General features: G+C 49.2%; 3 protein-coding genes across 3 annotated transcripts; 2 read left to right on the top strand and 1 right to left on the bottom strand.

Moving 5' to 3' along the window:
- The first annotated feature begins 5981 nt into the window (after positions 1 to 5981).
- RAG1 (recombination activating 1) lies at positions 5982 to 9095 on the top strand. The gene has a single exon (XM_009905561.1). It carries the CDS (start codon positions 5982 to 5984, stop codon positions 9093 to 9095), a length of 3114 nt encoding a protein of 1037 aa, XP_009903863.1.
- Positions 9096 to 23156: 14061 nt separating this feature from the next.
- Positions 23157 to 24782, bottom strand: RAG2 (recombination activating 2). The gene has a single exon (XM_009905562.2). It carries the CDS (start codon positions 24759 to 24761, stop codon positions 23157 to 23159), a length of 1605 nt encoding a protein of 534 aa, XP_009903864.2. The 5' UTR covers positions 24762 to 24782.
- Positions 24783 to 25072: 290 nt separating this feature from the next.
- On the top strand, positions 25073 to 89878 carry IFTAP (intraflagellar transport associated protein). The gene is made up of 7 exons (XM_054177025.1): positions 25073 to 25166; positions 58150 to 58291; positions 67908 to 68065; positions 69075 to 69146; positions 70675 to 70729; positions 78824 to 78954; positions 89430 to 89878. The coding sequence occupies exons 2-7, from the start codon at positions 58189 to 58191 to the stop codon at positions 89580 to 89582; spliced, it is 672 nt and encodes a 223-aa protein (XP_054033000.1). The 5' UTR covers positions 25073 to 25166; positions 58150 to 58188; the 3' UTR covers positions 89583 to 89878.
- Positions 89879 to 142230: the final 52352 nt, after the last annotated feature.

The raw sequence follows: 142230 nt of genomic DNA, 5'->3' as shown, positions 1-142230 counted from the left end.
GACTGGACATATTAGGGGAAATGTATTCACTGAAACAGGCTGCCCATGGCAGTGAGGGAGTCCACATCCCTGGAGAGATTTAAACGCTGTGTAGATATGGTGCTGAGGAACATGTTTTGGGCGTGATCTGGTACCTCTCTTAGTTGCTGCAGATGCTAAATATTACAGTGCTGTGTAAGGTGCTGCCAGGTAGCAGGCACATTGGCTGGGAGATCCTGAGGTGCCATGGAATCACAGTGGACTCCCTCATTGCTGCCTTGTTAGGAGAGAGTGTGCAAGTCTGAAATTGATTTGAGTCCTGTAGGATCACAAAGTCTCCTGAGAAAGGAAAGTGCTTGGGTAGGTGTTTATGTAGTGATGCTGTTATTGCAAATTCCTACTTCTGGAATGTGAACTTCTGCTCCCATTTGGAAGCACTTGGTGAATTTCTGGAATTTTTGCACAATGTTACGTGTGGAGACTCTCAGGGTGTGGTTGTGCAACAGAATTTAGTTTCTTTCCAGTTTGAGACAGCTTAGAAGACAGCTGCTCTGTGTAAACTAAGCATGCGTGATTGACTGGGCTTCTCCATGAGACTCTGGCCCATGGTTGTGGCCACTTGTGGCCTCTGCTCAGTGTAGTATCTTCCAGTTACTCAATGTGTATATAGCTAACTTTTACATTGTTAGTTTGTCCTCCCTGCCCAGATATACATCATCAAAGAGGTAAGATCCTAGACAATTAAATACTGGTATCAGAAGAAAGGAGATTTCGTGATCCCTGTTGTCAATTTATCCAGACCCCTGAGGCTTGGCTGGTCTTGACATGAGGAAACAGGCCATTGGCCTTTAACGAATAGCTTTGCTGTGGGACCATGGTGTGACCAGACACCAGGGTTCTCCTCTATGAGGGCTAACACTGCCAAAACCAGCTCTGAAACTCTAAAGAAGAAAGCCACACACAAAACTTGTGACAAACACCATCACAGGTGCTTCTCAGAGAGTGTCTACTTATCTCAGAGCCCAGAAGCCTCGCACAAGAAGGCCTTGTTTATATGAATTTTGTGGTTAAGCCTCATAAATTGTCAGGTGCCACCTGGATTTGAGAGTTCTGTATTGTGCTGAGTTGAGTAACCTGTGGTTAGCACCAGAGTGGTAGTGGGTGCAGAGAGGGCCAGGGATAAGTGACATAAACAGCACTGCAGTGTCTTTAAAAAGCAGAGGGAACACAGAAAGGGCAAGAGCACACAGGAGAGCAAGCAAGCAAACTTGTCATTTGGAGCCAAGTGGGCAGACGTAGCAGCAGCTCTACAAACTGACACTGAGCTCAAGGTAGGCTGGCAGTGCTATTGACAGCATCCCAGAAGCTCGAAGGACATCTCAGTGCTGGTTCCTTGTCTGGTTTAATGTGCTGGTCAGTGATTTTATTTCACATGTGCTTCCTCTCCTTAGAGGTTGTTCTGTTCCTTTGGGGGAGGCTGTCTTTAAAGCAAGGTCTTCCTTGATGTGAGTAGAAATAACTGCAGTCATGCTCATCTTCAGAAATTCTTGTGATCTGGGAAGAAAAGGCATTGCTTGTCCTTTTCCAAGATAAAAAGAGGTTGTATTGAACACAGCTGTCAGAGGCAATGAAATAACTACTTTTGGGGGGTCATGGCTGGGGTTAATGGCCAGGACTCACTCCATAGCATAGATTGGGGTAGGTAGGGAGAAGAAAGATTTTTTTGGGTTGACCCCCAGTAATAATAGAATAACATCAGACAGGCAAATTTGGCATGAGAAGCAGGACACATTCCTAGCACTAGGAATATTTCTAGCTCTCCCAAGAGCACTGCTGAAACCTCCTGCCTGGGAACCAGGCAATTCAAAGTGCTTGATGAGGAGCCTGTTGGCAACCATTATCTACTGCAGAAGGCAAAGGTCAGGCGACCTGAGAGGGCTTGTCATTCTTTTGTTCTAGGGCATGCTCAACAAAAGAGAACAAAGTAACAATGAAAAGAAAAACTGGGATTTTCTTTAGCAGAGGGTAAACTGTGTCTGATTCACTGGAGATGGTGATTAATAGCAAGGTCATGGGTTTGGAGATGAGTATGGCACTAGGGTGGCACTTAGTCAAAGGGTTAGAAGAGAAAGCATTAAATATTTTGCTGTAAATGTACTCAGTGCTGTCTGCTTCTTTACAATGGCCTGAGGAGGCACTGCAGGTTTAAGAGGTTCTGAAGGTGCTGCTGTGGAGGATGGAATTACAGAATGCTGCATAGGTCATTACTTAGAAGAAAAGGATCTGTGGGCAGCACAGGGCAACTAGTTATTGACTTACTCTGTGGGTAACATGAACACAGGACTGCTTAGAGCCAAAAGGGTTACTGCTCAGTGGGTAGATTTGATAAAGTCTGCCACAGAATGCAGCCAAAGAAAGCAAGACAGTAGTAATGCTCTGAGTACATCTGGGCACAGCTGCATATCACAGACCTGTGAACAGCAGAATCCAATCCAGCAGGCTGCTAGGCTGGCTCAGTGATGGACAGCAGGGAACTGCAGTGCAGGCAGAGACTTTTAGCAGTGTAGGCAGCTGGCTGGAGCAACACAGGCAGATGGGGACAGCAGTATGGGCAGCTTGTTCTCCGTGGGATGAAATGAAGAGAAACTGGGAAGCAAACAAACCTCACTTTTAGTTGCCAAGGACTAATGAATGGTTTTGACGTTAAACACAGCCCTTAAGGAAAGAGGAAAGAGCTGAGCAGACCAATATTTGCCATTCTGGATCTGGAAATTAATCAAAGCATGCAGTCCTTTCCCAATGGACTCTGAAGGCTGCATGGAAATGATGCTTTATTAAAAGGTTATAAAAGAAGTGCTCTCAGGAGCACCTGGGGTATCATCACTTTACTCCATGACTCTGCTCTGGTGAGGATGCATCTCAAATTTTGTGTCCAGTTCTGGGCCCCTCAGTGTAAGGAGGACCTCAGGGAACTGCTTCAGAAAGTCCAGCACAGAGCCACAAAGATGCTGAAGGCATTGGAACATCTTCCTTAGGAGGAGAGCCTGAGGCAGCTGAGGGCTCTGGAGCTTGCAGAGGAGGAGCCTGAGGGTGACCTCATTGCTGTTGCTAAAGCTGTGCAGGGGCAGTGCCCAGAGGCTGGAGCCAGGCTCTGCTGGGGGATGCCCAATGCCAGCACAAAGGGCAGTGGTAGAAGCTGAGGCAGAGGAAGTTCCATGGAAACTGGAGGAAGAATTGTTTCCCTGTGAGGGTGACAGAAAAGTGGAACAGGCTGCCCAGGGGGGTTGTGGAGTCTTCCTCTCTGGAGATTGTCAAGACCTGCCTGGATGTGTTCCTGTGTGACCTGCCCTGGGTGATCCTGCTGTGGCAGGGGGTTGGACTGGATGAGCTTTGGAGGTCCCTTCCAGCCCCTACCATTCTGTGATCCTGTGATTCTGTGACTTGGTATCTTTCTTATGAAGGACACCTTCCCAACAGACACCAAACTGAGATTTCAGAACTAAGCTAGGGGAGGGCAGATTTAGTCTGGAGATTAGGAAGGAACTCTTGACAGTGAGGGTGGGGAGACAATGGAACAGGTTGCCCAGCAAGGTTGTGGATGCCCTTGCCATGCAGGTGTTCAAGGCCAGGCCGGATGAGGCCTTGAGCAACCTGGGCTGGTGGAAGGTCTCCCTGCCCATGGCAGGGGCTTGAATCTTTAAGGTCCCTTCCAACTCAATTAATTGTAGGATGCTCTGTTCCTATGATTTTTAACAAGTTGTTTGAATTGCTAGGTGACAATATAATCAGCTCTAGAAACCACAGCCATACCCATATCATTTTTAGCTCCAGTATATAATCTTGATGTCTAGTTTTCCCCTCTTCTATTCCAAATACCAACCAGACCCTTAAACCCACAACAAATCAGAAAACATATCTGGATAATCTCTCTCCTGTTTGTTTACTTGGTGCACTTCTTGTAACCAGGTAATGAAAAATAGGTTGGTCACTTTTATTGTGCTTTCTACACAATTTTGTTTCCTCAGTCTGATGCAGCAGCAAAAAGTTTCAGTGTTTGAGGTGATAATCTCATCTTTATTTTTATTTCATCTTTTTGACAGGTAAAATTGGGGTCAAATTTGAACAAACATTTTCAACCTTCCACTACCAGTAATCTGTACAAAGCGAGTTCTCAGCAGGGTACTTAATCAGATGACTGACTTATAGTTTATAAATATTCTCTCCAGAGCAAGTCTGCAGCCACCATAAATTGCCAGGTCTTCTTTAGAGTCCAGGGAATGGTAGTGCTCTGCATCAACAGAAGACACAAACTCTTCCTGCTTTAATGGAGCTACTCATATTCATTAAGCACATGCTAAAGCACCTGACAGAATCACATAGCTATTGGAATGTACTGCCCAGGGAGGTGGTGGAGTCACCATCCCTGGAAGTGTTCAAGAGGGGATTGGATGTGGCACTTGGTGCCATGGTTCAGTAGTCATGAGGTCTTGGGTGACAGATTGGACTTGGTGATCTTTGAGGTCTCTTCCAACTTTATTGATTGTATGATGCTATGATAGTCACAGCATAGCAGGGGTTGGAAGCGACCTCCAGAGATCGTGGAATCACAGAATTGTCAGGGTCGGAAGGAACCTCAAGAATCTTCCAGTTCCAAGCCCCCTGCCATGGGCAGGGATACCTCACACCACAGCAGGTTGCCTAGAGGTACGTCCAGCCTGGCCTTAAAACCCAGATCTCCTCTCAGTCTGCTCTTCTCCAGGCTAAAGAGCCCCAGGTCTCTCCACCTTTCTTCATAAGAGAAATGCTTCATTCCCCTCAGCACCTTTGGAGCCCTAAACTGGAGCCTGAATCAAGTCTGCACTGGAATTTAGCACATGCTGCTCTGCCCATGCAGACTGTCACATGCTAGGCACTTCAGAGCAGATCAAGTGGTCTGAGAGCAGTGGTCTGGCTGATTCAGATAATGTATTATCAGGCAGACAAAATTCTGTCTGCCAGACACCAGTTGAGTTAATTTCCTTATCAAAACCTCACCAAGCTTTTGGAATGCGATTCCGTTATCTGCATCAGCTTTACTGATGGTAAGCTCAGCCAAGCAAAAGAAGGGGCAGATTTGGAGATCCATAATGGATGGCTAAAAGCTTTGTGAAAAGTGCAGCCGTGCCCTGTTAGGCAAATGGATCAAAACACATTTGGGACTTACCATAGATAACAGGTGGGCAATCATCCCTGGGCCTCGCATTTCAGTTGGTGTCTCTGATCAGTGACTTGTTTTCAAAGCAATTCTCACTTAAAGTGATTATAATTGTTTCATCAAACCCCAGTGTTCTCATGCAGCCCAGCAGGCAGCTGTGTGCTGGGCTGCACCCAGAAGTGTGGGTAGCAGGACAAGAGGGGGGATTCTGCCCTTTGACTCTGCTCTGCTGAGAACCCACCTCCAATCCTGCCTCCAGCTCTGCTGTCCCCAGCAGGAGGATACAGAGATGCTGGAGTGAGGCCAGAAGAGACCACAAAGATGATCCAAGGGCTGGAGCAGCTCTGCTGTGAGGATAGGTTGAGGGAGCTGGGGGGTGGTCAGCCTGGAGAAGAGAAGACTCCAGGGGGACCCCAGAGCTGCCTGCCAGTACCTGAAGGGATCCTGCAAGAAGGGTGCAGATGGACTTTTCATGAGAGTGTCTAGAGAGAGGACAAGGGGGAATGATTTGAAGCTGAGGGAGAGCAGGGTTAGACTGGAGCTTATGAGGATCTTCAGTATGAAGCTGGAACAGGCTGCCCAGAGAGGCTGTGGCTGTCTCCTCCTTGGGGGTGTTCAGGGCCAGGTTGGATGAGGCCTTGAGCAGCTGAGTCTAGTTGAGAGGTGTCCTTGGGCATGGAATAGATGATCTCTGAGGTCCCTTCCAACCTGAGCCATTCTACGGTTCTACAATTCTTAATTTTGGAAGACAAGCTAACTCGCTGCTTCTTTCTCTTTCTCAGGTGACCTGGTTCCTGCCAGGCTGCAGATGTCAGTAGCCTCACAAATGGACCTGCCTGAAGAAATTCTGCACCCGTATTCAAAATTTTCTGACTGGAAATTCAAGTTGTTTAAAGTGAGATCATTTGAAAAGACTCCTTCTGATGACAGCCAGCAACTAAACAAAGATCAGGCAGAAGGGATCACTTCTTCAAACAAAGAAACCATTCTTTATGAGCATGAAGCAGTGCCGAGAGGAGAAGAGGTGGATTTAGGGGACAATAGGCATGCACTTGAGAAGGATGCCAAGGACATGAAAACACAAGACAAGGAAGCTCATCAAAAAAATCTGAGGCGACTTTGCCGTATCTGTGGAGTCTCCTTAAAAACAGATTGTTACAAGAGGACTCACCCAGTGCACGGGCCAGTGGATGATGAAACCCTCTTGCTTCTGAGAAAGAAAGAGAAAAAAGCAACATCTTGGCCAGACCTTATCGCTAAGGTTTTTAAGATCGATGTGCGAGGGGACGTCGATACTGTCCACCCCACTCGGTTCTGTCACAACTGCTGGAGTATTATCCACAGGAAATTCAGTAATACCCCACCTGAAGTGTACTTTCCTAGGAACAGCACAATGGAGTGGCAGCCCCACTCTCCAGACTGCAACGTGTGCCACACTACCAGCCACGGAGGCAAGAGAAAAGGTCAGCTGCCCAGCGTGCAACATGGAAAACGTCTGAAGACCACTGCAGAATGTGCTCTAACCAACAGAGGTGGAAAGAACCCAGCACAGATCAAGAACAAAAACGTAATGAAAGAGACTGTCAATTGCAAGAATACACATCTCAGCACCAAGCTGCTTGCAGTCGATTATCCACTGGATTTCATTAAATCCATCTCTTGCCAGATCTGTGACCATATTTTGGCAGATCCGGTGGAAACAACATGTAGACACTTGTTCTGCAGAACTTGCATCCTTAAGTGCATCAAGGTCATGGGCAGCTATTGCCCTTCCTGCTGGTATCCTTGCTTCCCTACTGATCTGGTAACCCCAGTGAAATCTTTCCTGAATGTTCTCCATAGCCTGAGTATAAGATGTCCTGTGAAGGAATGTGATGAAGAGATCTCACATGGAAAATATGGCCAACACCTCTCCAGCCACAAGGAGATGAAAGATAGAGGGCTCTACAGCTACATAAATAAAGGTGGACGACCAAGGCAGCACCTCCTGTCTTTGACCAGGAGAGCTCAGAAACATCGTCTGAGAGAGCTGAAACGCCAAGTCAAGGCTTTTGCTGAGAAAGAAGAGGGTGGTGATATGAGGGCTGTGTGCATGACTCTGTTCCTGCTAGCTTTAAGAGCAAGAAATGAACACAAACAAGCAGATGAACTAGAGGCTATGATGCAGGGGAGGGGATCTGGGCTTCACCCTGCTGTCTGCCTGGCCATCCGAGTCAACACATTTCTCAGCTGTAGCCAGTATCATAAAATGTATAGAACAGTGAAAGCTGTCAGTGGGAGGCAGATCTTCCAGCCCCTGCATGCTCTGCGTGCTGCTGAGAAGGCTCTCCTGCCAGGGTATCATCCCTTTGAGTGGAAGCCTCCCTTGAAAAATGTATCTACTAACACAGAAGTGGGAATTCTAGATGGACTCTCAGGATTGCCACACTCAGTTGATGACTACCCAGTAGATACAATTGCAAAGAGATTTCGATACGATGCAGCCTTAGTTTGTGCCTTAAAGGACATGGAGGAGGAGATCCTGGAAGGCATGAAAGCCATAAATCTGGATGACTATTTGAGTGGTCCCTTCACTGTGGTAGTAAAGGAGTCCTGTGACGGGATGGGAGATGTCAGTGAGAAGCATGGAAGCGGGCCTGCTGTGCCAGAGAAGGCGGTTCGCTTTTCTTTCACGGTCATGAACATCGCCATAGCGCAGGGGAACGAAAGCAAGAGGATCTTCGAAGAAGTAAAGCCCAACTCAGAGCTATGCTGCAAGCCCTTGTGCCTTATGCTGGCTGATGAATCGGATCACGAAACTCTGACGGCAATCCTGAGCCCCCTCATAGCAGAAAGAGAAGCTATGAAAAACAGCCAACTGCTGCTTGAAATGGGAGGCATCTTGAGAACATTCAAATTCGTCTTTAGGGGTACAGGGTATGATGAGAAACTTGTGCGTGAAGTGGAGGGGCTGGAAGCCTCAGGTTCCACTTACATTTGTACCCTGTGTGATGCAACCCGCCTGGAGGCATCCCAGAACTTGGTCTTCCACTCCATCACCAGGAGCCATGCTGAAAATCTGGAGCGATATGAAATGTGGAGGTCCAACCCGTATCACGAATCTGTCGATGAGCTCCGCAATAGGGTGAAGGGCGTTTCAGCCAAGCCTTTCATGGAGACAGTGCCCTCCATAGATGCCTTGCACTGCGACATCGGCAACGCGGCCGAATTCTACAGGATCTTCCAGATGGAGATTGGTGAAGTTTACAAGAATCCTGATGTGTCTAAAGAGGAGAGGAAGAGGTGGCAGTTGACTCTTGACAAACACCTCAGGAAGAAGATGAACTTGAAGCCCATGATGAGGATGAGTGGAAATTTTGCTAGAAAACTCATGTGCAAAGAGACAGTCGAGGCAGTATGTGAATTAATCAAATGTGAGGAAAGGCATGAAGCCCTAAAAGAGCTGATGGACCTTTACCTGAAGATGAAGCCGGTGTGGCGATCCTCGAGCCCTGCCAAGGAGTGTCCAGAATTGCTGTGCCAGTACAGCTACAATTCGCAGCGCTTTGCCGAGCTCCTAGCTACAAAGTTCAAATACAGATATGAGGGCAAGATTACCAACTATTTCCACAAAACCCTTGCTCACGTTCCTGAAATCATCGAAAGGGACGGGTCCATCGGGGCCTGGGCAAGTGAAGGGAATGAGTCTGGAAACAAACTCTTCAGGAGGTTCCGAAAAATGAATGCCAGACAGTCCAAATGCTACGAGATGGAGGATGTCTTGAAGCATCACTGGCTCTATACCTCCAAGTACCTACAGAAGTTCATGAATGCTCACAAAACATTAAAAAGCCAGGGCTTCACCATTGATCCAAATGAGAGTTTAGGTGGCACCTTGTCACTGGAGGAGGTCTTGGAAAGCAACAATTCAGAGGAAGCCTAAATGTGAAACTTGGAGGTTTTTAAGGCCAGCTGGATGTGGCTCTGAGCAACTTGCTCTAATGTGAGGTGTCCCTGCCCATGGCAGGGGGGTTGGAACTAGATGATCCTTGAGGTCCATTCCAACCCTCACAATTCTGGGATTTAGTGTTAGGTTTGTGATGGTGGCTTCCTGCAAGGAGACAGCTGCTTCTTCATGCCTGTAGAGCTACAGGGAAGTTTGAAATGCTCATTTTTAAACTCCCTGTTCAAGGTGCCGAGGGGAGTTTAATGAACACCACATCCTGTGGGACTTTCCAAAGAGATAATGCAGTGGTGCACTTAGGAGTTGTTATGTGAGATGACAGCAGAAACAAATGGCAGTTTCTTTTGGTCTTTGGTCCTTTTAAAGTCAGAAAGCCAAAGAAAATATTTCATATAATGGAGTGTTTTGGAATGATCCCAGGGACTTATGACAGGTGCTGAAAGAGGGAGCAAGGCTGTTTGTTCTGCTTGCACTTATAAAACGAATTTGCTGTGTACCTTTGAAAAGGGTTTGATTATTTTATGGAAGGCCCTTTAGCTTTTACAAGTGAAGATTAGTCAGGGAGACATTTGGGTAATTGTTTTGGGACAGAGTTCAGTTATTTTCCTATAAAACAGTGACTAAAGATGCAAACTTTGATGTCCTGCGTGAAAAAACCTCACTATTTACCATGTATGGGGCAGTCCTGCTGAGCAGGTGGTGAGGTCACCAAGATCATTTGCTGTATAAAGAGACAGGAAACATAGCTGGAATTAATGTGAAGTACTTTTATTGTAGTCTGTTTACTCTGAAATGCAAACTTATTACTTATGCTCCTAAATCAGGATTTAGAATGCCTTGTGATTAGCTCACTATGCAAAGTACACTCAAGCTCTGCTGTGCAGCCTGTTGCATCATGACCATTTGAGATTTGTCCAGGAACTTCAGTATCTAGTGTAATTTACATGAGTAGACTTTTGTTAGGTGACTGCCTGGCCTCACTGGATCTCAGTATAGGACATTGACCTGATGGAGTGGGTCCAGAGGAGGGCCACGGAAATGCTCAGGGGGCTGGAGCAGCTCTGCTCTGAGGCCAGGCTGAGGGAGCTGGGGGTGTTCAGCCTGGAGAAGAGAAGGCTCCAGGCAGACCTAAGAGCAGCCTGCCAGAACCTGAAGGGGGCTACAAGAAGGCTGCAGAGAGACTGTTTGCAAAGGCCTGCAGGGACAGGAGCAGGGGCAATGGCTTCAAACTAGAGCAGAGCAGATTGAGATTGGATGTGAGGAACAAGTTCTGCACCATAAGGGTGGTGGAACACTGCAAGAGGTTGCCTGGGGGAGGTAGCTGAGGCCCTATCCCTGGAGATACTCAAGGTTAGGCTGGACAAGGCTGTGAGCAACCTGCTCTAGTGGAGGATATCTCTGCTGCCTGCTGGGGGGTTGGACTGGATGTCCTTTGGAGCTTCCTAATAATCCAGACCATTCTATGCCTACAGCATCCTTTGTATGCTGCACCATGAACTGTTACCCTTACTAAGTGTTCACTTCTAGATGAATTTATTGTTTTCAATTATTATTTTTTTATTAAAACACCCATTTCCCCTGGGACATAACCACCAGGCTTACATAAGGAGCATTCTTTACCAATAAGTTTAGACAGAAAGTGCAGCTGTTCCCCAGGGAGCAGAAATACCAGGTGTAGAGAGCATCCTTTATCAGAAAGTGCAGATACAGTCTGCATTTTTCAGTTGATAGATTTCATTATGTAAATAGTTGGATCCTTTTCTTACCCCTCTATATGTCTATTTGGGACAATATGGAGTGTCTGAGGGAGCTGGTGGTGTTCAGGCTGGAGAAGAAGAGGCTGAGGGAGACCTCATTGCTCTCTACAGCTCCCTGAAGGGAGGATGGAGCAAGGAGGGGGCAGCCTCTGCTCCTTGGTGGCAAGAGACAGGAGCAGAGGCAATGGTTCCAAGATGCAGCAGGGGAGGTTCAGGCTGGATGCTAGGAAATGTTTCTTGCCAGAGAGGGCTCTCAGCCATTGGAATGGTCTGCCCAGGGCAGTGCTGGAGTCACCATCCCTGGAGGTGTTTCAGCAGCTGTGGAACTGGAGCTTAGGGACATGGTTTGCTGCTGGGTGGAGGGTTGGACTGGATGAGCTTGGAGGTCTCTTCCAACTGGACAGTATTCAGTGATTTGTGATTCACAGTACTCTTTCAAAAAGCTTCATTTATTTCTTCATTTAGGTTGGAAAAGATCTTTAAGATCATCAATTCCAACCCTTCACATATTTTTATCTTCATGCTGGGTACAAATCCTTCAGCAGTCCAGGGCAAAGAAGTCTCTTTCTCTGACATTGTGTGGGCTGGTTTGTACACAATCAATTTCTGGTGTTTGGTGTGGTTGTATTTATTATTCTGAACTTCCATGTTGTGGCACAATGTGCATTATGTCAGATTATGCCAGGATTCTGGTCTCACAATTTTGTTTTCCCTCATGGGAATAATTCAACTGACATTAAGCAAATCAACTTTGGCTTTTAGTTAGGCAGTCAGAAACAAATTGTAGATATTCACAGCACCCTAATTCCTGACTGCACTTGATTGTTGTGCTTGTGTCACCTCCCACCTGCAGAATTTTACTTTTTTCCTCCTGCATTACAGTTTCTTCATTCATTAAAGAGATTTAAAATAAAGCATTTATAATGATTGAACTCTCTGGCTTTGTATTTGTTCCCTTTTTTCCATCTCTGCACAGAGTTTCATGGCAACAGGCTTTTAGCTCCAACCATGGATGCTCTTCATAGATGGGCTGTTCTAATACCCCGAGACTCGGAGGGTGGCTGACACCCCCTCAATCTGTGCTTCCATCCATTGTGACCTGGACAGGCTGCAGAGCTGGATGAAGGGGGCCCTCATGAAGTTCAATAAGGACAGGTGAAGAGTCCTACACCTGGGGAGGAACAGCACCAGGCACCAGTACAGACCAGGGGTCATCCTGCTGGAAAGCAGCTCTGTGGAGAAAGACCTTGGAGGCCTGGTGGAAAGCAAGTTCTGCATGGGACAGCAAGGTGTCCTTGTGGCCAGGAGAGACAATGGCATCCTGGGCTGCAGCAAAGAAAAGTGTGGCCAGCAGGGCTAGGGAGGTTCTCCTGCCCCTCTGCTCTGCCCTGCTGAGACCACACCTGCAATCCTGTGTCCAGTTCTGGGCTCCCCAGGTCAAGACGGACAGGGAGCTGCTGGAGAGAGGCCAACACAGGCTACAAGGATGATTAGGGGACTTGAACACCTCTACTGCAAAGAAAGACTGAGAGCCCTGGGGCTGTCTAGTCTGGAGAGGAGAAGGCTGAGAGGGGGTCTGATCAACGTCTATCAATAGCTGAGGGCTGGGTCTCAGGATGAAGGTGCCAGGCTCTTTTCAGTGGTGCCCAGTGCCAGGACCAGGAACAACAGGTAGCAGCTGGAACACAGGAGTCTCCACCTCAGCATGAGGAGACACTTCTGTATGGTGAGGGTGCTGGAGCCCTGGAGCAGGCTGCCCAGAGGGGCTGTGGAGTCTCCTTCTCTGGAGACTTTTGAAACCCACCTGGATGTGTTCCTGTGTGACCTGCCCTGGGTGACCCTGCTCTAGCAGGGGGGTTGGACTGGATGATCTCTGGAGGTCCCTTCCACCCCCTGACATTCTGTGATTCCCTGATTCCAGCCCTTTGTCTGACAGTCATCAAATTAACAGAAATGGAGATTACTCTGCGTTTCAGAAGTCCTTTCAGCACTGCTCCTCATGGGCAGCTGTTTGACGGGATACTGAACTAATTTCAAACCAGTTTGATTTAGCCTGTTAATGGCCTTGGCTTCATGTCCCAGTGCCATCCCCATATTTGTTTAACATCAGTCGTGCACTCTTGTGTCCATGCTAATGTGCTAAGCCTCTTTACTGGCTTCTGCGCACCAAATTTTGGCTCCTTGTCATAGACTGAGCTACAAAGATTAGTTCTAACCTACCTTTCAGTTCATGATTTGTAGCTTCTTTTTATTCCACTTCAGAAATTCTTTCATTTTTCCCTTCAATGATATCTCAGGGTCAAAAGACTTACATAAACCTACTGGTTTGGATAGAATTAATGATGAGCCCATTGTGCAATCAGGTAATGACACATCTAATTTCTGGACATTCCATCACCAACTTAGATTTTTCATCTGACCTTGAAGCAAAGACATTGGATGGAAAAATTCAGAACCCAGGAAAAACAAAACAAATCCCAACACAAAACATCAAACCAAATCAAACCAAAACACAACCAAAGCACACCACAACAAAACCAAAGCAAACCAAGCCACAACAAAACCCAAAGCAAAGGAAAGCAAAGCAAAGCAAAGTACAACAAAACCAAACCAACCAACCAACAAACAAAAAACCCAACCCAACCAACCAAACACAAAAAGCCTCAGAGACTTTCCTGGTAAACTAGGATGGTTTAACTCCTTTGTTCCTGACTGAAGCTTACTCTTATATGATCATTGAATGGATTGATTTGAAGCCACCATAAAGACCATCCAGCTCCAACCCCTTGCAATGGGCCGGGACACCTTCCACCAGCCCAGGTTGCTCAAGGTCTCATCCAACCTGGCCTTCAACACCTCCAGGGAAGGAGCATCCCTAGCCTCCCTGGGCAACCTGTTCCAGGGTCTCCCCACCCTCACTGTAACCAATTTCTTCCTAATCTCCTGTTTAAATCTGCCTTCCTCAAGGTTCAATCCATTGCCCCTCATCCTCTCATTCCCAGCCCTTGTCAAATGTCTCTCCCCAGCTCTCCTGGAGCCCCATTCAGGTACTGGAAAGCTGCTCTGAGGTCTCCTTGGAGCCTTTGCCAGGCTGAACAGCCCCAACTCTCCCAGCCTGTCCCCACAAGGGAGGTTGTCCAACCTTCTGATCATCTTCATGGCCTCCTCTGTACCTGCTCCAGCAGCTCCATGTCCCTCTTATGCTGGGGTCACCTGGAGGCAGTGCTGCAGGCAGGGTCTGAGCAGAGCAGAGGGGCAGAATCCCCTCCCTGATCCTGCTGTTCTCCCTGCTCTGGTTGCAGCTCAGCACACAGCTGCCTGCTGGGCTGCCAGTGACCATCGCTGGCTCCTGGGGAGTTTGTCACCAACTGACACCCCCAAGTGTTTCTGCTTGAGACTGCTCTCAAGCCACTCCTTGCCCACCCTATACATATTGTCCCCTTTGTTGTGTTGTGGTGATGTGGTATCCATTTTGGTATGGATATTTTTGGGGTTATTGTAAGTGAGATCCGTGAGGAATGGTGATGAATGTTTATTTTCACGACAAATCAGCTGAGTAAGACCTAATGGCTAACCTGAAAAAAACAAAAGGATGTTTAGCACTGCATTGCACCAGCTTGAAGGGACTTTACATGGACATGTATTTATTTATTCCTTGGAAGAACACCTAGCACTATATACTCTGAGCTTACATCAAGTAGTGTGACACCGGAAATGGGAATCTGGCACTGGAATCTAGGACATTTCTACCAGTATCAGAATGGTGAGGTGGGAGTCGGAGAGACTGATGCTCCAGTTACAAGCTCTACCCAAACCATGGCCTCCCTCAGCACATGTAAAGGTTGGAAATTCAAACTATGTATGGTTGCCCTTTAGTTTCTTCTGCTGTTGAGCTGTGAAGGTTTTAAGGGGAGATACTGTCCACACCCACCTGTGTTGATAGGAACACTGTGCTACACACGCTGCTCAGGAAAGGAGGGTCTGTTCGGGGTCTGCATGCCAGCTGCCCCTGGATTTTGCGTATATTCAGGGGTGACCCGCCTGGTGGCTGTGGGGCAGGCTGTGGATGGAGTCTACCTGGACCTCAGCAAGGCCTTTGACACCGTTCCCCATAGCAAACTCCTGGCCAAGCTGTCAGCCCATGGCTTGGACAGGAGCACACTGCGATGGGTTAGGAACTGGCTGGAGGCTGAGCCCAGAGAGTGGTGGTGAATGGTGCCACAGCCAGCTGGCAGCCAGGCACCAGTGGTGTGCCCCAGGGAGCTGTGCTGGGCCCCATGCTCTTTAACATGTTTATTGATGATCTGGATGAAGGCATTGAGTCCATCATCAGTAAATTTGCTGACAACACCAAGCTGGGGGCAGGAGTTGATCTGCTGGAGGGTAGAGAGGCTCTGCAGAGGGACCTGGACAGGCTGGACAGATGGGCAGAGGCCAAGGGCAGGAGACTGAACACATCCAAGTGCCAGGGGCTGCACATTGACCACAACAACCCCAGGCAGAGCTACAGGCTGGGGTCAGAGTGGCTGGAGAGCAGCCAGGCAGAGAGGGACCTGGGGGTGCTGGTGGATGGTAGGCTGAACATGAGCCTGCAGTGTGCCCAGGCAGCCAGGAGGGCCAATGGCATCATGGCCTGCATCAGGAACAGTGTGGCCAGCAGGAGTAGGGAGGTCATTGTGCCCCTGTACACTGCACTGGTTAGGCCACACCTTGAGTCCTGTGTCCAGTTCTGGGTTCCTCAGTTTAGGAAGGAGGTTGACTTGCTGGAAGGTGTCCAGAGAAGAGCAACAAAGTTGGTGAGGGGCTTGGAACACAGCCCTGTGAGGAGAGGCTGAGGGAGCTGGGGTTGCTTAGCCTGGAGGAGACTCAGGGGTGACCTTATTGCTCTCTACAACTACCTGAAGGGAGGTTGTAGACAGATGAATGTTGGTCTCTTCTCCCAGGCAGCCAGCACCAGAACAAGAGGACACAGTCTCAAGCTGCACCAGGGGAGGTTCAGGCTGGATGTTAGGAAAAAGTTCTACACACAGAGAGTGATTGCCCACTGGAATGGGCTGCCTGGGGAGATGGTGGAGTAGCCGTCACTGGAGGTGTTCAGGAGAAGACTTGATGGGGTGCTTGGTGCCATGGGTTAGTTGTTTAGGTGGTGTTGGATTGGTTGATGGGTTGGATGCGATGATCTTGAAGGTCACTTCCAACCTGGTTTATTCTATGTATTCTATGTTCCAACATGAGAGCTGGACTGTGAGCTGATATTGCTGGCTTGCTAATGTTGAGCTGATGGTATTGATTTTTTGGTAAAGATGTTTGAGGCACTAATGAAAATATGATATAGAGTCCACAAATGAGGAGGTGTAATGGGTTGGGGCAGGTCCCCTCCCCACCACAGGCAGAAATAACGACTCAGACAAACGGATTGCAAAAGTGATGAAAGTTTAAATAGAAAGCGGTGAATGTTACAGAAAACCCAAAGCGCAGTGACAAAGAAAGATCCCATCCCCACCTGAGGGTGCATGCAAAACCCCCAGGGCTCCTTCTTCCCCCTCCCTCTGCTGGGCTAGTCTCAGCTGGCCAGGCCTGAGACTGCCCATCCCCCTGTGGCCTTGGGCCTAATCAGGCCCATGGCCGGGAGATCTCTCCCCCAGTTACCAAGTCTCGGAGAGGGAAGGAAAGAGGAAGTGCCAGACTCCGCACTGGATCTTATAGTGGTGCAAAGAATTATGGTAGGAAATACACAATTTCCTGTGTCCATCCCTCTGGGCTGGACTTCTGGACACAGGAAGTGAATGCACCAGGGGGGCACCCAGCTCAAACTACAACATGCCACCCCTGTATTTCATACCATAATCCTTGCACCCAAACACATCATCAGATCAGAAAACTTCTGATGACATGTCCGGCAGAGTCCACATCTTCATCTGGGCGTCCACTCAAACAGTCTCTCATTCAGGCTCAAGCATCAGTCCATTCCAATCGGAAACAATATTTACAGTTCGTGAGTAAAGTTCATTGTCCGTTCCGGCTATACTCAGATGCAGATGATTCAGAAGTCCAAAAAGGTCAAGAAATAAGAAAATGGAAACCAGCTTGTCTCTCTGTAGACGAAGTGAAGAAAAGGGAAACAGGAACACAGGGACTCTCAGTTGACTCAGGGCTCTCAGGGTTCGTGCACTGTAGATTCCTCAGGGATTCTTCCTTTGGGCGCGTTGTAGCTGTACAACAGTCTGAAATTAAGCTCTTTCAGCTAAAGTTAAATTTCTTTGTGGAATACACTGAATTTGACCATTCTCCTGCATTACCCAATAAGTGTGACCCGGACCTTCTGCTGAAACCACCCCTCGGACAGGTTTAGCCTCTCCTGAGGGTGAAAATACCCAAACAGTTTTACCTAACAGATTCTTTTCTCTAACAACAGGAACTCTATCACCTTCTACTCTCCGTAGCAGATCTGAATGTGCCGGTCCAGCTCGGTTCACTGAACCTCTACTATTCACCAGCCAGGTTGCTTGTGCTAAATGCTTTTCCCAGTTTTTCAAAGATCCACCTCCCATGGCTTTGAGAGTGGTCTTCAACAAACCGTTGTAGCGTTTGATCTTCCCTGCAGCTGGTGCATAGTAAGGAATGTGGAAAATCCACTCAATGCCGTGCTCTTTGGCCCAGCTCTTTACAAGGTTGTTCTTGAAGTGAGTTCCGTTGTCTGACTCAATCCTCTCTGGAGTTCCGTGTCTCCACAGGATCTGTCTCTCCAGACCCAGAATGGTGTTGCGTGCAGTTGCATGTGGAACTGCATAAGTTTCCAGCCATCCGGTGTTTGCCTCTACCATAGTAAGCACGTACTGCTTACCAGAACGAGAACGTGGTAGAGTGATGTAGTCAATCTGCCAAGCTTCACCATACCTGTATTTGGACCATCTGTCACCATACCACAAGGGCTTAATTCGCTTTGCCTGCTTAATAGCAGCACAAATGTCACAGTCATGGATGACTTGTGTGATAGCATCCATGGAAATGTCTATGGATCTGTCACGAGCCCACTGGTATGTTGCATCTCTGCCTTGATGTCCTGACGAATCGTGAGCCCACCCAGCTAAGAATATCTCACCTCGGTGTTCTTCCTCATGTGATGGAACCTCCCAGCGACGCAGTCCTTCTCCTGCAGTGTGAATTCCTTGTGGACTCCTTGGGACATCCTGGTCACCTGGAAATACCTCACAACTTCTCAGCCAAGCCTTTACTCTCATATTCAGCGGCAAATTCTCCACCCCTGGGGCAGGCCAGTCGGAACAATCCGGCTCCACGACTGCCTTTTTCAATCCATCCAGGGTGCCGCAGCCAACCGCTTTCACGCGGACCAAAGCTACATGGATGCATGTCAGAGGCACTCCGCACCCCCCGGCTGGGCGCTCGCGTACCGAGGCAGGACAGCATCCGGCTGCACAACCTCCACCCCCGGAAGAGGGAGGAGCTGCGCCACAGCCCGCTGAAGAAGCAGGGAGGCGGAGCCAGGTGCTCGGCGCCATTTTCGGAGCACGTCCGAAAACACCAGGGAAAGATTTACAGCTGCCGCCGCCGCCTGAACGCAGCCCGGCTTGGGCGGTGCCGCCACCGCCGCTTGAAAGCGGCCCGGCCCGGCCCCCGCCGTCTCTGTCGCCGCGATGCAGAGTCCGAGTCACCTCCAGCAGTCGCTTGCCCGCTCGCCGCGGGTGTCCGCTCCCCGCAGCGGCCGCGGGCCGACCACGATCTGCTTGCCGCTGCCCCTCCTCCGCTCCCTGCCGCTCCGCAGAGAACGAGGAGAAGGCAGGTCTCGCCTTCTTAGGCTACTCGAGCATTCTTAAGCTACCCTGGGCAGAAAGTCACAGAAAGAACCACCCCTCGCTGTTCCCAAACAACAGTAGGGAATTCCATGCCATCAGCCACGCACCAGCTATCCTTCTGCAGTCCACAGGAGTTCACACAGTCGCCCCGGTAACACATAACCTGAGCCCCAACTTTCCAAACCCAAACCGACGCCCAGAACTAAATTTAAACTCTCCATCTTTTGCAATCCGAGCTGCAGTTGGCCCCACGTTGGGCGCCAAAAATGTAATGGGTTGGGGCAGATCCCCTCCCCACCACAGGCAGAAATAACGACTCAGACAAACGGATTGCAAAAGTGATGAAAGTTTAAATAGAAAGCAGTGAATGTTACAGAAAACCCAAAGCGCAGTGACAAAGAAAGATCCCATCCCCACCTGAGGGTGCATGCAAAACCCCCAGGGCTCCTTCTTCCCCCTCCCTCTGCTGGGCTAGTCTCAGCTGGCCAGGCCTGAGACTGCCCATCCCCCTGTGGCCTTGGGCCTAATCAGGCCCATGGCCGGGAGATCTCTCCCCCAGTTACCAAGTCTCGGAGAGGGAAGGAAAGAGGAAGTGCCAGACTCCGCACTGGATCTTATAGTGGTGCAAAGAATTATGGTAGGAAATACACAATTTCCTGTGTCCATCCCTCTGGGCTGGACTTCTGGACACAGGAAGTGAATGCACCAGGGGGGCACCCAGCTCAAACTACAACAGGAGGCTTCACAAATAGCTAATAAAAGAATCCATAAACAAACTTACTAAATTCCTGGGCTATTCAGCCTTGACAATCACAGCATCCTAGAATGGTTTGGGTTGGAAGGGACCTCCAAAGCCCATCCAGCCCAAGCCCCTCTGCAGCCAGCAGGGACATCCCCAACTAGATCAGGTTGCCCAGAGCCTTATGCAGCCTCACCTTGAATACCTCCAGGGATGGGCCCCCCAATCACCTCCCTGGGCAACCTGTTCCAGTGTTCCAGCACCCTCATGGCGCAGCATTTGTTCCTCACATCCAGTCTAAATCTGCTCTGCTCTCATTTCAAACCACTGTCTCTCATCCTATCACTGCAGGCTTTTGCAAACACTCTGTCTGCAGCCTTTTTGTAGCCCCTTCAGGTACTGGCAGGCTGCTCTTAGGTCTCCCTGGAACCTTCTCTTCTCCATGATGTGCAACCCCAGGCCCCTCAGCATGTTTTCACAGCAGAAGTGTTCCAGCTTTTCAATGTGAATTCAAACTTCTCCTGCTTGAAGCAGCCAGCTGCATTTGTTTCCACCCTCCCACTGTTCCACTGGCCAGTGAGTCACTCCAAGCTACAAGGTGTGCTTTCAGGCTTTCACACTCTACAGTCACCCTCTACAGTCACCCTGGGAGAGCAGAGAAGGAAATGCATAGTGGGGGACCTGGATTAAATGATAAAAGTCCTGTTCTTCAGAATGAACTTCTGAAGTCAATGGGAGCTTTCAGCAAGGGTTGGCTGTGAAGCTAGACTCCTGATCAGACTTCAGATGGACCTCCAAAGCACGTCACGCTGTCCTTTCCTAGATGTGACTGTTTTAGGCTGTGCCTTTGAGAAAGAGACAGTTGCTGGAACACTCTGGCTGAATGTTTTGGTGAAGACAATGAAAAACATGATATTCTAAACAAATTTCATTGGTAGATTGCTAGAATGCAACTTTAAGTTTTAGTTCTGTTTGAGTCTCAGTCAGTTCTGTTCTGTCTGTCTTTTCAGCCTGTCTGCTTCTGTCTCTCTCTGAGCAACAGCTGCTGGACGGAGTTAACCTTGAACTAACAGGTAAGAGTAATTCTTGTACACGCTTTGAGCTAACAGAATTTCCTCCTTAATAATTACCTTTTCTCTCTCTCTAACCCTTTTTGGGAAAAAAGGGAGGTAGGGGGAGAGAGGAGGTACAGGGCCCCCCCTGTACCCTCCTGGCTGGAGGAGGGAGTTTTGTTCTGTATTCTGTTCTTTGCTGTATATTTCTGTACATGTTGTAAATAGTGTATATTGTGTATATATCCATCTGCATTTCATCCTGCTGGCAAATACAGCTGTGGCCGTTTGAGGCTGTGCCTTTAAGGAAGGGGCACACTGGCTAAATGTTTATAAAATATTTTGGTAGTCTAAACGAATTTCATTGGCCAAGGAGGTGGGAGGTGAGATTGGACCCAGGGGAGCTGGGAACTTTCTCTCAGTCTTCCTTCGCTGTCCCTTTCGTCTGGATCTGCTTCTGGGCTTCTTGCCAAGAGATAAGAACTAACTTACTCTCTGTAACAGGCCTGTCCGCTTCTTTCCCTGTCCTGCTAACCATCCTCGTCTCTTCTTCTACCTCTTTGGGGGAGAAGGGAGGTAGGGGGGTGAAGGGGGCACATGAGGAAGCCCCCTCTGTGGGGGGTCTGGTTTCTGGTTAATTTGCTGTATACTCCTGTATATATTGTAAAATACCTGTGTTTGTTGTGTTACATAGAATCTGTTTCCTTGTAAAATATACTCTCATTTCTCCGACTGGGTTTAGCCGTGGTCTCTTTCTCAGTGGGGGAGGGAAAGCAGAGCCTTTCCTTTCAAACCACCACAACAGCTTTAATTCATCTCTGCTTCTCTGACTGAGTTAGCCGTGGTTTCTTTGTGTGTGGGGGAGAACTGAACTTTCTCTCACCACCACACTAGATTTTGTGATTTACCAAAAACAACCAAACAAAAAAGGCATTTTTATTCTAAATTTTATTGTCTTAATGGATTTTTAACAATATAAACACAATGCACAGGGGGTTAAAAATGTAATTTGCTTTTTGCTCTCAGGTGATAGAACACAGCAGCAGCCCAAACTGACACAGAATCATCCAATCGCTCTCAAAATCAACAAATAGCTACCCAGAATTAAATGTTCCATATGTAAGCCTTCCATAAGGGAAGGCCCTAAAGAAAACTGAACCTCAGTGTAGGAATATTTCATTATTTCTGACACAAGTGATTTAAGCCACCACTTCAGTTTGAAAGCAGAGTAATCAGTTTGATTTTACTCCATTACACCAACATAAAATTGGAGTGAAGTATAAATTAGGCCAAATATTTCTAGACCTACTCACTAAGAAACCATTAAAATGGGTAATAGAATGTTCTTTATAGACAGATGCTAAGAGAGTATATGTGATAACATCTTATCTTACCAGCAGTTCCTTTAAACACACTGGACATAACCAGGGAAAAAGTTATAGCTCAAAAATTTACATCAAGAGGAGTGTGGCCAGCAGGGCAAGGGAGGGGATTCTGTCCCTTTGCTCTGCTCCAATACTGCATCCAGTCCTCATGTCCCCAGAAGAAGGACACAGGGCCATTGAAGCGAGTCTATGAGAGGCCACAATGGTCCAAGGGCTGGAGCATCTCTGCTGTGAGTACAGGCTGAGGGAGCTGGGGGTGTTCAGCCTGGAGAAGACTCCAAGGGGACCTCAGAGCTGCTTTCCAATAGCTGAAGGGATCCCACAGGAAGGCTGAAGAGGGACTTTTCATGAGGGTGTCTAGAGACAGAACAAGGGGGAATGGTTTGAAGCTGAGGGAGCGCAGAGACTGGAGCTGAGGAAGATCTTCAGTACGAGGCTGGTGAGTCTCTGGAACAGGCTGCCCAGGGAAGTTATGGATACAAGGCCAGGCACTGAGCAGCTGAGTCTAGTTGAGGAGTGTCCCTGCCCATGGCAGGGAGGTTGGAGTAGATGGTCTTTGAGGTCCCTTCCATCCAGTCCTCCTACTCCTATACAGTATCTGGCTGTGTGTTTGCATCTATCTGGGTGCTACAAAATTACACAGGAGACTGTGGTGGGATACACCCATCCTGGAAAATAAAATCGGGGGGGAGGGCTCGTGAGAGTTGGGTTTTTTGCCCTCCCTGGGGGGTGTTTTCTCCCCTGGGAAACTGACTTGGTCTGTTCCACTTCCCCCTCTCCTTGTCCAGCAGGGGCATAAGAGGGAGGAGAATTGCAGCCACTGCTCTTTCCTGCTGCTTCCACACTTGCAAAGGACTGGTTCTGTATCTCTTTTTTTTTTTCCTTCTTTTCTTTTCCTTCTCCCACCCATCCTTGTTCCTTACCTTGTGAACCCTGCCTGGCATTGTTACATAAATATATATATATATATATATATATATATATATTGTTTAAAGAAAAATTCTTTGCCTCTCTACTTCCAAGCCGAACCCAAATTATTTCCTGGTGGATTTGCTCTCCTCCCTTCCTTCTCTCTCTCGGTTGGAGAAGAGGATTCTCAGCCTTGCTCCCATCTGAGCTTTTAAGCCCCGGTTAAGGCTCAAACCACCACAGAGACAAACTTATAAGCTTTCAAAGATAATTGAAATCAATTAAGCAAATAGAGCTCTTTGAGATCCAATAACTCTCTCTACTTCTACTAGTAGCAGAGGTCTTCCTTCCAGGCGAGGAAGTGACCCTCCCAGCAGGGTAAAGCTAATCAAACAGCCTCCGGAGGAAGGACTTTTTCACTGGTGTTGTTAGCTTCATGGCTGCCTTTTTGCGCAGTGGTTTCATGGGTTGCTTTTTCAGCTGTGCCAGCTTTTGGGGAGTTTGTAGGCCTTTATTAAGGTCCACATGCTCATTGCAGAAGTACTTGACATTAGCTTCTGAGAGATGTAGGAGCATGCTTTCTGAGAGATCCATACACTGCGCATGGACCCAGTGGCCAGCCCCATTGGAACACAGGATCATTGCAGGCTTGTTGAGTTCTGTTGAATAGAAAGGAACCCAGGTGTTAATGTCAACTTTGCAACTGGCAGAGCAAGTGATCCAGTAGCCTGTTTCTGATTCATCTTCTTCATCATCTTCATTGTAAGTGTCATTTTCATCAATGTCAAAGCTACTGGCCTCAGCACTAAAGCAAAACTCTTCTGAATCTTCAAATGGAGTGGAGTCTCCAAGGTCTTCAGTCAACGTCTGGCTGCAAATTTGTGCTGTCACTTCTTCCTCCTTGTCTTCTGCTCCTTTGCATCTCAAAATATAGAAGTAGTTTGCATCTGAGACTAACTGTTTGCTGGCCCCCGGAATGCCCAGCAATACAGACCCTTTGCCCATATCACAGCCAAACCAGATCCTGCAGTGTTTAATATCTGGTGTCCAGTCTGGGCTTGCCCTTTCAATAATCTCTATCCTACCATCTTCCAGAACTATGGTGTTACACGCCAGCCGTTTCTGATTGTCAGACTGGTAGCCCCCTACAAGGACAAACTCAGTATCACTGGTCTGAGTCACTATAGCACTTGACACAGATATTCCCCCTGGCAGGATGGAGCAGGTCACAGATGGGCTACCTAGGGGGAGATCAATTTTCAGCCTGTACAGTCTGGGGGCCCTGGTGTTATTTTGAAGTGAATGGCCTCCCAAAATGTAGACCATGTCATTTCTGGCAAGGGAAACGTGGAAGGCAAGCCCATCCTGAAGCTCTGGAAGCATGTATGATGTACAGCATCCAAACTCAAAATCAATGAGAAACACAGAAGGCACACAGTCAACTACGCTGTTCCAGTTTTCAGTGGTTCTTTGTGCCAGAGGAGTGTACGTTCTCCCTCCAAACAGGACGCTCACACTTTTCCCTCGGCTATAAACAATGTTAATTGTATGCCCATACCTAGCTTGAGGGACATCTCCACCCAGGTCTTTCTCAATGCACTGGAAAGTGGTTTTCTTGCTGGTTTTGCTTACCAGACTCATAAGATAAATCTTATCAGAAAGGTCATTGTTAGGTGTTTTCCCACCATGGATGATATATTGGTCCTCGTCAGACTCCGCACTGCCTTGGAAGGTACAAAGAGCAGGGTAGCGCAGAGGTGGGAGGTAACACGAGTCTTTAGAGAATGTGGCAGGTTTCATTTTGAGCTCGTTCTGCTTAAAATCAAGGAGAAAAACACCAGTGGGACAGGATCTCTTTGGCCATCCCTTCTGCCCAAAAAGGAAAACATGCCCATCGAAATTCAGGAGAGAGAAGCCCGGCTGAAGCAAGGATGAATTGCTGATGGTTGATACCACCTGCAGCAACATTTTGTCTGCTGACTGGGCCATACTGGGGTCAGTAGCTGAGGGAAAAAGAACAAACACAAAAGGAACAGATGAAATGCGCTTTAGACCCCGTGAGAGTTAACAGCACTGGAACAAATCGCATTGAAGCGCTATTTCAGTTCACGTTTTGAGACATAAAGAGAGAACCTCTGCTGCAAGGCAGAAGGCGCCTGAGGCAGGAGCTGTGCTGCAGCTCCACAGCATTTTCCGCACGCCAACATTCGACTGCGGGACCCGCGGTCACCACCGCGCAGCTCCGCGCTGGGACAGCCTCCCCGCGGCGGCCCCGGGGCCTGCTGGGGCCGGTAGTCCCGGCCGCCTCCCCGGCCTGGCGCGGAGCAGCGCGGCGGTGCTGGCTGCGGTCGGCTCGTCGCCGCGCCTGAGGCGGAGGGCGCGGAGCATCTCGGGGTGAGTGTGGCCGCGGGCCGGGGCTGGCTCTCCTGGCTGCGGAGATTCCGTTCCGTGGCGCCGGGGCACGGAGGGAGCAGCACGGGAGACAGCCGCGGCGGGCAGGGGGCGGCCGGGCTGTCTCTGCCCGCCTCACGGCCCGGCGCCGCCGCAGCAGGCAGCGCCGGGCTGCACAGAAGGGACGCGGCTTCCACGGCCTCGGTTCCTGGCGGGCTGCCGGCAACCGGCCGTACTTAGGGCCGTCTGCATGAGGGGCTCACCCGCTTCCCTCTGCGCCGCCCCGCTTGTGGGGCGGGCCGGGAGCTTCCCCTGTCCAGGCCGCGTAGCTCGGTCGTGCAAGCGCGGGGATAGACACCCGCGGAGGTGCTGAATCCCCGTCCCTGGAGGTGTTTCGAAGAGGCAGAGATGTGCTGAGGGACGTGGGTTAGCAGCAGCCTTGGCAGAGTCAGAGACTGGCTGGGCTGAGTGATCTTTAAGGGCTTTTCCAGCTTCCACAATTCTGTGATTCGGTGGTCAACACGGATTAAAAAACATGCAGCAGCTCAAGGGAGAGGATTCTGCTCCTCTGCTTTGGGTTTGTGAGACCCCACCTGGAGTACTGCGTGCAGCTCTGGAGCCCACACAGGAAGGACGTGGAACTGTTGGAGCGGGTCCAGAGGAGTCCACACTGATGATCAGGGGGCTGAAGCCTGTCCTACAAGCACAGGCTGAGGGAGTTGGGGCGATTCAGCCTGGTGAAGGCTCCAGGGAGAGCCTAGAGCAGCCTTCCAGTACCTGAAGGCTACAGGAGAGCTGGGGAGGGACTTCTCCGAGGACATGTGGTGACAGGACAAGGGGCAGTGGTTTTAAACTAAAGCAGGATAGATTTAGATTGGACGTTAGGAAGAAAGACTTCTAGTGAGGATGGTGAGAAGCTGGAACATGTCGCCCAAAGAGGTTGTGGATGCCTCATTCTTGGAAGTGTTTAAGACAAGACCTGGGCTGGTGGAAGGTGTCCCTGGCCATGGCAGGGGGTTGGAACTGTATGATCTTTAGGGTTTTTTCCAACTCAACCGATGCTATGTTTCCATAATTCTATGATTCAGTGAGCTGAGGTAAGCCTGCACACAGCCAAATGCTAACCCCAGTCCAGCGTTCTGCAGGTTTCCCAGGCAAACAGCCAGGTTTGTTGCATGCATTTAGGAGCAGTTGACAGCTCTGTCCCTAACCATGTTAGAAGGGGCACAGGTCAAAGCTGATGGTGCCAGGAAGAATCTCACACACTGGTGCTGAACAGCCTGCACGGGGGCTTGTGTGTGTGTGGCTTGGGGGCCCGCTGACAGGTATCTTCAAAGTCTGACCACATTCTTTGATACTTGCTGTTTGCTCATGCTTTCAGGAGCAGTTTTCAAGGGGTGTCTTTTACTTTTTTTCCCCAACTTGTTCATTCAAAAAAAAAAAATTGAAAAGAGTTTGTGGTGAACCAGGATAAGAACACTCCAAGAGCTTTGGAGAGCACGGACGCCAGTGATGGAAACATCTGCCTGGTTCATTGGCACCGTTCTCTGGTGACACGAAAATTGTGCATTTTGGAATCACAGTCATTTTAATAACTGTCAAAGCTCTCTGACCCAGCCTTTGCCAAATCCCCAGAATTTAAAGGTGTGAACTAGCTTTTAAATGCACTACTTGGAGAAAACCAAGGAAATCAAGCAACCTTTACATTTAAAATATTATTACTTCTTTCAAAATCTTTTAGGTTTCATATTTTCCTTGCTCCCGCTTTTAATTTTGCTGTAACACAAAACCCCAAGATGCAGAGTTTCTTTTTTAAGGAAGCTGAGCGAGAGTAGGTTTAGACTGGATCTTAGGAAGAAGATCTTCAGTACAAAGATGGTGAGACTCTGGTTTGCAGTTATTTTTAACTTGGCACGGACACAGTTCTTTGCATTAGAATTAAACTTAGTTTATGTCACTGTTGATTTTTTGTTTTCCTGTGACTGATCTGCAAAGTGAAAAGGCATACCCCTGAAAAGCAAGTGCTGTTCCCAAATTCTTCACATCCAGACTCTCACAGAGCTGTGAAGTCACAGATTCACAAATTCTCAGGGCTTGGAAGGGACCTCCAGAGATCATCCAGTCCAACCCCCCTGCTAGAGCAGGGTCACCCAGGGCAGGTCACACAGGAACACATCCAGGTGGGTTTCAAAAGTCTCCAGAGAAGGAGACTCCACAGCCCCTCTGGGCAGCCTGCTCCAGGGCTCCAGCACCCTCACCATACAGAAGTGTCTCCTCATGCTGAGGTGGAGACTCCTGTGTTCCAGCTGCTACCTGTTGTTCCTGGTCCTGGCACTGGGCACCACTGAAAAGAGCCTGGCACCTTCATCCTGAGACCCAGCCCTCAGGTATTGATAGATGTTGACCAGACCCCCTCTCAGCCTTCTCCTCTCCAGACTAGACAGCCCCAGGGCTCTCAGTCTTTCTTTGCAGTAGAGGTGTTCAAGTCCCCTAATCATCCTTGTAGCCTCTGTTGGCCTCTCTCCAGCAGCTCCCTGTCCGTCTTGACCTGGGGAGCCCAGAACTGGACACAGGATTGCAGGTGTGGTCTCAGCAGGGCAGAGCAGAGGGGCAGGAGAACCTCCCTAGCCCTGCTGGCCACACTTTCCTTGCTGCAGCCCAGGATGCCATTGTCTCTCCTGGCCACAAGGACACCTTGCTGTCCCATGCAGAACTTGCTTTCCACCAGGCCTCCAAGGTCTTTCTCCACAGAGCTGCTTTCCAGCAGGATGACCCCTGGTCTGTTTCTTGAAGTCGTCCATAAACAGGCTTAAGGAAGGAAATCTTCATGGAGTGTATCTCAAAACATTCCCCAAGTGCATTGACCAAGTCTGCTCTGGGCAAAACAAGAAGTTAGACCTACCTGGCTGACAGAGGCTTTTTGTGTCCTTCAGTATCTTTCTGTGTATTTGGGCCTCAAATGTGAGCGCTTGGAGGAATCTTCTCTGACAGAGCACAGGGCCCCTGTGGCACGGAGAGACAGCCTGCTGGAGAGGAATCTATCTGCTGAGTTTGCAGATGTGCTCCTGAGAACTCGGTCGCTGTGGCTAACTGCCTGTGACTGTGGTTGTTTGATCGTGGTTTTTTTGCTTTCCTCTCTTGTCTTCAGTTGGCACAACAAGAAACCCACCAGCCTCCAGCAGCTTTAACTCCTAGCAGTAGAACCAGAGCAGTGTGACAGGAGGTACCTGCTAGTTCAATTGCCGATGTCTGCAGCTCCTTCATAGTTTAATTTTTTCACACTCCTAAACCTTTCAACCTCCTCATGCTTTTTGAACTTCTCAGTGCCGTTGTAATACACACATGGAGTTTAAAGTCAATTTTCAGTCCAAGGAAAGAATCATTTCAACAGCTGCTAAAAGGAAGCAACTTCTGCTGAGGAGTGCAACTCTGCTTTCCCCAGGAATGCTCTGCGGCGAGTGGGGAGTGACCTTGAGAGGGCAAAGGCAATGACAGATGTGGCAGCTCAGTGAGTGAGGGCTGTTTGGAAGTACAATTCCAAGGCCTTTGATGTCCATTAGCAATGTCTTTTTTTTTTTTTTAATACTTCAGTGTCCTTCTGATCAGATCTTAAAAGACTAATCCAACTTTGCACCCTTTTGTGGTGCTTCTCATCAGTTTCACAGCACTTTTCTTCAACAAAAAAAATAATTAGCCTCTGAGAAGTCCTCTGGGAATGTGTCCTTTCAACAGCTACAGTGCCAGGGCACAGAGGAGAAGCCACTTGCATAACACAGCACAGCAAATCAACCGGAAAACCTGGAAAACACTTCTTTCCTCAGACCTCCCTGCTTTTGTTTTCCTGGCCCTACTTCACCCACTCCTGAGTTAGAACATCTGCTGCACGGTGTTTTAGAAACATCACTAGAGCAGAAATGGAAAGAGATCAAATGATAAGTGTAGCAAATCAAACATTCCCCCAGTGAAAACTCTCTGGAGACCATAGAATGATAGAATGGCTCAGGGTGGAAGGGAATCAGAGCTCATCTGCTCCAACCTCCCCACCATGGGCAGGGACACCTCTCAACTAGAATCAGTGGCTCAAGGCCTCATGCCATCTCACCTTGAACACCCCCAGGCAGGAGGCAGCCACAGCCTCCCTGGGCAGCCTGTTCCAGAGTCTCACCACTCTCACACTGAAGAATTTCTTCCTCAGCTCCAGTCTAACCTTGCACTCCCTCAGCTTCCAACCATTCCTCCTTAGCCTGTCTCTAGACACCCTCACAAAAAGTCCCTCTGCAGCCTTCCTGGAGGATCTCTTCAGGTATTGGCAGGAGCTCTGAGGTCCCCCTGGAGTCTTCTCTTCATGCTGAATAACCCCAGCTCCTTCAGCCTGTCCTCATAGCAGAGGTGCTCCAGGTCTTGGATCATCTTTGTGACCTCCTCTGGACTCACTCCAGCAGCTCTGTGTCCTTCTTCTGCTGGGGACACCAGAATAGAGGTGAGGTCTCAGCGGAGCTGAGTCAAGGGGCAGAATCCCCTCTCCTGCCCCGCTGCCCACACTCCTTTGGCTGCAGCCCAGCACACAGCTGCCTGCTGGACTGCAGGAGGGCACTGCTGGCGCTCAGGGAGCTGCTCAGCAATCAGTACCCCCAAGGCTCTTTCTCCTGGGCTGCTCCCAACTCACTCTGCACCCAATCTGGATTTGTACCTGGGGTTGGCTTAACCAAATCCAAGCCTGTGTCATTTAATATTTTACCTTCATTTTCTTCTCCTCCTGCCACTTGGCATGACTTATCTTTAGAATTTCCTTTCCCAGTTACTGTGGCTGGGAAGATGGAAAAACTAAAGTTACTTGGCAACAGCCTGTCAGTTTTGGATGAAGACATGGTGTGTCCAGGCCGGTGTTCTGGAGCTGACAGTGACAACAGGACAACAGTGACAGTGTTGGAGGAGCTGCAGTGAGTAGCTTCACATTAGTGTAACTACAAGGCAGGAAAACCATGCTCAGACTTATCCACATCATAGCAAGAATGTTTAAGATTTGCATCCTGAATTTATCTGGCAGAGAGCCCACATGAAGAAGAATAAATAGCCTTTTCCTTCACAATTTCTGCTTTCAGGCCATTGACAGAGCTAGCAGTATTTTCAGTACATTCCTCATGGTTATGGAAATACTTTGTTTTGTTTGCTTATCTTCTACACTTAATTAGTTAAGAAGTATTTCACATCTTCTCCATCCCAAATTGCATTGAGCTGTGTGGTGGTTTGAAAGGAAAGGCTCTGCTTTCCCTCCCCCACTGAGAAAGAGACCACGGCTAAAACCCAGTCAGAGAAATGAGAGTATATTTTACAAGGAAACAGATTCTATGTAACACAACAAATACAGGGATTTTACAATATATACAGGAATATACAGCAAATGAACTCAACCAGAAACCAGACCCCCCACAGAGGGGGCTTCCCCCTGTGCTGCCTTCACCCCCTACCTCCCTTCTCCCCCAAAAGAGGTAGAAAAGAGATAAGGACGGTTAACAGGGCAGGAAGGAAAGAGAGGCCTGGTACAGGCCTGGTTGGCCAGAAGCCCAGAAGCAGTCCAGCCGAAAGGAACAGCGAAGGAAGAGAAACTGAGAGAAAGTCCCAGCTCCCCTGGGTCTAACAATCTCACCTCCCACCTTACTTGGCCAATGAAATTCGTTTAGAATACCAAAATATTTTATAAACGTTTAGCCAGTGTGCCCCTTCCTTAAAGGCACAGCCTCAAACGGCCATAAGCTGTTTCCAGCAGGCTTTCTGCTGGTAAAACACAGTCATCTCTGAGCTGGAGCAGGGCTGGCTCTCTGTGAGTTGCAGCTGTGCATTCCAGCTCAGCAGAGCAAGGGAAAGCCTCCTTCCTCCTGTGGGATGGGTTAGGCAGCTGAAATGTAAATATCCTTGGGATTTAGCCAGTACCCACAGGCTGGAACCTGGGAAAAGTGGCACAGGGAGTCCAGCATTCCAGTCTTCCACTTCCTGTCTCACCTGAAAATGTCAGTGACCAGCTCTGAGCATGCTAGGGGAGGGCCTCACCTGAAACAGCTGGCTGAATGCAGCAGTGCTTTGGAGGTCATATCCAGGGTGGTGGCATTTCAGGGGACAGTGACTGCTGTGTTTTGGAGGAGTGCTTAGTGCACGGGAAATGTTTACAGAATCACAGATTGCATCAGGATGGATGAAACTCTCAAAGGTTATCTTGTCCAAGCCCCCTGCAGTTAGCAGGGACACCTACAAGTAGATCAGGATGCCCAGGGCCCTTCCAAGTCCGATCTTGAATGTCTTCAGGGACAATGCCTCAACAGCATCGCTAGGGAACCTGTTCCAGTATTTCACCACTCTCAAGGTGCAGAACTTCCTCCTAATGTCCAGCCTAAATCTGCCCTGCTCTGGTTTAAAACCATTGCCCAAGTCATATCCCTACAGGCCCTTCTAAACAGTCCCTCCCTAGCCTTCCTGCAGGTCCCCTTCAGATACTGGAATGCAGCTCTAAGGTCTTTCTTAGCCTCTGAGGCCTTCTCTTTTCCAGGCTGAAGACCCCCAGCTCCCTCAGCCTGTCCTTGTAGCAGAGGTGCTCCAGCCCCCCTGATCATTTTTGTGGCCTCCTCTGGACCCTCTCCATCAGGTCCATGTCCTTCCTGTGTTGGAATTCCAGAGCTCCAGAGCTGGACACAGCACTACAGGTGAGGTCTCCCCAGAGCAGAGCAGAGGGGCAGAATTCCCTCTCTCCATCCCTGGCCATGCTGCTTTGGATGCAGCTCAGGCTGCCATTGCCTTCTGTGCTGCAAGTGCCCATTGCTGGCTCCTCTCCAGCATCTCACCCACCAGCACCCCTAAGTCTTTTTCTGCAGGGCTGCTCTCAATCTCATCATCCCCCAGCCTGGATTGCCCCAGCCTAGGTGCAGGACCTTACACTTTGGCTTGTTGAACCTCATGAGGTTCTCCTTGGCCCACCTCTCCAGCCTGTCCAGGTGCCTCTGGATGGCTCCTTTCCTGTTCTTCAGACTTCTCAACCACACCACTCAGCTTGGTATCATCTGCAGACTTGCTGTGGGTGCCTCAATCCTGCTGTTGATAGCATTGATGGAGACACTAAACAGCACTGGTCCCAGTACAGATCCTTGGGGGATACCACTTATCACTCCTGCCACAGGCCTACAGGTAGTCTTCAAAAGGAGAAGTGCCCTGAAAGGCCCCTGGAAATTCAGGAAGAAAACCTTCTGATGGTGTCTGGAACTGCCACAGGGACACTGAAGTCACACAGGATCAATGTGTGTGCTGGCAGTTAAAGCCCTTGGAGGCACATGTTTCTGGCCATCACAGAGGTCATCTCTGAGGCTCAGTGATGCACATAGGCAAGCAGATGCAGCTCCAGCCGTGCAGATTGCTGATGCGTGAAGCGTGTACCCTTAAGGGCTCCTAGTAAAAAGGCAGTGGCAAGCATCCAGTTGATTTAAACAGGATGAGCAGTTCCAAATCACCTTGAGTTGAGAGATGCTGTGAGGAACCTCAACTGAAAGGTTTTTTTCCTTTGTAATTGACACTTTCTCTTTTCATTCCCCCCCTGCTGTGGTTTGTTTACCCACACCTGCTTGTGCCAGAGCTTGCTGCTCCAGGAGCTCTGCCTACCTGCAGGTGGTGAGTAAGAAAGTAGGGCAGGACAGTAGAGCAGAGAGGGCTTTCTTTTGCAACTGCAGCTTTGCAGATGTCTTGACAAAGAAGGAAACAGTTGACTGCCTTGTGGAAAATGGGCAACCTGTTTATGCTGCTTCAATGTTTCATGTCCCAGTGTTCCCAGGATCACTTCTTTCGCTTGATCAACTTTGAAAATGCCGTCATAGAATGGCTCAGGTTGGAAGGGACTTCAAAGATCATCTACTCCAACCTCACTGTTGTAGACAGGGACATGTCCCACCAGCCCAGGTTGCTCAAAGCCTCATCCAGCCTGACCTTGAGCACCCCCAGGGAGGACGCATCCACAACCTCCCTGGGCGACCTGTCCAGAGTCTCACCACCCTTGTACTGAAGAGCTACTTCCTCCGTTGCAGCTCTCTGCTGAACTGTTAAATAGAAGCAGTTTATTACAAAAGAAAGGCAAGCAGCGCTGTGCTGTGCATGGCAGAGCCACTGGAGGCACGCCGTGGCAATATGAGCTGACCTTACACGGTAGCAGAATTACCTCAGACTTACTGGAATAGCTCCACAAATCGCTTTGCACTTTGCAAGCATACCCCACCCCTCAGTCTGGCCCTCTGTTCTGCTGTTGTTTGTGGTGGTCATGTCTGGGGTGGCGATCCTGCTGCTGGCGATCCTGCTGCGTGGCTGGGCACCCCCGGTCGGACGCCGGTGCTTCCGTTCCCTCGCAGTCCAGCTGTGTCCCGCCATGTGCACGGGTCACACCTAGCCAGTCAGCTTAAAGGTGAACCCTGCAGGCCCCGGCACCTGCCTTCCCCATGCCAAAGCCACAGTCCCTTCCCACTACGTCGGGCTGGAGCTGTAGCTGCCCTTTCGTGTGGAAGTGGCCTCTTCTGGGCGCCCTCAACTTGCCTTACTTTGCACAGTTTGATTTTAGCTTCTTTGTCCCCATTTCTTACTATTTCAAATTCCCATTCTTCTATAGTTTTCATGTGGTGCCTATCAGTAGAGGAAGAAGGCAAGGGATTATTAATGACAAAGGAAATGTGATTACTCCTCCCAGGAAGATCCCTTTTGGTCCTCAAAGTTCCACCAGTTCTCTATATCACCTCTTAATTGTTAATTGCTGTCAATCATTTACATACATGTTACAATAAAGTTTACCTTTTGTTATTCAATTAATCCAAAAGGCCTTTATATACATCCATTCCTAATAGAGCTATTAGCCAAAGATGGGGGAGGGGGAAACATTTACACAACTTGGCTAACAATTCTGTAACAAGCAGAAAGCAACAGAACTACATGACTGTAGCAGCTACACATTTAGCTGACTTCACAAGTCGGACATGTCGACTCCATGGGCTGAAGTCACAGTGATGACCTGCATACGACTCACCACCTTTTGCATTAATTGGATTAGGCAAAAACATTATCATATAATCAATAAGGTTGGAAAAGACCTCAGAGATCATCATGTCCAACCTGCCACCCAACACCTCATGACTAACTAAACCATGGCTCCAAGTGCCACATCCAATCCTTTCTTGAACACCTCCAGGGACAGGGACTCCACCACCTCCCTGGGCAGCACATTCCAATGGTCAATTACTCTTTCTGGGAAGAACTATCTCCTCACCTCCAGCCTAAACTTGCCCTGGTGCAGCTTGAGACTGTGTCCTCCTGTTCTGGTGCTGGTTGCCTGGGAGAAGATTTGGTGATGACGGAGATTGGAATCAATACAGCTGATCAGTATTATCTAGTATCGTTCCTTTATTGCTTCAGTGTTGTTGGAATATAATGCAAACATAGTACGGAGCAGACAGGAGAGCTGACAGGCTAGTAAGAAGTGCATAGTAAGAAAACCTTTACAACTTAAACTCGGAGGGCATTGCTGGCATGGCTTCATTGGCCCCTCACGAGTGACCACACACTATTACTATTGATTATTGGTTAAACTAGTAATAACAGGCGAGGTTGTTGATGCAGATGTACGTCCTGTTATTCCCAGATAACTCTCTGTGTTTATAGATACCAGCGTCCTGCTTTGGTTACACGGTGCAGGCACAGCGCTGTTCTGCTCTACTGCTAGCCGCTTCTGCACCCATGCTGGACACGGCCTGCCACCATGTCAGGCTCTAGGCCTACACTGCCAGATTGCTCACACTGCTTATTGCAACCATTACCACAAGAAGAGACCAACCCCCTCCTGGCTACAACCTCCCTTCAGGGAGTTGTGGAGGGCAATGAGGTCACCCCTGAGCCTCCTCTTCTCCAGGCTAAGCAACCCCAGCTCCCTCAGCCTCTCCTCACAGGGCTGTGCTCCAGACCCCTTCCCAGCTTTGTTGCCCTTCTCTGGACACATTCAAGTGTCTCAATGTCCTTCTTAAACTGAGGGGCCCAGAAATGGACACAGGACTCAACATGTGGCCTGCCCAGTGCTGAGCACAGGGCAGAATGACCTCCCTGCTCCTGCTGGCCATATAGCACATAAATAACACCTTCTTTGCCACAAATTTTAATAGCAGGACAGAATGTCTTCCAGACAGCTGGCCTGCAGAGCTGGCAGAAGAAGTCAGGGAGCAGCATAGTCTTCCTCTGTGATCCAGGAGGAAGTAGTTAGAGATCTCCTCAGCTGCTTGGATCCCACAAGTCCATGGGACCAGATGGGCTCCATCCTAGGGTGCTGAGAGAGCTGGCAGATGAGCTGCCAAGCCACTCTCCATCATTTTTCATCAGTCCTGGCTCATTGGAGAGGTCCCAGAAGACTGGAAGCTGCCAACGTGGTACCCATCCAAAAGAAGGGCTGGTTGGATGAGCCAGGGAATTCCAGACCTATCAGCCTGACCTCAGTGCCAGGCAAGATTATGGAACAGTCATCTTGAGTGCAATCACACAGCACTTACAGGATGGCCAAGGGATCAGGCCCAGTCATCATGGACTTAGGAAGGGCAGGTCCTGCCTAACCAACCTGATCTCCTTCTATGCCCAGGTGACTGCCTGGTGGATGTGGGGCAGGCTGTGGATGGAGTCTGCCTGGACTTCAGCCTTCAGCAAGGCCTTTGACACTGTCCCCCACAGCAAACTGCTGGCCAAGCTGTCAGCCCCTGGCTTGGACAGCAGCTCTCTGAGCTGGGTTAGGAACTGGCTGGAGGCTGAGCCCAGAGAGTGGTGGTGAATGGTGCCACAGCCAGCTGGCAGCCAGGCACCAGTGGTGTGCCCCAGGGATCAGTGCTGGGCCCCATCCTCTTTAACATCTTCATTGATGATCTGGATGAAGGCATTGAGTCCATCCTCAGTAAATTTGCTGACGACACCAAGCTGGGGGCAGGAGTTGATCTGCTGGAGAGTAGAGAGGCTCTGCAGAGGGACCTGGACAGGCTGGACAGGTCCAGGGCATGAGATTGAACACATCCAAGTGCTGGGTGCTGCACTTTAGCCACAACAACCCCAGGCAGTGCTACAGTCTAGGGTCAGAGTGGCTGAGAGCAGCCAGGCAGAGAGAGATCTGGGGGTACTGGTCGATGGTAGGCTGAACATGAGCCTGCAGTGTGCCCAGGCAGCCAGGAGGGCCAATGGCATCCTGGCCTGCATCAGGAACAGTGTGGCCAGCAGGAGCAGGGAGGTCATTCTGCCCCTGTACACTGCACTGGTTAGGCCACACCTCGAGTCCTGTGTCCAGTTCTGGGCCCCTCAGTTTAGGAAGGAGGTTGACTTGCTGGGACGAGTCCAGATAAGGGTGACAAGGTTGGTACAGGGTTTAGAACACAAGCCCTTTGAAGAGAGGCTGAAGGAGCTGGGGTTAATTAGCCTGGAGAAGAGAGGGCTCCGCAGAAACCTTATTACTCTCTACGACTACCTGAAGGGAGGTTGTAGACAGGCGGCTGTTGGTCTCTTCTCCCAGGCAGCCAGCACCAGAGCAAGAGGACACAGTCTCAAGCTGCACCAGGGGAGGTTTAGACTGGATGTTAGGAAGAAGTTCTACACAGAGAGAGTGATTGCGCACTGGAATGTGCTGCCCAGGGAGGTGTTGGAGTCACCATCACTAGAGGTTCTCAGGAGGAGACTTGATAGGGTGCTTGGTGCCATGGGTTAGTTGATTAGGTGGTGTTGGTTGATAGGTTGGACACGATCTTGAAGGTCTCTTCCAACCTGGTTTATTCTATTCTATTCTATTCTATTCTATTCTATTCTATGCTATGCTATGCTATGCTATGCTATGCTGTGCTATGCTGTGCTGTGCTCTGCTCTGCTATGCTATGCTATGCTGTGCTGTGCTATGCTGTGCTATGCTGTGCTGTGCTATGCTGTGCTGTGCTATGCTATGCTGTGCTATGCTATGCTGTGCTATGCTGTGCTATGCTGTGCTATGCTATGCTGTGCTGTGCTATGCTATGCTATGCTGTGCTATGCTATGCTGTGCTATGCTATGCTATGCTATGCTATGCTGTGCTATGCTGTGCTGTGCTCTGCTCTGCTATGCTATGCTATGCTATGCTGTGCTGTGCTGTGCTATGCTGTGCTATGCTGTGCTATGCTATGCTATGCTATGCTATGCTGTGCTATGCTGTGCTGTGCTCTGCTCTGCTATGCTATGCTATGCTATGCTGTGCTATGCTGTGCTATGCTATGCTGTGCTATGCTATGCTATGCTATGCTGTGCTATGCTATGCTATGCTGTGCTATGCTATGCTGTGCTATGCTATGCTATGCTGTGCTATGCTGTGCTATGCTGTGCTGTGCTGTGCTGTGCTATGCTGTGCTGTGCTATGCTGTGCTATGCTGTGCTGTGCTATGCTGTGCTGTGCTGTGCTATGCTGTGCTGTGCTATGCTGTGCTATGCTGTGCTGTGCTATGCTGTGCTGTGCTATGCTATGCTGTGCTATGCTATGCTGTGCTATGCTGTGCTATGCTGTGCTATGCTATGCTGTGCTGTGCTGTGCTATGCTGTGCTGTGCTATGCTGTGCTGTGCTATGCTGTGCTGTGCTGTGCTGTGCTGTGCTATGCTGTGCTATGCTGTGCTGTGCTATGCTATGCTATGCTATGCTGTGCTGTGCTATGCTGTGCTATGCTGTGCTGTGCTATGCTGTGCTGTGCTGTGCTGTGCTATGCTGTGCTATGCTGTGCTGTGCTGTGCTGTGCTGTGCTATGCTGTGCTATGCTGTGCTGTGCTATGCTATGCTGTGCTATGCTGTGCTATGCTGTGCTATGCTGTGCTGTGCTATGCTATGCTGTGCTGTGCTGTGCTATGCTGTGCTATGCTATGCTGTGCTATGCTATGCTGTGCTATGCTGTGCTGTGCTGTGCTGTGCTATGCTATGCTGTGCTATGCTATGCTGTGCTATGCTGTGCTGTGCTGTGCTGTGCTATGCTATGCTGTGCTATGCTATGCTGTGCTATGCTGTGCTGTGCTGTGCTGTGCTATGCTGTGCTGTGCTATGCTAGGCTGTGCTATGCTGTGCTATGCTATGCTGTGCTATGCTAGGCTGTGCTATGCTGTGCTATGCTATGCTGTGCTATGCTATGCTGTGCTATGCTATGCTGTGCTATGCTGTGCTATGCTATGCTGTGCTATGCTGTGCTATGCTATGCTGTGCTATGCTATGCTGTGCTGTGCTATGCTATGCTGTGCTGTGCTATGCTATGCTGTGCTATGCTATGCTATGCTGTGCTATGCTATGCTATGCTGTGCTGTGCTATGCTATGCTGTGCTATGCTATGCTGTGCTATGCTGTGCTATGCTATGCTGTGCTATGCTGTGCTATGCTATGCTGTGCTATGCTATGCTGTGCTATGCTATGCTATGCTGTGCTGTGCTATGCTATGCTGTGCTGTGCTATGCTATGCTATGCTATGCTATGCTATGCTGTGCTGTGCTATGCTATGCTGTGCTATGCTATGCTGTGCTGTGCTATGCTGTGCTGTGCTATGCTATGCTGTGCTGTGCTATGCTGTGCTATGCTGTGCTGTGCTATGCTATGCTATGCTATGCTGTGCTATGCTATGCTGTGCTATGCTATGCTATGCTATGCTATGCTATGCTATGCTGTGCTATGCTATGCTGTGCTATGCTATGCTATGCTGTGCTATGCTATGCTGTGCTGTGCTATGCTGTGCTATGCTATGCTATGCTGTGCTATGCTGTGCTGTGCTATGCTGTGCTATGCTATGCTGTGCTATGCTATGCTGTGCTGTGCTATGCTGTGCTATGCTATGCTATGCTATGCTATGCTGTGCTGTGCTATGCTGTGCTATGCTATGCTATGCTATGCTATGCTGTGCTATGCTGTGCTGTGCTATGCTATGCTATGCTATGCTATGCTATGCTATGCTGTGCTATGCTATGCTGTGCTATGCTATGCTATGCTATGCTATGCTGTGCTATGCTATGCTGTGCTATGCTGTGCTATGCTGTGCTGTGCTATGCTGTGCTATGCTATGCTGTGCTGTGCTATGCTATGCTGTGCTATGCTATGCTGTGCTATGCTGTGCTGTGCTATGCTATGCTATGCTATGCTATGCTATGCTATGCTATGCTATGCTGTGCTATGCTGTGCTGTGCTATGCTATGCTATGCTATGCTATGCTATGCTATGCTGTGCTATGCTATGCTGTGCTATGCTATGCTATGCTATGCTATGCTATGCTGTGCTGTGCTATGCTGTGCTATGCTATGCTGTGCTGTGCTATGCTATGCTGTGCTATGCTATGCTGTGCTATGCTATGCTATGCTGTGCTGTGCTATGCTGTGCTATGCTATGCTGTGCTGTGCTATGCTATGCTATGCTATGCTATGCTATGCTATGCTATGCTGTGCTGTGCTATGCTATGCTGTGCTATGCTATGCTATGCTGTGCTGTGCTATGCTATGCTATGCTATGCTGTGCTGTCCTATGCTGTGCTATGCTATGCTGTGCTATGCTATGCTGTGCTGTGCTATGCTGTGCTATGCTATGCTGTGCTGTGCTATGCTATGCTGTGCTGTGCTATGCTATGCTATGCTATGCTGTGCTATGCTATGCTGTGCTGTGCTATGCTGTGCTGTGCTATGCTATGCTATGCTATGCTGTGCTATGCTATGCTGTGCTATGCTGTGCTGTGCTATGCTATGCTATGCTATGCTGTGCTATGCTATGCTGTGCTATGCTGTGCTATGCTATGCTGTGCTGTGCTATGCTATGCTGTGCTATGCTGTGCTATGCTATGCTGTGCTGTGCTATGCTATGCTGTGCTATGCTATGCTGTGCTATGCTGTGCTATGCTATGCTGTGCTGTGCTATGCTGTGCTGTGCTGTGCTATGCTGTGCTGTGCTATGCTGTGCTGTGCTATGCTGTGCTATGCTATGCTATGCTATGCTGTGCTATGCTATGCTGTGCTATGCTATGCTGTGCTATGCTGTGCTGTGCTGTGCTGTGCTATGCTATGCTGTGCTATGCTATGCTGTGCTATGCTGTGCTATGCTATGCTGTGCTGTGCTATGCTGTGCTGTGCTGTGCTATGCTATGCTGTGCTATGCTGTGCTGTGCTATGCTATGCTGTGCTATGCTATGCTGTGCTATGCTATGCTATGCTATGCTATGCTATGCTATGCTGTGCTATGCTATGCTGTGCTATGCTGTGCTGTGCTGTGCTGTGCTATGCTATGCTGTGCTATGCTATGCTATGCTATGCTGTGCTATGCTATGCTGTGCTATGCTATGCTGTGCTATGCTGTGCTGTGCTGTGCTGTGCTATGCTATGCTGTGCTATGCTATGCTGTGCTATGCTGTGCTATGCTATGCTGTGCTGTGCTGTGCTATGCTGTGCTGTGCTGTGCTATGCTATGCTATGCTATGCTGTTCTATGCTATGCTGTGCTATGCTATGCTGTGCTATGCTGTGCTGTGCTGTGCTGTGCTATGCTGTGCTATGCTATGCTGTGCTATGCTGTGCTATGCTATGCTATGCTGTGCTATGCTGTGCTATGCTATGCTGTGCTGTGCTGTGCTATGCTGTGCTGTGCTGTGCTATGCTGTGCTATGCTATGCTGTGCTGTGCTATGCTATGCTGTGCTGTGCTATGCTGTGCTATGCTATGCTATGCTATGCTGTGCTGTGCTATGCTGTGCTATGCTATGCTGTGCTATGCTGTGCTATGCTATGCTATGCTATGCTGTGCTATGCTATGCTGTGCTATGCTATGCTGTGCTATGCTGTGCTATGCTATGCTGTGCTATGCTGTGCTATGCTATGCTATGCTATGCTGTGCTATGCTATGCTGTGCTATGCTATGCTATGCTATGCTATGCTATGCTGTGCTATGCTGTGCTATGCTATGCTGTGCTATGCTGTGCTGTGCTGTGCTATGCTATGCTGTGCTATGCTATGCTGTGCTATGCTGTGCTATGCTATGCTATGCTGTGCTATGCTATGCTATGCTATGCTGTGCTATGCTATGCTGTGCTGTGCTGTGCTGTGCTATGCTGTGCTATGCTATGCTATGCTATGCTATGCTATGCTGTGCTATGCTATGCTGTGCTATGCTGTGCTATGCTGTGCTATGCTGTGCTGTGCTATGCTATGCTGTGCTATGCTGTGCTATGCTATGCTGTGCTGTGCTATGCTATGCTGTGCTATGCTATGCTGTGCTGTGCTATGCTATGCTGTGCTATGCTATGCTATGCTGTGCTGTGCTATGCTGTGCTGTGCTATGCTATGCTGTGCTATGCTATGCTATGCTGTGCTGTGCTATGCTGTGCTGTGCTATGCTATGCTGTGCTGTGCTATGCTATGCTGTGCTGTGCTATGCTATGCTATGCTATGCTGTGCTATGCTGTGCTATGCTGTGCTGTGCTATGCTATGCTGTGCTATGCTGTGCTATGCTATGCTGTGCTGTGCTATTCTATGCTATGCTATGCTGTGCTATGCTATGCTATGCTATGCTGTGCTATGCTATGCTGTGCTGTGCTATGCTATGCTATGCTGTGCTATGCTGTGCTATGCTGTGCTGTGCTATTCTATGCTATGCTATGCTGTGCTATGCTATGCTATGCTATGCTGTGCTATGCTATGCTGTGCTGTGCTATGCTATGCTGTGCTATGCTGTGCTATGCTATGCTGTGCTGTGCTGTGCTATGCTATGCTATGCTATGCTGTGCTATGCTATGCTGTGCTGTGCTATGCTATGCTGTGCTATGCTGTGCTATTCTATGCTATGCTATGCTGTGCTATGCTATGCTATGCTATGCTGTGCTATGCTATGCTGTGCTATGCTATGCTGTGCTGTGCTGTGCTATGCTGTGCTATGCTATGCTGTGCTATGCTGTGCTATGCTATGCTGTGCTATGCTATGCTATGCTGTGCTATGCTATGCTGTGCTGTGCTATGCTGTGCTATGCTATGCTATGCTATGCTGTGCTATGCTATGCTATGCTATGCTATGCTATGCTGTGCTATGCTATGCTGTGCTATGCTATGCTATGCTATGCTGTGCTATGCTATGCTGTGCTGTGCTGTGCTATGCTGTGCTATGCTATGCTGTGCTATGCTGTGCTATGCTATGCTGTGCTGTGCTATGCTATGCTATGCTATGCTGTGCTATGCTGTGCTATGCTGTGCTATGCTGTGCTATGCTATGCTGTGCTGTGCTATGCTGTGCTATGCTGTGCTATGCTATGCTATGCTGTGCTGTGCTATGCTATGCTGTGCTATGCTGTGCTATGCTATGCTGTGCTATGCTATGCTATGCTATGCTATGCTGTGCTGTGCTATGCTATGCTGTGCTATGCTGTGCTATGCTATGCTGTGCTATGCTGTGCTATGCTATGCTGTGCTATGCTATGCTATGCTATGCTATGCTGTGCTGTGCTATGCTATGCTGTGCTATGCTGTGCTATGCTATGCTGTGCTATGCTGTGCTATGCTATGCTGTGCTATGCTATGCTATGCTGTGCTATGCTGTGCTATGCTATGCTGTGCTGTGCTATGCTATGCTATGCTATGCTATGCTATGCTATGCTGTGCTATGCTATGCTGTGCTATGCTATGCTATGCTGTGCTGTGCTATGCTATGCTGTGCTGTGCTATGCTATGCTATGCTGTGCTATGCTGTGCTATGCTATGCTGTGCTGTGCTATGCTATGCTATGCTGTGCTATGCTATGCTATGCTATGCTGTGCTATGCTATGCTATGCTGTGCTGTGCTATGCTGTGCTGTGCTATGCTATGCTGTGCTATGCTGTGCTGTGCTATGCTATGCTATGCTGTGCTGTGCTGTGCTGTGCTATGCTGTGCTGTGCTATGCTATGCTGTGCTATGCTGTGCTGTGCTATGCTGTGCTGTGCTATGCTATGCTGTGCTATGCTGTGCTGTGCTATGCTGTGCTGTGCTATGCTATGCTGTGCTATGCTGTGCTATGCTGTGCTGTGCTGTGCTATGCTATGCTATGCTATGCTATGCTGTGCTATGCTGTGCTATGCTGTGCTATGCTATTCGCTTTATCCGTGGTGCGCAACATCCCAGCCAGTCCATGTCTGGACAGGAGTATGGGCTAGTTTTTTGATACCTGTGGTCAATTGTGTATCCAATTCACCCTCATCTCAGATTTCCAGACAGCAATTAGAAATATTTAGTTTCCCACATACTCCTTCCTCTTCAGCCAATACATAATCCAGAACCATGCAGTGTTGCAGGACTGCAGTGTGTATCTCTTGAGGTTGTTGATTCAAGAGCTCCATAGCAGTGGCTGTTTTGTTGGAAATGACCTCCAGAAGTGCTTGCAAGTGAATTATGTGGTTCAGGTTGTAAATTGGTTCCTGTGCCCCTGTTACCAACTCATTAGGATTCCATGTGGCCAGCCAATAATGCTTTATTACTCTTTCAAGGGCCATTCATTGTTTCCCCATTTTTGCATTCCACCTATTTCAACCTCAACAGACCACTTGTGTTATGTAACACCTTCATTACCCAAATTATCATAGATTCTAACTCCTAACTGGGGACCCCTGGCTTCTGGGAGAAGGAAGAATAGAGGCCGAATGATTCCAACATAACAAATTCCTGACCAGTGTGCTGGTAGCATTGTATAGGCAGTGTATCCACAAATCCAGTAATGCCCCTTCTTAGCCTTGGCTCCTTCAGCAAAGGGTCCAACTGCACTCTTTGGGTACTGCAAGTAAGTTGTGTGATGGTCTCCTAAAGGGCTAGAAAAGGTGTTATTGTTGCTCCCCAGCTGACTCTGCATTTACGTGGTACAGTACCAAGCACCCATGTCGGTGCTCATAACCTCTGCCATTGGGCCACCAAGCATCAAAGGATTCATTTTTGTTTGACCAAAATCCCCCCAAATTCCTACTGCATGCAGCTTTATTAAGGCACTCCCACACACCAAGAGCAAGCCTTTCATTAGTCACCTTGCCAGTGACACTGGCTTCTCCTCCTCGGGCGCGGTTTGAACAGAATTCCCCTGCAGCAGGGAACTGAACAGCCCTTGTTCCGCTGCTCTCCTGAGTGTGTTGTTGGTCTCACTGTAACTGCTCATGATTTGCCCTGGCGCGAGGGTTGTAGAGGTCCAAGGCCAGCTGGATAGCCCTAGAGGCTCTCCACAAACCCAGCAATTGCTCAAATTAAAAGCTTCACTTAACAGATTTTGCTAACAAAACAAACTCATTATCCTCAAAGGAATTATGTGGATAAAGGGGAACTGGCTTCTCTTTCCCAATGTAAGTTGTTCCCCACAAAAGCCTGACAGAAAGGCAGGCATCTTCTAGAGGCTTGCCTTATGGCTTGTCTCTTCCTCCTAAAAACGAAAGAAAACAAAATTTGCCTCCCAGTGAGTGCCTTTGATCTCTAAGACCACTATTCCCCCATGTTAGTTCCCCATACATAGAACAATTAGTTGTATCCAAGGCCTTTGCTATATTCTGAGCTAGATTAGTAAACAAATTCTTGGCAATTGCAGGTATTTCAGATTTTAGTCCATTTTCAACTCCCTGGTGAAAGGAGTAGAATAACAACTAATGTTCCTTGCCTGAGGACGTTTCCTCCCTTACTTTAAGGTGTTCCATTGTTCCTGGGTCTGTTCCTGCCCCGTAAAGTGTAGCCCAAATATCCAGTTGTCCCCAAATGTTGTCATTCCCACACCTGACTCCACTCATCAGGCCAGTGTGGTTTTTATAACCACATAGTGAGTATGATATACCAAAGTCTAGGTGACAGCATTTGTTCCCTGAGTGGCTTGTATGCATGGTGTACATTGGTCTCCTACTCCATGGGAGTCTCTGTGGTAAGCAAGACCTGAAAGGGACCTTCCCACTGAGGTGTGAGTGCTTGTTCTTTCCACATTTTTATTGTAACCCACTCTCCTGGTTTAAATTTGTGGATTTGGAAATCTGAAGCAACTGACTGAGATAACATCCCTTGAGTCCATAAATGCTGTAAAGTGCTCCCAGTTGCCATCACATAATTTCTAATGTTTTTGTCCCCTGATTCATAATTAGCTGTGTTATAAACAGGCTGTTTCCCTCCTGCCTTGTAAATCAGGTAACCCAAACATCATTTCATAGGGTGATACACCAACATCAGATCTTGGCTATGTCCTGAGCCAAAGCAGGGCCAAAGGTAGGCACTTAACCTGTGTCCTAAATATTTAACCTCAGGTTCCACAAATTGCAGCCTACCCCTAGATGCTCCCAATCCCACATTTCCCAAGTAATCCCTCCAAGCTCAATTTTCCCTTCTCCTGAGATCAATAAATCATCTACACATTGTGTGACCAAAACACCTCTTTCCTGTGGAAACCTCAACAGCAACCTTTCCAAGGTTTGACCAAACAAATCTGGAGATTCTGTAAAACCTTGGGGCAACCGTTGCTTCCTCCCAGCGACTGGATCTTCCCACTCAAAGGCAAATACATTTCCACTATTCTCAACCAGTGGGCAGGCCCACAAGGCATCTCCAAGATCTGTCACACTATACCATCCATGACTTGGAGGTATGTGACTCAGCAATGTACAGGGACCAGAAACCACGAGAAGTGAGTCACTGCTCTCCCACCCACCTCCTGCAGGTCCTGCACCAAGCCACAAGCTCTGTCTGCTTTCTCACTGGCAACACGGGGGTGTTATGTGGGGACACACAGGGTTCCAAGGTGTCATCTCCAAGCAGGCAGTCCACAACCAGCTTCAATCCCTCCCCTCCTTCTCTAGGTATGGGACAATGCCCCACTCTGGATGTTCTGGTTATTCCAGAGTTACTTGCATAGGTTCAATGTCTAAACCCCCTCTATTTTCTTCACTTGGTCAAACCTCTGGGTCAGTTCTTGCCTCATCCTCAATGCCCAATTGCAACATTCTGACCCTCATCTGTCCCTCCTCCAGAACCACCCCTATGCCAAACTCAACCTGCAAGCTTCTCCCCAGTAAACTACATCCTATGCTTGGCACCAAGACATCTCCCACCCCAGTTCCAGCCTCACTCTCCAATTTAACATCCTCAACCACCAGGGCTCCAAACCCTTCCCCCAGGGCTACACTCTAGAGAAATATCTCATGTCCAACACACTGTAACATATTTCTATAGACTAGACTAGACTAGACTAGACTAGAATAATTAACTAGGTTGGAAAACACCATTGAGATCATCCAGTCCAACCTATCACCCAACACCATATAATCAACTCAACCATGGCACCAAGTGCCTCATCCAGTCTCTTCTTACACACCTCCAGGGATGGTGATTCCACCACCTCCCTGGGCAGCGCATTCCAATGGCCAATCTCTCTTTCTATGAAGAACTTCTTCATAACATCCAGCCTAAACCTCTCCTGGCACAGCTTGAGACTGTGTACTCTTGTTCTGGTGCTGCTTGCCTGGGAGAAGAGACCAAGCCCCACCTGGCTCCAACCTCCCTTCAGGGAGTTGTAGAGAGCAATAAGGTCTGCCCTGAGCCGCCTCTTCTTCAGGCTAAGCAACCCAGCACCCTCAGCCCCTCCTCACAGGGCTGTGCTCCAGCCCCCTCCCCAGCTTTGTGCCCTGCTGCTCTTTGCTCCCCAGTTTCTGGGCTACAAGATCGCACAGAGTCCTTAGTTCGTGGGTAAGCCGAGCGTTTCTGTACGGAGTTTCTGTTAGGCTTGTGCTGAGCTGTTCTGGGTCGTGGGCTGGCCGGTCACCGACCCCCTGCTGCCTCTTTCCGAGTTAGTTTTGTTTCTGGAGTTCTGAATTCTCTCATGTAAACTGTTGAAGGTGCCCATATATGTGCATTCTGGAGAGGGAGTTCTTCCAGCCGAACCCCCGGGCTGTAAATTGTTTGTGGCATAGTTTGCACATCAATAAATTATTAAACTTTTTATGAATATCTCTGCCCCTCGTTCCTGAGGGGAGATTTTTGTAACAGCTCCAACCCTTGGATCAGTTTTGTGGCCTCCTGTGGACTCTCTCCAGCAGCTCTGTGTCCTTCTCCTGCTGGGGACACCAAAACTGGAGGCACCATTGGAGGTGAAGTCTCAGCAGGGCAGAGTCAAGGGGTAGAATCTCCTCTCTTGCCCTGCTGGCAAGACTCCTCTGGATGCAGCCAGGACATGATTTGATTTGTCTTGGGTGAAAATTTGGTCCATTCTCATTGTGGTAGGTTGAGAGAGGGCTTAGCTCTCCCTCCTCCACAGAGTAAGAAAACACAGCTAACTCAGTCGAAGAGCAAAAGCTATATATTTACAAGCATATATGGAAAGCAGGTTATATATAACACAATATATACAGGTATTTACAATATATACACAGAAATACACAGCAAAGACAAATAACACAACAAAAATCCCTCCCTGAGGGAGGGATCCCCTCTTTGGAACCCCCTCTCTCCCCCCCTTACCTCCCTTTTTCCCCAAAAAGGGGTTAGAGAGAGAGAAAGGCAAGTTACTAAGGAAAAGAGTTGTTAGCAAGCTTCAAAAGCCCATGCAAGATTAGTGTTTGCTTATCTGAAGGCCAAGTCCAGCAGTTCGCAGAAGAAGCAGGCAGGGAGAACAGGCTGAAACACCAAACTCCCCCAACTCCCAAACCGAACTGAACTGAGGAGAAAATTTTCCAACCGCTTCACAATCTAAAGCTGAATTTTTGTTTATCAACCAATGAAATTCGTTTAGAATATCAGAATGTTTTGGTTCTAGTACCAAAAACATTAGCCAGTGTGTTCCAGCAGTGTTTGTTCTTAAAGGCACAGCCTCAAACGACCACAGTCCACCCCTTTCTAAACAATTTCATTGGCTGTTCGTACTGTCCATCCAATCCAGAACAATATTTACAGTTCGTAAGTTAAGTTCATCGTCCATTCCGGCTATACTCAGATGTAGATGATTCAGAAGTCCAAGAAAATCCAAAATCAAGAAAATGGAAAACAGTTTGTCTCTCCGCAGACGAAGCGAAGAAAAAGGGAAACAGGGACTCAGGGACTCTCAGTTGACTCAGGGCTCTCAGGGTTCTCAGGGTTCGTGCACCGTAGATTCCTCAGGGACTCTTTCCTTTGGACGCGCTGTAGCTGTACAACATTCTGAAATTAAACTCTCTCAGCTAAAGTTAAATCTCTTTGTGGAATACACTGAATTTCACCATTCTCTTGCATTACCCAATAAGTGTGACCCGGACCTTCTGCTGAAACCACCCCTCGGACAGGTTTAGCCTCTCCTGAGGGCGAAAATACCCAAACAGTTTTACCTAACAGATTCTTTTCCCTAACAACAGGAACTCTATCACCTTCTACTTTCTGTAGCAGATCAGAATGTGCAGGTCCAGCTCGGTTCACTGAACCTCTACTGTTCACCAGCCAGGTTGCTTGTGCTAAATGTTTCTCCCAGTTTTTCAAAGATCCACCTCCCATGGCTTTGAGAGTGGTCTTCAACAAACCGTTGTAGCGTTCGATCTTCCCTGCAGCTGGTGCATAGTAAGGAATATGGAAAATCCACTCAATACCGTGCTCTTTTGCCCAGCTCTTTACAAGGTTGTTCTTGAAGTGAGTTCCGTTGTCTGACTCAATCCTCTCTGGAGTTCCGTGTCTCCACAGGATCTGTCTCTCCAGACCGAGAATGGTGTTGCGTGCAGTTGCATGTGGGACTGCGTAAGTTTCCAGCCATCCAGTGTTTGCCTCTACCATAGTAAGCACGTATTGCTTACCAGAACGAGAACGTGGTAGAGTGATGTAGTCAATCTGCCAAGCTTCACCATACCTGTATTTGGACCATCTGTCACCATACCACAAGGGCTTAATTCTCTTTGCCTGCTTAATAGCAGCACAAATGTCACAGTCATGGATGACTTGTGTGATGGCATCCATGGAAATGTCTATGGATCTGTCACGAGCCCATTGGTATGTTGCATCTCTGCCTTGATGTCCTGACGAATCGTGAGCCCACCGAGCTAAGAATATCTCACCTCGGTGTTTCCAGTCGAGATCAAGATCAGAGTCCTTGTCTGCTTGAGAAACTCTTGCAGCTAGATCTGCCTGATGGTTGTGCTGCTGTTCCTCAGTAGCTTTGCTCTTGGGAATGTGAACATCAATGTGTCTCACTTTCACTGGAATTCTCTCGATTCGATCAGCAATGTCTTGCCACAGTTCAGCTGCCCAGATGGGTTTTCCTTTCCTCTGCCAGCCATTCTTCTTCCAGTTCTTTAGCCAACCCCATAGAGCATTGGCTACCATCCATGAGTCGGTGTAGAGATAAAGCTTTGGCCATCTCTCACGTTCAGCCACGTCGAGAGCTAGCTGGACAGCTTTTACCTCTGCAAACTGACTGGATTCTCCTTCTCCATCCTTCGCCTCTGCAACTCGGCGTGTTGGACTCCACACGGCAGACTTCCACCTTCGCTTGTTCCCGACGAGACAACAGGAACCGTCTGTGAACAAAGCATATTTCTTTTCATCATCAGAAAGGTCATTGTAAGGAGGAGCTTCCTCAGCACGAGTTACTCTCTCCTCTGGAGGTTTAGCACAGTTGGTATCTTCAGGCCAACTCGAGATCACCTCCACCAGACCAGGTCTTTCAAGATTTCCCATTCGAGCTCTCTGTGTTATCAGGGCCATCCACTTAGACCAGGTGGAATCTGTAGCATGATGTGGTGTGGAACCTTTGCCTTTGAACATCCAATTCAAAACTGGCAATCTGGGAACTAAGAGAAGTTGTGACTCAGTTCCAATTACTTCAGAAGCTGCTTTCACTCCTTCATAGGCAGCTAGAATCTCTTTCTCTGTTGGAGTGTAATTAGCCTCTGAACCTCTGTAACCTCGACTCCAGAAACCAAGAGGTCGTCCACGTGTCTCACCTGGAGCTTTTTGCCACAAGCACCAGGTTGGACCATTGTCACCTGCAGCCGTGTACAAAATGTTCTTAATGTCTGGACCATCTCGCACAGGTCCCAGACCCACTGCTTGGACTACTTCTTGCTTTATCTGGTCAAAGGCTGCTTGTTGTTCAGGTCCCCAGTGGAAATTGTTCCTCTTTCGAGTCACATCATACAGAGGTTTCACAATCTGACTGTATCCAGGAATGTGTAGTCTCCAAAATCCCACTATCCCCAAGAAACGTAGAGTTTCTTGCTTGTTCGTGGGATTTGCCATGGTAGAGACTCTATTTACCACATCCACTGGAATGTGTCGGCGTCCATCCTGCCACTGCACTCCCAGAAACTGGATCTCTGTGGTAGGACCTTTCACTTTGTCTCTCTTGATGGCAAAACCTGCATTCAGGAGAATGTCCATGATTTTGTTACCTTTCTCGAAGACTTCCTCAGCAGTTTTACCCCAGACGATGATATCATCGATGAACTGGATGTGTTCTGGAGCACCACCTTCCTCCAGAGCATCATGGATTACTGCATGACAGATGCTGGAGCTGTGGATCCAGCCCATTGGCAGTCTGTTGAAAGTGTACTGGATTCCTCTCCAGGTGAAAGCAAACTGAGGCCTGCATTCCTCTGCTATGGGAATAGAGAAGAAGGCATTAGCAATGTCTATGGTAGCATACCATTTGGCCTCTTTGGATTCCAGCTCATACTGGAGTTCCATCATGTCTGGTACTGCTGCACTCATAGGCGGAGTTACTTCATTCAGGGCTCGGTAGTCCACTGTCAGACGCCAGTCTCCATTCGGCTTTCGCACAGGCCACACTGGACTGTTGAAAGGTGAATGAGTTTTGCTGATGACTTTCTGACTCTCCAACTGACGAATCAGATTCTGAATGGGCAACAAAGAGTCACGGTTGGTTCTGTATTGTCTGTGATGCACAGTCCGAGAAGCAACCGGCAATTTAATGTCCTGAATCTTGTGTTGTCCCACAACTGCAGATTCATCAGAAAGCTCAGGTCTAGCAGACAGCTTCAGTTTTTGTCCATCAATTTCTACAGAAGCTACTCCAAAAGCCCATTTGTAACCTTTAGGGTCCTTGAAACGCCCTTCTCTCAGAAAATCAATTCCCAAAATACAAGGTGCATCAGGTCCGGTCACAACTGTATGCTTTTTCCATTGTTTACCAGTTAAGCTTATATTAACCTCCACTTTACTTAACTCTTGAGATCCACCAGTGACTCCCAGAATAGTTATGGACTCTGATCCCTGATAATTTGATGGCAATATGGTGCACTGAGCCCCTGTGTCAACCAAGGCCCTGTACTTCTGAAAGTGTGAAGTGCCAGGCCACTGGATGTACACATCCCAATAGATTCTGTTATCTGTATTACCCCTCTCCTCCCCCTGGCGGGAGGCAGGGCACCCCTAGTTATGGGGAACATGTCCACAGGTGCAACGAGCACACTGTGCAGTGTTAGAACTGGAGCCACTGTTGGAGCTACTAGAGTTGTCCTGGGGAACTGTAGAAGTAACAGCTACCCTTCTGGTATTGCTACCTCGGGTTCTGCCACTTTGCAGTTCTCTCAGTCTCCTGAAAAGATTAGAAGTTGGTTGACCATCCCACCTGTTCATGTTCTCACCAAACTGATCACGCAGGGTAATCCAAATAGTCCTACGTGACTGCCTTGGTGGTCTGTTTTGGTTTGATCTGTTTTGGAATGACCTCCTTGGAGGATGTCTATTCCTCACAGATGAAACCTGTACCCACCTGGAGGAAGAATTGGAATCATCTCTTTGTGCCAATTGGGAGATGGTGTTTTTAAATTCATCCTTCAGCTCTTTCATGCAATTCTCCAGTTTTCCAGACAGAGTTTCAATGGCTGAAACCAAAGAAACACGTGTCATGCTATCATCCAATTGTCTCAATTGATCAGTGAATTGGCCAACCGTAAGAGGAGCTCCACCATAATTTCTTGCTACAATTCTGCTTGCCAGAATGTTTGCATAATTGGAAGGAGCAAGCTTGATGAGCTTTTTAGTAAGACCATTTCCTACAGGAACATCATCAGGATTCAGAGATTCATGTTCACCGTAGAGTACCTCTCTAACAGCAAATTCTCTCAGACGCTTGATTCCCTCATCTATGGTAGTCCAGGGCTTAGGATTCCATGGAAGATCATCTCGGGAAGGGTATCTCATGAGAACCGCCATTAGAAGGCGTATCCACAGATTAACCTTACCGAGAGCCTTGCCTAGATGTCTATCTATTCCATTATCCTTTGAGAGAGTTCCTAGCTGGGCTGCTGACTTGTCTCCAACCATTAGAGCTGGAGCACCTGTATCATAGCATCTACCAAGCCAAGCGAGAACTGGCTCCTTATCTGCTCTGAGATAGTCTTTTCTCACATTTCTAAGCTCCTCACGTGGTGAAGAGCAGTCGGTTATGTCATCTTGTTCTTGCTCCTCTGCCTCCTGTTCCTCAACTTGTGGTCCCAACAACCTCTCAAGGATCCCTTTAAGCTGAGAAGCACCACCACTAGCTGCTGTCCTACCAAGAGATGCATCTCGATCCTCTGATGATCTCAATAACTCAGCTATATTTTTAAGACAGATTTTCTCTTCCTCCCCAGCAGAAGAACCTTGCTGTGCATCCCCGTCAGCTCCTGAATCAGCTTTAGTCTTACCCTTCCTTGTTGTTAAAACTGCTACTTGCTTTACTGGAGCTGTGTTTGGGTTTCCAGCTGCCTTATTATCAGAAGCTGATAAGCTTTGAGACAGATTAGTTGCTTTGGAGGACGCTTCCGCTCCTGCCATGGAAGAAGGAGGAAATGACTTTGCCTCGTTAATGGTGGCTGCCTGGGACACAGGAGCCGCCATGTTTGGGGCTACTGTAGCCCCTGGCTGCTTGCCAGAATCATCACCATTGCTATTCAGAGCTGCCTTGCCGATTGACTTTTTAGCTTTATCTTTAACTGACACAGATTCTCCATTATCATCCTCACTGGATGTTCCTGAAACAGAGCTAGGGTGGCGTTTTCGTCTCTTTGTCCTCCGTCTAATAACAAAACATGCCTTATAAACTTTTCTCTCCCGGTACAGTGTCACTAGCAAATACACATTACTTATCACCAGCAGCAGGACTACACACATCAAGAAAATCAGCTTTGGATCCCAGCCATCACTTAAAATTACCCTTTCACCGAGCGGAATCTTAAACTCTTTTATCTCAATAGGGAGTGTGCTAGATGTAACATTCCTGCACTTTTTAACATAAAAGAATTCCAGGCACTGATCATACAGAAGCCGAATCTTGTACTTAAACCACAAATATAATTTTTGCATTATATATTTACCTATCTTATCGATAATCATACCCAGGCAATACTTGTAGATCAATACACCAAAGACCGAGAAGAACAGACGCTCAAAAAGCCAAAACACCTTCATGTTTGCTCGTTCGACTTAAGCAAGCAATAAATCAAACTAATTTGTCAGCAAGCCCCGAGTTGGGCAGCCAATAAATGTGGTAGGTTGAGAGAGGGCTTAGCTCTCCCTCCTCCACAGAGTAAGAAAACACAGCTAACTCAGTCGAAGAGCAAAAGCTATATATTTACAAGCATATATGGAAAGCAGGTTATATATAACACAATATATACAGGTATTTACAATATATACACAGAAATACACAGCAAAGACAAATAACACAACAAAAATCCCTCCCTGAGGGAGGGATCCCCTCTTTGGAACCCCCTCTCTCCCCCCCTTACCTCCCTTTTTCCCCAAAAAGGGGTTAGAGAGAGAGAAAGGCAAGTTACTAAGGAAAAGAGTTGTTAGCAAGCTTCAAAAGCCCATGCAGGATTAGTGTTTGCTTATCTGAAGGCCAAGTCCAGCAGTTCGCAGAAGAAGCAGGCAGGGAGAACAGGCTGAAACACCAAACTCCCCCCAACTCCCAAACCGAACTGAACTGAGGAGAAAATTTTCCAACCGCTTCACAATCTAAAGCTGAATTTTTGTTTATCAACCAATGAAATTCGTTTAGAATATCAGAATGTTTTGGTTCTAGTACCAAAAACATTAGCCAGTGTGTTCCAGCAGTGTTTGTTCTTAAAGGCACAGCCTCAAACGACCACACTCATTTATTTATTTATTTATGTAAGAGCTGTTGGTCTTGAGAAAGGAATTTGTTCCCTTGGACTATCCAGGGACTTTTCTATGCCCTGTTTTAAAGTAAGCCTGTTTGAATGAAGCATGTGCGAGATCAAAAGATGCACGCTCCATGAAAGATGTGTTTAAAACCTTTGGGGATGAGTTCTAATCTCCATACATCAGGAGATTCACCTTTAATGCTGTGTTGGTGGCTAAGTGACCTGCTGTACTCAGGTCTTCTTATCTAGGAACCTTCCCTGTCCCAAAGTCTTCTGGGATGAGGTTTTGTTGCTGAGAAAATTAGGCCATGGCCTCAAGTTGTGCCAGAGGAGATTTAGGCTGGGTATGAGGAGGAATTTCTTTGCTGCAAGAGTTGTCAGACATTGGAATAGGATGCCCAGGGAAGTGGCAGAGTTACCATCCATGGAAGTGCTCAAGGAATGAGTGGATGTGGCAATTTAGGACATAGTCTGGTGGCCACTGTGCTGTTGGGTAGAAGGTTGGACTTTATGATCTCGGAGGTCTTTTCCAACCTTTACGATTCTACAGTTCTATGATTGTCCCAGCATCCAGGGCTTGCTTTTTCACAAGGCTGCTCTGCAGGATTTTGCCATTGTAATTTGGCCCCAGCTTTTTCAGGCTGAACTTGGCACTGGCATTTCCCAGCCAGCTGCAGTGGGTTGAAAACCAGGTACTGAAGTGGTGTCGCACCACTGCTCCTCTACAGCTGAACTGGCAGCAGATGTTAAAGTCTGAGGTGAAGTTTCCCGAGCTCCATAGGCAGCACAGGCTGTGCAGCAGGCTGAGAACTGAGTGGCAGCGGTTTGGTAACACCTGGGATGGATGCTTAATCTCAGGCCATTCAGCCGGTGCCTGTAGAATGTGGCCTTCGCTAGGGAGCTGCCGTTCAGCTTAAGGATAGAAGTATCCCCCCACATGCTGCATAGCAATTTGCTAGCTTCCTAAAGCATTTCAGAGTGAGGCAATGTTAAACTTTCCTGAAAGGCCTCCTCTGATCTTTTTATAAGTTTATAACTCGTACGAATCCAGAGGAGGCCACAAGAATGACCCAAGGGCTGGCTCATCTCTGCTGTGAGCACAGGCTGAGAGACCTGTGGGTGTCCAGCCTGGAGAAGAGAAGACTCCATGGGGACCTTAGAACTGCCTTCCAGTACCTGAAGGGATCCTGCAGGAAGGCTGCAGAGGGACTTCTCATGAGAGCGTCTAGAGACAGGCCCAAGGGGGAATGGTTTGGAGCTGAGGCAGAGCAGCATTAGACTGGTGCTGAGGAAGAAGTTCTTCAGTATGAGGGTGGTGAGACTCTGGAACAGGCTGCCCAGAGAGGTTGTGGCTGCCTCCTGCCTGGGGATGTTCAAGGCCTTGAGCAACCAGGAGAGGCATCCCTGCCCATGGCAAGGAGGTTGGTGTAGATGATCTTGAGGTCCTTTCCAACGTAAGCCATTTAATGAAACTCTTGGTGACTTTGTTTTTCTCATTTCTTATTGGGAATAATATTTGTTTGCTTTTCCTCATGGGACAGTTGTGAAGCTTCTTTCATTAGTGTTTATAAAGGACTTGGAGATCCTAGAAGCCAGATGCCAAAGGAACACAAAAGGTTGTTATTACCAGCGGCTTGATTAAAGAAATGCTTTGTTGTTGTCGCCTTTTTCTTTCTTTGCCTTACGATTCACTGCAGCCTTTCAGATAATGAAATTTCCATCTAATAATGACTGTAATAACTGAACAATAATGAGGAAGTTTCCCTCTGAAACCACTGCAATTTGCATTAACCCACTCTGAGAGCTTCCTGAATCTCATATTCTACTTGTTCAGTTAGAGGGAGATCAATGCTTGTTTGGCTTTTGTGGCACATTAGAAAACTGAGGGTTTGCAGTGCAACAAAATGAGAATTTGAAATAGGAGTCATGCTTTATTTTCCTTCTGGGCTCTGAGCAATTCTTGTTCATTTTTATTTCACTTCAAAATCAGGATTGGCAACCTTGCCTGAGAGTAGGCTCTTTGGAAGTTTGGCTGAAGAATTAAACTTTCCTTCCCCAAACCCGTATTCTTAATGGCATTGTAAATCAAAGAGGAGAGACATGGGGACACGTGAAAATCAAGCACTGGGGGTCTAATGCCATTCTTGCACCTTTATCACATTTCTAGATGCAAGCTGATAATTTACAGTTGCTGGATGCTTTGCCACCACGTGAGGCAATGTGCCAGTTACCTGTGTCCACACTCCTGCCTGGGTTGTTCTGCTTCTAGTAGGCTGGTCCTACATGTATTAAAAATTGGGACTACTATTTCCTATGTAGCATACCACAGCTGCTCAAAAGCAGTCACACAGCTCTATTAAGTGAAGGGCAAGGTTAACTTCAGCATCTTCCACCGAGAGCTATTTCAGGGCCATTGCTTCCCTTCAGAGGTTGGTCAAGTGATGAAGATGGGTGGGAAGGCTGTTGCTGTGTGACTGAAGAGCGGAGCTTTGAAGTCCGTACAAGCCTCTGGGGCGGTTCCTTCAGCTCTTAGCATTTGTTCCCTTCTTCAGAGGGGTGCTCACCTCCCTACATGGCTGCCTTGTTCCATCATAGCCTCCCTCTCCTGTGTGCTTATCCACACACAGCAGCATGAGGTGTTCAAGGAGGTGTTCAAGGGGAGATTGGTTGTGGCACTTGGGGCCATGGTCTAGTTGTGAGGTCTGTCAAGACAGGTTGGACTTGATGATCCTTGGGGTCTCTTCCAACCTTGGTTATACTGTGATGCTGTGATACTGTGATGATTTAACAGGCCCTCCAAAATCTGGGTTGAGTAGCTTTGAGGGTGCACCTGCAGGATGATGGGTTCGCCCCACATTTGGAATGTACAGGTGTCCCACTTGTGAACTCCAACAGTAGTATCACTTCCCTGCAAAGAAGCAGGGGTTCTAAAACTGAGCAGCTTGAAACTGAGGGGGAGCAAACACCACAGAGAGAGGCTGGCACTTCTACAGCCCTTATTACCTGGGGACATTTCATCTGTAGATGATTCATAGAATGGCTTGGGTTGGAAAAGACCTTAAAGACCACTTAGTTCCAACCCCTCTGCCATGGGCAGGGACACCTCCCACCAGCCCAGGTTGCTCAAGGCCTCAGCCAGCCTGGCCTTGAACACCTCCAGGGAGGGGACATCCACAGCCTCCCTGGGCAACCTGTGCCAGTGTCTCTCCACCCTCACTGTGAAGGATCTCTTCTTAATCTCCAGTCTGTATCTCCCCTCCTAAAGCTTCAATCTGTTCCCCCTTGTCCTATCCCTACAAGCCCTTGGTAAAAGTCCCTTCCCAGCTTTCTTGTAGGCCCCATTCAGGTACTGGAAGGCTGTTCTAAGGTCTCCCTGGAAGTCTTTTCCTTGCCAGGCTGAACAGCCCCAGCTGTCCCCATAGGGGAGGTTCTCCAGCCCTCTGATCACCTTCATGGCCTTCTCTAGACCTTCTCCAGCAGCTCTGTGTCGTTCTTGTGCTGTGGGCACCAGAACTGGAGGCAGTGCTGCAGGTGGAGTCTCAGGAAAGTAGAGCAGAGGGGCAGAGTCACCTCCCTGATTCTGCTGCTCTCCCTGCTTTGGATGCAGCCCAGGACATCATTCCCTTCTGGGCTGCCAGAGACCATTGCTGGCTCCTGGGGAGCTTTCTGTCAAAGTGACTTTGACCACTTTGCTCATGGGACCTCCCTTTGCACTTAAAATTCCTGTGTCCAAATGGGGAGAAATTTGCAAAGTCCCAGTGACAAGATTACAGCTTCACATGAAGAGCAAAAGAATTTGTTGTTCTGGTGCTCACCTATCTGAATTAGAGACTCTTTCAGTTGATTTGTTTTCTGCCTGCAGATCCACAAGACTCTTTTCTTTCTCTTGCAGAAGCAGACAGCCCCCTACTTGACTGTCAGGGTGTGCAGCATGGGAGAACCACTCCTGAACAACAGCATCCTTGATCAGTTTGTTAGTAGCCACGAGCAGTCATATGAAGAGTTTCTAAGTACATTCACTTACCTTTTGAAAGGTAGGTAGCTTCCCACATCTCCCAGGAGAAGTCACAGCTGGAAGGGAGGCTGAAATGAGAAGCAGGAGCAGTTAGTGTCGTTTTGCTCATCACTTGTTTTGTGACCTCAGGCAAATCCTTGCGATGTTTTCATTTCTCCTGCCATCGGTGGGATCACTAAGGACAGCTTTGCCTCAGAGGGAGGGGGCATCCACAGTCCCCCTGGGCAACCTGTTCCAGTGTCTCTCCACCCTCATTCTCAAGACTTTCTTCCTAATCTCCAGTCTGAATCTGCCCTCCTCAAGCTTCAATCCATTCTTCCTTGTCCTGTCGCTACAAGTCCTGGTAAAAAGTGCCTTCCCAGCTTTCTTGTGACCCCCTGAGGTCAGCCTGTTTCCATAGGGGAGGTTCTCCAGCACCCTGATATCTTGGTGGCCCTTTTTTGACCCAGTCAGGTGCCATAAAAATAAATGTCAGCCCCGTATTACTCACAGTTCTCTTTACCAGAGCTTGCAGCTAAAAATGATGGCCTTGCATTATTGTAGAAGCACTGTATCTTTTCAATCACACCGTGTGGCGTGCTCCATTGATTGGCACTCAGAAGTCTGTCCTGTCCTTGTCCTTCAGGCAGAACTAAGTGTCATTCACAGGCACTGAGCAAAAAACCAGTGGGGGACCTGAAGCTGCCATAGAAGTAATCTTGTGGCAACCTTCTCTCCCTCCTCCCAGTGAAAAATAGTAGAGAAAGGAGACACCTGGGGCTGAGGTAAGAGGATTGAAAATGAGGTTCTGGTCTTTGCATATGATTGATACACTGAGGGTAGCTCCTGCCTTAGAAGCATGCTGCATATCATGATGGGGCTTGCAAAAAGCCTCAGCGTGTCTTTCAGTCACTTTCATTGCCATGACAGCCTTTGCCACTAGAAACTGTATAAAAGGTAGAGCTTTACTGAATCACATGCTTAGAAATGCAGCTTCCTGTGCTGATGGAAACAAAAAAGCTCAGCTTGTTTTCCTCACACCTTCGTTTTCCTATAGAAGTACCCAAAGGTGCTGGTTTGCATTCTGATGACCTGCAGAAATGCCACTGCAGACACTGTGCACTTTGGCAGCAGAGCAGTGCAAGAGACTTGAAAATAGATCATGTTCTTAGTTTCTTAATTTTGCAGAAGAATGACACAGAGCTGTTGGAGGCCACATAGATGACCCAAGGGCTGCAGCACCTCTGCTGTGAGCACAGGCTGAGGGAGCTGGGGGTGTCCAGCCTGGAGAAGAGGAGACTCCAGGGGGACCTTAGAGCTGCCTTCCAGTACCTGAAGGGATCATCCAGGAAGGCTGCAGAGAGACTTTTCATGAGGGTGTCTAGAGACAGGCCAAGGGGGAATGGTTTGAAGCTGAGGCAGAGCAGGGTTAGACTGGAGCTGAGGAAGATTTTCAGTGCGAGGGTGGTGAGACTCTGGAACAGGCTGCCCAGGGAGGTTGTGTCTGCCTCCTGCCTGGGGGTGTTCAAGGTCAGGTTGGATGAGGCCTTGATTCTAGTTGAGAGGTGTCCCTGCCCATGGCAGGGTGTTGGAGTAGACAATCTCTGAGGTCCCTTCCGTCCTGAGCCCTTGGAAGATTCTGTGATGTTTTTAATTAGTCCTCTCCCGCTTCATCAAACAGGATCCTCCGTCAGTGAGGTGCATAGGAAAGTGCTGCCTTGAATAAAATTTGTGTCTACAGTCAGGTTTGGATTCATGTTTCTTCCATGGTTCCTGCTGTTGATGTTGCTGTGTTCCGTTCAGCTCACGCTGCCGGGCAGCACACTGAGGTGTGAGCACTTTGATCGGACCTGTCTGAGCAAAGTGAACCTTGGATATGTTCTTCATCTCCTGTTGTTGTAATCCTTCTGTGCCCGGCAAGGTGTCAAGGGGAGGAAGTTGGAAAGTGGCTGACCACTACGTCTCTGCTTCCAGGTGGTACATGAGGCCTATTCTGTGTTGTGATGAGATGAATTTAATTCCCTGGTGGAAGCTGTGCAGTTCACAGTCCATTGACAGTAGCTGTCTGCTTCCTTTTTCTCATAAACCACATTTAGGAGGAACAACAACTTTTCAACTTCCTATCTGAGTGTCAGTGGAGGCACTTTACAAATGCAACTCCTAAGAGCAGAAAAGCCTAGCAGAAAGCTGCATAAGAAATGACAGTAAATGCACTTTAATTTGAAAAAACGGACCAGGAGGACAACGCTGACCCCCAGAGAAATGTTCGGGTTTTCCTCTATGAGTGGATTTGCCAACAAAAGCAACTAGACAGTTCAATAAAACTAATTAAATTAATCTGTCATCCCTGGGGAACTTAACACAGGACATGAAATAGGGAAACAGAGCTTTTTACTGATGTGTTCTGCTGGATCATTGGAAAGGGTTGGTTGGGAGGGGAGAAAAATTCCATTGCTCATTAATTCAGCAGCTATCTCTGTGTAACCCTCAGTCAATCTAGGGTAAAATCAAATAGCATAGAGAGCCCCTGTGCTGTCTAGGAAAAAAACCCAGCCCAGACAGAGGGATGCAATCAGAAGAGATAATTTTGGAAACAATACCAGCTGATCTGTTTTCAGGATATTTGTGGTCCTCAACCCTCAGTGGTACTTGCTGTGCAAACTGCTTCATCTGCATTGTACAGACAGGGAAAATGAGGCATATAGAAAGGAAAGGACTCGACCTTGTTTGCACAGGGGCTTGCTGGCAGCACCAGATAAAGACAGAGGCACTTGGACTTGTGGAAACTTTAGCAACCCTAGCACACCTGGAGTACTGTGGATCTGGGCTCTGCAGAAGAGAGTCCAACAGAAGCTATGAGGGTGGTTGGTGATCATGAACATCTCTGCTGTGAAGAAAGACTGAGAGCCCTGGGGCTGTGTATTCTGGAGAGGAGAAGGTTGAGAGGCATCTATGAATATCTGAGGGGAGGGTCTCAGGATGAACGTGCCAGGTTCTTTTTAGTGGTGCCCAGTGCCAGGACAAGGAACAAAAGGTACAAGCTGGAACACAGCAGGTTCCACCTCAACAGGAGGTGGAGGGTGCTGGAGCCCTGGAGCAGGCTGCCCAGAGAGCTTTACTCTGGAGACTTTGCTTGATGTATTCTTGTGTGACCTGCCCTGGCAGGAGGGTTGGACTGGATGATCTCTGGAGGTCCCTCCCAGCTCCTAACATTCTGTGATTCTGTTTCCCCGAGAGCAACTCTTTGTTCTTTTCTGTGATGCTTTTATGGCTAAACAATTTCTAAAGATTGTTTCAAGGGGGGGTGGGGGGGAAGTATCTTTTTGTTTTGTGGCATACCTTAGACTCTCTAGAATGTAGAAATGGGAAATATTTACAGAACAGTGGGGGTTGGAAGGGACCTATAGAGATCATTAATCCAACCTCCCTGCTAGAGCAGGGTTACCTAGGGGCACAGGAATGTGTTCAGGCAGGTTTGTAATCTCTCCAGAGAAGGAGACTCCACAACCTCTCTGGACAGCCTGGGCCAGGGCTCTGGCACCCTCACAGCAAAGAATTTTCTCCTCATGTTCAAGTAGAACCTCCTGGGTTCTAGTTTGTGCCTGTTGCTCTTTGTTCTATCCCTGGGCACCACTGAAAAGAGCCCTGCCCCATCCTCTTTCCTCCCCACCCTTTAGATGCTGATCAATATTGAGAAGATCTCAATCCCTCAGTCTTTTCCTGGCTAAGGAGCCCCAGGTCTCTCAACCTCTCCTTATATGAGAGATACTCCAGGTCCCTCAGCATTGCTGTTGGTTGTTTGCTACCAGATTCCATCCTGTAGTGGCATATTGGCTGTGGTTGGACTCTGCAGGACTATAAAAAGCAGGATGAATCTCACTCTGGTTCATCACCTGGCCTTAACAGGCATCAAAAGTATGCTAAATGCAGCTGTTGGCTGAGCTCCACCTCATTGCAGTGAGGTGAGGAAGCCCTCTTTTTCAGGTGTGCAAATGACCCTGAGCAAATCATGGCAGAGATCAGGGTCCTAGAGTGGCTCAACAGAACAATCAGCAACAGACATCAAGTGACTCACTTGCAGTGCAGTGTGGAACTCTGCATGGGATTGTCTGCTCCTTGTGCCAACCATAAAATTACAGACAGATGCCTGATTTCAGCAGAGGAGGGGTTTGCCTTTAAAAAACCTACAGCAAACCTTCTGAAGGTGCCTTCATGTCTTCTTTACCTGAATGAGGCCTTCCAGTAGCTGGAGGGAGCTACAATAAATCTGGAAAGGGACTTTTTACAAGGGCTTGTAGGGATAGGGTAGGGGAGAATGGATTGAAGCTTAAGGAGGTCAGATTTAGACTGAAGATTAGGAAGAAATTCTTGACAGTGAGGGTGAGAAGGCACTGCAACAGGTTGCCCAGGGATGTCCCCTCCCTGGAGGTCAGGGCCAGGCTGGATGAGGCCTTGAGCAACCTGGGCTGGGAGATGTCCTTGCCCATGGCAGGGGGGTTGGAACTGGGTGAACTTTAAGGTCCCTTCCAACCCAACCCATTCCATGATTCTGTGACAATTCTTTACTATAATACCCCAAATCAAGCATTTTTGAAACTCTCAGGTTCCCTGACATCTTATTAATTTGGTGTCAGCTGCTGTAAACTTTTTAAGGTATTCTTTAAGGCAGGAATGCCTTAGAAGAGTGGGGATGCCAGATGCTTTTAATGATGAACAATCCAGTTGTATCCTATCTACCTTCCTGCTGGTGCTGAATTCTTCGGAAATGCAAATACAGAAAAGGTTTTTGAATTGGATTCTGTCCTGGTTTGCATCACCTGCCATTTTGAAGTGCTCCCAATAAATATATTTACTGCAGTTTCTTTCTGCTGACAATGAATTTAAGCAGATTTGTGGTTGCTTTGACTGTGAAAAACCAAACCAAACCAAATGCAAGGGTTTCAAACACGGTGCTTAGATAAGTAATGATCTCAAATACATTCTTTTAGCTAAGATTCAAAGTATGGCCAAGACTCAGAAGGAAGTTTGGAGTCCCTGTACACTGAACTGATATTCTGCCATTAGTTTCTGTCCTAGGGTACAGCAAATTATCTGTGGGACAGCAATGTGCCCTTGTGGCCAAGAAGGCCAATAGTATCCTGGGGTGCATCAAGAAGAGTGTGTCCAGCAGGTCTAGAGAGGTTTTCCTCTCCCTCTACTCTGCCCTGGTGAGGCCTCATCTGGGGTATTGTATGTAGTTCTGGACTCCCCCATTTGGGGAGACCTTATTGCTCTCTACAACTACCTGAAGGGAGGTTGTAGCCAGGTGGGGGTTGGTCTCTTCTCTCAGGCAACCACCAGCACCAGAAGAAGAGGACACAGTCTCAAGCTGCACCAGGGGAAGTTTAGGCTGGAGGTGAGGAGAAAGTTCTTCCCAGAAAGAGAGATTGGCCATTGGGATGTGCTGCCCAGGGAGGTGGTGGAGTCACCATCCCTGGAGGTGTTCAAAAAAGGATTGGATGTGGCACTTGGAGCCATGGTTTAGTAGTCATAAGGTGTTGGGTGACAGGTTGGGCTTGGTGATCTTTGAGGTCTTTTCCAACCTTATTGATTCTATGATTCTAAGAGAGACAGGGAGCTGCTGGAGTGAGTCCAAGAGAGGCTATGAGGATGACTGGGGGGACTTGAACATCTCTGCTATGAAGAGAGGCTGAGAGCCCTGGGGCTATTTAGTCTGGAGAGGAGAAGGCTGAGAGGGATCTGATCAAGAGCTGCGGGGTGAGTCTCAGGATGAAGGTGCCTGGTGCTGCCTGGTGTGCTGCTGGGGCCCAAAGGGGCCCAATACAAACCCAGAACAAGTCCTGGGATGCCCAGGCATGATCTCCCTCTCCCCCTTCCTTCTGCAAGGGTCTGGGGAAATGTGGGGAAAAGACAAAGAACTCAGGCACCAGAAAGTCTGATAAACCAGGGGATGTGCTCTCCCTTTATGGTAAGGGAGCATGTGCACTGGCCATGCTTCTCCTAGGCTAGGCCTGGGTCTGCCTTTTTTGGTCACAGCCGGGCAGAATCCATTGCATTGGTTAACACTGCTGCTTGCTCCACTTGCCCTGTTGGCCAGACTGAACCTCGGGCAAGTGAGAAATACAGGCCAGAGGGGATTTGCCTTGCCTTGCCTTGCCTTACTTGAGGTCCGGGAAAGAAGCCATGCACCTTTCCTTGGAAGCCTGAGAAGCTAAGCTTTGCTTTGCCTTGCAGCTCAGAATCTGTGCTGTGCCTCTGTTTACCCTGAAAGACAGAAGTGCCCTTTGCAGAGAGAGGGGATCCTGCCCCTCTGCTCTGCTCTGCTGAGACCTCACCTGCAGTGCTATGTCTAGCTCTGGAGCCCTCAACGTTTCTTGTGCTGATGGAGCAGGTCCAGAGGAGGTCACAAAGATGATCAGGGGTTGGAGCAGCTCTGCTCTGAGGACAGGCTGAGGGAGCTGGGGGTGTTCAGCCTGGAGAAGAGAAGGCTCCAGGCAGACCTCAGAGCAGCCTGCCAGGACCTGAAGGGGGCTACAAGAAGGCTGCAGAGGGACTGTTTGCAAAGGCCTGCAGGGACAGGAGCAGGGACAATGGCTTTAAGCTGGATAAGAGCAGATTTAGATTGGATGTGAGGAAGAAGTTCTTGCCAACGAACTGAATTTTGGGACTTGAAAGTATTTTTCCCTCTTACTGCCTGGCATTAAGCACTGTTTGCAGAGTCACAGCTGGGCAAATGAAGGTATTACTATACTATGTTCCCATCTTGTGAGCATCTCAAAGTGAGGCTTCATGGCGATGTTGGTGACAGGACTTGGTATCGAATGTGTTTGCTGAGGATATGTTTGAAGAACGGAGATAGTAAATGAACATGAAACCCATAATCATGACCTCTTGTGGTAGGTCGAGAGAGGGCTTAGCTCTCCCTCCCCCACAGAGAAAGAAACCACAGCTAACCCAGTCGGAGAAGCAAAGCTACATTTACAAGCATATATGGAGAGCAGGTTATATATAACACAATCTATACAGGTATGTACAATATATATACAGAAATAGACAGCAAAGAGAAATAACACAACAAAATTCCCTCCTCGAGAGGAAGGTTTCCCTCCCTGTAACCCCCTCTCTCCCTCCCCTACCTCCCTTTTTTTCCCAAAAAGGGGCTAGAGAGAGAAAGAAAGGCAGTTAGTAAGGAAAGGAGATGTTATTAAGCACATGCAGGATTAGTTTTGCTTATCTCAAGGTCAGCTCCAGCTAGTTTGCTGAGAAGCGGACAGGGAAAGAAGCAGATCAGGCTGGCATGGAGGACAGGCTGAAACCCAAACTGAGAAAAAAATTCCAACTGCCCTACAATTTAAAGTTGCATTCTGCCCATCCACCAATGAAATTCGTTTAGAATATCAAAGTGTTTTCGTTCTGGTACCGACAACAATCAGCCAGAGTGTCCCCGCACTGTCTGCTTCTTAAAGGCACGGCCTCAAACGGTCACACCTCTCTGCCAGGCAACTAGCATGCTACTGTGAGTAAAATCACTTTTTGCTCAGCTGTCCTGCAGAGAGTTACTGTATTGTTTGAATCCCAGGTTTTCTGTCAGAGAAGAAGTTGCAAAGGATTTAAGAGATTCAGAGGCATTCTGCTGACTCCTAGTCCACTGTTTTGAGGACAAAGAAGTAAATTGGAATTTACAGTAGTTGTGGGAAGAGGGTTGTAGCTTTCCTCTAGGGTTATTTTTTGTTGCAGTGAAAGAAGCCTGTTTTTCATTCTCACTGAACTTTTGGTTTTGGAATTGATTCACTTGGAAAAAAGCCAGAAAATAACCTGGCAGTGTGTATTATTTTATCCTGTGTATCACAGAATGGAATCCTAGAATGGCTCAGGTTGGAAAGGACCTCAGAGCTCATCTACTTCAACCCCCCACCATGGGCAGGGACCTGGCTCAAGGCCTCATCCAACCTGACCTGGAACACCCCCAGGCAGGAGGCAGCCACAGCCTCCCTGGGCAGCCTGTTCCAGAATCTGATCACCCTTGTACTGAAGAACTTCTTCCTCAGCTCCAGTCTAACCCTGCTCTCCCTCAGCTTCAAACCATTCCCCCTTGTCCTGTCTCCAGACACCCTCATGGAAAGTGTCTCTGCAGCCTTCCTGCAGGATTCCTCAAGGTACTGGCAGGCAGCTCTGAGGTCCCCCTGGAGCCTTCTCCAGGCTGCACAGCCCCAGCTCCCTCAGCCTGTCCTCATAGCAGAGCTGCTCCAGCCCTTGGATCATCTTTGGATCATCTCCTCTAGACTCTGTCCAGCAGCTCTGTGTTCTTCTCATGCTGGGGACACCAGAGCTGGAGGCAGGATTGGAGGTGGGGTGTCAGCAAAGCAGAATCAAGAGGCAGAATCCCCTCTCCTGCCCTGCTGACCACACTCCTCTGGCTGCAGCCCAGCACACAGCTGCCTGCTGGGCTGCATGAGGGCACTGCTGGCTCCTGGGGAGCTGCTCAGCAACCAAGACCCCCAAGTCCCTTTCTTCAATTCTTTCTTCAGAGCTGCTCTCAACCCACTCTGCACCCAGCCTGGGTTTGTGCCTGGGATTGGTCCAAAACAGGTTTTCTTCAGTATGTTATTGATTACTCAGTCTGTTCTGCCTTTGTAGTGTTTCAGACCATGAGACATAGATCATTTTTTTGGGGACTACCATTTCATCTGACAGATTTCACTGTCAGGAAGTTTTTCTCCTGCTAATCCTCTCCCTGGCTTTGTGATGAGCTACTCCATTATGCTTTGAAATATGTGGGTGATCAGTGAGCATTTTCAAAAGATTCTCTTCTGAATTGGAGGACAAAGAGAATTTGAAGCAATATAGAGGAGAGATGGCAGGAGACACACACACACAAAAATACCCTGCTTATGTTTTCTGATGGAAATGTGTTCCTGAAGTCTGCAGCATACTCTTCAGTGACACATGATTATGATGGATGCTGCTCTGGAGAAACTCAGATTTACTTTTCTTGAGCCCTAAAGCTGCCTTGGTATTTGATTGTCAGGGTACTGACAGTGGAATTTCTAAAAAGTGAGACTGAAAAAAGCATCTTGCAGTGACTGTGGGAATCTTTCCATCATTTCAGCTTGCTGCTGCTGCTGCTGTGTGGTTGTGTTTGCATCCCTGATTTGGGGCTGCTGTCACACGTCGCAGAGGCTGTTGTGGTGTAGCTGAGTCTTGGCAGGCTGAAAACTGTGACTGTGAATAATGAGTCAATTAGCACTTGGGCAGGGGAAGGCAGAAGTGATCCCTTTGCTGCCTTGAATATGATCCTTCCTCCTTCCCCTTGTCTTTCAAAAGGAAGGACAGAAGCAGTTGAGTTCAGAATGCTGTGAAAGGAATGCAGCAGTTGTGACTGTTGCTCCTTCAAGGGAGCCAGTTATCAGAAAATCACAGAATGGCTCATGTTGGAAGGGACCTCAGAGATCATCTACCCCAACCCCCCACAATGGGCAGGGACACCTCTCAACTAGACTCTGCTGCTCAAGGCCTCATACAACACAGCACATGGGAGCCCTGAGCCGGAGGATAAGAGAATGTGTAAAAGAAGTCAGTCTTAGAGCTAATCAGATCCACATTTTTTGTTTTTTTCTTGGGTCCTGCATTATGCTGTGTTGTGAATCTCCCTGCAGAGGAAGAGGGAAGGACCAGTCAAGGAAGTAAAGTGGATTCCTTAAGAAAACAGTTCCCTGCTCCTGATTTATCAAGCAGAAGTAACCAGGAGAGCCCACCTGGGAGAAGCAAAGGAGTATGGGTGCCTCTTCCACCAGAGATGCCAAGTGAGAGTGAGGTAATGAGTTAACATTTGTCCATGTGGACAAGGACTGCTCTCAAGCAGGTGACAGCATGGGGAGGGACACTGTCCAAATGTGAGGGGCCAGTGGCATTTATCTCCTCAGGGGCAAATACAGGAAATGCTCCCTGAGTGTGGAATGCCTGTGGAGGATCACAGATGGCAGTGGCATTTGCTCTGCTGAGTAGCTGCCATAATCTCACCAATAAACAATGTGGCCCTGCAGGGGCCTTTGTAAAGCTCCTGCTGAAGGCTGCAATTAATGGTAGAGGCTGGCAAGTGGGAGAAAAGTCTTAGAGTTGTAGAAGCACAGAATGGTTTTGGTTGGAAAAGACCTTTCAGGTCATTGACCATTCTCTGACTGTGCAAGGCTGGGCCTAAACCATGTCCCTCAGCACCACATCTCTGCCTTGTTGAAACAACTCCTGAAAGGCCACACTGAGTATTGTGTTCACTCACTTCAAGAGACATTGAAGTGCTGGTGGCTGAGGGAACTGGGGTTGTTTAGTGTGGAGAAAAGGAGACTGAGGGGAAATCTCACTGCTCTCTGCAACTCCCTGAAAGAGGCTGGAGCCAGGTTGGTCTCTTCTCATGAGTAAAAATTGATAGGAGGACAGCAAATGGCCTTAAGTTGCACCAGGGGAGGTTTAGGTTGGATATCAGCAGAGAATTCTTCACTGGAAGGGTTCTCAAAGCCTGGCACAGGCTGCCCAGGGAGGTGGTTGAATCCCCATCCTTGGAGGTGTTTCAGAGAGGCAGAGATGTGGTGCTGAGGGCCATGGTTTAGCACCAGACTTGTTCATGTTAGATGTTGGACTGGATGATTTTAAATGTCCTTTCCAGCCACCATGGCTCTGTGTTGTTGTGCTCTATTTCCAGGAGAGCTGTGTTCACTTCAACAGAAGTAAATGAAATCCCCCATCCACATGTGTAAAGCAGCAGGAGCTTTGATTGTGATTTTGGTTCTGTTTCATGCATCTAAGTCCTTCTGCCTATCTATCTACAGAGAGTTATGAATGAGAGCTGGAAAGCTGGCGGCTCTGCTGGAAATGATCTCAGCGTGCCTGAAGGAGTGAAGGTGGGTTTTCTTTGATTTTCTTCCAAGTGGGGATTATGAGCAGAGCCTAACTGGTTTGGGCTTTATTCATTTGCAAAGTCCTTGCAGTTTGTTGATGTATTGTTTTCCTATCCCGGTGAAAGAAGGATCACCAGCCAGAATTGCTTTTCAGATCTTAATGAGTGTGTACTTCTAAAGTGTAAAGGGTAGGTAAGTGTTGATGAAAGTGATACCAAATACATCTGAGAGCATCTCTAATTACTTCATGGAAACACAGAAGGGTACACAGTGCACACAGTAAATCCTCCATGGTAACACTGCTAGTACATGGGCTGGGAAAGCCCCTTCATTCCCACCCTCTGCATCTGTTCAGAGTGCTGCCTGAAATAAGAAACACAGCTTCACAGATCCAGAGAATGGGTTGGGCTGGAAGGGACCTTAAGGATTATCCAGTTCCACAGACACACACACTCCCCCTCCATGGGTAGGGACGCCTTCCACCAGCCCAGGTTGTTCAAGCCCTCATCCACCCTGGCCTTGAATACCTTTAAGGGACCCTTAAAGAGTAGATTTAATTTGGATGTTAGGAACAAGTTCTGCACCATGAGGGTGCTGGAACACTGCAATAGGTTGCCCTGGAAGGTAGTTGAGGCCCCATCCCTGGAGGTATTCAAGGTCAGGCTGGGCACGACTCTGGGCAACCTGATCTAATGGAGGATGTCCCTACTGGCTGCAGGGGGGTTGGACCTGTGGAGGTTCCTTCCAACCCAAACCATTCTATGATTCTGTGATCATCCAGTTGCAACATGTCTGCCAAGGGCAGGGCCACCTTCCACTAGCCCATGTTGCTCCAGGCCTCATCCAACCTGGCCTTCAACACCTCAAAATCTTTTTAAATAGTTTAGACCATTTTCAGGGGACATCAGCCTAAGGAAACTGTAGTGCAATGTCCCAGGTGAAATGCTCTAAATTTAGTGATTCTTACCTTTTTCTTTGCCTTGTGGCTCTCCATCCAGATCCAACCAGATGGATCACATCCGCTTTGCCTACAGCCTGTGTTGCCTCTATGCCCTCCTCAAGCTTCAATCCAGTCCCCCTTGTCCTATCCCTATGAGCCCTTGTCAAAAATCCCTCCCCATCTTTCCTGTAGCCCTCTTCAGTTACTGGAAGGCTGCTCTAAGGTCTCGCTGGAGCCTTCTCTTCCCCATGCTGAACAGCCCCAGCAAAGGGGAGGCTCTCCAGCCTTCTGATCATCTTCGTGGCCTCCTCTGGACCCACTCCAGCAGTTCCATGTCTTTCTTGAGCTGGGAGCACTGGAACTGGATACAGTGCTGCAGGTGGGGTCTCAGCAGAGCAGAGGGACAGAATCCCCTCCCTGTCCTGCTGGTCACACTGAATTTGATGCAGCTCAGCACATGTTGGCAGGGGAGAGTGGAGAAGACGAGGCAGATAACTGAATGGGGTTTTTTGTGGTTTCTTCTCAATTGTACTGGAAGGAATGGGATTAATACATTTTAATCTCTTTTCTAATTTGGGGGGTTTATTGCAGGTGAACAAGGACACAGATTTGGAAGTTACTGAGATGTATGAAGAGAGATGCAGTGGTAGGTTCCCCTCCTTTCATATTCACTGTCAGTGTCTGTCTTTGGAAACAAGTGTATGGATGTTGTTTAAAGAGCTTAAAAGAACTTTCAACAAATGTTTTTTTTTCTGACACTGTCTCCCACAACATCCTCCTGGAGAAACTGGCTGCTCATGGCTTGAACAGGTGGACACTTTGCTGGGTGAAAATCCATCTGGGCAGTCAGGCCCAAAGAGTGGTGGGGAATGGTGTTCACTTCAGATGGCAGCCACTTCCAAGTGGAGTTGCCCAGGCCTCAGTGCTGGTGCCAGCTGTGTTTAAGATCTTTACCAGTGATCTGGACAAGGGGATTGAAGCACCTTAGTGCCTAGAACCAAGTTCATGGAAGTATTTTTAGACATCCTGGATTCCAAACAGGCCACAAACAGGATGCTAAGAAATAAGCCCATTACTAAATTCCCAAGCAAGGCAGTGAGGAAAGAAGAGCTCTGCCAGAGCTTGGGGAAAACTTGCCAATTTGCCAGACTTTGCCTCTCCCCAGGTTTTTCATTCACTGCAGTGTATTTGTGTGTGTGTGCATGAGTAAATGTTAATTGCCTGTGTTTAGATAGCCCCAGTAAAACAGGCTCAGAGTCAGAAAAATACTCATCTGCTTGTGCTGTCTGAACAGCCACACTGGGAAATCTTTCCAGTTAGTGCTTTTATTGATGATAAAGATGATAAACAGAACATTATGACCACCATGGAACATTATCAGGGTGCTAACTACTCACTCCTTACATGGCACTTGATTTGGCTTTCAGTGTCTGCTCTTCTCCTGAGACAGCAGTCCCTACACAGTCTGCCAGAGTGAGGAGGAAGCCCTCTCAGCCTCTAAGTAATCAGCAGTGCTCACTACAACTTGAAGCAAGTAGGTTGCATTTTATAGCACTGAAGCACTGCATAGCCAGAAGCTAGGTATTCCTCTTCATAGGATCATGGAATTGTTTGGTTGGTAAAGCCCTTTAAGATAATTCAGTCCAACCAGAATCTAACCCTACCGAGGCTGGTCCTAACCCATGTCCCTCAGCACCACATCTCTGTGTCTTTGAAACACCTCCAGGGATGGGGATTCAACCACTTCCCTGGGCAGCCTGTGGCAGTCTTTGAGAACCCTTCCAGTGAAGAAGTTTCTTCTGATATCCAACATGAACCTCCCCTGGTGCAACTTGAGGCCATTTCCTCTCATCCTGCCATTTGAGAGAAGAGCCCAGCATCTACTTTACTCCAACCTCCTTTCAAGGTGTTGTGGAGACTGAGAAGGTCTCCTCTCAGCCTCCTTTTTTCCAGGCCTAACTCTGTAAGGAAGGTGAAGAGCATCCATATTTATATCTGGGAAACCCAAAGCCTGGGTCTTGCCCAGGGCTTCTTCAGTGGATATAGTTGTTGAGCCAAGATGAAAAATTTCCCCTTGACTCCTAAGTGTAGAAAATAGGACTTGGAGTTTGCTAGTTGTCTTACCTGTCAAAATCCCCTTGATAGGCTTCATAATAAGAGAAGTGAACTCCTGCTCCTGCAACAAAATGCAGATTACAAGAGTCACTTCTCTAGTTTGTAATCATAAAGTAATAAAATAATATCCCTACTGACCACCCTGGTAAGGGATTCCTTCTGAAGAAGCCCAGCCATTTTATCAGTGAGAGGAGAGCATGATGAATTTGCAGACATTCTGTTGCTGGCCTTTTGAAGTGCTCTTCCCTCTGTGTCAGAACAAGTGATGGATTGAAGTCTTCATATGGGCAAGCCAAGCTGGGACACCCACTAAAAATAGCTTACCTTGCTTGGTTAGTACAGCCAGCTTCTGCCAGCACTTCAGTGTCTCTGTAACAGAGAATCATTGAGTCCTGTCATAGACTGGGTTGGGTGGGGAGGGCCCTTGAAAATCATCCAGTTCAAAGTCCCTGCTCTCAACATAACTGCAACCCCCTCACCTATGCCTCAGCCACCAGGCTCTGTCTCACTTCTGCTGGGTCACTCTTAGGCTTTCCCTTTGGAAACATTTTCCAGCCTTTTGCCTGCACTAAGCAGACACATCTGTCAGAGAGTTTGAGATAATGGCAGTAACCAGGAGAGGTAACACACAGAAACTCAGACTGGACATTGCCAGGGAGTTCAGTTTCTTGTTGTAAAATGGTGGAGGGATGAGAAGTGGAGCTTTGTTGTGTGAGTGTATTCACAGAGTCATGGAATGGGCTGGGTCAGAAGGGACCTTAAAGGTCGTCCAGTTCCAACCCCCTGCCCTGGGCAGCCCAGGTTGCTCAAGGCCTCATCCAGCCTGGCCTTGAACACCTCCAGGGAGGGGGCATCCTCAACCTTCCTGGGTAGCTGTTCCAGTGCCTCCTCACCCTCACTGCCAAGAATTTCTTCCATTCATCAGTCCAGTGTGAATCTGCCCTCCTCAAGCTTCAATCCTTTGCCCCTTGTCCTGTCACTCCAAGCCTTTGTAAAAAGTCCCTGCCCAGTGCTCCTGTAGCACCTTTCAGGTTTTGGAAGGTTGCTCTAAGGTCTCCTGAGAGCCTTCTCTTCTCCCCCCAACTCTCTCAGCCTGCCCCATAGGGAAGGCTCTCCAGCCTTCTGATCCTCGTGTTGGCCTCCTCTGGGCCCATTCACATTGCTTTAAGGGGCAGAGCAGTTGGCTCTACATTAATACAAGAAATGCTCACCCATAAAGGGAAGTGGCTCAGAGCTGACAGTGTGAAAAGCATGAGGGAAATAGGGTGTTAAAATCTCTCCCCTCCAGCCATGCTTTTTGGGATGTGTCCTGAAGGAATCGTGCTTGTGAGTCGGTGCAGCTGCTTCTCACAAAGGACAGCACACCCAGCCCATCTCTTTGGCCACTGTGCAAATTCATGACAGCTGTTCTCAGTAGACATCACTGGTCTGAAAGCCTGAAACCAGGGCATTGCTCTGCACTGGGGGACTTTGGCACAGTTACCCACAACTGGCAAAGTGCTGCCCCAAACCATAGCTTTTGTGGTGGCCTGTTTAATCACTCTTGCTCACTGAATTTAATCTGTAAATGTAAGCAGCTTAAGGCAACAGTAGAGATGATCAGGCTTGCTCCAGGGACTGGCTGGAGAATGCTTAGCACCTCTGTTTTGGCAACAGAACTGCTTTCCAGGACTGGTGGCAAATCACTTGCTGCAGAGCTCCAAGGATAGTCAGAGCTGGGTAATATCTGCACAAAGTACCAAATATCTCAGAAGCACATCAAAAGACATCGAGCTGGCTCTTTGGTTTAAACACAAGAGACAATTAAAAGAGGACTCAGTAAATGTATGGGTGGGGCTGCAGAGGCAAGGTTATCAGGCTCTCACTCTCATGCAGCTTGGAGCCCTGGGGTGCTGTAAATTTGTCTTCTCAAGGTCCCAGTTGTCAGTAACCCTGCAGAGGTTGAGCAGAACCCAAGTTAACAATTCCTTAGGTAAATTATGTTAGCATGTGTTATTTTCCATCATCTGTGCCTTGCCGTTTCTATTTGGAGCCTGTACTAACATCCAGAAAAATCACACTGAGGAAGAGGATTTGGAGTTTATCCATGGATTTTTTTCAGGGGCAGTGCTCCTCCCCACTGGAGAATCTCTGGCTTTTTTTTCCCCTCCTCCAGTCTCTACAATCCATTTAACACTGCCTTGAAATCATTTCACACTAGTAGGCAGCTCTTTGGGGTTAACAGCCTGAAGCCTGAGAATCAGAGGAGACAGCAAAATTTAGCTCAGCTTCTCATCAATGGCATTTTTGTGAAAGGTGGTGTCTGAAGGTGGTAAAACCTTTCTCAGTGTCCCTGGAGCTGGATATCATTTGGCTACAGTAAACAGTAAGATACAGCCAAAACTTGGAACTTCTTCACACTTGAAAGTTCAGGTCAGGTCTGTGCCAATAGATTCTTTTTTTCTGTACTTACAGTTAATGTCAGTGGTAGACAATGAGCAAAAAACCCTGCTCAGCAGTGCTCACAGATCTAGGAATCACTTTCTGAGGTTCTGTTGCGGGATGGTGAAGAGGCTAAAGAGAAGAGAGTTGCTCACTTGCCAAATCTGCTCCTGTTAGAGGATAGGGGACTTGTGTAAAATCACAGCAGTTCACTGCCATGCTATAGAATCCTAGGATGGGCTGGGCTGGAAGGGACCTCCAAAGCTCATCCAGTCCAAATCCCCTGCAGTCAGCAGGGACATCCTCCACTAGAGCAGATTGCTCACAGCTTGCTGAGCCTCACCTTGAGTATCCCCAGGCATAGGACCTCAATGCCCTGGGCAACCTGTTGCAGTGTTCCAGCACCCTCATGGTGCAGAACTTGTTCCTAACAGCCAATCTCAGTCTGCTCTGCTCTCATTTCAACCCATTGTCCCTGCTCCTGTCCCTGCAGGCCTTTGCAAACAGTCTCTCTGCAGCCTTCTTGCAGCCCCCTTCAGGTCCTGGCAGGCTGCTATTAAGTCTCCCTGGAGCTTTCTCTTCTCCAGGCTGAACACCCCCAGCTCCCTCAGCCTGTCCTTCTAGCAGAGCTGCTCCAACCCCCTGAGCATATTTGTGATCTCCTCTGGACCCTCTCCATCAGGTCCATGTCCTTTCTGTGTTGGAATTCCAGAGCTCCAGAGCTGGACATAGCACTGCAGGTGAGGTCTCCCCAGAGCAGAGCAGAGGGGCAGGATCCTCTCTCCATCTCTGGCCATGCTGCTTTGGATGCAGCCCAGGCTGCCATTGGCCTTCTGGGCTGCAAGTGCCCATTGCTGGCTCCTCTCCAGCATCTCACCCACCAGCACTCCCAAGTCCTTTTCCTCAGGGCTGCTTTCTATCACCTCATCCTCCAGCGTGGAGTGATAGTGGGGATTCTCCCAATCCAGGTGCAGGTCCCTTTGCTTGGTTTTATTGAATCTCATGATGTTCACCTGGGCCACCTCTCCAGCTTGTCCACATCCTGGAAGTTGGTTCTTCATGGGGTGAGAGGTATGTTTCAAAACCTCTTTTCAGATTTTGGTACCCCTGACTGCTCACTGATCTCTGTATATTGTGCCATTGGCAGTAGCCAAGGCTTTCCTGTTGCTAATTAATCACCTCCACAGAGAACATAATTAGCAGCTTAATTAGGATCATCATCCACTAGTGCTGTAACATCAGCCTAAACCAGCTGTGAGGTGGTGGCTGGAACTTAGAATAGCCTCCAGTTGTTTTGGGAGCTCCCAGTGAGAATGAGGGCTGTCAAAACTCCCTGGTTTTTCTCCCTTGAAGGAGTTTCTTGATTAAACATTATCAGGAAAGCAGCACTTACCAATTAGACTTTCATGTGCTGTCACATGGCCAGGACAAAGCTCATTGCTGGCATGGCTACTGGCAAACAAAGGTTGATTACCACATTCTTAGGGGGTGATTGAAAGGAATTGGAAATATTGTTTGCATTACTAACAAGCCTTAAACCAGTGGCATTGACATCCTGAGTGTGACAAGCACTTCTTGATGAAAGCAAAAATCAATTTCCTTCTGGTGTCCTCATTTTTAAGTGTTGTCTTTCTGAGCCATTGCCAGGCTGTCACATAACAGTGCTTCCTCCTCATCCTCTCTCCACAGCTTGGTCTCATGAGGGGAGGGGGAACCTCTTAGTATGGCAATGAGCACTGTCAGGTGGTGATAGAAACCTCCTGATGCCAGGTTTCCTTCCTTCAGTGAGGCTATGTGTTTAGGGTGCAGGTTTGAAATGACAGTGGAAGGTGCCATTGCAAGGTGTCCGAATAAGCATTCACAGCTTCCTTCTGTCCTGCAAAGAGTTTGGTGTGAAATAGTGAAAAAAAAGCAGCTGCAGAGCATCTGAAGCCAGAGCAGCTGTGGACTGCAGTGTGCTTTTCAGAAAGCTCTTTCCCACACCTGTGTGGAGAATAAGATCTGCTGTGCTGAGAGTGAGTTCTGAGAGCACACAGATACAGGCAGCCAAGACAATAGGGGGAAAACTGGAAACCACTTGGATGGGAATCATGAGCCAAAAGATGAAAATCCAGGAATCACAGAATCATTGAGGTTGGAAAAGACCTCTGAGATCACATCAAGTCCAACTTTCAACCCCACACCACCATGGCCACTAAGCCATGTCCTGAAGCACCATGTCTGCATGTTATTGGAACACCTCCAGGGATGGGGACTCCACCACCTCCCTGGGCAGCCTGTGCCAATCCCTGACCACTCCTGTAGCACAGACATTTTTCCTAATATTCAACTTAAACCTCCCCTGGTGCAACTTGAGGCCATTTCTGCTCATCCTATTGCTTGTTACTTGGGGGAAGAGACCAGCCTCCACCTCAGTCCAGCCTCCTTTCAAGTAGCTGTAGAGAGCAATGAAGTCTTCCCTCAGCCTCCTCTTCTCCACACTCAACACCCCCATCTCCCTCAGCTGCTCCTCCCCAGCCCTGTTCTCCAGCCCTGTTCTCCAGACCCTTCCCTAGCTTCATTGTCCTTCTCTGGACCTGCTTCATAAGCTGCAGGAGATAGCTGAGGGAATGAGTTCAGCTCTTTTGAAAAGAACCTTCTCCTTTCCAAGCCCTGGTGGCTTTGCAATGGGACACAATGCCCAGGAGAAAGCTAAATGAATATTTGCTCAGGGGTAGTTTTTGACAGAGGCCTAACTTAGAAGTCACTGTTTTCAAATGGAGATTTGCAGGAGGATGAGAACTCTGCTACTCTGCTAGTGCAGGAAAAGTATGTAGAGAGGAGCCACTTCTTCCTTACCACCTCACAACTTTGTCTTGATTCCATTAACTAACATTTAAGCAAAGCTTTCAAAATGTATCCAGAGCATTCAGGAGGCAATCAAACTCCTGAGATGGATTATAAAGCTGTAAAGAAACTTGGGCACCACCCAGAAAAAACCAATAGCAGGCAGCTTTACATAATCCTTCAACTAAATTGCAAGATGAATGGTACCCCTGAAGTGCCTTCGGAAGAACCTTACTGAGACAGGATGGACACATCTGTGCTGGAGCAATGCTGAGGCTGATTCATCTTAAAAGAGATTTCTAGACCTAAGGCACATCCTTCTGAGCTGTCACAGAAGGCAAATCCAGTTTCAGGAAGTCTGTGCATTTATAAACTGTGCACCAAGGCTTTACATGTTGTTGTGTCCCAGCTATGGAGAATTTCTCTCAAGTACCTCTGTTTGGAAGACTCAGGGAGGAGCAAACATCCCTGAAACATCCTTGGACAACAGAGTCATCTGGCACTGTAGTGGGGAGCTCCTACCAGGTTTTTAATGTTTTGGGAGAGTCATTTTTAGATGCTTTGCAAAGATTCCTTATGCTCAGTGTAGAGATGGCAAAACTCCAGCAAGAGAAGAATGAATGAGGCTGCTGAGCTAATGGATGGCCAGACCAGGATTCACTCTGGTGTTTTAGAACTCCTGCTGCAGACATCTCTGCTCAGGACCTTCCTGCTTTGTTAGCAAAGAGATACATCTAAGCCCAGGTTTCCTCTGAGTTTAGGAGCATCTGCATCCAGATCTTTGACTCAGTGTCTTCAAGGAGAGGGCAGGTTTAGACTGGAGATGAGGAAGAAATTCTTCACAGTGAGGGTGGTGAGACACTGGAAGAGGTTGCCCAGAGGGGTGTTCAAGGCCAGGTTGGGTAAGCCCTGGAGCAACCTGGGCTAGTGGGAGGTGTCCCTGCCCATGGCAGGGGGTTGAAACTGGATGATCTTTAAGGTCCCTTCCAATTCAAATGAAACCATTCTAGGAATCTATGAATAAGAAAGAAGAACTGTCTAGAGTGAATAGAATAGGATAGAATAGGATAGAATAGAATAGAATAGAGCAGGTTTGGGCTGGAAGGGACCTTGAAAATGATCAATTTCCAGCCCCCTTGCCATGGAGACCTTCCCCTAGACCAGACAGATGTTCAGCAGAGTTCCATTTCTCCCTGTGATCTAGATTTTAGCTCAGGACTGCACAGGTCTGTTTTCAGGAGAGCTGCCTGTATTAGATACTAGGTGGCAGTAAGCACAGCACAGCTTCTGCCTGTGCCTGAGCACTGCAGGCTTTTACCCAGGATTTTGCTAGTTTGTACATTGAATGGGAGGTTAAAATTTGCTGGGTTTTGTTCAGCAGGTTCATTCATTCTCCCAGGAGAGGCAGAGCAGACAGTGACTTACTGCACCCCCCTTTTGGAAAAGCCTCTTCAACAGAAGTTCAGAACCTTGGCAGTTCCACAGCCATCAGACAGCAAAGCCCAAAAGGTGAGGTCAGATTGATTTATTTAACCACTGGGGAGGGGGGGGGTTTAACCCCTTGGCTTCTAATCTTGTTTTGTGAAGAACAGAGTGGTATAGCTGGAGTGTCTGGGAGTGCTATGAGTTAACAAATCACCTTTTTAAATTTTAAATTAGTAATGAATTCTTAAAGACATTAAGAATGGACATAAACACTTCAAGAGAAAGGCACTTTTTAATCTTGCTGCTGTGGAATCCTCCATTCACAAAATGTGTGCTCCAGACTCTCTGTGGGCTTTTCAATATTTAATAGGTGTAACTCATCCAGTATTCAAGGAAACTCCTGCACTGATTGAGTCAGTCATCAGCAAGTTTGCAGATGACACCAAGCTGGGAGAAGATGTTGGTCAGTTAGAGGGCAGAAGGGCTCTGCAGAGGGACCTCGACCGACTGGACAGATGGGCAGAGTCCAACAGGATGGCATTCAACAAGTCCAAGTGCCAGGGGCTGCACTTTGGCCACAACAACCCCAGGCAGAGCTACAGGCTGGGGTCAGAGTGGCTGAGAGCTGCCAAACAGAGAGGGACCTGAGGGTGCTGATTGACAGCTGCCTGAACATGAGCCAGCAGTGTGCCCAGAGGGCCAAGAAGGCCAAGGGCATCCTGGTCTGCATTAGGAATAGTGTGGCCAGCAGGAGCAGGGAGGTCATTGTGCCCCTGGACTCTGCACTGGTTAGGCCACACCTTGAGTCCTGTGTCCAGTTCTGGGCCCCTCAGTTTAAGAAGGACATTGAGAGACTTGAAGGTGTCCAGAGAAGGGCAGCAAGGCTGGGGAGAGGCCTTGAGCACAGCCCTGGGAGGAGAGGCTGAGGGAGCTGGGGTTGCTTAGCCTGGAGAAGAGGAGGCTCAGGGGTGACCTCATTGCCCTCCACAACTCCCTGAAGGGAGGTTGTAGCCAGGAGGGGGTTGGTCTCTTCTCCCAGGCAACCAGCACCAGAACAAGAGGACACAGTCTCAAGCTGTGCCAGGGGAAGTTTAGGCTGGAGGTGAGGAGAAAGTTCTTCACTGAGAGAGTCGTTCGTCATTGGGATGTGCTGCCCAGGGAGGTGGTGGAGTTCCCGTCCCTGGAGGTGTTCAAGAGGGGATTGGATGTGGCACTTGGTGCCATGGTCTAGTCGTGAGGTCTGTGGTGACAGGTTGGACTGGATGATCTTTGAGGTCTCTTCCAACCTTGCTGATACTGTGATGCTGTGATACTGTGATACCTTTGAACAGATCATTACTTAGGTAGAGTGATGGGGCCATTTATTTTCTCAGTGATCTCATGGCCTTACAACATTCTGTAGTTCTCATTCAGCTGGATACATACTCCTAGAATGGCTCAGGTTGGAAGGGACTTCAAAGATCATCTGCTCCAGCCTCCCCACCATGGGCAGGGATACCTCTCAACTAGACTCAGCTGACCAAGCCCTCCTCCAGCCTGGCCTTGAGTTTGGGCTCAAGGAGTTTTGGGCTCCCCAGCTCGAGAGAGAGAGAGAGCTGCTGGAGAGAGTCCAAGGGAGAGCCGTGAGGATGCATCTTCCCTGTGGAGATAGACTGAGCACCCTGGGGCTGTTTTAGTCTGGAGAAGACTGAGAGGGATCTGATCAATGCCTATCAATAGCTGAGGGTTGGGTGTCAGGTGGAGGGGGCCAAGCTCTTTTGGGTGGTGCACAATAGTAAGGCAAGGAACAACAGGTTCAAGCTTTAATGTAGAAGATTTCACCTCAACATAAGGAGAAAATTCTTTCCAGTGAGTGTGACAGAGAGGCTGCCCAAAGAGGTTGTGGAGGCTCCTTCTGTGGAGACTTTCCAACCCCCCAAGATGCATTCCTGTGCAGACTACTCTGGGTGATGCTGCTCTGGCAGGGGGGTTGGACTCAATGATCTCTTGAGGTCCCTCCCAGCCTCTAATGTACTGTGACACTGTGATTCCCCAAGTAGGAGGCATCCACAACCTCCCATGGCAGCTATTCCAGAATCTCGCCTCCCCCAGGCAGGAGCAGGAACCATTTTCTCCAAGAGGTAGATAGTGAATGATCCCTTCAACATGACATTTCAAAATAAAGTAAGAGTTTTAGGATATATTGTGATCAGAAGTGGAATTTGTCCTCTTGGAAATGAGTAGGAAGCTTGAGGAGGGCAGATTCAGACTGGTGATTGGAGAGAAATTCTTGACAGTGAGGATGGGGAGACACTGGAACAGGGAGGTTGTGGATGCCTCCTCCCCAGCGGTGTTCAAGGCCAGGTTGGATGAGGCCTTGAGCAACCTGGGCTGGTGGGAGGTGTCCTTGCCACTGGCAGTGGGTTGGAACTGGGTGATCTTTAAGGTCCTTTCCAACCCACTTTCCCTCAGAATTTCAGTCCTTGGCAAACTGGAACAGAAGGTGTGGGTTGCCCAGAGGCTTAGTTTAAGTCATTAAGCTCCCTATCCAAACAGTCAGCCTGAGCATTAACTTTTGTGGCTGTTTCTGTAGCAGAGAACTGTTCAGCACTCTTGTTTCCCTCTGCCTGATCATTATGATAGAAGCTGAAGTTAGCTTCTGGCTAGAATGGGCCAGTTTGGGTAGTTTCCTATGCTTATGTCCCATGAGGCTTAAATCAAGTTTATAAATGACGTGTGACCAATGAAGGGTTGATGGTATGGCTGTGCCTCCTTTCCTCAGCTCAGTTGTGTTTAGTTCTTTGCAATAAACTCCTGACTGTAAGGAACAAGTCTGCTTGGGGAAAAAATGTCAGTGTTCTAAAATGACCTTTCAAGCTCTAATACCCACCACTCTGGGAATAACAGTCCTCACTCTTTCCCCTAAAGATGGACTTAATTCAAGGTTCTTGCCTTGAGAAATATCCATTGGTGCACACACACAGAAACCCTAGAATGAGGGTTCATGGTTTCCTGATTTGCTAACTTCTGTCTCTAACCAAAGAAGGAGGGCTGCAGTGCTCAGACAGGGCTGCATATAACTCTTGAAACTAGAATTCGTGCAAAACAGATGGAAGAACCCACTGCAAGCAACATTTACTTGAGGAAAAGCTGGGTTATGAAAGAGAGACTGAGCATTATTGCATTGCTGAAGGGTTCCTGCATTTTGCAAGAGGACAGTTAAGATTTTCACAACCATCTGATTGGTGCCAGGCAAGCCTTCACCTGAACTGTACACATATTTGTGCCTTCATTTAGATAATAAAACTGTGGCCTGCTTTTTATGACTGCCAAGAATGAACACATCCATTTTAAGATCCCTCAGCACTTCCAATTGTCAGTACCTCAAAAATTAAGCCTTGCATTGCTTATGGCAAGAATAGTTTAGAAAGAGAAAGAAGATTTTCCCTGGAGACAACCCTGCTTTGAAATGAGACTGTTCTCTGTCCATCAAAACAGATCTGTTAGGAAGGGGTGACAGAATGTGGCTGCTTTGATGGGTTTCATAGAAAATGGGAAAAAAACCCTAAAACATTCTAAAATAAACATATTTAAGAGTGCAGTGGAAGATGTCAGGTCACAGAATGGCTGAAGTTGAAAGGGACCTGAGAGATGATCTTCTCCAACCTCCCAATGAGACTCAGCTTCTCAAGGTCTCATTCAGCCTGGCCTTGAACACTCCCAGGGAGGAGGCAGCCACAGCCTATTCCCACCACTCTCCTACTGTTCTTCCTCAGCTCCAGTCTAGCCCTGCTCTCCCTCAGCTTCAAACCATTCCCCCTTGTCCTGTTTCTAGACACTCTCAGGAGGAGTCTCTCTGCAGCTTTTCTGTAGGATCCCTTCAGCTATTGAAAGGCAGCTCTAAGGTCCCCCTGGAGCCTTCTCCAGGCTGAACACCCCCAGCTCCCTCAGACTAGCCTCATAGCAGAGGTGCTCCAGGTCTTGGTACATCTTTGTCGCCTCCTTTGGATTCTCTCCAGCATCTCTGTGTCCTTATACTGGGAACACCAGAACTGGGGAGGCAGGATTGGAGGTGAGGTCTCAGCAGAACAGAGTCAAGTGGCAGAATCTCTTCTCTTGCCCTGCTGCCCACACTCCTCTGGCTGTAGGCCAGCACACAGCTGCCTGCTGGGCTTCATGAGGGCACTGCTGGCTCCTGGGAAGCGTCTTATCAACCAAGACCCCCAAGGCTCTTTCTTCAGAGATGCTCTCAACCTGGGTTCATGCCTTCGACTGGCCTGACCCAGCTGCAGGGTCTTGCACTGTCTTGTTGAACCTCATGCAGTTGGCACTGGTCCATGTCTCAAGCCTGTCAAGATCCTTCTGGATGGATCCTTTCTCTCATGTCTCAGATGTCTATGCTTTGGCCATAGTTGTGAAGGACTTTAGGGGAAGGTGTGTGTCTCCCACCTAGGGAGAGTTCAAGAACAGAAGCTCATTTCAGACCCAGTGAGTACCTTGGCTAATTGTTACACAGCCTGTCTCCATGAAGATGTTTTTCTGTCAAAAGCTGTTGAGAAGACTTAGTGGACAATGCAGCAAATTCTTTGTGTTGTCCCACAGTGCTGCTTCACCTTTCCTCCTTGGCTTTATGCATAAACATGTTCCTGGATTTCTGTATCAGCAGTTACAGGCCACTGCACACTGAAGCAGCAGCCACTCCATGGTTGAAGAAGGTTGTCACAGAACATTTCCCTTCCCTCCTTCATTTCTACTAAATACTTTCTTTTATAAAAGGCATCACAGTTCTTTAATTAAAGGTTTGTCTTGATGGCTGCTTCCTGGTGCCTTTAGTAATTCTTCCTCCACCCCCCCAGCATGCATACCTGTGAGTGCAGCTGAAGGGTGTAATTTCCATCCACTCACTCTAAACAGGCATTCAAAGTGGGGTTCATCTCACTTCAGCTTTAAATTTAGTCAGATTTATTCTTTCTCTTATCAAGAGGGGGAGACAAACACCTCCACAATGTGACTCATTCCACTTGCTCCAGGCAGTTGTCCTAAGATGTAATCTGTCTCCATCCACAGGCTGAATCTTTTTTGGCTAATTACTCTAGAAGTCTTCTTTTCTTTTCTTATGGCTGGGATTAAGAAAGGTGAATTCTACCCTTCCATCCTTCTTTGGTTTTAGTTTGAGCATTCAAAAAAACATTTACTCTGCCTATCATTTTATGTTATGGCAACTGGCCAGGCTGGATCCATGGGCAGAGACCAGTTGTGTGGCGTTCAACAAGGCCAAGTCTGGGTCACAACAACCTCATGAAGGCTTCAGCTCTGGGGCAGGAAATTGCCCAGCAGAGAAAAACCTGGGGGTTGACAGCCAGCTGAACCTGAGCCAGTGTGTGCCCAGGTGGCCAAGAAAGATCAGCAGTAGTGTGGGCAGCAGGACCAGGGCAGGGATTGTGCCCCTGTATGCAGTCACTCCTTGACTCCTGGGTTCAGTTTTGGGGCCCTCAGTACAAGAAAGATAGTGAGGTGCTGGAGCAGATCCAGAGAAGGGCAACAAAGGTGGGAAAGGGTCTGGAGAACAGAGCTGGTGAGGAGCAGCTGAGGGACCTGGGGGTGTTTAGTGTGGAGAAGAGCAGGTTGAGGGGAGATCTTCTGGCTCTCTACAGCTCCCTGAAAGGAGGTTGCAGTCAGGTGGAGGTTGGTCTCTGCTCCCAAGGAACAAGTGACAGGATAAGAGGAAGTGGCCTCAGGTTGCACCAGTGAAGGTTTGGGTTGGACATTAGAAGAAACTTCTTCACTGAAAGGGTTCTGAAAGCCTGACAAAGGCTGCCCAGGGAGGTGGCTGAATCCCCATCCCTGGAGGTGTTTCAGAGAGGCAGCGATGTGGTGCCCAGGAGCAGGGTTCAGCACCAGTGCTGGTTAGAGAATGCTTGGATTTGGTAATCCTAAAGGGGTTTTCCAGCCCAAACCAGTCTAAGGTTCTGTTTTTATGTGTGAAATGGCAGCATCTCCCACTTTCCACGGAGTTCCTTTGCTCTAAGCTCTTACTGATAGGCCTTAAATGAGGTTCAGTTTTGCTAAGTGCTGTGCATAAATGCAACAAGGAAGAACTTCAAGATAGGACTGATTTAGTGAAAGAAGACAGAGGAGTTGCATCTGCTCAGTGGTCAGTAAAGACACAGTGATTGAATGACTTGTCCAGGATGATGAAGCAGAAGTGGAAAATTGGTCAGGATTTTTTGACTTCCATGCCAGTGCCCCAGGCTGAAGACTCCTGAGTAGATGTGAAGATTATGTGAAATAACAGCATGCATGATGCCTTCCACCCTGATTTGGACTTCCTCAGTTATTCCTGAACAAGTGAGTTTTCCCTTGAGTCCACAATGAAGTCATTGCTGAGGGGATGTGTGTCCTCTGCATAATTTGAATAGATGAATAATCAAGTGCCATAACCACACTAAAATAAAGGTTCTGCAGGACAGAGACAAGCTGCTCACTTAACTGGAACTCCACACAGACTGAGTGCTCCCTCAGTAAGTGTGCAGATGACACCAAGCTGGGTGGCTGTGTTGATCTGCTTGAGAATAGGGAAACTTTACATCAGCATCTGGACAGATCCCTTAGACTGGTGCACCAAGGCTCATTGGATGAAGTTCAACAAGGCTGAGTGCCAGGTCCTGCATCTGGGTCACAACAATCCCATGGAGAGCTGCAGACCTGGGAATGTGTGGTTGGAAAGCTGCAGCTTGGAAAGGGACCTGGGGGTGCTGGTTGATAGTGATTAAACATGACTCAGCAGTGCCCAGGTGGCCAAGAAAGCCAATGGCATCCTGGCCTGGATCAGAAACAGGGTGGGCAGCAGGGACAGGAGGTGACCATCTCCCTCTTGCTCAGCACTGGGGAGGCCATTGGTGAGGAGGGGCTGAGGGAGCTGGGGGTGTTCAGGCTGAAGAAGAGAAGGCTGAGAGAGACCTCATTGCTCTCTACAGCTCCCTGAAGGGAGGTTGGAGCAAGGAGGGGGCAGCCTCTGCTTCTTGGTGGCAAGAGACAGGAGCAGAGGAAATGGTTCCAAGGTGCAGCAGGGGAGGTTCAGGCTGGATGCTAGGAAGTATTTCCTCCCAGAGAGGGCTCTCAGCCATTGGAATGTTCTGCCCAGGGCAGTGCTGGAGTCACCATCCCTGGGGGTGTTCCAGCAGCTGTGGAACTGGCACATGGTTTGGTGTTGCGCCTGCGGTGCTGGGTGGAGGGCTGGACTAGGTGAGCTTGGAGGTTTCTTCCAACCAGATAAATTTTGTGATTCTGGGATAAAAAACACTGTGCTGCCAGTTAGTCTTGACTTTAAAGTATTGTATTTACAGCATGACTTTGTGAAGCAGCCTCTAGCAGAATAGTTCCATTGTTATGAAAATTACACTCTTTTCCCCTTGAATTTTGACATGCAGGAACCATGAAATCATGAAAATGATTCTTTTTTTCTTAAGAGAGTAAATCACAGGAGCAATCTTAAGCAAACTGGTGGGCTTCTAATAGAGCAGAATCCTACTCCCAGAGAGTTCTCAGAAAAGATTTCAATTAGATGCTAAATTAGACACCTTAAATTCAAAACTTGCCCTTGGGTCCTTAGGCACAAGAACCCAACAAGATATTACCTTGATCAGCTCCAAGGATTCAGTGTGGTACTGCACAGAGTCTGCCTGGTGAAAGGCAGCAAAATTGCAGTGTGGGTTACTTGCCTGTGAGGAAGGTTGAAGGGTAGGGAAGCTCTGTGGAGAGATCTGGAGAGGTTGGATTTATGGGCCCTGGTCAGTTGGATGAAGTTTAACAAAGTCAAGTGCCACATCCTGCACTTGGGCCACATCCACCCCACGAAGCCTCCAGGCTTGGGGATGAGTGGCTGCGAAGCTGGCTGACAGCACCTGGGCCTGTTGGTTGCCAGCTGTCTCAACAGGAGCCTGTGTTGTCAGGTGGCCAAGAAGGCAAACAGCAGGCCTGGATCAGCAATGGTGTGGCCAGGGGAGTGATTGTCCCCCTGAACTCCAGGATGAGTTTATGATTCTGTCATTCTATGATTCTGTGATCCCATAATTCTATAGTTCTGTGATTCCATGATTGCATGATTCTGTGGTTCCAGAATGCTGTGGTGGCATGATTCTGTGGTTCCAGAATGCTGTGGTGGCATGATTCTGTGGTTCCAGAATGCTGTGGTGGCATGATTCTGTGATTCCTTGATGCTGTGGTTGCATGATTCTGTGATTCCTTGATGCTGTGGTTGCATGATTCTGTGGTTCCAGAATGCTGTGGTTGCATGATTCTGTGGTTCCAGAATGCTGTGGTTGCATGATTCTGTGATTCCAGAATGCTGTGGTTGCATGATTCTGTGATTCCAGAATGCTGTGGTTGCATGATTCTGTGATTCCAGAATGCTGTGGTTGCATGATTCTGTGATTCCAGAATGCTGTGGTTGCATGATTCTGTGATTCCAGAATGATGTGGTTGCATGATTCTGTGATTCCTTGATGCTGTGGTTGCATGATTCTGTGATTCCAGAATGCTGTGGTTGCATGATTCTGTGATTCCAGAATGCTGTGGTTGCATGATTCTGTGATTCCAGAATGCTGTGGTTGCATGAATCTGTGGTTCCAGAATGCTGTGGTTGCATGATTCTGTGATTCCTTGATGCTGTGGTTGCATGATTCTGTGATTCCAGAATGATGTGGTTGCATGATTCTGTGATTCCAGAATGCTGTGGTTGCATGATTCTGTGATTCCAGAATGCTGTGGTTGCATGATTCTGTGATTCCAGAATGCTGTGGTTGCATGATTCTGTGATTCCTTGATGGTGTGGTTGCATGATTCTGTGGTTCCAGAATGCTGTGGTTGCATGATTCTGTGGTTCCAGAATGCTGTGGTTGCATGATTCTGTGATTCCAGAATGCTGTGGTTGCATGATTCTGTGATTCCTTGATGCTGTGGTTGCATGATTCTGTGATTCCAGAATGCTGTGGTTGCATGATTCTGTGATTCCTTGATGCTGTGGTTGCATGATTCTGTGGTTCCAGAATGCTGTGGTTGCATGATTCTGTGATTCCTTGATGCTGTGGTTGCATGATTCTGTGATTCCTTGATGATGTGGTTGCATGATTCTGTGATTCCAGAATGCTGTGGTTGCATGATTCTGTGATTCCTTGATGCTGTGGTTGCATGATTCTGTGATTCCAGAATGCTGTGGTTGCATGATTCTGTGATTCCAGAATGCTGTGGTTGCATGATTCTGTGATTCCAGAATGCTGTGGTTGCATGATTCTGTGATTCCTTGATGCTGTGGTTGCATGATTCTGTGATTCCAGAATGCTGTGGTTGCATGATTCTGTGATTCCAGAATGCTGTGGTTGCATGATTCTGTGATTCCTTGATGCTGTGGTTGCATGATTCTGTGATTCCTTGATGATGTGGTTGCATGATTCTGTGATTCCAGAATGCTGTGGTTGCATGATTCTGTGATTCCTTGATGCTGTGGTTGCATGATTCTGTGATTCCAGAATGCTGTGGTTGCATGATTCTGTGATTCCAGAATGCTGTGGTTGCATGATTCTGTGATTCCTTGATGCTGTGGTTGCATGATTCTGTGATTCCTTGATGGTGTGGTTTCATGATTCTGTGGTTCCAGAATGCTGTGGTTGCATGATTCTGTGATTCCTTGATGCTGTGGTTGCATGATTCTGTGATTCCAGAATGCTGTGGTTGCATGATTCTGTGATTCCTTGATGCTGTGGTTGCATGATTCTGTGATTCCAGAATGCTGTGGTTGCATGATTCTGTGATTCCAGAATGCTGTGGTTGCATGATTCTGTGATTCCAGAATGCTGTGGTTGCATGATTCTGTGATTCCTTGATGGTGTGGTTGCATGATTCTGTGGTTCCAGAATGCTGTGGTTTCATGATTCTGTGGTTCCAGAATGCTGTGGTTGCATGATTCTGTGATTCCTTGATGCTATGATTCCATGATTCTGTACTTCCATGATGTAATGATTCCATGATTCCATAATTCCTTGATGCTATGTTCTCTGATTCCTTGATGCTGTGGTGCTCTGATCCCATAGTTCCATTCCATGATGTTGTGTGTCATTTTTCCCACTGGAGGCATTTCCTTTGCTTAAACTCGGTTCTGGGAAGCAGGCTCATGAGTAGCAGATGCCTGCACACCCAAACTTTAGGTGATAGTAGCCCAGATGCTCAGGATGGCCATGTAATATGGGTGTTCAGGACTTGTCCATGTCCCACACCCTGCTGCTGCAAGTGACAGCAGTGTACCAGTTCTGTGCAAGGCAGAGTTCCAGTTTCCCTGCCTGGAGCCAAATCAGCTAATGATATTCATTGGGATGCAGGATGGTCCAAGAGGGGCACATTAGATGGCTTCTGTTAGGTCAGATTGAATAATTGAATTTATTCTTTTACTTTAAAAGAGCTTAATCAACCCAGAGTGCTGGAATCAGGGAAAAGAGTCTAATTAAATATTAATTAGAAGTTTATGGTCTGAGGTCCCTTACCATCACTTTGAGCAGGATTATTTGTGTTGTTTTGCCTCATTACAGCTGCTGGGGGATGATGTTCAGCCCTTCTGCCTCGATGAAGAGTTTGATTATGACAATGTGGCCCTGACGCCCAAGTACTCTGAAGCTGACCTGAAAGCCATTCTCCAGTTGTCTGAAGAGAAGAAACCTGGCACAGATGTCAAGCCAGCATGAGATGAAGACTTCAGTCATAGGCCTTCTGTGCAGTGCTGTTTTGAGGGGGTAAATCTGGCTCTTCATGGTACCCTTATTTAGTGTTTTGATCCTTTTGGCCAGTAAAGGACATCCTGGAGATCTTTAGGTTTGTTCTGCCAAAGTGTCTTGCAGCCTGAGGTTGTTTTCTCCTGTATCTCCTTCAAATCCTGAGGAAAACACAGAATGGGAAGATGGTCCTTGCCCAGAGTCACTTGTGAGTGACCCCTTCAGCTCTTCACCCTCTACTCTTGCCCTAATGTGACCCCATCTGGAGTATTGTGCCGAGTTCTGGGCTCTCCGGTTAAAAAAGGACAGGGATATACTAGAGAGTGTCCACTGGAGGTTATGAGTATGATGAAGGGTTGGAACATCTGACTGAGGGGAAGAGGCTGAGAGACCTGGGGCTTCTTAGGGTGGAGAAGACTGAGAGGAGATCTTAGGAATGTTTGTAAATATCTGAAGGGTGGCTGTCAAGAAGAAAGAGCCAGGCTCTTTTCAGTGGTGTCCTGTGGCAAGGGGCAATGGTACAAACTGGAACACAGAAGTTCCACATCAATGTGAGGGAAATTTCTTTAGTGTGAGGGTGCTGGAGGCCTGGAGCAGGCTGCCCAAGGAGGTTGTGGAGTCTCCTTCTCTGGAGACTTTCCAGCCCCACCTTTCCACACCCATCTGTGTGACCTGCCCTGGGTGCTCCTGCTCTGGCAGGGGGGTTGGACTGGATGATCTCTGGAGCCTTCCGACCTCTAACATTCTGTGGTCCCATGATTCTGTGATACTCATCTGTGACACAAGGGGCAGTAAGGGTCATTAAGACCATCTTCACCTTCTGGGACTGTGCTGAATGAGTGACTTCTCTCCTCCTGCACAGGCTGCAGTTCAGGCTCAGCACACTGAAGCCACCCAGTGAAGTGAGGAGAGCTGTGCTGAGGGCTCTGGCTGGCCTCAGGAGGGGAGCTCCCTGCACCACAGAGCTAAGCGCCAGCAGTAGTGAAGGGCATTCCCACTGCGGTGCGCTTGCTTGTGGTGAGGTGACAGTTAGCACAGGTGGCTGTGAAGTGCCACACGTGTCCTGGGCTCCTCGTGGAGGGAGCAACCGTCCCCCTGAACATGCAGTTCCCCCAGGTGCTAAATGTCTGCCCATCCCTTGGGAAAACAAGAGAGCTTTCTCTGGAACAGTGCCGAGCTGTAGAACATCTCACAGAATCACAGAATGGGGAGGATTGGAAGGCACCTCCTGGAGATCACTCAATTCAACCACCCTGGCAAAGCAGGACCAGGTATGGCAGGTCACACAGGAACACGTCCAGGTGGGTTTGGAAAGTCTTCAGAGATGGAAAGACCACCACCGTTGTGGACAGCCTGTTCCAAGGCTCCAGCACCCTTAAAGAAGCTCCTCCTCATCTTTAGATGGGGCTGCTTATGTTCAGGTTTGTGCCCATTACCCCTTGTCGTGTCACTGGACACCACTGAAAAAAACCTGGTCCCATCCTGACACCCAGGATTGAAGGACTGACCAACATTGATGAGATCCCCCCTCAGTCTCCTATTTCCCAGCCTAAACAGCCCAAATTCTCTCAGTCCTTTCTCACAAGAGCTATTCCAGTCCCCTCAGCATCTTTGTAGCCCTTTGCTCTACCCCCTCCAGCAAGTCCCTGTCCTTCCTGAACTGGGCAGCCCAGAACCAGACACAGCATTCCAGGTGAGGCCTCAGCAGGGCAGAGTAGAGGGGACGGAGAGCCTCCTTAGATGTCCTGGCCACACTCTTCTTGATGCACCCCAGGGTCTAGTGGCCTTGGCCGCGAAGGCACATTGCTGGCTTGTGGTCATCCTGTTGTCCACCAGGACATCTCGAAAGATGAGGAGTTGGTGAGTTTGGATGTGACACCTTGTGTTTTGCTGGCAAAATGCTGTAAGATAACATTGCAGTTGTGTGAGCTGCAAAATGCCACATGGTTAGGCTGGAGGTAGTTTTGGTGCTCGTTTGGGACATGTCTGCAAGAAGAAAAGCAGTCCTTAAAAGGTGCTCTCGTTTTGATAGGCAACTCCCCTTGCAGCGCCCCACAGCTCAAATGCTAATCAATGTCACTGCCTTATGGAAATGCAGTGACATTGGTCTCATGTACAGCATTCCCCTAAAGGGCAGATAATAAAACTTCCCCTGATTAATGATCTATAATTTGATGTGCTCTGTGTTGTCATTTTCAGTCCCTCTGTCTGCAGAAACAAAAGAATAAGCATCCCTAAATCCAACTTCATGCTGGATCTCAGGTTGTAGAAACTTTCTCTGTATCCATAGAATCATAGAGTAGAAGCATAGAATTGTTTTGGTGGGAAAAGAACTGTAAGATCATCAAGTCCAGCTGTAACCTAAGACCACCTGTTACACACCACCATGGCCATTTAGCCGTGTCTCCAAGTGCCACATCCATATAGCTTTTGCACACCCCCAGGGATGGGGACACCACCACCTCCCTGGGCAGCCTCTGCCAATCCCTGAGCACTCTTGCAGCAACCAACCTAACCCTCTCTTGGCACAACTTCAGGCCATTTCTCCCTTCTGACCTCTGATACTAGGGAGAAGAGACCAACCCCCACCTGTCTCCAGCCTCCTATCAGGGAGCTGTAGAGAGCAACAAAGTCTCCCCTCAACCTCCTCTTCTCCAGACTAAACAACTCCAGTTCCCCCACCTGCTCCTCAAAGGACTTGTTAAAGGCCCTTTTGATCTGAATATTCCCAAACTTTGGAAAGTGGATACTCCACTTTCAGAATATGTTAACCAAACATATCTCAAGCAACTGTTTCTTATCCATCTGGGGTAAAAACCTGAAAGCAGCCAGAGACCTGTCTACATAAAAAGAGCCTATGGAATGGAATAACTGTAGTAACTACACTGTAGAAACACAATCAATAAAAGGATCCTAAGGGTCATGTAAAAAATAGATTTTTCTTGAGAGTTAACCACACTAAAATACTCTGTTGACTTCATGCAGGGCTTGAGAACCTTGGAATTCCCAGCTGAAAAAGCACAGAATCATAGAATGGCTTTGTTTAGAAGGGAGCTCAGAGCTCAGCTGCTTCAACCTCCCAGGGACACCTCTCAACTAGACTCAGATGCTCAAGGCCTCATCCAGCCTGGCCTTGAACACCCCCACGGAGGAGGCAGCCACAACCTCCCTGGGCAGCCTGTGCCAGAGTCTCACTACCCTCACACTCAAGAACTCCTCAGTTCCAGTCTAACCCTGCTCTGCCTCAGCTTCAAACTATTCCCCCTTGGCCTGGCTCCAGACACCCTCAGCAAAAGCCTCTCTGCATCCTTCCTGCAGGATCCTGTCAGGTCCTGTCAGGGAGCTCTAAGGTCCCCCTGGAGCCTTTTCCTTTCCAGGCTGAACACCCCCAGCTCCCTCAGCCTGTCCTCATGGCAGAGGTGTTCCACCCCCTGGATCATCCTTTTGGCCTCCACTGGACTCTCTCCAACAGCTCTGTGTCCATTTGTCATTCACATGGATTTCCAATGCGGTTTTGTCTGAAGCCATTAAAACAAGATGAAAGAATGTGTGGGATTCTTCTGTGCATGTTGTGGCAGAGCTGACACCTTACATGAAGGCATTAGCCTCACTGTGTTGTGTCACAACAGTTGGTTTTGTGGTGGCTGTTGTGGTTGAGTGCTCTGGTGGCACAGTTTCTGAAGTGCAGGTGTGTGCTCGTAGCGAGTAAGCCCTGGGGTGCAGCTGTTTTATTGAATGCATCTGCTTTGTTGTCCAGAGGTGTAAAACTTTGGGGCATGCAGTGCCATGAGTGTCAGTGTAAGAAAGGGCACAGTGTCATGTGCTATTAGGAAGAAATTAGTTCCAGTAATGGTGGTGAGACACTGCTTCCTCCTTTTCAAGGCCAGGCTGAATGAGGCTTTGAGCAACCTGGGCTGGTGGAAGGTGTCCCTGCCCATGGCAGGGGGTTGGAACTGGATGATCTTTCAGGTCCTTTCCAACCCAAACCATCCTGTGATGCTCTGTTTCTATGATTTCTAATGTTGACTTTGCTCCTCAGAAAAAATAACTAGTGGACAGATCTCGGATTTAATTGGAAGTGCTGGTTCTGCCATTCAGATCTGCTGCAGATTGCACATTTGTTCTTTGAGAAAGAATCATAGAATGATAGAATGGCTCAGGGTGGAAGGGAATCAGAGCTCATCTGCTCCAACCTCCCCACCGTGTCCAGGGACACCTCTCAACTAGAATCAGCTGCTCAAGGCCTCAACCAACTTGGCCTTGAACACCCCCAGGCAGGAGGCAGCCACAGCCTCCCTGGGCAGCCTGTTCCAGAATCTCACCACCCTCACACTCAAGAATTTCTTCCTCATCTCCAGTCTAACCCTGCTCTGCCTCAGCTTCAAACCATTCCCCCTTGTCCTGTCTCCAGACACCCTGATGAAAAGTCCCTCTGCAGCCTTCCTGCAGGATCCCTTCAGGTACTGGCAGGCAGCTCTGAGGTCCCGCTGGAGCCTTCTCCCCTCCAGGCTGCACAGCCCCAGCTCCCTCAGCCTGTCCTCATAGCAGATGTGCTCCAGCCCTTGGATCATCTCTGTGGCCTCCTCTGGACTCTCCAGCAGCTCTGTGTCCTTCTGCTGGGGACACAGCAGAGCAGAGTCAAGAGGCAGAATCCCCTCTCCTGCCCTGCTGACCACACTCCTCTGGCTGCAGCCAGCACCCAGCTGCCTGCTGGGCTGCATGAGAGCACTGCTGGCTCCTGGAGAGCTGCTCAGCAACCAACATCCCCAAGTCTCTTTCTCCAGGGCTGCCCTCACCCCACTCTGCACCCAAGCTGGGTTTGTTCCTGGGCTCCTGTATCTGTGTAGTTGGGCTCTTGCATAGTGCTTCTAGTTCTCAAAGCTATTTCCAGGGAGCTGCAGTTTACCAAGGGGCTCCCTGGAGGAGCTGATAATTGTTATTAAATTTTATTTATTTCCTGTTTCATCAGGTGCCTTCTGCCTCATCAATGACTAAACTGATTTCCTCTCATTGGTTTCACTAAGTGTTCAGCTTTGCTTTTCAGCTCACCTTCCCTAACCTTTCTGTTCTGGAGGGAGTTTTGTTTCTGGTGTCAAACACCAAGGAAACAAAAATGTGTTTTTTTCCTTCAGACCACCCTCATCTGCTTAGCGTTCAGCAAGCTGTCTGCTGATGCATTCAGCAGGCGAGGAGACTGATTGCTACCTCACTGGGAAGTTTCTCAGATTCAAATGTTAATTGTGTTAAGCAGTCTGCAGTTATCTGTGGCCTGACTCTGGGTTTGTTTGGTTTGTTTGGGTTTTTTTTGATGTCTGATGCAATCTTTCAGAAAAAGGGGAGGGGGGAAAAAAAGTACTTTGCTGGCCTAGTTTCAGGTAACTCCAAACGTTCAAGTAGGCCAATTAGACACAACTAAACATAAAAAGGACAACAACTTTTGAACAACTTTTGTAAAGCTTCATTTGAATCCTAATGGGGGGGGGTGGAATGATAGAAAATTAATTCACTTTCCACATGAACAAACAACTTCTATTGCTGAGCTTCCCTTGCTTCTGTTCTTGATTCTGTTTGGAAGCAAATTGCCTTGATTATACCTCTGATGGGAAGGAAAGCCTTTTAATTCATTGTATATGTGCTATAGAAGTGCCAAATTGTCTCCTGGAGCAACGGAGTGGGCCTGCAGCTCGTGCTGCCCTCTTGTCAATGGATATTGCTCACTTGGTGACTCACGCTCCTGCTGCACTTGTCACCCCTTCACCAGAGACCACGCTGCAGGAAAGCTCTCCTAGGGCCTCCTAGTGAGAGGGGAGAGGCTGAATGGAGTAAACTAAGAGCCAGCTTCAATGAAGCATCTGAAATGTGTCCTCCTGTCAAAGAATATTCAGTATCACCAAGGTTGGAAGAGACCTCAAAGATCATCGAGTCCAACCTGTCACCACAGACCCCATGACTAGAGTAGGGAGGACAATAGTGCCCACTGCAGGCTTGAACTCACAAGCTTCCCATTAAGGGTCTTATGTGCTACCAACTGAGCCACACCACAGGATTAAGGATTATTGGAGAACTCCCAGCAAAACTTCACAGCCGAGCACAGGCTCTAAGCCTGCTTTGGGAATATTCAGGCTTCACATCTCTTTTTTGATGGTTCTGGATCCTTATCCCAGAAGAATTCCATTTGTTGTTTGGTGAGAATAGGATTTTTGAATAACACTTTTCATTGGGAAGTTGTAAAGGTAACAGGTGGAGCCTGTTTAAGAAACTTATTTGTAAAGTTCCCTGGGTACCAACCCTCATGAACCAAGGGGCCCAGGAGGGTTGGAGCTGCTTCAAACAGGAGCTCTGGAAGGCACAGGAGCTGGCAGTGCCCATGTGCCGAAAGATGAGCTGAGGGGAAGGCTGTGGGCCTGGATGAGCAAGCAGCTCCTGGAGGACTGAAGGGGAAAGAAGAGGCTGTATCACCTTTGGGAGGAGGGGAAGGCTTCTCCAGGTGTGTTTAAGGAAGTGGTTAGATTGTGTAGGAATAAAATTAGAGAGGCAAAGGCCCAGCTGGAACTGAAGCTGAACACCTCTGTGAGAGACAACAAAAAGCACTTACAAATACATTAACACTAAAGAGAAGGGCAAGAAGAACCTCCACTCCTTACTGGAGCTGGAGGGGAACATGGTGACTGAAGACAAGGAACAGGCTGAGGTCCTGAACACCTTCTTTGCCTCAATGTTTAACAGCAGGGCAGGAGCTCAGCACCAGTGGCCTCCTGAGCTGGGGATGGGGTCAGGGAGCAGTGAGGAATTAGTTGGGGACCTGCTGAGCCACTTGGACACTCACAAGTCCATGGGACTGGATGGGATCCATCCTAGGGTGCTGAGAGAGCTGGCAGATAAGCTGCCAAGCTGCTCTCCATCATTTTCCTCCAGTCCTGGCTCACTGCAGAGGTCTCAGATGACTGAAACTGGCCATGGTGGTTCCCATCCACAAGCAGGGTCAGATGGAGGAACCTGGAAACTCCAGGCCTGGCAGCCTGACCTCAGTGCCAGGGAAAGTGATGGAGCAGATTATCCTGGGGGCAATAACTGCACCTGAAGGATGGCCAAGGGCTCAGGTCCAGCCAGCAGGGATTTAGGAAGGGCAGGTCCTGCCTCTCCAACCTGATCTCCTCCTATGATCAGGTGACTGCCTGGTGGATGTGGGGCAGGCTGTGGATGTGGTCTGCCTGGACTCCAGCAAGGCCTTTGACACTGTCCCCCACAGCAAACTCCTGGCCAAGCTGTCAGCCCCTGGCTTGGACAGCAGCTCTCTGAGCTGGGTTAGGAACTGGCTGGAGGCTGAGCCCAGAGAGTGGTGGTGAATGGTGCCACAGCCAGCTGGCAGCCAGGCACCAGTGGTGTGCCCCAGGGATCAGTGCTGGGCCCCATCCTCTTTAACATCTTCATTGATGATCTGGATGAGGGGGTTGAGTCAGTCATCAGCAAGTTTGCAGATGACACCAAGCTGGGAGCAGATGTTGGTCAGTTAGAGGGCAGAAGGGCTCTGCAGAGGGACCTTGACCGACTGGACAGATGGGCAGAGGCCAACAGGATGGCATTCAACAAGTCCAAGTGCCAGGGGCTGCACTTTGGCCACAGCAGCCCCATGCAGTGCTACAGGCTGGAGTCAGAGTGGCTGAGCACTGCCAAACAGAGAGGGACCTGGGGGTGCTGATTGACAGCTGCCTGAACATGAGCCAGCAGTGTGCCCAGGTGGCCAAGAGGGCCAATGGCATCCTGGCCTGTATTAGGAATAGTGTGGCCAGCAGGAGCCTGTACTCTGCATTGGTTAGGCCACACCTTGAGTCCTGTGTCCAGTTCTGGGCCCCTCAGTTTAAGAAGGACATTGAGAGACTTGAAGGTGTCCAGAGAAGGGCAACAAGGCTGGGGAGGGGTCTGGAGCACAGCCCTGTGAGGAGAGGCTGAGGGAGCTGGGGTTGCTTAGCCTGGAGGAGAGGAGGCTCAGGGGAGACCTCATTGCTCTCTATAACTACCTGAAAGATGGTTGTAGCCAGGTGGGGGTTGGTCTCTTCTCCCAGGCAGCCAGCACCAGAACAAGGGGACACAGTCTCAAGCTGTGCCAGGGGAGGTTTAGACTCGCAGTGAGGAGAAAGTTTTTCACTGAGAGAGTCGTTCACCATTGGGATGTGCTGCCCAGGGAGGTGGTGGAGTCCCCATCCCTGGAGGTGTTCAAGAGGGGATTGGATGTGGCACTTGGTGCCATGGTCTAGTTGTGAGGTCTGTGGTGACAGGTTGGACTGGATGATCCTCGAGGTCTCTTCCAACCTTAGTGATACTGTGATACTGTGATACTTGATCTGCTTGAGGGAAGGAAAGGCTCTACAGAGATACCTTGATGGACCAGGGCCAAGGCCAATTCATGTGATTCAAAAAGGCCTACACTTGGATCACAACAATTCCAGGAATGCTTCAGGCTTGGGACACAGTGGCAGGAAACTGCTCAAGAGAAAGATCTACTGGTGTTGAAATGAGCCAGTGGATGCCCAGGTGGCTAAGAAGGCAAGCAGCATCCTGGCCTGGGTCGAGAACTCTGTGACCAGCAGGACCAAGGGAGTGATTGTCCTCCTGGGTTTAGCACTGGTGAGTGGCTGCAGCATCTTCAGAGGAGGGCAACAGATCTGGGGAAGGGTCTGGAGAGCAGGGGCTGGTGAGGAGCAGCTGAGGGACCTGGGGTTACTCTGGAGGAAAGGAGCAGGCAGCCTTTCTTGCCCTCTACATCTCCCCCAAAGGAGGTTGGAGCCAGGTGGGGATTGGTCTCTCCTCCCTAGTAACAAGTGATGGGAGGAGAGGGAATGGCCTCAAGTTGCAGCAGGGGAGGTTGAAGTTGGATATAAGAAGAAACTTTTTCACTGAAGTAATTCTCAAAGCCTGGCACAGGCTGCCCAGGGAGGTGGTTGAATCCCCATTCCTGAAGGTGTTTCAGAGAGGGAGAGATGTGGTGCTGAGGGACATGGGTTAGCACCAGCCTTGGTGCAGGTAGAGAATGGTTGGACTGGATGAGCTGAAAGGGCTTTTGTAACTGAAACAATTCACTGATTCTGTGACTGTGTGATTACTGTCAAGAGGGATTTCACATTAAAAAAGCCTTTTCCCTTTTTTGTTATTTCAGTTTGGCTTTCCTAGCATCACAGACACCACATATTTTGGTGCTTTTTTAGTGCTCCCAAGTGAAAAATAGCAAAAATATTTAATGTATTTGCACTTCTGTATTTTGGTTTTGTTTTTAACCTTTAGCCTTCTTCATCAAGAGGAAAAAGAACCCCACATTCTCATCTTGTTGAAAGGCAAAGATAGGAAACCTTGTTAGTTCTGGGATCAGCATCACAGTCATCCAAGACCTGACCCTTCTGAGAGACAGAAGAGTGTGTCAAGAATGATTGAATTTGGAGAGTGCATAAATGGTTGGATCCCAAATGTGTTTTCCAACACAAGCAATTCAATGTTACTGTGATTCTACAATGCCCCATGAAGGCAGTCATGGATGGCTAATCATTTGTGATGAAGAGGTTATTAAATTTATTAATATGAAATATTAATTATTAAATTATTATTTTATTATCAAAATTATTAATAACCAATGAATCACTAATTTATATACAAGTTCTAGTGCACGTTCATGAAATACTTTCCATAAGTGGCTTAGTATTATAATTAGAACTCAATTCAACTGTCTACAGAATTCTTTCTGTATTTATATAATGAAGGGTGCAGTTCTGCCACTTGGCCACTGGATGGCGACTCAACGGAGCTGGCTATATACAGCACTATTACAATGTTTCTGTGAGTCAGAGATTGCTCTGCTAGATGCAGATACTTTGAACTGAGAGTTAGTGGATGGAAAGCGCGTGGGAGATACTTCGCAGCTGTTTGTGGCAAGGTGGAGTTCCAGCAGACTACCGTCACTGGTCTGGGTCCTAGCCGGGTCTGGACAGCGGCGCTGTGTGGCTGTCTCCTCTCTCTGCAGCAGTGGAGTGGAACGATGGAACCTGCGCTTAGTTCGGAAGCACGGTTCCCTTCAGGACGCGGCCGGCTCCCTCCAGACGATAGGGAGCGGTCCTGGTGTGGTCGGCCCGTGGGGTCAGCAGGACTGGTAGGGCTGGTCCAGGACGTGGTGAGCCCTTGGAGTCGGCTCGCATGGCAGGGCAGGGCAATGGTTCCCGATAGGCGGGCTCGGAGGTTTCTAATCGGGCATGACAGCAGGCAGGGCGGACCCGGCTGTGATGGGCTCCAGGGCTGGTGTGGAGCGGCCCCGGGAAGGAGTGTGGCTCATGAGCGGCGACTTCGCCTTTACTTGACTTAAAGGGACAGCAGGACTCTCAGAGAGGTCCCGGATTGCACGTACAGTGCTCTAGGTCTTCCCTGAGGTTTACAGGGCTCAGAGCGGCACAGGTGGCAGCTCCTCTCCCGCAATAGCGGGGACTAGGCAGATATGTTGACTTGGTCTTGGTCAAGTCCCTTCTCCCCGGCAGCTGGACAGCTCTTACCTTTGGGCGTCCAGTCCTCAGAAGGCACGGTGGGCTCTCCCGGTCGGTGTGACTGGCTCGACGCTGGGCTTCTCGGGCTCAGCGAAGCTCCTCCCTCTGGAGATCGTTCTCAGGTCTGCTTCTCACAATGCAGAGGCTTTCAGTACGTGCGCATGTATGAGTGAGGATAGCCACGATGAGCTCAATGGCAGAGGCTATAGCGTTGTCCTCTTGAGCAAGTAGAGAGACAAAGCGAAAAAGGGGGCCACTTGTTTAGCATCTGGGGTGATACTTATAGATTCCTCGAGGCTGGGTTTGACCAATGGGCACTCTCATAGACAACTGGCTTCAGCCTATGGGAACACTGAAGCTAGAATTATGCCATACTTGGTGTTTGCACCAGCACTGCATGCGCTGGGTGCGTGCTGGCCTGGCTAATGCCTTGGCTTTTGTCTTCCTCCTGAAGGAGGGGGACCTTGCCCACATGCTGGGACAAGATCCAATATCTGGGCATAATGTGCCTTCACCACAGATGCTCTTGGTGAAGAAATTCAGAAGCCCTTTCAGGCATACTAGAGGAGCACTGCTGCAGCAGGAAAGTATCACAGTATAACCAAGGTTGGAAGAGACCTCGAGGATCATCCAGTCCAACCTGTCACCACAAACCCCATGACTAAACCGTGGCACTAAGTGCCATGTCCAATCCCCTCTTGAACACCTCCAGGGATGGGGACTCCACCACCTCCCTGGGCAGCACATCCCAATGATGAACGACTCATTCAGTGAAGAACTTTCTCCTTACCTCCAGCCTAAACTTCCCCTGGCACAGCTTGAGACTGTGTCCTCTTGTTCTGGTGCTGGTTGCCTGGGAGAAGAGACCAACCCCCACCTGGCTACAACCATCTTTCAAGTACTTGTAGAGGGCAATGAGGTCACCCCTGAGCCTCCTCTTCTCCAGGCTAAACAACCCCAGCTCCCTCAGCCTCTCCTCAAAGGGCTGTACTCAAGGCCTCTCCCCAGCCTTGTTGCCCTTCTCTGGACACCTTCAAGTGTCTCGATGTCCTTCTTAAACTGAGGGGCCCAGAACTAGACACAGGACTCAAGGTATGGCCTAACCAATGCAGAGTACAGGGCAGAATGACCTCCCTGCTCCTGCTGGCCACACTGTTCCTGATGCAGGCCAGGATGCCGTTGGCCTTCTTGGCCATCTGGGCACACTGCTGGCTCATGTTTAGGTGACTGTCAATCAGCACCCCCCAGGTCCCTCTCTGTTTGGCAGCTCTCAGCCACTCTGACCCCAGCCTGTAGCTCTGCATGGGGTTGTTGTGGCCAAAGTGCAGCCGCTGGCACTTGGATTTGTTGAATGCCATCCTGTTGGCCTCTGTCCATCTGTCCAGTCGGTTGAGGTCCCTCTGCAGAGCCCTTCTGCCCTCTAACTGACCAACATCTGCTCCCAGCTTGGTGTCAGCTGCAAACTTGCTGATAACTGACTCAACCCCCTCATCCAGATGATCAATATAGAATACATAGAGTAAACCAGGTTGGAAGAGACCTTCAAGATCATCACATCCAACCCATCAACCAATCCAACACCACCTAATCAACTAACCCATGGCACCAAGCACCCCATCAAGTCTTCTCCTGAAAACCTCCAGTGATGGCGACTCCACCACCTCCCCAGGCAGCCCATTCCAGTGGGCAATCACTCTCTCTGTATAGAACTTTCTCCTAACATCCAGCCTGAACCTCCCCTGGCGCAGCCTGAGACTGTGTCCTCTTGTTCTGGTGCTGGGTGCCTGGGAGAAGAGACCAACTCCCTCCTGGCTACAACCATCTTTCAGGTAGTTGTAGAGGGCAATGAGGTCACCCCTGAGCCTCCTCTTCTCCAGGCTAAGCAACCCCAGCTCCCTCAGCCTCTCCTCACAGGGCTGTGTTCCAAACCCCTCACCAACCTTGTTGCTCTTCTCTGGACACCTTCCAGCAAGTCAACCTCCTGCCTAACCTGAGGAGCCCAGAACCGGACACAGTACTCGAGGTGCGGCCTAACCAGTGCAGTGTACAGGGGCAGAATGACCTCCCTGCTCCTGCTGGCCACACTGTTCCTGATGCAGGCCAGGATGCCATTGGCCCTCCTGGCTGCCTGGGCACACTGCAGGCTCATGTTCAGCCTACCATCCACCAACACCCCCAGGTCCCTTTCCACCTGGCTGCTCTCAGCCACTCTGACCCCAGCCTGTAGCTCTGCATGGGGTTGTTGTGGCCAATGTGCAGAACCCGGCACTTGGATGTGTTAAATCTCATGCCGTTGGACTCTGCCCATCTGCCCAGCCTGTCGAGGTCCCTCTGCAGAGCCTCTCTACCCTCCAGCAGATCAACTCCTGCCCCCAGCTTGGTGTTGTCAGCAAATTTACTGATGATGGACTCAATGCCCTCGTCCAGATCATCAGTAAAGATATTGAACAGGATGGGGCCCTGTGGTAGGTTGAGAGAGGGCTTAGCTCTCCCTCCTCCACAGAGTAAGAAACCACAGCTAACTCAGTCGAAGAGCAAGCTATATATTTACAAGCATATATGGCAAGCAGGTTATATATAACACAATATATACAGGTATTTGCAATATATACACAGAAATACACAGCAAAGAGAAATAACACAACAAAAATCCCTCCCTCAGGGAGGGATCCCCTCTTTGGAACCCCCTCTCTCCCCCCCCTACCTCCCTTTTTCCCCAAAAAGGGGTTCGAGAGAGAGAAAGGCAAGTTACTAAGGAAAAGAGTTGTTAGCAAGCTTCAAAAGCCCATGCAGGATTAGTGTTTGCTTATCTGAAGGCCAACTCCAGCAGTTCGCAGAAGAAGCAGGCAGGGAGAACAGGCTGATCACCCAAACTCCCCCAACTCCCCAAACCGAACTGAGGAAAAAAAAATTCCAACTGCCCCACAGCTTACAGCTGCATTTTTGTCTATCCACCAATGAAATTCGATTAGAATGTCAGAATGTTTTGGTTCTAGTACCGAAAACATTTAGCCAGTGTCTCAGCACTGCTTGTCCTTAAAGGCACAGTGTCAAACGGTCACAGGCCCAGCACTGATCCCTGGGGCATACCACTGGTGCCTGGCTGCCAGCTGGCTGTGGCACCATTCACCACCACTCTCTGGGCTCAGCCTCCAGCCAGTTCCTAACCCAGCTCAGAGTGCTGCTGTCCAAGCCATGGGCTGACAGCTTAGACAGCAATTTGCTGTGGGGAACAGTGTCAAAGGCCTTGCTGAAGTCCAGGTTGACCACATCCACAGCCTCCCCACATCCACCAGGCAGTCACCTGGGCATAGAAGGAGATCAGGTTGGAGAGGCAGGACCTGCCCTTCCTAAATCCATGCTGGCTGGGCCTGAGCCCTTGGCCATCCTTCAGGTGCAGTTATTGCACCAGGATAATCTGCTCCATCACTTTCCCTGGCATTGAGGTCAGGCTGACTGGCCTGGAAAGTCATAGCTTTCCCTCAGCTATGAGGTCATCTTTTAAGCCTCAGGTTAGTTAAAAGGACTTTTAAACCTGGATGTCACTTTTGGAGAACTTGGAAGCACCAGAGGAGAAGGACTTGGTCTTAGATCCTAGCTTCTGCACTATGCAGGTTTGGAGTGAAGGATAAAGAAAATGTTACTTATCAGCAGGGTCCTAGTTGGTCTGCTTTTTCTGTTTTGTGCTAAGGAAACCTGAGGAACTTCACCAGAGATGTTAGGAAGCTGGGCTGGTTTGGCATAGACACTCAGATCTTCAAAAGGACAGAGAGAGGAGCCAGGAGGAGCTTATTCTGTGAGGTGCTTCAGCCTCAGCAAGATGCAGAGCAGCTTGGTGGAGCTGCTGCTACCATGACTGAACCAGAGGCTCATGTCTACTGACCTCCAGGTGAGCACCCTGGGGTACTGAAGCATGGCTGAAGTAGAGCAACAAAGCTGCTGAAAGGTCCTGAGAGTAAGTCCTGTGAGGAGCAACTGAGGGAACTGGGGTTGTTTAGCCTGGAGAAAAGGAGGCTGAGGGGAGGACCTTCTAGCTCTCTACGAGACTCTGAAAGGAGGTTGGAGCTACGTGGAGGTTGGTTTCTTCTCCCAAGGAAGAAGCAATAGGATGGGAGGAAATGGCCTCAAGTTGCACCAGGGGAGGTTTAGGTTGAATATTAGAAACTATTTCATCCCTAGAAGGGCTGTCAAGGCCTGGCCTAGGCCCACCCTCAGGACTGGCAACCTGATAAAGGCTGCTGTTTCCTGGCCTGCTGGCAAGACAAAGAAGGGAGCCTCTCCTTAGAAATTCTGTAGTGTTCATTTGTGTGTCAAAGCAAAGCCCTGGCTCTTGTACCTGCTGACTATTGTTGCTTTGGGTCTTTTTGCAGCTCTCAGACTTTTGTGGTGCATCCAAGAGGTCACCTTGTAAACATCAAATAAGGTGTCCTCAAATGCTGAACCTCTGAGATGCCGGAAGAAGAGAAGATGGTGGCAAAGAATCAGCAAATCCACCTGCATTCTGCAGAGAAACAGCTCCAGAGCAATTGCAGGTGAAGGAATCTTGCCTCTCAAGTTGGGACTATATGAATCACAGAATCACTGAAACATTCAGGTTGGCAAAGAGCCTCAGGATCAACAAATTCAACCCAGAACCCTACTCTACAAGGCTCACCCCTAAACCATAGCCCAAGCACCACATCCAAACCACCTTGAAACACAGCCAGGCTTGGGGACTCCACTGCCTCCCTGGGCAGCTGTGGTGGTGAGAGAAAGTTCAGTTCTCCCCCACACACAAAGAAACCACGGCTAACTCAGTCGGAGAAGCGGAGATGAATTAAAGCTGTATTTGCCAGCAGGATGAAATGCAGATGGATATATACACAATATACACTATTTACAACATGTACAGAAATATACAGCAAAGAACGGAATACAGAACAAAACTCCCTCCTCCAGCCAGGAGGGTACAGGGGGGGCCCTGTACCTCCTCTCTCCCCCTACCTCCCTTTTTTCCCAAAAAGGGTTAGAGAGAGAGAAAAGGTAATTATTAAGGAGGAAATTCTGTTAGCTCAAAGCGTGTACAAGAATTACTCTTACCTGTTAGTTCAAGGTTAACTCCGTCCAGCAGCTGTTGCTCAGAGAGAGACAGAAGCAGACAGGCTGAAAAGACAGACAGAACAGAACTGACTGAGACTCAAACAGAACTAAAACTTAAAGTTGCATTCTAGCAATCTACCAATGAAATTTGTTTAGAATATCATGTTTTTCATTGTCTTCACCAAAACATTCAGCCAGAGTGTTCCAGCAACTGTCTCTTTCTCAAAGGCACAGCCTAAAACAGTCACAGCAGCATATTCCAATCCCTGACCACCCTTGCCATTCTCCCTACTGTCCACTCTAAACCTACCCAGTCACAGCTTGAGGCCATTCCCTCTTGTTCTGTCACTAATGACCTGGGAGAAGAGACCAGCACCAAGCTCTTCACAACCTCCTTGCAGGGAGCTGTAGACAGCCAGGAGGTCTCCCCTCAGCCTCCTCTGTTTCACATTAACCATCCCCAGCTCCTTCAGTCTCTCTCCATCAGATTTAATCTCCAGGCCCTCCCCAGCTTCCTTGCCCTCCTCTGCACTGGCTCCAGCACTTCCACATCTCTATTACATTGAACTACCCCAAACTGGCCACAACAGTTGAGGTGTGGCCTCCCCAGAGATGAGTACAAAGTTCTGTTGAGCCCTCCTGAACAGCCTTGCTAAATCCAGTCTGACTCCTCAAAGAGCTCCAGTGTAAACCTCCACCCACCACCCCTTTCCTTCTTGTGGTAGGTTGAGAGACCAATCGTCCCACCATGGGCAAAAGAAAGACTCAGACAAACAGATTGCAAAAATGGTGGAAAGTTTAAATGGAAAAACAATGAACGTTTTACAGAGAACCACAGGCACCATGACAAAGAGAGAGAGATCCCAAAACATGCCCAAGAACATCCCACCCCCACCTGGGGGTACACCCAAAACCCCCAGAGCTCTTTCTCCACCCCCCAACCTGGCCTTGGGCCTGGGCAGGCCCAAGAGGGGCGGCTCACCCCATTACCTAGGCAGCGGTGAGGAAAGAAAGAGAAAGAGAAGACCCCTCACTGATGTTTTATAGGGGAGCAGGGCATTATGGGATGAAATTCCTGGCTTCCTGTGCCCACCCACTGGGCTGAATCCTTTTGGGACATCCCAGGTGTGGCTTGTGCAGTGGCATCAAGGGCAGGCCCCCCAGCCTGAACCACCACACGCCACCCCTTATTTCATCCATAATCTCTGCACCCAAAACATATCATCAAATTAGAACTCTTCTGATTGTTATAGAGTTTTATTAAACAAAATACATCACCGAATAGAAAATTTTGACAATTTATTAAGTAGCAAGGCAGGAGCAAACACAGCGCTGGACGACAGGGGAGTCTCCGCTCCGCAACTGCCGCACTTACGTCGAGTTCCCGTCCCCCTTTATAACCTTTCTCCTCTTGATTGACGCCCTCCTTCTCGAAACTTCGTGGCTCTACTCTGCGCATGTGTATTCAGTCTCTTCTAGGTCTCCCCTGCCTCCTGTTGGTGAAGATCGGCAGTCCTCCTCAGCTGTTCCCCAGATGACAGCCTTGGTCCCGCCCCGTGGGCAGGCCCATGCACACAGAGCAAGGTTTTATGGACAAAACTAATCAGATGGACAAAACCAATCAGGATGTACATCCCACTCTATCACAATTCCCCCTCTGCCTTCATCCTGATTTGTTTTGTCTATTATATAACTCCAATAGCCTCATAAAATGGTGGCCTAATATAATAACATAACCAGCACCCTTCAAACCAGGGCACATTTAACATCTGATTACAATGGTCAGTATTAGTCATAACCAAAACCACTTGTAAGGACTATAAGGGTCTACAACATCAAAAATCCACTCCATGGTCCTGCTTTAAATGATTATTAGGGGTTCTTGATCTCCACTATTTTCTACTCCTCTGCCTCACTCATCGACTCGGGTGCCTCGAGCCACGAGGGGTGTCATCTTCTCGGCAGCAAGAGTATTCTTCAGGAGTCCCCAGAATAACTGTCTCTGTTATTTGTTACAGAGGTTTGAGGATTATGGAGGGATTTTCTGGTTATGTCACCCTTTGCCCTTTACAAAATATTAGATTTCAATGTTTTAACAAATACAGATGGGATTTGACTCAGGTCAGTTCTTTTTCTTATGTATAGTAAGCCGCAAGTCCCCTGCTCCTCGGGTTACTTGCCACTCTGGTCCTGAATCAAAGGCTTCCTTTTGGTCTGGTCCCCGCACTGGTCCTTTAATTCTGCTAGCATGTGTCCATCCCTTACAAGGTAAGGTCCCTCCCATCGTGGAGCTAGGGTAGTTTCTTTCCAAGTCTTAATCAGTATCCAATCTCCTGGTTGGATGCGGTGCATTTTAGGTCCAATGGGGCCCTTTGTGCCAAAGCCCTTTTCTTCCACAATTGTTCTCTATACCTCATCAAATTTGTTATATAAATGTTTAAGTCTTGTTATTTTAGTACTGGATGATAGGTAGGGCATTCCATACAGCATTTCAAAAGGGGAAAGTCCCAGATCAGTTCTAGGCTGTGTTCTAATATTCAACAGGGCCAGAGGCAGACACTTTAGCCATGACAATTTGGTTTCCATCCCCATTCATTCTCTCTACTCGTCCCGAACTCTGTGGGTGCCATGGGGTATGGCGATACCATCGAATTCCCAAAGCAGCCATAGTTTCCGTACACAAAATGCAGACCTCTGTCTGAATCAATAGATTCCACCACACCATACCGGGGACTTGTATCGCCCGCTCTTTGGTAGTTCAGTGAAATCTACCTGTATCTTTTTGCTGCTGGCCGCCCTCCCTTCAGGGGTTGTCTAAGGCCAGCCTTATTAACCTTCAGACAGGTGATACATCCCCGTACTATTTGTTTTGCCAGATCATCCGCCCCAAAACACATATATTTTATAGTAAATTGATCAACAAGTGCCTGCGACCCCCAATGAGTTGTGCTGTGTATCTTCCTCATAATATCCATAGCAACTGGTTTGGGTAAAACTATCCTGTCACTACCCAGAAGCTTCCATTCCCCTTTTAGGTTTTCTTGTAAACCCATTTTAAAACTGTACAATTTCCATGGAGGAGGTTCCTCTGTCTCTGGGGGCCAATCCTCATATCCTGGATCCTTGCATACACAGTCTACAACATCTCCCGCAGTTCCCGCACCTTATTCCCTGCTGTAAGTGTAGAGTTCAGCAATTCCCGATGTATTAGGCCCTTTCCTTGTGACTTTATCAATCCTCTTTCCTCCCAAATCTTTATGTTCACACAGAAAGAGGTCTTCTAATTACTGGGAATGCACCCGATAGGGAACCAACTTCCACTTTACACTGATGATGTCAGAGGGAAATATTCTGCTGCTGTTACAGAAAAGGTTAAGGCATGCCACTATCAAGCTAGGGCGGTTACCTCCAAAGATAATTTGGGGGAGTCAAGCAATATTTCTCCCTGCCCAATGCTGGGTTAGTACCCCATACGCAGTTCCGTCTTCTATATTTACAAACAAGTAAAAGGGTCTCTTTGTATCCGGTAAGCTCAATACCGGTGCATTGACCAAATCCTGCTTCAATTCATCCAAACTGTTTTCATCTTCTTTACTGCATTCCAATAATCCTTCCTGATTTTGTTATACAGAAACTTTACTTTTGCACTATAATTTGCAATCCATTGTCGGCAGTATCCAACAAGCCCTAATGATTGCCTCACCTGCCTTTTATTTCTGGGAGCTGGCATCTCTAAAATTCCTTTTACCCTTTCGGGGTCTATCTTCTTCTCCCCTTTTCTAAGATAATGCCCTAGATACTTCACCTCTTCCTCAACAAACTGTAATTTGGCCTTCGATACCTTTAATCCCTTTATACTCATAATTCAATAACTGAATACTTTCCTCACGGACGACTTCTTCTGTGTCACCGGCAAGGAGTAAGTCATCTACATACTGGATAAGAACCACCCCTTCCCTGGTCTGGTATTCCTGTAAGATTTGCTCCAAAGCTTGTCCAAACAAATTCGGGGATTCTGTAAACCCCTGGAGAAGCACTGTCCACCTCAACTGCTGCCTTCGATGTGAGATAGGGTCTTCCCATTCAAAGGCAAAATAATCCCTACTTCTTTAGCTACCACTGGAAAACGAGCAATGGTTCTTTCCCTCAGGGGAAACAGGGTATTGCTTTACAGAGGTTATATTCAATTTTCCAACACTTTCAGGGGTGTACCAGACCTCTGGGTTAATCCTTGCCTCATCCTCCACCCTTAAGGGGCAAAGTCTAATCTTTATTTCCTTATTCACTACCTCTATCTTAATACCTAACTCAATAATTAAATCTCTACCTAGCAGATTAAAATCCGCTTCTGGAACTAGCAAAATGTTTCCTACTCCTATCTATTAACACATCCTTTATTCCTGAGACCATAAAGGGTTTGCCCTTAGCTCCCACTACTTGAGCCCCTTCCTTACTCCCTTTTGGTAATTTTTGCACAGTTGATCTTTCAGCCCCGGTGTCCACTAAGAACTCAACCTCCTGTTGCTGGGGACCGATCTTCAATTTTATCAAGGGCTCCTGATGTCTCTGGGTCCCCAGCAAATAGAGCCCCTGACCCCTCTAATCTTCCTGAAACTCTTTTTCATGTCCTTTTTCCCCACAGTAATAACACACACTAACTTCTCTCCTTTCTGCCGACATTTCCTTTCCCCGCCTTTGTCCCCCACCCGATCTCGTCCTGTAAGAAGCTCCAGCCTTTTCAGCCTCCTTAATCACCGCTACCATTATCCTAGCCTGCCTGCGCTGACTCTCCGCGTCCCGTCTTAAAGGTGTCTGAGGGGGAGGGGGCGGGCGCCGGAACGCTCTTAAAGCGGCGATGGCCGCGGTGAGGCCCACAGGAGAGGCGCTTGGAAGGGGTTTAAGGAGAACCAAGCTGGGGGGGGGCTATTTGGGGGAGGAAGAATTAATGACTCCTCCTCCTCCTTTCTATGTTTAATCTCTCACCTCCTGATTTACCTGAGTTTTATCATTCACCCACAGATTAAGTCTCAGCTTCACCCAGTCTTCCGATGACCCAAACATTGGCCACAAAACATTTGGGGAGATTTCTTTCCCTCCCCAAATAACCGCACAGTAGTGAATCATTTTTTCCTTCGTCTTGTTTTTAATATTTGGGTAATGTTCCCAATTTTCCAACATGAATCCTAACGGACTGTCCCCGGGTATCGGGGGGAGTTCTATAAGGGTTAAGGACTTGCTTCTCCCTTGTCCCCTCTTCTGGAGTACCCCTCAATCAATCGATGTTCACTCGCTTCCCCTGTTTCGTGGCTCACGCTCTCGCGAGCAATGAGAACCGCACTACTAAGGGTCCACACTCGCTTGGGGAATCCGAGCTGCCGGTTCCCCTCTCACACTCACACACAGTCACTGCAACTCCAGGATCCCTGACCCAGACCGAACGGTTCCCGCAATTACTCACACGTCCCGCATCTTCGTCCGGACCTTTGTGCACAAAGTTTATAGGGTCTGCCGGCTTCCCTTTGCTCCTGTACCTTGAATTTAGGTTCGTCGGTACAACCAGGGTGAGATTGGACCACCAAGGCCACTAAAAAAAATCAAGTGGGGCGCCTCCTTGGAATGGTCACAAGCCCAACCACTTAAGTTGCATCCGAGTCACGGCACCAAATTTGTTATAGAGTTTTATTAAACAAAATACATCACCGAATAGAAAATTTTGACAATTTATTAAGTAGCAAGGCAGGAGCAAACACAGCGCTGGACGACAGGGGAGCCTCCGCTCCGCAACTGCCGCACTTACGTCGAGTTCCCGTCCCCCTTTATAACCTTTCTCCTCTTGATTGACGCCCTCCTTCTCGAAACTTCGTGGCTCTACTCTGCGCATGTGTATTCAGTCTCTTCTAGGTCTCCCCTGCCTCCTGTTGGTGAAGATCGGCAGTCCTCCTCAGCTGTTCCCCAGATGACAGCCTTGGTCCCGCCCCGTGGGCAGGCCCATGCACACAGAGCAAGGTTTTATGGACAAAACTAATCAGATGGACAAAACCAATCAGGATGTACATCCCACTCTATCACATGATGACATGTCTAGCAACAGTCCATATCTTTATCTGGGCATCCTTCCACACAGTCTCTCATTCAGGCTCAAGTATTAGTCCATTCCAGTTCTTCTTCCTCATGTGATGAAACCTCCCAGCGACGCAGAGTCATTCTCCTGCAGTGTGAATTCTTGGTGGACTCGTTGGGACATCCTGGTCACCTGGAAGAACCTCACAACTTCTCAGCCAAGCCTTTATTTGCATCTACATTTACTCAGCAGCTTTTTCCACCCCTGGGGCAGGCCGGTCAGAGCAATCAGGCTCCACGACCGCTTTTTTCCCATCCCTCCAAGGAGCCACATGTTGAGCCTCCCATAAACCTGCATGAGCCTATCCCAAGCCCATTGCCAACCGCTTCCAGCCATGGTCCGAGGCTATACAGGTACATTGCCCCCCCACTGGGTGTTTGCATACCGAGGCATGACAGCATCCAGCTGCACAGCCCTCGCCCAGAAGAGGGAGTGGCTGCACCACAGCCCACTGAGAAGAGAGGAGGCGGAGCCAGGTGCTAGGTGCCATTTTTGGAACATATCTGAAAACCAGGGAAGAGATTTACAGCTGCTGCCACTGCCTGAACACAGCACGGCACGGGTGGTGCTCGGCAGGGCTCCCGTCATCTCCGTGCAGAGTCAAAGTCACCTCCACCCCTACGGGCACTCAAATGGCTTCCCCAGACAAAGCCATGAACGCATTCCCAGAGCCTTTAAGATTGGCTTTCCTGCTGAAGTCCCCACTCACCTTCTCAGGTTTCAGGAGCCATCGCTTGTCCGCTCACCATGAGTGGCCCTGCCCCGCAGCAACAATGGGCCTGACTCCGGTCTGCTTGCCGCTGCCCCTCCTCCACTCCACTCCCTGCCACTTGCCGCTCCGCAGAGAACAAGGAGGAAAAGGGTAGGTCTCACATTCTCAAGCTACCCTGGGCCGAAAGCCACAGAAAGAACCACCCCTCACTGTTTGCATACAACAGGAGGGATTTCCGTGCCATCGGCCACACACCAGGTGTCCCCCTGCAATCCACCACACCATCGCCCTGGCAAGAAAACTTGAGCCCCAACTTCCAAACCAACAACGCCCAAATCTGACTTTAAACTCTCCATCTTTTGCAATCTGACCTGCAGTTTCACAGCAACCCTAACTCCTGCCTGGCATTGCCATCAATGTGGTAGGTTGAGAGGCCAATTCTCCCACCACGGGCAAAAGAAAGACTCAAACAGATTGCAAAAATGGTGGAAAGTTTAAATAGAAGAGCAATGAAAGTTTTACAGAGAGCTACAAACACCATGCCAAAAGAGAGACATCCCAAAACATACCCAGATCATCCCACCCCCACCTGGGGGTACACCCAAAACCCCCAGGGCTCTTTCTCTGCCCCCCAACCTGGCCTTGGGCCTAGCCAGACCCAAGAGAGGTGGCTCACCCCATTACCTAGGCAGCAGTGAGGGTAGAAAGAGAAAGAGAGGACCCCTCGCTGATGTTTTATAGGGGAGCAGGGCATTATGGGATGAAATACCTGGCTTCCTGTGCCCACCCACTGGGCTGGACCCTTTTGGGACATCCCAGGTGTGGCTTGTGCAGTGGCATCAAGGGCAGGCCCCCCAGCCTGAACCATCACACTTCTGCAAACATAACATAAATGTCAGAGAGTTTTTATGGACCTGTGGGCAGGCAGGGATGATCCCAGCTACTGCAAAAGGAGGACCATTAAGATTGTTGTGATGTTTTCACAGCCCTTGTGAGCTGGGAGGGATATTTTTTACAGGCTAGTGGTGTTCAGGCAAGGGACTGGGGCTGGGGAGAAGCACAGGAGATGGCTTTCCTGTGTTGCATGTCAGCAGGCAGCTCCCCATCCAGTCAGGTGGGATGGTGGTTGGAAAAGAGTGAGATGAGAGCTGGAATGGACCTCAAGGATCATCCAGTTCCAACCCCCGCTGCCATGGCCAGAGACACTTCACAGGAGGTTGTTCACAGCCACATCCAGCCTGGCCTTAAAAGCTTCAGGGATGAGGTTTTCACCACCTCCCTGGGCACTGTCCACTGTCTCATCACCCTCATGGGGAAGAACTTCTTCCTAACATCTAATCTGAATCACCCATTTCTTTTTTTATTCCATTCCCCCTACCAAGAGACCCAAACCCCCTCCAACAGAGACCCAAACCCCACCAACAGAGGCCCAAACCCCCACCAAGAGACACTAAACCCACTGAGACCCAAACTCCCATCAACAGAGACCAAAACCCCACCAACAGCGACATTAAACCTACCAACAGAGACCCAAACCCCACCAACTGACCCAAACCCCACCAACTGAGACCCAATCCCCAGCAACAGAGACCCCCACCAATAGAGACACTAAACCCCACCAACCAAGACCCAAACCCCCACCAAAAAAGACTCAAACCCCTCCACAGAGACCCAAACCCCATCAATAAAGAAAAAACAAACAACAAAGAAATAAAATCCTCTATAACAAAGGAAAGACTCCCACAAACAAGGAAACCCCCCAACAACAAAGGGAAAAAAAAACAAGAAAGAATAAAACCCCAACAAGAAAGAAAAACCCCAAACATTAAGGGGAACAAACCCCAACAATAAAGGGGAAAAAAAACCAAGAGGAAAACACCCAACAACAAAGAAAAAAACAACAATGGAAACCCCCAGCAGAAACACCCCCACCCCTCCCCAACCCCCATGTCAGAGCTCTGAAGCCAAGCAAGTCCCCAGCAAAGTGTTTCCAGGTGGCAGACAGAAGCAGATTCTTTCCCCCAGTTCTCTCCAACAGCTCCTTACTCAGAGGCTGCTCCAGGTAGGCAGCTGCCATATGTTCCAGGAATGCTCTGGTGGTAGGCAAGGAGGTATCAGAGCAGCACCAATGCTCTGGCAAGCCAAGGGCTGTGCCAAAGGATATGGCTGTGTAGCGTGGTGGCAGCTGAAAGGCTTCAAATTCTCTCTGGCATTTCAGAGGGCATCAGGCTGTGGACTGAGGTGTCCATTACATCCTGGCCATCTTCCTCCCCTTGCTAGTGGCAGAACCTTGCCCAGTTTCCTGGTGCTTCCTTGCCAAGGCACCACAGGTGAACTTTTGTCAGTCAGTTCCTAGCATTGCCCTCTGGTTTTGGATTTGCTGCTGCTCTTGCCACAGCTGAGTAGAATGGAGGCTGAGCAGAAGGTGAGAAAACAGGTTGCTGGCTCACAGTAGACTTCAGCTGGAGAGCAGAGGGACTCCTGCAGAGGGGTAGTGTATGAACATCATAAACATCAGATTTCCATGTCCAGAGAACAGGGGGCTCATGATGCTGGTAGGGACTCTCTCTGAAGATGTTGGACCACCCAAAATTCATACACTTTTAATATTGAAAAAAGAATTGTGAACTGGCACCAAGTAAATCGCAGAATCATAAAAGAGGTGGAAGGGACCTTTGAAAGTCATCCAGTCCAACCCCCATGCAGTGAGCAGGGACATCTGCAACTAGAGCAGGTTGCTCAGAGTCCCAAACAACCTGACCTGGAATGGATGGGGCTTCTACCACCTCTCTGAGCAGCCTGGGCTTGGTCTCATCACCCTCAGTGATAAACATTTCTTTCTTTCCCCCTAGACTGAATCTCCCTCCGGGTTCAAACCATCACTTCTCATCCTGTCACAATGGGCCCTGCTAAAAGGTTGTCTGGGTCAGGAGAGGGAAAGAGCCTCAGTTCTTTTGAATATTCCCATGTTTGAAATGAGAGGCACAAACTAGGCCAAAATATCAACAGCCAGGCTATTGATTACATAAATAAAATGGAAATAAGAAGGGGAGAGGGAGAAAATAAAGAGGGAGAGAGAGAAGAGAGAGAGAAGAGGAAAGGAATTATATTACCATGCCACTCACCCCCCCCAGGACAGTTTGAGTCTGTGGAGGAAAGGTGCTGCAGGAGATGTTGGGTCTGTAGAGAAAGGGTGCTGAGGCTTTGGCTGGAGATGAGATGCGGTCCTCTGGGCAGCCTCTTCAGCTCCATGAGTTGCAGCTGGCAGGACTTAGGACACAGAGAGAGGGTTCAGTCTGCTTCTCCCAGGCTCCATGGCCTCTTTTCTCTGGAGCAGCCTTGTCCCGGGCTTTCCCTTCTCAGCGGCATGCTCCTTCTTCTGTGTTTTTCTTCTTATAAGCCAGTAGTGGTCAAGCTTTTACACAGTTTTTAGTCCTTAGGTATGTGTCCAAGCATTGTCCCTCAGGAATTCAGGGGCCAGGAAATCCTCCTTAGGTAAATATCCAGGTATGGTCCCCCAGGAAATCTTTCTGTGTATTTCTGTGTGTTTGGGGAGGGGACTAGATGGAGGTGGGGGGGGGGCCTCCACCTTCCCCTTCTCCATTTCCCTGCCCACACACCCATTACACATCAGGAAACAGGTGGTGAGTCCATTGTCTCACTATCCTCCCTTCCTGGGGTATCTGATGGCTGGAGATTATCTTGTCCTGAAGGCGTGGTGGCTGGGTCCTTGGACCATTGTTGTAGGCCAGCTGCAGTCAGTGTTATCAGGATGCAATCACAAGGTGATTTGCATCCAGGATTGGTAGACAGGATTCCTACATGATCTTTGCACCTTCCTTCCAGTGGCTCTGCCCAACAACATATTGTCTGGGCAAGCAGCAAGTGGTTTTATCCTTGTTGAGTCACACAAGGAGGGACAAGCTTTAGTCTCTCACAAAGGTCTGTCCCCATCTTTCTGATCAGCCCCTTTAAGCACTGAAAGGCCACCAGAAGGTCTCCCTGGAGACTCCACTTCTCCAGATTGAATCCCCCTGTTAAAGCAGGGCATCCCCTGCAGTTTGCCCAGGTGGGTTTTGAATGTGTCCAGAGACAGAGACTCCACAACCTCTCTGGGCAGCCTTCTCCAGGGTTCCAGTTTGTGCGCATTGTCCCTTGTCCTGCCACTGGGCACCACTGACAAGAGTTTGGGCCCTTACTCTTGTCCCCCACAGCTCCTTTAGCTCTTGCTGAGCATTGCTCAGGTCCCCTCTGGGGCTGCTCTTCTCCAGGCTCAACAGCCCCAGGGCTCTCAGCCTTTGCTCCTCACACAGATGCTCACAAAGCCCCTTAGCAGCTTCAGAGCCTGTGCTGGAACTCTCTCCAGTAGTTCCCTGTCTCTCTTGAATTGGGGAGCCCAGAAATGGCTCCAGGACTCCAGGTGTGGCCTTACTAGGGCAGAGCAGGGGGAGGAGACCCTCCCTCAACCTGCTGGCCTCACTCTTGCACTCCAGGAGACCATTGTTCTTCTTGGCCATGAAGGCACATTACTTGCTTATGGTGAACTTGTTGCCCATTGTGGCAGGTTGAGAGAGGGCCTAGCTCTCCCTCCCCCACAGAGTAAGAAACCACAGCTAACTCAGTCAGAGAAAGCAGACTATATTTACAAGCATATATGGCAAGCAGGTTATATATGACACAATATATACAGGTATTTACAATATATACACAGAAATATACAGCAAAGAGAAGTACCACAACAAAAAACCCTCCCCGAGGAGGGATTCCCTCCCTGTAACCCCCTCTCTCCCCCCCTACCTCGCTTTTTCCCCAAAAAGGGGTTAGAGAGAAAGAAAGGCAAGTTATTAAGGAAAAGAATCGTTGTAAAGCTTTCAAAAGCCCATGCAGGATTAGTTTTTGCTTATCTCAAGGCCAGCTCCAGCTAGTTTGTGGAGAAGCAGGCAGGGAGAACAGGCTGAAACCCAAACTCCCAAAGGCCCAAACCAAACTGAGAAAAATTCCAACTGCCCTACAATTTAAAGTTGCATTTTGTCCATCCACCAATGAAATTCGTTTAGAATATCAGAATGGTTTTGTTCTAGTACCGAAAACATTTAGCCAGTGTCCCAGTACTGTCTGTGTCTTAAAGGCACAGCCTCAAAGGGTCACACCCATCAGCACTTGCAGGTTCTTGTCCATGGAACTATTTCAAAAGACTTGGGATCTCTGGAGAGACAGATCGTTCTTATTCTTCTCTCTTCCACTTCATTGCCATTGTTCTACCAGCCCACAATGCCATATTGGAACTGCCTCTGCATTGCCCCTTTCTGTATGAGCACCCCAAAGGCTGCTGTTGTCAAATCCCATGTTCACCTTGGGCCTATTTCTAACCTCTTTGGAAATTCTGAACCTCAGCATCTCTGGCACTGCTTAAATGACTTTGATAAAGCCATTCCTAAATGCAAATGTGCTGAATGATTATTTTAGGAGCTAGTTGCAGTCGCAGCGGTTCCTCCTTTCCCCCACACAATGTCCCCAGCCAAAAATCCCAAGGGGGCTGCAAGACAGCAAAAAAAAATATAATAAAACATGATCACCCCAGATCCTGGGGAGTGTGAGAGGATGGAATTTTTTGACTGTATTCCTCATAGGGAAATGCTGTTGAGGTTTTGGGATCTGTCTGTGGTTTAATTAATAGTAGTCCTACATTTTCATCTGGGAGAAGGGCAAAGGAAGGCAGTTTTCAATGAGATCCCCTAGGTGTTTGCCTGGTAAGTGATAATACCCCCCAAAAAAGGACAAAATTCAATGAATTAAACCAAAGTGTCTGGTTAAGGAGGCTGGTTTTGCATACCAGGGAGCACAGCTCTACCTGATGTGTTTGGAGAAGCTGTGGTAGAGCCTTAAAGCTTGTTGTCTAGATTGAAAAGCACTCAGACAGGGGTGGGAAATGGGAAAGAGGCATTGATGAGGAGATGGATGCCAGTGGCAAGACAAGAGAGACTATCAGTATCTGTGGGCTGGGTGTCAAGTGGAGGGGGCCAAGCTCTTTTTGGTGGTGTGCAGGGATAATCAAGGAACAACAGGATGCAAGCTTGATCATGAAGGTTTCACCTCAACATGAGGAGAAACTTCTTTGCAGTGAGGGTGAGAGAGCTCTGGAGCAGGCTGCCCAGAGAAGTTGTGGACTCTCCTTCTCTGGACCCATTCAAACCCCACCTGGATGCATTCCTGTGCATCCCTGGGTGACCCTGCTTTGGCAGGAGGGGTGGACTAGATGGTCTCTGGAGGTCCCTTCAAATCTCTAATGTACTGTGAGTTTGCAATGATGAGGCCAGGAGGATAAGAAGTCATGGAAGGAGAATGGTGATCTGCTGCTAGTGGAAAGGCAAAAGAGTTTGCAGTCATGAGACCGAGATTAGAAGTCATGCAAGTAGAATGGTGATGTGCTGCCTTGAAGCAGCTTGCACTAAGCTCTGAAGATGGGGAGAACAGGAGTGAAGTTGATGTAAAGCAGAAGGAGGATGCTTGAGGAAAATCATCATCTGGTTTATTCCCCACATTGTTTTATGTGGCTGGAGAGCTGCTTGGCAGAGAAGGACTTGGGGGTGTTGATTGATGGCTTGCTGAATGTGGACCAGTGGTGTGGCTGGGTGGCTGGGAAGACCAATAGTATTCTGCTGGCATCTGGAATGGTGTGGGCAGTGGGTCTAGGGATGTGATTGTCCCCCTCTAGTCAGCAGTGGAGAGGCTGCACACTGAGTATTTGGGTTGTTTTTGGCTGCTCACTACAAGGACATTGAGGTGCTGGAGCAGGTCCAGAGGTGGGCAATGAAGCTGGTAAAGGACCTTGAACACAGGTGTTGTGAAGAATGGCTGAGGGACCTGGGGTTGTTTAGCCTGGAGAAAAGGAGGCTGAAGGGAGACCTCATTGCTCTCTATAGCTCCCTCAGAGGAGTTTGGAGTGAAGTGGGATTTGGTCTTTTCTCACGTGCAACAAGTAACAAGAGGAAACAACACCAGGTTGTGCCAAGGGAGGTTCACGTGGGATATTAGGAGCCATTTCTTCACAGTAAGGGTTCTCAGGCTCTGGAACAGGCTGCCCAGGGAGGTGGTGGAGTCACCATCCCTGGAGGTGTGTAAAAGATACATGGATGTGGTGCTGAGGGATGTGGTTTAGTGGTGGTGTCTTAGCAGCAGTGGTGGGGTTGTGAGCTCTAGGCCAATGGTTGGCTTTCCAACCTCAACAGTTCTGATTTTCATAGGTTTTATGTTTTCCTCTGATTTTCTAGGGTAAAATATTTGTCAACAGTAATCAGACCAGAATTATGCACTTGTCCTTTGCACTAAGCAGGGACATGCTCCACTAGATCAGGTTGCTCAGAGCATTGTCCATCCAGACCTTGAACATCTCCAGGGACAAGGCCTCAACCACCTCCTTGGTAGTTCCAGTGTTCCACCACCCTCATGGTACAGAACTTGTTCCTAACATCCAATCTAAATCTCCTCTCCTCTAGTTTCAAGCCACTGTCCCTTGTCCTGTTCCTGCAGGCCTTTGCAAACAGCCCCTGTACAGCCTTCTTGTAGCCCTCTTCAGGCTCCTGGCAGGCCACTGTCATCTTCTTTCCTTCCCTTTTACTCTCCTTCCCAGTGTTTGTTCTCAGAGTTTCAGGATTTAGGTGATTAGTCAGGGTTGGGTGATGGGTTGGACTTGATGATCTTGGAGGTCTCTTCTAAACTGATTGACTCTGGGGCATGGTGTTTCTGTGGTTGGATGGAAGACTTGCAGTGCCACCAATTCAAACCTTGGGTTCTTAGGAAGCTTTTACTACAAATGACATTTGAGAGGTCCAAATCTTCAGCACTTCAATGCTGTTGCTCATTCCTTGCTTGGCTTCTGAAGAGGCTGATTTTTTTTCCCCTTTCACACCTTCATCCCTCCACCTGCTTCTGTAATTCCTGCACCTGGGTGGTTTGGTTTATAAACTGGGGATGCTCCTGTCCCTGAGCTGCATTTGGTTTGGGCTTGATGTGCTGCCTAAACTCTTCTCTGTTCTTTGAGGGTAGTTACAAATGAAGTTGTCTCACTGGACTGACTTCATACAAACACAGCCCCCCATTTATTTCAGGGAGACTTGCAGATTGAAATCCGCAGAGCCATCACAAGTGCCATTGTAAATCAAACTGACAGTCAATCAAGTGGGGAAAAAGCGGGGGAAAGAAGAAGAAGAGGGGAAAAGGGGGGAAAGGGGGGGAAAAGGGGGGGAAGAAGGGGGGAAAGGGGAGGAAAGGTAGGAAAAGGGGGAAAAGGGGAAAGGAAAAGAAATCAGCAGAAGTCTAAGAGAATTAAGGACAGTTGAGGCAAAACAGTAAGAGAAGTGTTGAGGATTAGCTGCAGTTGGTGGGGCTGCAATTTTGTCATGAAACTTTTTTTGCTGTGTGGCCAGCAGGACAAGAGAGAGGATTCTGCCCCTTTAATCTGATCTTGTGAGACTCCACCTCAAAGGCTGCTTCCAGTTCTGGTGTCCCCCAGCAGAATAAGGACACAGAGCTGCTGGAGTAAGTCCAGGGGACGCCACAAAGATGATCCAAGGGCTGGAGCACCTCTGCTATGAGGACAGGCTGAAGGAGCTGGGGCTGTGCAGCCTGGAGAGAAGAAGGCTCCAGAAGGACCTCAGAGCTGCCTGCCAGTACCTGAAAGGATCCTGCAGGAAGGCTGCAGAGAGACTTTTCCTGAGGGTGTCTAGAGACAGGACAAGGAGGAATGGTTTGAAGCTGAGGGAGAGCAGGGCTAGACTGGAGCTGAGGAAGACGTTCTTCAGTACAAGGGTGGTGACACTCTGGAACAGGCTGCCCAGAGATGCTGTGGATGCCTCCTCCCGTGAGGCCAGGCTGGAGGAGAGGTGTCCCTGCCCAGGGCAAGAAGGTTGGAGCAGATGATCTCTGAGATCCCTTCCAGCCTAAGCCATTCTGTGATTCTATGGCTTGATGCATTAACTCTTCCACTACTGACACAGCAGCCAGCTTCTCACTTCCCACCCTGCCTTTTGGACACAGCAGGACAGGATTGGAATAGGTGATGGGGCCACCATCCCTGGAGATGTTCAAGAAACCTGTGGCCATGGTGCTGTGGGACATGGTTTAGGGGGCATGGTGGTGTTGGGTTGATGGTTGGTCCTGAAGACCTTAGAGGTCTTTTCCAACCTTTCTGGTTCTATGAGCCTGTGATTCTATATAACCAGTATGAAGGAATTGGAGGTCATCAGAAAGTTCCAGTCCATGAGGAAATGTACCAACAATGCATCTTGCACCACTCTTCCTTTCACTGGAGCGGGACAGTTTGTGCTCTGGTTGCATGTGTCTGTGAGTAAACTCTGGATAGCACTTGGCAGGGTTTAACTCCTCTCCATTTGGCAAGTCATCTGCTGTTCTCCCTTCTGCTCCATATCCCAGAATTAAACAGGAGATCACAGAATCATGGAAACATTAAGGTTGGAAAAGACCCTCAAGATCACCAAGTCCCACTGAGAACCCTCCTCTACGAGGCTGAACTTCTGAGATGCCTGATGAAGGGTTCTGGGGAGAGAAGATGGTGGCAAAGTGTCATCAAATCCACCTGCATTCTGCAGAGGAACAGCTCCAGAGCAATTGCAGGTGAAGGAATCTTGCCTCTCAAGTTGGGACTACATGAATCACAGAAACATTCAGGTTGGCAAAGAGCCTCAGGATCAACAAATTCAACCCAGAACCCTACTCTGCAAGGCTCACCCCTAAACCATATCACCAAGCACCACATCCAAACCACCTTGAAACACATCCAGGCTTGGGGACTCCACCACCTCCCTGGGCAGCACATTTCAACCCCTGACCACTCTTGCCATGAAAAAATTCTTCCTACTGTCCAGTGTAGACCTCCCCAGTCACAGCTTGAGGCCATTCCCTCTTGTTCTGTCACTAATGACCTGGGAGAAGAGACCTCCACAACCTCCTTGCAGGCAGCTGTAGAGAGCCAGGAGGTCTCCCCTCAGCCTCCTCTCTTTCACACTAACCAGCCCCAGCTCCTTCAGTCTCTCTCCATCAGATTCCTTCTTCAGCCCTTCCCAGCTTCTGCTCTGCCCTGGCTCCAGCACCTCCACATCTCTCTTGTGCTGAGGTGCCCAGAACTGGACCCAGCACTCGAGGTGTGGCCCGCCCAGAGCTGAGTGCCAGGGGACAATCCCCTCCCTGCTGCTGCTGTCAACAGCAAATAAAAGAGGTCTTATGTCTATGAGAATGCAGTCAGTGCAGCCCAGGCATGGGGGGAACAGCTGAAATGCCTACTCTGTGTGTGACTCTGTCAGCCTTCCAATTGTCTGGCTCTGAACAATAACACCAAAACCCAGAAACCAAAACAACTAACAAACCAAACCCCAAAACCCCACTCCAAAAAGGAAGGAAAAAAAATCTAGAGGGAGACTGAACTGGTGAGCTGACAGAAGAAAAAAATCTAAAGAAAGACTGAATGGGTGAGCTGAGGGAAGGAAAAATCTAAAGAGAGACTGAATTCATGAGCTGAGGGAAGGAAAAATCTAAAGAGAGACTGAATGGGTGAGCTGAGGGAAGAAACTTTATTTCTTTCACATGTGCCTGTTGAAGCAGTTGAGGGACATCTTGCTTTAACAATGAGCACATGTTCTAAGAGTGAGGGTCCTGGACTAGAAACAAAGGCAAAAGCCACAGCTGCCGTGCTCTGCTTGTGTTGTGAACCATCCTCTCTGCCTTGCCTGCAGGAATCCTAGCAGCACAAGGCAAAGCAGAGGAACTGGTGCTGTGAAAAGCTGTAGCAGGGCTAATGAGGAACAGGTCTGTTCCTATCTGCTTCTTTGGCCCCTGCTGCTTTGCAGAAATGTGCCATCCCTGTGCTGCTTTAGCCTGAGGTGGAACAAAAGAAGTAGATAAACCCCCAGCATGGAACCTTGATGGGCTGCAGTAGCTGCAGCCAGTGAAATGGCTGAGCTGCATCACAACTTTATGGTCAATGTTAGGAGCATGTTGTGGCAGTGGACTGCAGAAAGCTCTGCTGTGCTTTCTCATTCTCTTGAATCTCTCCTGCTTTCCCCTCCTTACTTCTAAACCCATCTCTTTCTTTCTGCCCTTTCATTAAGGTGGTAAGTGGCCTCCTCCACAGGTCACAATAAGGGAGGGTAAACAGTTTCTTACCTACAGGAATCCTGCTTCACCTGGCAGCCAAATTCACTCTGCCTTCCATTACAGCTTGAAGAGAAGCTTAGCTTCTGTTGCTTCTTGTTTAAAGGGGACCTAATTCTTTAACTGCACTGCTGCTAGACAGGGACAACAAAGAAATGGGCTGATATTGTCCATGTGCACAAGGTGTTCATATTTGTTCCTACATCCATCACATCTTCTCCCAGTGAGCCTGAGGCTGGGTGAAAGATTGCTTCTGCTTCTACCTTTAGGGCATAGAATCACAGAATTCATGAGAGGCTGAGGGGAGACCTCATTGCTCTTTATAGCTCCCTGAAAGGAGGTTGCAGTGGGGTGGGGGTTGATCTTTTCTCCCTAATGTCAGATGACAGAAGGAGAGGAACTGGCCTGAAATTGTGCCAGGGGAGGGGTAGGTTGGAGATGAGGAAGAATTTCTTTGCTGCAAGAGTGGTTAGACACTGGGACAGGCTGCCCAGATTGGTGGTGGAGTCACCATCCCTGGAGGTGTTCAAGAAACCTGTGGGACATGATTTGATGGCCATGGTGGAGTGGGGTTGATGGTTGGACTCAATGATCTTAGAAGCCTCTTCCAACTGAAACAACTCTGAGGGTCTACAGAGAAGGGAAGGGGGGAAAGGGAAAAGCAAAAAAATCCCATTCCAAGTGAAAAGTGGTGGCTAATTTCTTGATGAAGCTGGTCTATACCTGGATAATTATTCCCTTTCAGAGGCATAGGAGGATCAAACATTTCTCTGGCAGTCTTCAGCTTTCATGCTTAATAGAAGCAAGGCTGAGTGTTCTTTCATACTTCGTAGGGAGCCATCTGGGCTGAAAGGAGTGAGATATGGCATTGCTTTGATAGCAAGTATCCCTTGAAGGACTTGGCTGCTCTAAAGATCAGGAAGTTAATGAGATTTTGTCTTGCAGCAGGGTGACTTTTTAATGTATATTTTAGAGAATCCAACAATAATAGTGCAGATTATTGAATTCCCTTCCTGAGGCTTTACATTAAATGGGTCAATGTTTCTGGGCCACAAATCCTTCTTCAGTTTCAAAGGGGGGTTCCCCCTCCTTATTCTTTAGGGCAATGTATTTCTATCCAAAGGGGTTTGGTGATTGGCTTTTCCCTCCTGGCATTTGTTGGGGATGATTTTTGTCCTGTACATAAAGCCCCATCCTAGAAAATGACTGAAGACACACAATCATAGAATGGTCTAGACCAGAAGGGACTGCCAAAGCTCATCCAGTCCAACTTCCCTGCAGTCAGCAGGGACATCCCCAACTACATCAGGTTGCTTGGAGCTCAGCTGAGCCTCACCTTGGATATCTCCAGGGATGGAGCCTCAGCCACCTCCCTGGGAAACCTCTTCCAGTGTTCCACCACCCTCATAGTAAAGAACTTGCTCCTTACATCCCATCTAAATCTGCTCTGCTCTAGTTTGAAGCCACTACCCCTTGTCCTGTCCCTGCAGGCCTTTGCAAACAGTCCCTCTGCAGCCTTCTTGCAGCCCCCTTCAGGTCCTGGCAGGCTGCTCTTAGGTCTGCCTGGAGCCTTCTCTTCTCCAGGCTCAACACCCCCAGCTCCCTCAGTGTGGCCTCAAAGCAGAGCTGCTCCAATCCCCTCAGCATTCCCATGGCCTCCTCTGGAGCCTCTCCATCAGGTCCAGGTCCTTCCTGTGCTGAGGGCTCCAGAGCTGCAGACAGCACTGCAGGGGAGGTCTCAGCAGAGCAAAGTGTCAGAATCAGCTCTCTGGCTCTCTGGCAATGCTGCTTTGGATGCAGCCCAGGCTGCCCTTGGCCTCCTGTGCTGCAAGCTCACCCTGCCTGCTCCTGGCCAGCTTCTCCCCCCCCAGCACCCCCAAGTCCTTTTCCTCAGGGCTGCTTTCTATAGCCTCCTCAGGGGGTTGGAACAGTTCTGCTATGAGGATAGGCTGAGGGAGCTGGGGGTGTTCAGCCTGGAGAAGAGATGGCTCCAGGGACACCTAATAGCAGCCTGCCAGGACTGAAGGGGGCTACAAGAGGAGGGAGAGAGACTGCTTGCAAAGGCCTGCAAGGACAGGATGAGCAGCAAACGTCCTGCACCATGAGGGTGGTGGAACACTGGCAGAGGTTTCCCAGGGAGGTGGTTGCAGCCCCATCCCTGGAGATATTCAAGGTAAGTCTCAACAGCGCTCAACAACACAACAAAGGGGGACAATATGTATAGGGTGGGCAAGGAGTGGCTTGAGAGCAGTCTCAAGCAGAAACACTTTGGGGGGTGTCAGTTGGTGACAAACTCCCCAGGAGCCAGCGATGGTCACTGGCAGCCCAGCAGGCAGCTGTGTGCTGAGCTGCATCCAGAGCAGGGAGAACAGCAGGATCAGGGAGGGGATTCTGCCCCTCTGCTCTGCTCAGACCCCACCTGCAGCACTGCCTCCAGTTGTGGTGCCTGCAGCACAAGGGCATTTAGCAGCTGGAGAGGGTCCAGAGTAGGCCACCAAGATGATCATAGGGATGGGGGACCCCCCACATGAGTTGGGCTGTTCACCCTTTAGGGGCGAAGGCTCCAGGAAGATCTTAGAGCAGCCTTCCAGTACCTGAATGGGGCTACAAGAAAGCTGGGAAGACATTTCTTGCAAGGGCTTGGAGTGACAGGACAAGGGCCAATAGCTTTGAGCTGGAGGAAGGGAGATTAAGAGCAGAGATTAGGGGGACATTCGTTGCAGTGTGGGTGGTGAGACACTGGAACAAGTTGCCCAAGATGGTCAAGGGTGTTCCCTTCCTGGAGGTGTTCAAGGGCAGGCTGGATGAGACCTTGAGCAATGTGGGCTGGTGGAAGGTGTCCCTGCCCATGGCAGGGGAGTTGGAACTGGATGATCTTAAAGGTCCCTGTCATGTGCAAACTATTCTTTGATTCTATGACAAAATGAGTATACCTATGGGGACTTGAATTTACAGCCAGTAAGTGGAGCTAAAGCTCCATGAGAACGCTTGTCTTAAGCAACCATATGGTTAAAAATGGCTGATGACACTTCCTCCCCCCCCCCATATCCTTGTATTTATTTAGTCCTTTTTTTGCCCACAAACAGTCTTGCTGCTAGGAGCTCATGGTGGGAGCTTTTAAGATGTCTGTTTCATTCCTGGAGCCACAGGAGCCACAGGCAGACCACAGGCTCCTTGCTGCATTGGCTGTGCAGGCAGCACCACCTGCCCCCTGCACCTGGGCTGGAACAGTCCTCACTGTCAGTACAGGCTGGGGGAGGAGGGGAGAGAAAGCAGCCCTGAGAAAAAGGACTTGGGGGTGCTGGGGGGGGAGAAGCTGGCCAGGAGCAGGCAGGGTGAGCTTGCAGCACAGAAGGCCAAGGGCAGCCTGGGCTGCATCCAAAGCAGCATTGCCAGAGAGCCAGAGAGCTGATTCTGACACTTTGCTCTGCTGAGACCTCCCCTGCAGTGCTGTCTGCAGCTCTGGAGCCCTCAGCACAGGAAGGACCTGGACCTGATGGAGAGGCTCCAGAGGAGGCCATGGGAATGCTGAGGGGATTGGAGCAGCTCTGCTTTGAGGCCACACTGAGGGAGCTGGGGGTGTTGAGCCTGGAGAAGAGAAGGCTCCAGGCAGACCTAAGAGCAGCCTGCCAGGACCTGAAGGGGGCTGCAAGAAGGCTGCAGAGGGACTGTTTGCAAAGGCCTGCAGGGACAGGACAAGGGGTAGTGGCTTCAAACTAGAGCAGAGCAGATTTAGATGGGATGTAAGGAGCAAGTTCTTTACTATGAGGGTGGTGGAACACTGGAAGAGGTTTCCCAGGGAGGTGGCTGAGGCTCCATCCCTGGAGATATCCAAGGTGAGGCAACCTGATCTAGTTGAGGATGTTCCTGATGACTGCAGGGAGGTCAGACTGTATGACCTTTGGAGGTCCCTTTTGGCCTGGACCATTCTGTGACTCTATTTGGAGGCTCTGTGAGGGTTCTTCTCCTTGGTCATTTCACACCCAAGCCTCTCCTGTCACTTAAACATCATAATAGTGTGTTTCTGTGTATTATCAGGAGAGATGTTTGATAATGGGGACTTTCATCACCTTAACCTAATTAACTGTGTCCAAACTGTCCTACTGATGCATCAATTCCGCTACTACCTCTGCTACTTGCAACCTAGAGCTTCTTCTTACATCCATTTAGCCTCTATTTCTCCCTTAACTAGAGCCACTTTGCAGTCCTGGTTGCTGCTCTCCAACTGTGCTTTCAGTCAACTTGTCTCCTGTTTACAAATGCTGAGCCCCTCACTACTAGAAGGACATTGAAGTGCTGGAGAGTGTCCAAAGGATCACAGGATGTTAGGGGTTGGAAGGGACCTCCAGAGATTAAGTCCAACCCTCTGTCAGAGCAGGACTGTAGAATCTAGGGTAGGTCACACAGGAATGCAGCCAAGTGGGTCTTGAAAATATCCAGAGAAGGAGACAGCCTGCTCCAGTGAGCAATGAAGCTGGTAAACATCCTTGGGCACAAGTCTTATGAGGAGCAGCTGAGGGAATTCAGGCTTAGTCTGGAGAAAAGGAGGCTGAGGGAAGACCTCATTGCCCTCTACAAGTCCCTGAAAGGAGGTTGGAGCCAGGATGTGTGGCAGTCTCTACTCAGATGCAAACAAGTGACATGACAAAAAGATGCAGACTCAAGCTGTGCCAAGGGAGGTTGAGGTTGGATATTAGGAACAATTTCTTCCCAGAAAGGGTTCTCAGGCAGTAGAAGAGGCTGCCCAGGGAGGTGGTGGAGTCCCCATCCCTGAAGGTGTTTAAGATGTGTGGATGTGGTGGTGAGGGTCATGGTTTGGTGGCAGTGACTGAGCAGCAGTGCTGGGATTGAGTCCCAAGCAAGCCCTTGGGCTTGGGGACCTCCAAGGTATCTTCCAACCTGTGACTCTAAACCCATAAAAGAGCAGCTGCTCTTCTGCCAAGGCTCAGTATCAAGCACACTTTGCTGAGCTGGGATGTCCAGGGCAGGGCCATGAAGTGTTGAAGGAGAGAAATGACTGTTTTTTTCTTTAGAAGTGACTAAACCACCAAGTCTTGCAAGCATTCTGGATCCTCCCCTTTCTGGTGCCTTTCCACTGACAGCAGGGGAGATAATCCCCAAGCCACTGCACCCCACACACTCCCATCCCTAGAAATCTGTGGCATCAGCAAACACTTTGGCAGCAGAGCACCACTGGAGATAGCACCACATCTGTTAGAGATGTGGAGGGATGGAAGGAAGGTGCCAGCACTGCAGGGTGAGGCTCTGCCAAAGGACCTTCTATCCTGGATACTTTTCTGCCCAGAAAAATGCAGTATTAAATCAAGTCAGAACACACCCAGCCCTGCTGTGCTCCATCCACAGCTGTGCCCATGTCAGCATCCCCACAGAAAGGATGTGTGGAGATCTCTTCCTTTGCCACATACTGGAGAGCACAGCATGGTAACAACTGGATGACCAGGCTGGAGATGGCAGCAGGTCCAGGAACACCTAGTCGGACTACGGGAGAAGTGAAACAGTGCTAAAAGGCCTTTCTTAGACTCACAGCATCAACCAGCTTGGAAACCACCTCAGAGATCATCAAGTCCAACCTATTACCTAATCCCCAACACCTCCTGACAACTAAACTGTGGCACCAAGTGCCACATCCAAGCCTTTTTGGAACACCTCCAGGGATGGTGACTCCACCACCTCCCTGGGCAGCACATCCCAATGGCCAATTACTTTCTCTGGGAAGAACTTTCTCCTCACCTCCAGCCTAAGCCTCCCCTGGCACAGCTTGAGACTGTGTCCTCTTGTTCTGGTGCTGGGTGCCTGGGAGAAGAGACCAACCCCCACCTGGCTACAACCTCCCTTCAGGGAGTTGTGGATAGCAATGAGGTCACCCCTGAGCCTCCTCTTCTCCAGGCTAAGCAACCCCAGCTCCCTCAGCCTCTCCTCACAGGGCTGTGCTCCAGACCCCTCCCCAGCTTTGTTGCCCTTCTCTGGACACCTTCCAGCATCTCAACATCTTTCTTATACTGGTGGGCCCAGAACTCAAAACAGGACTCAGAACTCAAGCTGTGGCCTGACCAGTGCTGAGCACAGGGCAGAATGACTTCCCTGCTCCTGCTGGCCATACTAGTGCATACTAGTGCATACTAGTGTTGATGCAGGCCAGGATGCCCTTGGCCCCCTGGACACCCTGCTGGCTCATGTTCAGCTGCTGTCCACCAGTACCCCCAGATCCTTTTCTGCCTTTTTTTTTATGTTGGGGTCATCTCAAAGCAGAGATTTTTGGGACATTTCAGTGAAATGGAGTTGTTCAAGCAAAGTTTGATGTTCTGAGTAGTGCCATTTGGGGTCTGAAAGAGTTTTAGGCCAACTTGAAAGCAGAATTTTGCTTTGAGTCAAAGTCTCTCAGCCATTTCTGGAGTCTGCAATAAGCAAAATGATTTAGAAGTTGGGTAACTTGAAAAGATGGAATTGCATCAAGCATGAATCACAGAATGGTTTGGCTTGGAAGGGACTTTAAAGATCATCTAGTTCCAACCTTCTCTTGCAGGGACATCTTCCACTAGACCAGGTTGCTCAAGACCCCATCAAACTTCCTTTGAACACTGCCAGGCTTAGAGCTTCCACAGCTTCTCTGGACAACCCATTCCAGCACCTCACCACCCTCATGGGGAACAATTTCTTCCTAATGTCTCTACTAAATCCAGCTTCTTCCAGTTGGAAGCCATCACCCCTCATCCTGTCATTATATGGCTTTGTAAAAGCCATGAAACTCTTTAAATGTTTGTTTTATTCTCCCATCACAGATCTAAACTCATCTCTATGCTTGTAAAGCCTTCCTGAGGGGCTTTGGTTTTCCCCTAGAAATTGCTCATTCCAGTGCTAGTTATAAACCCTTTCCTTGAAGTAGAATCATGGAACGGTCTGGGTTGGAAGGGACCTCCAAAGGACATCCAGTCCAACCTCCTCTGCAGTCAGCAGGGACATCCCCAACTAGATCAGGCTGCCCAGAGCCCTGCTGTTCCTCACTTTGAGGCTTGCTCAGTACCAACATCAAACCCCCAAAAAAGAAATGGGACAAGAGGAGATAGCCACAAGTTGCACCAGGGGAGATTTAGGTTGGACATGAGGAACAGTATCTTCCCCAAAAGAGTTGTTATGCCCTGGGCCAGGCTGCCCAAGGCAGTGGTGGAGTCCCCATCCCTGGAGGGCTTTCAAAGATGTGTAGGTGTGGTGCTGAGGGCCATGGTTTAGTGGGGAGCTGGCAGTGCTGGGTTAAGGGTTGGACTGGATGATCTTCAAGGTCTTTTCCAACCCAAATGATTCTTTGGACTCTCAAAAGAACAGTTTCCCTCCCAGAGGACAGCTGTGCACTTCAGCTCTTCTCAGTGACAAAAGCTGAGTGGGGGCACCATCTGATTGTCATTTCCACCCTGCAGTTGTGTGCACTCAGAGCACTCGGGAAACACTTTGCCAGCTCCAGCTTAGCATTGCTTCTTGTGTTTAGGGTTTGGTTTGGGGATTTTTTGCCTCTAATGGCTGTTTGGTCAGGCATCAAAACCTTTTCTTAAGCTGCTGCTGCTTCCACACCATGGACCTTCAGTCCCTTTTCAGACCATTTCACCTAAATCATAGAATCACAGAATTGTTAGGGTTGGAAGGAACCTCAAGGACCATCCAGTTCCAGCCCCCCTGCCATGGCCAGGGACACCTCACACTGCAGCAGGTTGCTCACAGCCACCTCCAGCCTGGCTGCAAACACCTCCAGGCAGGAGGCTTCCACCACCTCCCTGGGCAGCCTGTGCCAGGCTCTCACCACCCTCATTGGGCAACAACTTCTTCCTCAGATCCAATCTCAATCTCCCCATTTCTAGTGTTGCTCCATCCCCCCCAGTCCTATCCCTCCCTGACACCCTCAGAAGTCCCTCCCCAGCTTTCTTGCAGCCCCCTGCAGATACTGGAAGGCCACAAGAAGGTCCCCCTGGAGCCTTCTCTTCTCCAGACTGAATCCAAGGGAAGGGCTGATTGCTCGAAGCATGAGACAAGTGCCAGATGCATTTGTAATAAGTGACCATCTGCACAGAGGAGAAGCAAAATGTCACCAGGCTCCAGTGCCTGGTGGTTTCTCTGCCAAAATGCACCACTGACAGCCAAAGTTACTCAGCCCATCCCCAGCAAAGCCTCTGCTGGATCATTTGCTCTTAGCCTGCTGTCAGAAGCTTGGAAATGGGGAATTAACAACATCCTCACACTCATCCAGTGAGCAAATAATGTGCAGAAGTTTAGAAGCTGCTAGGATGTGGCAGAGCCTGCTCAGAAAAGGTGGCCTTAAGGTGAAAACTTCTGAGAAGTCATCCTAGGGCATGAGGACTAGTGTATCTTACCTGCACCAAGCTGGAAGGGAAGTCAAGACCTAGGCTCACACTGCTGGATGAAATTATGAAATAGGTTTAGTTGGAAAAGACCTCAAAAGGATTGAGTCCAACCATTCACCCAGGCACAGCTAGGTTCACTAAAACATGTGCCTGAGGACCACATCTACACCGCTTTGAAATACCTCCAGCGAGCCTGACGAGGGCACGCTGAAACTGGAGAGGAGGAAGAAATTCTTTAGAGTGAGGGTGGTGAGACACTGGCACAGGTTGCCCAGGGAGGATTACAGATGCCCTCTCTCTGGAGGTGTTCAAGGCCAGGCTGGATGAGGCCCTGAGCAACCTGGGCTGGTGGGAGGTGTCCCTGCCCATGGCAGGGGGTTTGGAACTGGATAATCTTTAAGGTACCTTCCAAACCAAACCATGTTGTGAATCTTTGAATCCCTGGGGACTCCAACACTGCCCTTAGCAGCCTGACAACCCTTCAGGGGAAGAAATTTTTTGCTATGTCTAACCTAACCCTCCCTTGGCACAATTTCAGGCCATTTCCTCTCATTCTATCACCTGACACTAGGGAGAAGAGAGCAACCCCCACCTCACCTCAACAGCTTTCAGGTAGTTGCACATAGCAATGAGTTCTCCCTTCAGCCTCCTCTTCTCCAGACTAAACACCACCAGTTCCTTCAGCTGGTCCTCACCAACCCTGTTCTGCAGACCCTTCCCCAGCTTCATTGCCCTTCTCTGGGCATGTTCCAGCATCTCAACATCATGCCCAGCACTGCCAGGAAAGTCATTACACCATTTGGCAATAGGAATAGGACAGCTTAGACATTGGGGTCTCAGCACCAGCAAGAATTGTCCTTGAAACCTTTGCTGTCCTTTAACACTTTGCAAGGTGCTCTCTGATGATGCAGTGGTGTCCCTTCACTCATGGAATCTCATTCCCAGCATGGCATGGGCCCTGCCTGTGGACATGAAATCATTTCATCTGAGATGACTTCCTTGCATGGTGGAAATGTTAAACAGCTCTCTTCAGCTCTGGGCACCCCAACACAAGGGAGAGATGGACCTGTTGGAGTGGGCTCAGAAGGGGCCAAAGATGATCAGAGGGCTGGAGCACTTCCCTATCATGAGAGGTGGAGAGCTGGGGCAGTTCAGCCTGGAGAAGAGAAGAGTTCTCAGCATCTGACATGACCCACAGGAAGGCTGGGGAGGGACTGTTTAGAAGGGCTTGTGATGGTAGGACAAGGGGCAATGGTTTGAGACTAGAATAGAGCAGATTTAGGTTGGATGTCAGGAGGAAGTTCTTCACAGTGAGAGTAGTAAAATACAAGTTGCCCAGGGAGGTGGTCAGGTGAGTTGCCCAGGTGAGTTTGGCTCGGTAGCCGGTCAGAACCGCTCCTTCGGGACAGCACCGCTTGCTTTGTGAGTTTCTGCTCGGCTTTTTGCCGTGCTTTCGGGGTTTAGCGGGTCGGGAGGACTCCTCGGGGGCAGGGATTGAGGCGGGCTCGTGCTCTCGCGAGCGTGCACGGGAGCGAGTGCCTGACGTCAGCCGCGGGAGATTTAAATCGCGGGCGGGCTGTGCGCGCGGCGCCAGTTTGGCTCGGTAGCCGAGAGCCTTTCGGCTGCTTGTTTTTGTTTTCACTCATACGCTGCACCATGGTCATTACTCGGACCAAGGGTAGAAAAACAGCATCTACCCAGACAGAGTTGTTTCTCCAGCATGCTGGAGTCCAGGCTGCCAGCTGCAGAGAGTGCTTCAGCCTGGCAGTTGGAATAGAGGAAGAGGGAGAGGGTGAGGACACCTGTGTCAGGTGTGAGCAGGTGAACTTTCTCCTCAGCCTGGTGGCTGAGCTGAAGGATGAAGTGGCCGAGCTGAAGGAGGAGGTGTCTAGGCTAAGGTCAATAAGGGAAAGTGAAAGGGAGTTAGACTTGTGGGAGAAGGCTCTGCAGATCTCCCCTGCTGAGGGACGGGCCCCTGAAAACGGAGAGGGATGGACACAAGTCCCTGCCAAGGGTGGCAAGAGAAATCCACCCCGGCCATCTCCTCCTCCTCCGCTGCCCTTGCATAATAAGTATGAGGCCCTGCGGGCTGAGGGCGGTGGGGATGAGAGGGCTGAGGAGCAGCCATCCAGAGGGGAGACCAAGGCCAAGCGGTCCCCGCCAGCTGTAATGACCAGCTCCAGGGAGCAGCCTAAGGCCAAGCCTAAGGCCAAGCGGCCACTACCAGCTATAACGACCAGCTCCACAAAGAAAAGGAGAAGGGTTATAGTTGTTGGGGACTCTCTCCTGGGGGGTACTGAGGGACCCATATGTCGTCCCGACCCATCCCACAGGGTGGTCTGCTCTCTACCTGGGGCGCAGGTAAGGGACATTGCAAGGGGAATCCCCAAGCTCATCAGTCCCTCTGACTATTACCCTCTGCTGGTAATACAGGCTGGGAGTGATGAGATCGACAGGAAGGGCACCAGGGCGATTAAGAAGGAGTTCAGGGCCCTTGGACAATTGATTGATGGGGCAGGCGCACAAGTGGTGTTCTGCTCAGTTCCCTCAGTGGCAGGGGAGTACACTGAGAGGAACGGGAGAACCCACACCATCAACAAGTGGCTCAGGGGATGGTGCCAGCGGAGGAACTTTGGTTTCTTTGATCATGGGGCTACTTTTACGGCACCCGACCTGCTGGGTCCTGATGGGGTGCATTTATCTAGAAGGGGCAAGAGAGTCCTAGCACTAGAGTTGGCAGGGCTCATTAGGAGGGCTTTAAACTAGGTCTGAAGGGGGTGGGTGAAGACATCGGTCCCTCTGCAGAGGTAAGAGTAGAGCACAAGGTAGGGTCAATTGAGAGCTCAGGAGCCCAGCTGCAGTGCATGTACACCAATGCACGCAGCCTAGGCAATAAGCAAGATGAGCTGGAGGTCCTAATCCACCAGGGCAACTATGATATAGTTGCCATCTCAGAAACATGGTGGGACAACAGGCACGATTGGAGTGCTACACTGGGGGGCTACAGGCTCTTTAGGAGGGATAGGCGAGGGAGGAAAGGAGGAGGGGTGGCTTTGTATATTAGGGAGACACTTTCTGCCTCAGAACTCGAGGTGGAAGATGAGGGAATTGAGAGCCTGTGGGTTAAAATCAGAGGGCAGCCCAACAAATCTGACATCCTGGTTGGAGTCTGTTATAGACCACCCAACCAGGATGAGGAGGCTGATGAATTATTCTATAAACAACTGGAGGCTGTTTCAAGATCATCAGATCTTGTCCTCGTGGGGGACTTCAACCTGCTGGATATCTGCTGGGAACTTAATTCAGCAGAGAGAAGGCAGTCCAGAAGATTCCTGGAGCGGATAGAGGATTGCTTCCTGACGCAGCTGTTAAGTGAGCCTACCAGGGGACAGGCTCTGCTTGACTTGCTGCTCTCCAATAGGGAAGGGCTAGTGGGAGATGTGACCGTGGGAGGCTGCCTAGGGTGCAGTGACCACGAGATAGTGAAGGTTTCAATATGCAGGGAGATAGGGAGGAGCACCAACAGAACCTTCACCTTGGACTTCCGGAGGGCAAACTTCAGCCTCTTTAAGAAACTTATTTGTAAATTTCCCTGGGTACCAACCCTCATGAACCGAGGGGTCCAGGAGGGTTGGACCTACTTCAAACAGGAGCTCTTGAAGGCACAGGAACTGGCGGTCCCCATGTGCCGAAAGATGAGCCGGCGGGGAAGGCGACCGGCCTGGATGGACAGGCAGCTCCTGGAGGATTTAAGGGAAAAAAAGAGGCTGTATCACCTTTGGAAGGAGGGGAAGGCTTCTCGAGGTATGTTTAAGGAAGTGGTTAGACTATGTAGGAATAAAATTAGAGAGGCAAAGGCCCAGTTGGAACTGAAGCTGGCCACCTCTGTGAGAGACAATAAAAAGCAATTTTACAAATATATCAATGCTAAAAAGAAGGGCAAGAAGAACCTCCACTCCTTACTGGACCTGGAGGGGAACATGGTGACCAAAGATGAGGAAAAGGCTGAGGTCCTGAACGCCTTCTTTGCCTCAATGTTTAACAGCAAGGTGGGAGTTCAGGATGAGTGGCCTCCTGAGCTGGGTAATAGGGTCGGGGAGCGGTGTAATGCCCCAGAAATCCATGAGGAATTAGTCCGGGACCTGCTGAGCCACTTGGACACCCATAAGTCCGTGGGACCGGATGGGATCCATCCTAGGGTGCTGAGAGAGCTGGCAGATGAGCTGGCCAAGCCGCTCTCCATCATTTTCCTCCAGTCCTGGCTCACTGGAGAGGTCCCAGATGACTGGAAACTGGCCAATGTGGTCCCCATCCACAAGAAGGGACGGATGGAGGAACCTGGAAACTACAGACCAGTCAGCCTGACCTCAGTGCCAGGGAAAGTGATGGAGCAGATTATCCTGGCGGCAATAACTGCGCACCTGAAGGATGGCCAAGGGCTCAGGTCCAGCCAACATGGATTTAGGAAGGGCAGGTCCTGCCTCTCCAACCTGATCTCCTTCTATGATCAGGTGACCCGTCTGGTGGATGTAGGGAGGCCTGTGGATGTAGTCTATCTGGACCTCAGCAAGGCCTTTGACACCGTCCCCCACAGTAAACTGCTGGCTAAGCTGTCAGCTCATGGTTTGGACCACAACACTCTGTGCTGGGTTGGGAACTGGCTGGAGGGCCGGGCCCAGAGAGTGGTGGTGAATGGTGCCACATCCGGCTGGCGGCCAGTCACCAGTGGCGTACCCCAGGGATCAGTGCTGGGCCCCATCCTCTTTAACATCTTCATTGATGATCTGGATGAGGGGGTTGAGTCAGTCATCAGCAAGTTTGCAGATGACACCAAGTTGGGAACAGATGTTAGTCAGTTAGAGGGTAGAAAGGCTCTGCAGAGGGACCTTGACCGACTGGACAGATGGGCAGAGTCCAATGGGATGGCATTTAATAAGTCTAAGTGCCGGGTGCTGCACTTTGGCCACGGCAACCCCAGGCAGAGCTACAGGCTGGGGTCAGAGTGGCTGAGAGCTGCCAAACGGAGAGGGACCTGGGGGTGCTGATTGACACCCGCCTAAACATGAGCCAGCAGTGTGCCCAGGTGGCCAAGAAGGCCAATGCCATCCTGGCCTGTATTAGGAATAGTGTGGCCAGCAGGAGCAGGGAGGTCATTGTGCCCCTGTACTCTGCATTGGTTAGGCCACACCTTGAGTACTGTGTCCAGTTCTGGGCCCCTCAGTTTAGGAAGGACATCGAGACACTTGAACGTGTCCAGAGAAGGGCAACAAGGCTGGGGAGAGGCCTTGAGCACAGCCCTGTGAGGAGAGGCTGAGGGAGCTGGGATTGTTTAGCCTGGAGAAGAGAAGGATCAGAGGCGACCTCATTGCCCTCTACAACTACCTGAAGGGTGGTTGTAGACAGGAGGGGGTTGGTCTCTTCTCCCAGGCAACCAGCACCAGAACAAGGGGACACAGTCTCAAGTTGTGTCAGGGGAGGTTTAGACTCGAGGTGAGGAGAAAGTTCTTCACTGAGCGAGTCATTCGTCATTGGAATGGGCTGCCCAGGGAGGTGGTGGAGTCGCCGTCCCTGGAGGTGTTCAAGGGGAGATTGGACGTGGCACTTGGTGCTATGATCTAGTTGTGAGGTCTGTTGGAACAGGTTGGACTTGATGATCCTTGGGGTCTCTTCCAACCTTAGTTACTGTGATACTGTGATACTGTGATACTGTGGTGGAGCCCTCACCTCTGGAGACATTCAAGATGAGCCTTGAGGTGGCCCTGGGCAGCCTGATCTAATTGGAAGTGTTCCTGCTGAGTGCTGGGGGGTTAGGCAAGATGGCCTTTGAAGGTCCCTTCCAACCCAACACAATCTGTGAACATGCAGTCAACAGAGAGTGTCAGAAAGAAAAGGAAGTTCTTCTTAGGCACCTACCAGTGTAGAAAATGAAGAAGTTCTTCTGCCCTGGTTGGTAGGTCCCCAAGAAAAGGAAGAAGTTTTTTCTGCACTGGTTGGTATTCCAGGAAGTATCTGGAGGTGCTGGAAGGTGTCCAGAGAAGGGCCACAAGGAGGAGCAGAGGGCTGGAGCTGCTCTGCTCTGAGGACAGACTGAGGGAGTTGGGGCTGTTCAGTCTGTGGAAGAGAAGGCTCCAAGGAGACCTGGAGAAGAGGAGGCTCAGGGGTGACCTTATTACTCTCTACAACTACCTGAAGGGAGGTTGTAGACAGATGGATGTTGGTCTCTTCTCCCAGGCAGCCAGCACCAGAACAAGAGGACACAGTCTCAGGCTGCGCCAGGGGAGGTTCAGGCTGGAGGTTAGGAGGAAGTTCTACACAGAGAGAGTGATTGCCCATTGGAATGTGCTGCCCAGGGAGGTGGTGGAGTCACCATCCCTGGAGGTTTTCAGGAGGAGACTTGATGGGGTGCTTGGTGCCATGGGTTAGTTGTTTGGGTGGTGTTGGATTGGTTGATGGGTTGGACGCCATGATCTTGAAGGTCTCTTCCAACCTGGTTTATTCTATATGTATTTTATATGTATTCTTGTGGCCTTCCAGTCTCTGAAGGGGTCTCCAAGAAAGCTGGGGAGGGACTTTTGAGGGTGTCAGGGAGTGATAAGGCTGGGGGGAATGGAGCAAAACTAGAAGAGGGTAGATTTAGATTGGATGTTAGGAAGAAGTTGTTCCCATGAGGGTGGTGAGAGCCTGGCACAGGTTGCCCAGGGAGGTGGTGGCAGCCTCCTGCCTGGAGGTTTTTGCAGCCAGGCTGGATGTGGCTGTAAGCAACCTGCTGCAGTGTGAGGTGTCCCTGGCCATGGCAGGGGGGTTGGAACTGGCTGAGCTTTGAGCTCCCTTCCAACTCTGACAATTCTATGATTCCATGGTAGGTGCCCAGGAAAAGGAAGAAGTTCTTCCTGCACTGGTTGGTAGGTCCCCAAGAAAATGAAGCTCTTCTGAAGGGGAAGCAGCCTGACATGTTACAGAAACAGATTTTCCCACTTGTTTCTGCACTTCTCCAAAACCAAAACACCTTCAGAGATTTACAGGAGGCAGCTGGCAAGCCACTGCAAGCTGTTTTCTCCAGCACAGCATGTGCGCCCCTCATTTTCTAGGTGCCCATCTTCCAACTTGTTACTGGCCTCAAGCCATTGAGGATGTTGAGGATAGAGACTGAGACTAAGAACTTAATTCCATGTCCTCTGGGAAGCTGGTGCAGAGCTGAAGCTGGTGCAGAGCTGAAGGCTTATGGGTACATTTGCCTTCAGCCCTGCAGCTGAGCTAATGTACTGCAGCTTTCTCCAACAGCTGGGTTCTCCTACCAAGCACTGTGAGAGTTGGCCAGCAGAAACTGAGGAGCTCTTTTGATCAATAGCCAGCACTGACCAAAATGCCTTTTAGAGCAGTATCCTCAGGTTCCTGCACCATGGAGAGCAGTACCAAGTGGTGTCCCTCAGGGCTGTGTACTGGGACCTTTGCTCTTCAATAATTTTATCGCTGCTACGGACAGTGAGATTGAATGCACCATCAGCAGTGTGCAGGTGGCACCAAGCTGAGAGGTGCTGGCCATGCACCAGAGGGACAGGATGGCATCCAGAGGGATCTGGGCAAGCTGCAGAGGTGGTGCCCAGGGGAACCTCAGGAGCTCCAACAAGAGCAAGTGCAGGGTGCTGCACCTGGGCCAGAACAATCCTCACTGGCAGTGCAGGCTGGGGGAGGAGGGGAGAGAAAGCAGCCCTGAGGAAAAGGACTTGGGGGTGCTGGGGGGGGAGAAGCTGGCCAGGAGCAGGCAGGGTGAGCTTGCAGCACAGAAGGCCAAGGGCAGCCTGGGCTGCATCCAAAGCAGCATTGCCAGAGAGCCAGAGAGCTGATTCTGACACTTGGCTCTGCTGAGACCTCCCCTGCAGTGCTGTCTGCAGCTCTGGAGCCCTCAGCACAGGAAGGACCTGGACCTGATGGAGAGGCTCCAGAGGAGGCCATGGGAATGCTGAGGGGGTTGGAGCAGCTCTGCTCTGAGGCCACACTGAGGGAGCTGGGGGTGTTGAGCCTGGAGAAGAGAAGGCTCCAGGCAGACCTAAGAGCAGCCTGCCAGGACCTGAAGAGGGCTTCAAGAAGGCTGCAGAGAGACTGTTTGCAAAGGCCTGCAGGGACAGGACAAGGGGTAGTGGCTTCAAACTAGAGCAGGGCAAATTAGGTTTAGATGGGATGTGAGGAGCAAGTTCTTTACTATGAGGGTGGTGGAACACTGGAAGAGGTTTCCCAGGGAGGTGGCTGAGGCTCCATCCCTGGAGATACCCAAGGTGAGGCTCAATGAGGCCCTGGGCAACCTGATGTAGTTGGGGATGTCCCTGCTGACTGCAGGGAGGTCAGAACGGATGACCTCTGGAGGTCTGTTCTGGCCTGGACCATTCTGTTTCTATGACTGCAGACTCAACCAGCAGCATGCTTTGCCAGTTAGCCTCACTTGCTTCAAGCTTCAATCACCTGTAGTTTGTCCACAAGCTTTGGTTGAATAAGGCAAAGAGACACAGAGCTGCTCCTCTGGTTACTGCTGACAGTGCCTGGCCTTCTTGTGCAGCCTCAACTCTCCTTGAGGCATTGGAGCAAGGGAAGAGGCATGCTGGGTGCTTTCAGAAAGGTACTGCAGCTGAGCTATACCCAGCTGCTCCACATCTGACAGGACAGGATCTGCTCAGCAGTGCAGATGTGGTTTAAAGGCCAGAGTGGGATTGGGATGATGGTTAGACTTGATCTTAGAGGTCTTCTCCAACTGAAACAATTCTGTGGCTCTACCTGAATGGCTTTGCTACAAGTTCTTCCAGTGAGGTGTTCAAAAGGATATTTATGTTCATCAATGACATTGATGAGGGAAGAGACAGGCAGAGTCTGCTCAGCAAGTTTGCTGATGGTACCAAACTGGGAGGCTTGGCAGAGACCTGAAGGCTGTGAGGGCATTCAGTGAGACATGGGAAAGGCTGAGAGCTGGGCACAGAGGAACCTAATGAGGGTCAACAAGGATGAGGGCAGAGTCCTGCAGCTGGGGAGGAGAATAAACTGCAGCAGGACAGGCTGGGAGGGGATCTGCTGGAGAGCAGCCCCAAGGAGAAGGAGCTGGGAGTGCTGGTGGGCAGCAAGCTCTGCATGGGACAGCAATGTGCCCTGGGGGCCAAGAAGGCCAAGGGGGTCCTGGGGTGCATTCAGAGGAGTGTGTCCGGCAGATCCAGAGAGGTTCTTCTCCTCTACTCTGCCCTGCTGAGACCTCATCTTGAGTACTGCATCCAGTTCTGGGCTCCCCAGCTCAGGAGGGACAGGGATCTGCTGGAGAGAGTCCAAGGGAGGGCTCCAAGGATGCTGAAGGGACTGCAGCACTGCCTGGGGAGGAGAGGCTGAGAGCCCTGGGGCTGTTCAGTTTGTTCAGAGGTTGTGGAGTCTCCTTCTCTGGAAACTTTCCAGCTCTCTCTGGATGTGTTCCTGTGTGATCTGTGTTGGATTCTATGGTCCTGCTCTGGCAGGGGGAGGATGGACTCAAAGATCTCCAGAGGTCACTTACAAAACCTAACATCCTGTGATCATTGGACAGAAGCAGCCTGGAAGTTCATTTCACTGTGAGTGGATGGAGAAGGAACTAACTAGTCTGATTTGAGTAGTGGAGGTGGCTTCTGTTTGAGACTGAAGAGGAGCTGTGAGCCTGCTTGTCCTGTGGAGCTGGAGATGTTTTGGTTTTGACTCAGAACGTAGATGGACCCCACTCTGAGTTGCCTTTGACCAAACTGAGTCCTGTTTCATCTCTAGGTTGGCAACCTCAGTTTATATGAGCATCCTGCTGTAGTTGCAGATGTCTGCTGACTGCAGGGGGTTGGACTTAGATGACCTTTAAGGTCCCTTCCAACCCAAAACACTGCCTGATTCTATGAGCAGAACTTCCTGTCTCCAAATCACAGAATTGTCAGGGTTGGAAAGGACCTCAGGGATCATCCAGTCCCACCCCTGCTGCCATGGCCAGGGACACCTCACACTGCAGCAGCTTGCTTACAGCCACCTCCAGCCTGGCTGCAAACACCTCCAGGCAGGAGGCTGCCACCACCTCCCTGGGCAACCTGTGCCAGGCTCTCACCAGTCCTGGCTCACTGCAGAGGTCCCAGATGACTGGAAACTGGCCAATGTGATGCCCATCCACAAGAAGGGTCAGATGGAGGAACCTGCAAACTCCAGGCCTGGCAGCCTGACCTCAATACCAGGCAAGGTTATGGAGCAGATCATCTTGGGGGTAATCACAACATACCTGCAGGACAGCCAAGGGATCAGGCCCAGCCAGCATGGATTTAGGAAGGGCAGGTTCTACCTCTCCAACCTGATCTCCTTCTATGCCCAGGTGACTGCCAGGTGGATGTGGGGCAGGCTGTGGATGGAGTCTACCTGGACTCCAGCAAGGCCTTTGACACCATCCCCCACAGCAAACTCCTGGCCAAGCTGTCAGCCCCTGGCTTGGACAGCAGCTCTCTGAGCTGGGTTGGGAACTGGCTGGAGGCTGAGCCCAAAGAGTGGTGGTGAATGGTGCCACAGCCAGCTGGCAGCCAGGCACCAGTGGTGTGCCCCAGGGATCAGTGCTGGGCCCCAGCCTGTTCAATATCTTTATTGATGATCTGGATGAGGGGGTTGAGTCCATCCTCAGTAAATTTGC

Source organism: Dryobates pubescens, chromosome 37 (genome assembly GCF_014839835.1).
Source record: "Dryobates pubescens isolate bDryPub1 chromosome 37, bDryPub1.pri, whole genome shotgun sequence".
Lineage (NCBI taxonomy): Eukaryota > Metazoa > Chordata > Aves > Piciformes > Picidae > Dryobates > Dryobates pubescens.
This window is presented reverse-complemented; position numbering and strand designations above follow the sequence as displayed.

Excerpts from the sequence above, each read along its gene's own strand:
- IFTAP (XM_054177025.1), top strand. The coding sequence starts at position 58,189 with ATGGGAGAACCACTCCTGAACAACAGCATCCTTGATCAGTTTGTTAGT. Across the intron at positions 58,292-67,907 it reads ATTCACTTACCTTTTGAAAG|AGGAAGAGGGAAGGACCAGT; the intron begins GTAGGTAGCTTC and ends ATCTCCCTGCAG. Across the intron at positions 78,955-89,429 it reads CAGACAGCAAAGCCCAAAAG|CTGCTGGGGGATGATGTTCA; the intron begins GTGAGGTCAGAT and ends GCCTCATTACAG.
- RAG2 (XM_009905562.2), bottom strand. The coding sequence starts at position 24,761 with ATGGCCCAGTCAGCAGACAAAATGTTGCTGCAGGTGGTATCAACCATC.
- RAG1 (XM_009905561.1), top strand. The coding sequence starts at position 5,982 with ATGTCAGTAGCCTCACAAATGGACCTGCCTGAAGAAATTCTGCACCCG.